General features: G+C 55.7%; 5 protein-coding genes across 8 annotated transcripts; 2 read left to right on the top strand and 3 right to left on the bottom strand.

Moving 5' to 3' along the window:
- The first annotated feature begins 56,360 nt into the window (after positions 1-56,360).
- On the top strand, positions 56,361-71,803 carry TNFAIP8L2 (TNF alpha induced protein 8 like 2). Its single transcript, XM_054010811.1, has 2 exons — positions 56,361-56,531; positions 68,114-71,803. Exon 2 carries the CDS (start codon positions 68,119-68,121, stop codon positions 68,677-68,679), a length of 561 nt encoding a protein of 186 aa, XP_053866786.1. The 5' UTR covers positions 56,361-56,531; positions 68,114-68,118; the 3' UTR covers positions 68,680-71,803.
- A 22-nt stretch (positions 71,804-71,825) lies between these two features.
- On the bottom strand, positions 71,826-80,683 carry LYSMD1 (LysM domain containing 1). The gene is made up of 3 exons (XM_054010465.1): positions 79,977-80,683; positions 75,699-76,021; positions 71,826-73,732 (listed from the first exon to the last, which is right to left on the bottom strand). The coding sequence occupies exons 1-3, from the start codon at positions 80,154-80,156 to the stop codon at positions 73,573-73,575; spliced, it is 663 nt and encodes a 220-aa protein (XP_053866440.1). The 5' UTR covers positions 80,157-80,683; the 3' UTR covers positions 71,826-73,572.
- A 379-nt stretch (positions 80,684-81,062) lies between these two features.
- Positions 81,063-88,160, top strand: SCNM1 (sodium channel modifier 1). 3 transcript variants are annotated; one of them, XM_054010826.1, is made up of 8 exons: positions 81,063-81,152; positions 82,593-82,663; positions 83,898-83,986; positions 84,622-84,719; positions 84,801-84,901; positions 85,830-85,981; positions 86,623-86,749; positions 87,224-88,160. In XM_054010826.1, the coding sequence occupies exons 1-8, from the start codon at positions 81,102-81,104 to the stop codon at positions 87,321-87,323; spliced, it is 789 nt and encodes a 262-aa protein (XP_053866801.1). In that variant the 5' UTR covers positions 81,063-81,101; the 3' UTR covers positions 87,324-88,160. The 3 variants fall into 3 exon arrangements, with proteins under 3 accessions (XP_053866801.1, XP_053866802.1, XP_053866800.1); XM_054010827.1 differs by having other exon boundaries at positions 85,794-85,981; positions 87,229-88,160; XM_054010825.1 differs by having other exon boundaries at positions 85,794-85,981.
- A 5,276-nt stretch (positions 88,161-93,436) lies between these two features.
- TMOD4 (tropomodulin 4) lies at positions 93,437-115,595 on the bottom strand. Of its 2 annotated transcripts, none has more exons than XM_054011267.1 (10): positions 115,466-115,595; positions 108,981-109,156; positions 108,379-108,535; positions 103,796-103,918; positions 101,153-101,242; positions 100,549-100,679; positions 98,097-98,204; positions 96,504-96,647; positions 94,588-94,732; positions 93,437-93,712 (listed from the first exon to the last, which is right to left on the bottom strand). In XM_054011267.1, the coding sequence occupies exons 2-10, from the start codon at positions 109,101-109,103 to the stop codon at positions 93,690-93,692; spliced, it is 1,044 nt and encodes a 347-aa protein (XP_053867242.1). In that variant the 5' UTR covers positions 109,104-109,156; positions 115,466-115,595; the 3' UTR covers positions 93,437-93,689. The 2 variants fall into 2 exon arrangements, with proteins under 2 accessions (XP_053867242.1, XP_053867240.1); XM_054011265.1 differs by lacking the exon at positions 115,466-115,595 and adding an exon at positions 113,992-114,095.
- Positions 115,596-115,759: 164 nt separating this feature from the next.
- Positions 115,760-120,723, bottom strand: VPS72 (vacuolar protein sorting 72 homolog). Its single transcript, XM_054011264.1, has 6 exons — positions 120,542-120,723; positions 119,856-120,008; positions 118,670-118,781; positions 118,219-118,398; positions 117,072-117,216; positions 115,760-116,766 (listed from the first exon to the last, which is right to left on the bottom strand). The coding sequence occupies exons 1-6, from the start codon at positions 120,653-120,655 to the stop codon at positions 116,376-116,378; spliced, it is 1,095 nt and encodes a 364-aa protein (XP_053867239.1). The 5' UTR covers positions 120,656-120,723; the 3' UTR covers positions 115,760-116,375.
- Positions 120,724-139,831: the final 19,108 nt, after the last annotated feature.

The raw sequence follows: 139,831 nt of genomic DNA, 5'->3' as shown, positions 1-139,831 counted from the left end.
GAGTCAGGACTCCTGGGTTCTATTCCCAGCTCTGGGAAGGGAGTGTTGTCCAATAGCAGCTGTGGGGCTGGCTCTCTGGTTTAGGTGCCAACCCTTGATCTTAGTTTATTAAGCACTTTGGGATCTTTCAAGCTGTGAAGCGCTAGCTCGGAACTGCCAGGACTCCTGGGTTCCTCACTCAGCTCTACCGCAGGCCTTGCAAGAAACCCAGCGCAGGGAAAGCTGCTCTGAACCAAACCATGATCTCTTCCCTTCCACTGCGAACTCCCCTTCTTCCAAATAATAAAACAAAAGCCGCATGTGGCGGCGTTTTAATAACCCTTCAATTTGAATAACTGAATAATTCAAGGGGCTCCGGGCAAGCGTTCGGCTCTGCCTCTAATCATCTCCCTTCCTGTGAAGATCTGCAGCGCCACGAGCGAGCTTTGCCTCCCCGCCTTGCAAACTGGCAGCAGGCGGGCTGAGCCGCTGGTCCTTGCCGTGACCGCACTTGCCGCGTTGCCGCTGCTGAGTTTGGTCTACTTGGGACTTTATTGCTGGCGAAAGAGGCTGGATAGAAACCGCCCACCCCACCCTGAGACCAGATTCCTCTGTTCATCCCCCGAGAACAGGTACAGCACGGGGGAGCATCACACAAATACACAATCCCCCCAGCGCAGCGACTCCAGTGTCCATGGTCCAGCCAGTCCTGGGTCAGTTCTCAAGCGGGAAGTGCAGTTAGTGCCCGTTTGTGTTGAAGGCACCTGTCCTGTTGTTGGGAACTGGACTGAGACCCACCAGTAAATAGACATGGGCAGGGCCGGCTCCAGGGTTTTGGCCGCCCCAAGCAGCCAAAAAAAAAAAAAGGCTGCGATCGCGATCACGATCTGCGGCGGCAATTCGGCGGGAGGTCCTTCGCTCCGAGCGGGAGTGAGGGACCGTCCGCCAAATTGCCGCCGAATAACTGGACGTGCCGCCCCCCTCCGGAGTGGCCGCCCCAAGCACCTGCTTGACAAGCTGGTGCCTGGAGCCGGCCCTGGACATGGGCCCAACTTACAGGTACCACCAGCCAGAACTGGACTGTGTTATCCCGTTCGGCGTGGGAGGTGAGCCCATTCTCAGGGTCCTGCAGGTCCTTTTTGTTAGGAGTGGAAATTGATGATGGAGGCAGGTATTTCTTTGAAGCCATCCTCTTTATGTACGAGGAATGTACATAAAGTCCTGGTTCCCTGAATCAACAGGAGATTATTTCCTTGCTCACAATTCCTAGTCTCTGTTCAGCCAGCATTCTGCCCAAAAAGCTCTCTCTTTCTTTCAGCTTTTTCTCAGGGTCATGCTTGATCCAGCTGTCTCCTTGGCTTTCCACCGCCTTCTCTCACTATTTCCTTCTGTCATGCACAGCTGCAATCAAATCAATCCCTCTCCCCTGCACTTCTTACCAGACCCCTGGGGAACTCCTTGGACCGCATGTCCCAACCACTGCCCAAGCTTGCATGCACTCTAGTTCATGGGTGGTGGCTTTCCATTGTTTCAGCTATCACTAAACAAAGGAGTATTTAACTGCCCCCCTCCCTTAGCCTGAATGGAAATTGACCATCACACCCGATAGCTTCCAGGGGGGTGGCTTGACTGCCCATAGATCAAAGTCAAAAGTGTGGGGAACTGCCCAACCCCCTGCATAGCAATTGGAACTGGTCAACTAGAAAGGAAAGGTTCCAGAGTTCCAGAGCCCCCCCTTACCAGTCACCTAAGTGGGTCACTCCCTTTTGGGCATACGTGGTACTTTCCACCAGACAAAGGGAACTAACCTTGTGAACTGCTTGCCGAGGGATATCCAGAATGTTTTTGTTTAAAGCCCCAGCTCCTGGAATCACGTGAATTACAGCTTACATGGGGAAAAAATTAATTAAATTGCTAGACCTTGTTGCATAGAAAAGATCGAGAATGTGATGCCCAAAAGTCTCAAAAGCCAGAAGGTGAATTAAAAAGGGCCCTGTGATATATTAGATTTTTTTAAATCTCATGATTTCTAAACGGCTCTCGGAATTTTGGGGGGATCTGCCTCACAATTTTGGAGCATTTGGGAATTGGTAAAATGGGATGTGGTGGAGCCTACTTCACTGGGAGACTTTAACAGTGCAGCTCGGATGTCTCCTCTGAAACTTGATGCTCTGAGTTCCACTGCAAGCAACGGGACTCTCTGGGGGAGGAGTTCTGGGCTGTGAGAACGGGCCTTCTGCCTTTGAAACCTCTGGATCTTCTGCCTGGTGGGGGCAGTGTGGTCAAGCGGCAGAGCATGGAACACCTGGGTTCCATTCCTGGCTCTGCGACTGGCTGGGTGACCTTGGGCAAGTGGATTCTCCGGCACTGACAACGTTTAAACCAAGATTGGACGGTTTCCTAAAAGATCTGCTCTAGGAATTGTTTTGGGGAAGTTCTATGGCCCGTGTTATACAGGAGGTCAGACTAGATGATCACAATGGTCCCTTCTGGCCTTGGATAAGTTGCTTTCCCGCCCCGTGCCTCAGTTTCCCCATTTTATAAAGCAGGCGCTACGTATTCATTATTAATTATTATTAATTATTATTATTATCTGGCCAGTGTAACCAGAACCCCTTTGCTTCTCAGTGAAGATGGGAAATAAAAAATAGATCTCCCGGGGCCCGAGGCGTGTAAGTTACCAAATGACGCAGCACCATTGCACGCTCCAGGCCAGGGCTTGTTTATTCTCTCTTTGCACTAAATGCCAATGTGCTTCCTTATCTGCCAAGAAAGAAGGGATGGGAATGAAAGAGGTTTCTTATAGCATCTGATCAGCTGCATGAAAGCGGGAGCAGCCGGGAGATCAGTAGGGAAATTACAGGAGATTAGATCAGCCGCCTCGAGATGCTGTGAAAGGAGTTCATCAAAAGCCGGAGAGGGGAGAATGGTGATTAGGGCCTGGGTGGCCGCAGGGCCAGGGCCGCTGTGTTACTGACTCTGTCCATTTGGCCAGCTTTGCCAAAGCCCTGTGGCACTCAAATAAGATCAAGACAGGAAGAGACATCACTAGTCTGCCTGGTATTCTTAGATATACATAATCCTGCAGCAGCGTGAGGGCGGGGACTGGATGGCCTCTGGAGGCGCCCTCCAGCCCTGTAATTCAGTTCTAGGGCAGAATCATATACCCAATCCACATGGCCTGGGAAATGGGGGGGAGGGAGGAATGTAGGGTGCCCCAATGGGGCAGGGAAATTCAATAACAGTGCTCCATGGTTCTGTGGGGAGGGCACTAGATTTGGGGTCCGCAGCCTTGTGTTCGCGTCTCAGTTCTGCCACTCTGCCTTTGAGGAAGCTGCTGTGCCTCCATTCCCCTGATGCTCTGCCCCGGGCCAGGTGCCGTGCCTCAGTTTCCCCTCCCTGGCCTTTGCCTGTTTAGATGGTGAACTCTTTGGGTGGGTGCCGTAGTACTGAGGGAGGGCAGGTTTGTTTGGTTTTTAATGACGTAACGGGGTGCTGCTGGGGATTCCCAGCCTGCACAAACACCGTGCCCATGCCCACCAGTGAAATGAGTTTGGAGGGCCAACCTAGTCCCCCTATACCGGTCCACACACTGACGTATTCCAGGCCCCTCACCACCAATCATTATGCCTCTATCCGCACAACGTCTGTAGTGAGCCAGGGAAATAGCAGCATCCCCATTGCATAGGTGGGGAAACTGAGGCATGGATGTTTTTTTAATTGGGGTGCTGATCACTTCAGAAAAACTGGCTGACAGTGGTTTGAATGCGGGGGTGGGGAGCTGCGTGTCAGGACTCCTGCGTTCTAATCTTGGCAGTGGGAGGTCAGTGGTGTCTAGTGGTTAGAGCAAGGGACCTGGCAAGTCAGGACTCCTGGCTTCTATTCCTACCTCTGGGAGAGCAGTGTTGACTAGCGGTTAGCGTGAGGGGGACTCGATGTCAGGACTCCTGGGTTCTTGCAGTATCGCCAACCCCAACCCTTCAAAAATCCCAAGATTTTACTGAACAATCAATGATGGTTCTGTCTATTCTCCCTCTGCGTCTGGATTTTCTTCCCGATGCCGGGGGCTAGGGACATCCTCTCCTTTGAATGGAAGCCGAGATCCACCCCATGACTCCAAGACCTGGTGTGTCAGGAGAACCCCCGTGTGTGGCCGGAATTGGAATCTCTTTGCAGCTCCGGCCCCGACTGCCCTGTGTGTCGCTTTTCTCGTCTAGAAATCCCCGAATTCGGGAAGTGCCCCAAGACACTGCAGTGGATGGGAGCCAAAGGGACCCCAGGGGAGCCATCTCCTAGTCAATATCCCTCCCTGTCCCTTTGGGACTTCACCGCCCCTCCCCTCATGCGGGAGTCAGTCGGGGTGATTCCATTAACAGCACAGCGGAGAATTGATCCCGCCAAGCATCACCCCCCCCTTTCCTCAGCCCCCACATTATTCCCCCCCTTTCCCCCCAAAGCACTCAGTCCCGGGGGAGGCCGCATGCTGTTTTATTAAAGCCCCAGTAGCTATAATTTCTCATAAGGCGACGTTTGATAAATTCCTGTGTCAGGCCCCGCTTTCATTTTCCACACCGGGCCCCTCAGGTGGGGGGGGGAGAAGAAGGAGGGGGACTCGCTTATTAAAATGCAAATCAACCTGAAATTCAGCTTGAAACCCTTTGCCCCCTTCCCTCCCCTCCCAGAGCTGGAATAAAGGCAAAGTGCCCACCCAGCTGGCACAGGGGGCCCCATGCCATGCCACACCAGCCATCTGCCCTGCTCCCCAGAGCCAGCATGACTGGCGAGGAAGCAGGTGGCGTCTGTTCCTGGGGCCGAAGTGGAATTGCAGCAGGGACGCGAGCCCCATTCCTGCTTTACTGCAGCCAATCCTTCCTCCCCACCACCACCATCCTCCTGATTGGGTCGAGGGATATTTTGAACCAATCTTTTCCTTCCCACCCACAGCTGACTTTCAGTCAGGCCCTTGTGCACCAGCACAAGGGGCTGGTTTCCCTTGTCTTCCTAGGTGAACAATCTTTGCCTAAGCAGTTTTCTCACTCACAGTCCGCAGCACAGGTGCCGACTTTTCTTCTTTCCGGGTCTGATCCATCCCCGCTCTGCCCCTCCCCCCAAGGCCCCACCCTTGCTCCACCTCTTCCCGCTCCTCACCCTCCCACCAACGCCTTCTGCCTACTGCCAAACAGCTGATTGGCAGGGACCACCGAACAGCTGATCGGCTGGTGGGTGCAGGGCACCCACTATTTTTTTTCCATGAGTGCTCCAGCCCCAGAGCACCCATGGAGTCAGCACCTATGATATTCAGTTCCTAGGGACTTCAGACCCCTTTGCTTGAAGGACCCATCTGTCGCATCTTGCAAGAGCTCTGGCCCCAGTGAGAGACACTTTGATGGCTTCATATATCTTCCGAAATTCACTGTTTTATCCCCAAACTCAGGCTGAGCCCTGCTCTTTTCCCCTGCCTGGGGATTTCCCACCTCCTGATGATTTGTATATAACTGGGCTCCCATTGGATTTGGTCACACCTCACTTAGAGCAGGGCTACACTACAAACTTGCCTTGTTGTGTAGTGTAGACCTCTCCTGACGGCTTAATAACTCCGCCTCCACGAGAGGCAGTAGCTATGTCTGCAGGAGACGCTCTCCCATAGCGCTGTCTACACGGGGAGTTAAGTCGGTGTAACTACGTCGCTCAGGGGGGTGGATTTATCACACCCCGGCGCGACGTAGTTATACTGCAGTAAGTGTGTCGTGTAGACCTGGCCTAGGGTTCACTGGAGACAGGCAGCAGCTGCCTTTCCTCCTGTCTGGGAGAAAACCTGTTTCTCCCTTTGTTTGGTCACAGACTTTAAAGCGCAGTGTCAGTGAGTATCCATGATTCCTCAGGCAGGGTTAATGCAGACATGTTACAAGGCTGTTAATCACCCATGGGTCATGAGCGGTCATAAAAGACCTGCCTTGTTATGCTTTTCCAATGCAGTCATATTGTCTACAAGCAGCTGATTCAGTTACTTATTATTTGAGGGCCAAATCTCCGCACGAGACGCTGTCCCGCCTCACTAGGGTGGTGGCTTTGTTTCCCTTTGTTATCTCCGCCCGATGTCCAGTCGGGTCAGACAAACAAGTCCCCGGTCCTTTGTCTGGGGCAGGCTGGACCGAGGCTTTTGCGCCAAACGCATTTCAAGAACCTCATTCTAGCACTGGTCTGTAACCCTTTGTACACACCCCATGCGGACGTCACCCAAGACTATTAATGCTCAGTGAGTTATTAGCCTTCTGACGCTATATTACATGCCACTTTTTGGGTCCACTTCAACAGCGTGTTAGGTGTAGTGAGCACGTCAGGCCTCGTCAGCATCAATATACAACCTCGATTGAGGCCCGGCCAGCTTTTGAGGGGGGGGGGGGGTGTCTCAGCGGGCAGGAGACCAGCTGTTCACCCCCCAGCACAAGTGAGCGCCAAGCTCTGGCACCCAAACGGCTGCTCCGGGGTGGGGCAGTGGGCTCTGATCCACCCCTGGGTGTGTAACATAGAGCAAACCTGATCGAGTCACAACCCTGCCACAGGGCCAGCGGGTCCAGAGAGTAGGGCCCACATGGCAAGTCAGGGAGGGAGAAACGGGGACCAGAGAGACCTCCCCACTACGGTACTGCAAAGCCAGCCAGCTCGGGGGGGTGAGAACCACAAGGGGCGGGGTGGGGGGGGGTAGAGGCACTGCAGTTCTGGTGTCTAAATCAGGGTCGTCCAACCGGCTACATTTCATCTGGAAATTTTACAGGTTTGCATTAGAGGTAGTCAGGAGGGGAGTGCGGTCTAGTGCCAAGTGCTGGGAGCCAGGATGCCTGGGTTCTATCCCCAGGGAGGGGAGTGGGGTGTAGTGGTTAGCGCAAGCAGGGGCAGGGTGGTGGCTGGGAGCCAGGCCTCCTGAATTCTCTAGCCTGTGCTTTGCCAGTCCCTCCCCTGAGTCACATTGCCTCTAGGTGTCTCATTTTCCCCATCTGCTCAATGGGCGTAATGACCCTGCCCTGTGTTGGGGGGAGTATTCAGAGCCCCCAGGGCTGGGCAGCCTGTGCCGGGGAAGGCCCCACTCAGTCAGGGGCTGGGGCCTGTGGGTAAGCGTAGCACAAGCCAGCAGCCCCATTGACGTTCCCTGCTTGCAGCCAAGTGCCTGCTGACGAGTCTGGGCAGTGGGGCTGCCAAGCCATCACCCTCCCTAGCAACTTTCTACTTGCACAAAACTGAACACCGTTGCCCCGCCCCTGCCCTGCCACTCTTCTGAGGCCTCCGCCCCTTCTTCCAGACTCCATCCCCCCTCCCTCTGTTGCTCGCTCTCCCCACCCTCACTCACTCGGTCATTTTCACTGGGCTGGTGTTGCGGAGTGTGGGGGAGTCAGGGCCCTGCACCCCTCTTCCCGAGATTCACTGCGACTCTCAACCAGCCAGTAAAGCAGAAGGTTTATTTAAGGACAGGAACACAGTCTCAAGCAGAGCGTGTAGGTACGACCAGACCCCCTCAATTAGGTCCCTCTGGGAGGTTCAGGGAGCTTAGACCCCAGCTTGGGGGTTCCCTGCGTTGCACCACCCAGCCCAAACCGAAACTAAACTCCCAACTCCTCCCGCTGCTCCTCTCCTTTGTTCAGTCTCCCGGCCAGAAGGTGTTAATTCTCCCCACCCCCGTTCCTGGCTCAGGTTACAGCTCAGGTAGCTTCCTTCAAGGGAAGTCCCCCCTCCTCACTGCAATCCCCCTGCAACATTCCCAGGTCAAATCTGCCCTGCTCCCTGCTCCGTCACATCTCTCCCCCCTTCAAGACTGAACTGAGCGGGGTCACTCTGACCAGTGACCTGGGGAAGTTCAGGGCTTCCTCTCCGGGACAATGCGTCCGCTATCAGGTTGTCACGTCCCTTCACATGGACCACGTCCATGTCATAATCCTGCAGGAGCAGGCTCCATCTCAGGAGCTTGGCGTTGGCTCCTTTCATCTGGTGCAGCCAGGTCAGGGGAGAGTGGTCGGTGTGCACGGTGAAGTGACGCCCAAAGAGATATGGCTCTAGTTTCTTGAGGGCCCACACCATGGCCAGGCATTCCTTCTCGATGGCCGCGTAGTTCTGCTCCCGGGGTAGCAACTTCTTGCTCAGGTACACGATGGGGTGTCTCTCCCCCTTTTCATCCTCCTGCATTAACACCGCCCCCAGTCCTGTGTCTGAGGCGTCGGTGAACACCATAAAGGGCTTGTCAAAGTCTGGGTTTGCCAGAACTGGGCCACTGACCAGAGCCTCCTTCAGCGCCCGGAGAGCCTCCTGGCACTCCTCGGTCCAGACCACTTTGTCTGGCTTCCCCTTCTTGCACAGCTCAGTGATGGGGGCGGCTATGGCGCTAAAGTGGGGCACGAACCTCCGATAGTACCCCGCCATCCCAATAAAGGCTTGGACCTGCTTTTTGGTTTGAGGAGCGGGCCAGTCTCTGATCACCTCCACTTTGGCTGGTTCCGGCTTTAGGCAGCCGCTTCCCACCCGGTAGCCTAGGTAGGATACCTCAGCCATCCCCACCTTGCACTTCTCCGGTTTTACGGTCAGCCCAGCCTTCTGGAGTCGGTCCAGCACTTGTCTAACCTGGGATATGTGGTCCTCCCAGGTCTGGCTAAAGACACAGATGTCATCGATATACGCCACGGCAAAACTCTCCATCCCCCTCAGTAGCTGATCCACCAGGCGCTGGAAGGTGGCCGGCGCTCCCTTGAGGCCGAAGGGCAGGGTCAGGAACTCATAGAGCCCCAGAGGGGTGACAAAGGCCGATTTCAGCCTGGCATCTGCATCCAGCGGCACTTGCCAATAGCCCTTTGTAAGATCCATGGTGGTAAGGTACCGAGCACCTCCCAGCTTGTCTAGGAGCTCGTCCGGCCTGGGCATGGGGTAGGCATCGGCTACAGTGATGGCATTGAGCTTCCGATAGTCCACACAGAACCGGATCGACCCGTCCTTTTTGGGGACCAGCACCACCGGCGAGGCCCAAGGGCTGGAAGACGGCTGGATCACCCCCAAAGCCAGCATGTCATTGACCTCTCTTTCCAGGTCCTGAGCAGTTTTCCCTGTGGCTCAGAAGGGGGAGCATTTTATAGGCGGGTGCGATCCTGTCTGCACCCGGTGGACAGTCAGATTAGTGCGTCCAGGCTGGTTGGAAAACAGCTGTTGGTACAGATGCAGCACCCCTCCGATCTCAGCTCGCTGGGCAGGGGTTAGCCGATCAGAGAGGGGGATTGCTTCCAGGGGGAAGCCAACTTTTGTCCCAGGGAATAGATCTACTAAAGGGTCATCTCCCTGCCCCTCCCAATGTCCGCACACGGCCAACACCATATTCCCCCTGTCATAATATGGCTTCATCATATTCACATGGTACACCCGGTGGTGGTGTGCCCGGTTCGACAGCTCCACCACATAGTTTACCTCGTTTAGTTGCTTGACAACCCTGAAGGGCCCTTCCCAGGCGGCCTGGAGTTTGTTTTTCCTCACGGGGATGAGGACCATCACCTGATCCCCAGTGGCGAAGGCGCGGGCCCGTGCTGTGCGGTCATACCAGACCTTCTGCTTCCTCTGGGCTCTGGCCAGATTCTCCCTGGCCAGGCCCATGAGCTCGGCAAGTCGTTCCCGGAAGGTCAGGACATACTCCACCACCGACTCTCCCTCGGGAGTGGCCTTCCCCTCCCATTCGTCTCTCATCAGGTCCAGGGGCCCCCTTACCCGCCTTCCATATAGCAGTTCGAAAGGCGAAAACCCGGTAGACTCCTGGGGTACCTCCCTGTACGCAAACAGCAGGTGAGGTAAGTACTTGTCCCAGTCCTGCGGGTGCTGATTCATAAATGTTTTCAGCATCATTTTTAGCGTCCCATTGAACCTCTCCACCAGCCCGTTGGATTGGGGGTGATATGCTGAGGCCCAGTTGTGCCGGACCCCACATCTCTCCCACAAGCACCGGAGTAGGGCCGACATGAAGTTGGACCCTTGGTCCGTCAAGACTTCCTTGGGGAACCCCACTCGGCTGAAAATGGTCAGCAGCGCATCCGCCACAGTGTCTGCTTCGATGGACGATAAGGGCACTGCCTCGGGGTAGCGGGTGGCGAAATCTACCACCACCAGGATGTATTTCTTCCCAGACCGGGTCGTCTTGCTGAGAGGTCCCACTATGTCCATGGCCACCTTCTGGAAAGGCTCCTCTATGATGGGCAAAGGTCTCAATGCTGCTTTCCCCTTGTCCCGGGCCTTCCCCACCCTCTGGCAGGGGTCACAGGATCGGCAGTACTGCCGGACGTTGGTGAAGACCCCGGGCCAGTAAAAGTTCTGTAGCAGCCTCTGCCTGGTGCGCCGGATCCCCTGGTGCCCTGCGAGAGGGATGTCATGGGCCAGGTACAGTAGCTTGTGGCGAAACTTCTGGGGAACCACCAGCTGCCTCCTGATCCCCCACGACTCCACTTCCCCTGGGGGAGCCCACTCTCGGTACAGGAACCCCTTCTCCCACAGGAACCTCTCCTTGCATCCTCTCCTCATGGTCTGTACCACACTGAGGTCAGCCAGGCCCCTTAGCTTCCGCAGGGAGGGGTCCTTCTGCAACTCGGCCTGGAACTCGGCGGCTGGGGAAGGGATGGGGACCTGCTCCCTCTCGTCGGCTGGGTCGGAAGCCCCAGCCACCCCGAGGCCTGTCCTTGGGTGTTCCCTCCCCACCCGGGAAGGGTTCGGTGCCTCCGGTGGGACATCCTTCCCAAGGTCAGGGCGTAGTGCCCCTCGCCGGCTCTGGCTACGGGTCACGACTAAGGCGGTCTGGGGGCTGCTTGGCCAGTCCTCTAGGTCCCCCCCCATCAACACCTCAGTGGGCAAATGGTGGTGCACTCCCACGTCCTTGGGGCCCTCCTTGGCCCCCCATTTCAGGTGTACCCTCGCTACGGGAACCTTGAATGGGGTCCCGCCCACCCCGGTCAGGGTCAGGAAGGTGTTGGGCACCACCCGATCTGGGGCCACCACCTTGGGCCGGGCCAGTGTCACCTCTGCGCCCGTGTCCCAGTATCCATAAACTTTCTTCCCATCCACCTCCAGGGGAACAAGGCACTCGCTCCGCAGGGACAGCCCCGCGCCAACCCTGTAAACGGAGAACTTTGAATCTGGAGCATCTGGCCCCCCAGAGAAGCTGGCCTGGGGCCCTTCTCTTTCTTGAGCAGTTGATAAGCTGCCAGCCCCTCTTGCGTGAGAAGCCTGCCCCTCGTCCGTCTGGGCCTCTACCAAGTTAACCCGGTGCGGGTTCGGTCTGCTCAGTCTGTCCTTGAGCTTGGGGCACTGGGCCCGAACGTGGCCTCTTCGGCCGCAGTAATAGCAGCTCATGTCCCGTGGGTCCCCTCGAGCCGGTCGGTTGTCCCTGACGCTGGGCATTCCCCGTGGGAGGGGATTCCCCATATTCCCCCTTTGGGAGGTCCCCGGGTGACTCTCTCTCTGCATCGCGGCGGGCCTGTTCCTTTGGGGCTCCTCCCTGCTACCCCCTGACCGGCTCTTTACAAACTCATCAGCCAGCTGCCCTGCGTGTCGCGGGTTCTCTGGCTTTCTGTCCACCAACCACAGCCTCAGGTCGGATGGGCACCGCTCATACAGTTGCTCCAGTACCAGCAGTTTAATCAGGTCCTCCTTCGTCTGGGCCCCACCAGCCCACTTGCTGGCGTATCTTTCCATGCGGACGGCTAGTTGCAGATATGAGATCTCAGGGGTTTTATCCTGACTCCGGAACCTTTCCCGGTACATCTCAGGAGTCAGCCCAAACTCACGTAGCAGGGCCTTTTTGAATAGTTCGTAGTCCCCTTTCTCTGCCTCTCCCAGTTGGCAGTACAATGCCACGGATTTGGGGTCCAGTAAGGGGGTAAGGACCCGGAGTCTGTCCGCGGGATCAACCCGGTGCAGCTCGCAGGCCGTCTCAAAGGCCTCCAGGAAGTCATCCATGTCCTCCCCCTCCTTGTATGGGGCCATGATGCACTTATCAAAGCTCCGTGCAGTCCCGGGTCCCCCCTCACTCACCGCAGCCGGGGGTTCACTGCCCCTCAGTCTCGCCAGTTCCAGTTCACGCTGATGCTGTCTCTCATTCTCCTCCCGTTCATGCTGTCTCTGTCTCTCTTTCTCCTCCCGTTCATGCTGTCTCTGTTGTTCACGATCCTCCAGCTCTCTCAGTTTTAGCTCTTTCTCCCATTCCAGCCAATTCCGCTCCACGGATGCCGAACGTCGCCGGGAGGATCCTCTGCTGGCCGGCGAGCTTCGCCGGGAGGGTCCCCTGCTGGCCGGGGGGCCCACGGCGCCTTCGGTATTTGCTGGGCTCCTCCCCACCCTTCCCCTAGGCATAGGAAGGAGGGGTCTCGGGAAGCCCTCAGCAGCCGGCTGACCACTCCCAGCTGGGACAGACACTGGTGCCTGCGCTGCATTTGCCAGGCTGCTTCCCTGAGACAGGGATCAGTTCATTCGCGCGATCTTCCTCCTCCAGCCGGGCAATGAGCTGTGCTTTGGTGAGCCTCCCAATGCGCAGCCGCCTCTGCTTGCACAGCTCCACCAGGTCGCTCTTAAGCCGCTTGGCATACATCTTCCTGCTGGCCACTCACCGGCCTGTGTGCTCACAGCTCCCCACAGTTCCCAGGGGGACCCCTAGTGTGCCAGCCCTTCTCGAGGTCACCGCCTCTCTGCCAGGGTCGAGCTGCAGACTCCTCCGCCCCTGGGACCACTCGCTGCGATCCCCCCGGGGGACCCTGTTACTGCAAAAGTCCTTCTCGCTGGTCACACACTCCCAGGGGTAATAACTGTCTCTCTCTCACTCTTCAGCACGCCTGGTCCCCGTCAATCCCCCTTCGTTTTACTGCTCCCCAGTCACTTACTGCAGGAAGCGCCGTCCACGGGGTGCAGTAGATCCCACCGCTGCCACCAGTTGTTGCGGAGTGTGGGGGAGTCAGGGCCCTGCACCCCTCTTCCCGAGATTCACTGCGACTCTCAACCAGCCAGTAAAGCAGAAGGTTTATTTAAGGACAGGAACACAGTCTCAAGCAGAGCGTGTAGGTATGACCAGACCCCCTCAATTAGGTCCCTCTGGGAGGTTCAGGGAGCTCAGACCCCAGCTTGGGGGTTCCCTGCGTTGCACCACCCAGCCCAAACCAAAACTAAACTCCCAACTCCTCCCGCTGCTCCTCTCCTTTGTTCAGTCTCCCGGCCAGAAGGTGTTAATTCTCCCCACCCCCGTTCCTGGCTCAGGTTACAGCTCAGGTAGCTTCCTTCAAGGGAAGTCCCCCCTCCTCACTGCAATCCCCCTGCAACATTCCCAGGTCAAATCTGCCCTGCTCCCTGCTCCGTCACAGCTGGCTCAGGGGGTTGGGGTGCAGGCTGGGGCTCTGCTGTGGGGCCGGGGATGAGGGATTTGGGGTGCAGGAGGGTGGGCTGGGGTGGAGGGGTTTGGAGTGTGGGAGGGGGCTCCGGGTTGGGAGTTGGGGGGTAGAGGGGGTGAAGGCTCCAGCTGGGGGTGCAGGCTCTGGGGTGGTGCTGGGGATGAGGGATTTGGGGTGCAAGACGGTGGGCTGGGGCGGAAGCGTTTGGGGTGCAGGAGGGTGCTCTGGGCTGTGACCAAGAGGTTCAGAGGGCAGGAGGGGGATCAAGGCTGTGGCAGGGGGTTGGGACACAGGAGAGGATGAGGGGTGCAGGCTCCAGGTGGCACTTACCTCAGGCGGCTCCCGGAAGCAGCGGCATGTCCCCCCTCCGGCTCCTAAGCAGAAGCACAGCCAGGCAGCTCTGTGCACTGCCCCGTCCACAGGTGCCGTCCCCGTAGCACCCATTGACTGCGGTTCCTGGCCAATGGGAGCTGCAGAGCCGGTGCTTGGGGCAGGGGCAGCTTGCAGAGCCCTTTGGCTGTCCCTACGCGTATGAGCCGGAGGGGAGGACATGCTGCTGCTTCCAGGAACTGCGCGGAGCCAGAGCAGGCAGGGAGCCCGCCTTTGCCCCACTGCGCTGCTGACAGGACTTTTAACGGCAGTGGTGACCAGAGGCATCAGGGTCCCTTTTCGACCGGGTGTTCCAGTGGAAAACCGGACACCTGGCAACCCTACTAGCACTGAATTCAGAGGGCCAAATCCCACGCTGGTGTCAACGGATTGAGCAGAAGTCAACGGCGCTATGGCCCATTCACACCAGCTGGGGAGCTGCCCCCATGGACTCTAATGGATCTATGGCCAATTGACACCAGCTGGGATCTGGCCCATTTTAATTCTTTCAAACCAGTTTCCCCAGCTCCAAAAATCGAGTCTCCTGACAGGTTGCTCCCAAATTCCCAGCCGGGCTGTTTCCACTGACCCATCTATGAGCCCTCCCCCTCCACACACAGCTTAAAACACAGCCCCCACCTCACTCCCTGCTCTGTCTCTGCGGGGGGAAGAGGGGGGCTGCAGGGAAGCACCCTGAATACTCTCCCCACATCTCAGCCCAGCTGCCTTGGATCGAAGAGGCCGATCCAGGAGGAGGCCGACGGAGCCGTTCTCTCTCCGCGTTGTTTATGTTTCTCTTTCCTCGAGGGCTTCAAGCAAAAAAGCATTTGGCTTTTCAATCCCTTCTCCTCTAAGGCTGTTTTTGCCCATCTCCCAGCTAGCAACACGGCCCAGAAAATGCCAGACGGGGAGAAAAAACAGGCTAAAAATAAAGAGATCTGGTTTTTTAATCGTTTTCCCATCTGGATGCATTTTACCTTTTTTCTCTCGCTCTTTCTTCCCATGCTTAAAGACTCCGGCGGAAAAAAGACACAGCAGGAGGCAGGTTCTGATTGGTCGACGGCGGACGTGCCCGTGGCTGTTTCCTGCAGGAGACATTTGCACGCTGCTCCTGGATGGCGCCAAGTGAGCGGCTGGGTGTCCTTGTGCAGGTGTCGGGCAAACCTGACTCTCAGTTGGGGCGCCATGCAGGACGCCTGAGACCTCCACCGCTAATGAGTCTCCCAATAGCCCTGCTTTGTGGATGGGGAAACTGAGGCAGGGAGCAGCGGCATGACTTGGCCAGGGTCAGGCAGCGAGTCGCTGGAGGGCTGGGAATAGGTGGCTTGGAGGCTGGGGGCCCTTGACTCTCTGAGATGCATCATGGGAACCCTGCACCTTTCTGAAGGATCCTGGATCAGGTGTGGTTCAGGGTGAGCTCTAATGATCCTTAGCTCTGACCCCCGTGGCTGAGAAAGCTCAGTCTCTGTGGCCTGTTCTGTCCATGGGCTCTGTGCAGAGAATAGGTTCCCCGCTCCCGAGAGCAGGAGCGTAAAGGCCAGGGGTACTGCTGACACCGGCAGCAGCCCTTTAAGAAGAGGCAGCACAGTCTGGTGGTTAGTGTGCTTGGCTGGCCATCAGGACATCTGGGCTCCTATTCCTGGCTCTGCCACTGACCTGTTGCGTGACCCTGGGCAAGTCTCCGTGCCTCAGTTTCCCCTCCCACCCCTTGTGCATCCAGCCCGTGAGCTCACTGGGGCAGGGACTGTCTCTCCCCTGTGTCTTTGCAGCACCAGGTGCAGGGAGGCCCTGATCTCAGCTGGGTGCCAGCGGGATTCACCTAAAGCTGGTGCTATTGAAACCCCATTTCTGTGCCCTTAGGAGCTCAGTCACCCCCGGGCTGCGGAGAAAAACTGGAAAATGTGACTCCGACCCACACGGCCAAGCCGCAGACCCCACGGGGGGCTGGTTTTGAAAATCCCCTGGTTTTAAGCCAATTTCATGATTTTGATGGGACCTGACCCCTGACTGTGGATAAGTTTGGCTTTGCATCTCTCGAGGGGAAACTGACCAGAATCCTCTAGAATAGCACCCCATGTGGATGTCCTGGTTCTAGTGCAGAGGTCCCCAAACTGTGGGGTGTGCCCCCCTAGTGGGGTGCAGAGGAACTTTCGGGGGGGGCCAGGCCAGCCCTCATGGGGAGCAGGAAGGGAGCGCCACCCAGCCCCACTCCACTCCCAGCTCTGCTTTGGCCCCGCCCCCAGCCACACCCTCAGCTCCTGGCCCCCCAGCCTTGGCCCCCAACCGTGGCCTGGCCATGGCTCCACACCCAGTCTTAGCCCCAGCCCCACCCCCAGCCTCGGCCCCTGGCGTTGGCTCTGTTCCTGGCCCTGGCCCCAACCCCAGCCCCAGCCCTGCCCCCAGCTGTTGCCCCAGCCTTGGCCCCCTTACCCCGGTCCATGCCCCCCCCACACACACACACAGGAGCTGAAGCCCCAGTCCTGGCTCCAAGAGGGACATTGGGGGCACGGACAGTGGTAAGGGGTGGGGCCTGACCCTGAAAAGTTTGGGGACCACTGTTCTAATGCTTTCAATTCACACCCTATCCAGCGCCGTATTCACTTCCCCACAGCTCCGTCCTATGAACACGGGCGTGTTTTTCCTGGCGTAGGCCTCACAGCAGAGGGGAGAGTTAAGGAGGACAAGGAGATAACTTGGTGGATGTTTGTAGGGAGCCAGAGTGAAGGACAGCATGGGGGAAGCGCGGACGGGGGATAGTTTGAAAACTCAATGAGTGGGTGCCGGAGGCTGCTCCAAGGCAGGAGACGCTGGGTTGGGCGGGGACAGGCTGTGAAGGCCTTGGAAGAGAAGACGAGCTGCTCCCGTTTGATGAGATACACAAGGTGGAACCTGCGGGGTGGAGGTGAGTGAGGTAAACTTGCGTTTGTCAAGGCCAAGCAGAAGGATGCTGCATTCCTGGAGAGGTGAGAGGTCGATACCCTGGACCAGAGTTTTAGCTGTAGGGGATGGGCAAGGCCGTACCTTAGGGCTATTCTGAAGAAAGAATCCGCATAGCCTGGATGTGAGGCCCAAAACCAGGGGTGGCCAACCTGAGCCGGAGAAGGAGACAGAATTTACCAATGTACATTGCCAAAGAGCCACAGTAATACATCCGCAGTCGCCCCCGCTCCCAGCGCCTCCCACCCACCAGCAGCCACACTGGTCAGCGCCTCTCGCTCCCTCCCCGCACCTCCCGGTCAGCTGTTTCGTGGCATGCAGGAGGCTCTGGGGAGGGGCGGGGAGGAGCGAGGGCACGGCAGGGGAGGGGGCGGGAAGGGGTGGAGTTGGGGCAGGGCCTGTGGCAGGGCCAGGGGTTGAGCGGTAAACATCCCCCCCCCCCACCCCCAGCACATTGGAAAGTTGGCGCCTGTGGTCCAGCCCCGGAGTTGGTGCCTATACAAGGAGCCGCATATTAACTTCTGAAGAGCCGCATGTGGGTCGGAGCCACAGGTTGGCCACCCCTGCTCTAGAGAGAGAACCAAGTCAAATTACAACTTGCCTTGTCTACACTAGGATTTTAACCCGTGTTGACTCACTCTGACACCAGTTAAAAACACGTCTGTCTTCCTAGGGTCACGCTGGCCCCTGGATGGGCCGGGCAGCAGCTGTGTCTGGGACAAGAGGGCCGAATAACTAGATTTTCTTTTTTTCATTTAGGAAACTCACCCAATAACCACAAATAACTGGAAAGATCTGTGACCTACTCAATATTGTGAGTCATGAAATAGCTCTTCAAAAATGCCACCTTATGGCTCCGAAAAGCTGCTCTTTCGAGACGGGGGGAACTGATGTATATATATATATATTCCTCCTTTGGTCTTTATTGCTAATGATATTTTCAGGAAAAATACAATCTTTGTAAACGATCACACAGCTCGAAGGGCCTCGGCAGAAATAGCTGTGTGTGTGGGAAGCCCAGGACTGGCATTTCAGAAGGAGCTCTGGGTCGGGATCGAGGGGCATTAGCAGAGTTGTTTAGGGGGCTGGGCTAGCAGGGGGCTGCGGATCAGGATTGAGGGGCAGCAGAAGAGCAGGGAGGGTGTATTCATTTACATGGATTACAGGTATCAGAGGGGTAGCCGTGTTAGTCTGAATCTGTAAAAAGCAACAGAGGGTCCTGTGGCACCTTTGAGACTAACAGAAGTACTGGGAGCATAAGCTTTTGTGGGTCAGAACCTCACTTCTTGCATCTGAAGAAGTGAGGTTCTTACCCACGAAAGCTTATGCTCCCAATACTTCTGTTAGTCTTAAAGGTGCCACAGGACCCTCTGTTGCTTTTTATGGATTACAGGGTTCAGATTGATGTCGAGTGACCAGGTGAACAGTTTAAACAAGGCTGGGTGTTTGGTTTAGAGAGCCCAGCCGGCAGAAAAAGCAAAAAAGCCTCCAGCCGCCCCCCCCCCCCCCCCAGCGCGGAAGGGGAGGGCGGCCGGAGCCCCGGGGGGAGGGCAGCGAGCCCCGGCTGGGGCTCCGCTGTCCCCGGCGGCCAGAGCGCCGGGGGAAGGGCGGCGAGTCCTGGTCAGGGCTCCGCTGTCCCCGGCGGCCAAAGCGCCGAGGGGAGGGTGGCGAGTCCCGGTCGGGGCTCCTCTCTCCCCGGCGGCCAGAGTGCCGGGGGGAGGGCAGTGAGTCCTGGTCGGGGCTCCGATCTCCCCGGCGGCCAGAGCGCCAGGGGGAGGGCGGTGAGTCCCGGCCGTGGCCCCGCTCTCCCCGGCGGCGGGAGCCAGAGCACCGCGCCGCCCCCCTCCAGGTGCCGCCCCAAGCACAAGCTTGGTGGGCTGGTGCCTGGAGCCGGCCCTGCCAGCCGGTTTCACAGCAGGGCGTACACACCACTCAACATCCTTTTCACCTTTCCTTAGAGACACAGGAAAAGTCCACTCCCATTCCCTAGAAGGCAAAACCAGACAAACACACAAAGAGCGAAAGACAATGCAGCGCCTGTCTCATGGATTGACTCTCCCCTACAGCCTCACTGCAGCCCGGCCCCCGCTCTGATCAGCCACCCCAGGGACATCTACACTGCAATAAACAACCCGCAGCGCCGAGCCTCAGGGCCTGGGTAAACTGAGGCTCGTGGGGCTAAAAGGAGCAGTGTGGACGGTCAACCTGTGCTCTGGGACACTCCCTCTTCGCTGGGTTTCAGAGCCCGGGCTCCAGCCCCAGGCCAAACGCCGACACTGCCATTTTTAGCCCCGCAGCCGGAGCCCCTTGAGTCTGAGCCAGCCGTGCTGCGGGTCTGTTATCGCAGTGTAGACGTACCCTCCAGCTGGATCGTGTCCTTCCGGCCTCATCCGGCTACCCCGGGTGTCAATGGCCAAACTCCTGTTGGATTTCAGCGGGGCCCCTCAGTTGGCAACGGGCGCCGTAAACAGGAAGCAGATTTCCCGAGGTCAGAGCGACGGTGCCAGGTCGCTTCTCCGGCCCGAGGCCCGTATCCTGCCATCAGCGGGGGTGGGGACACCTGCACTTCGGGGCTCACAGCTCCCTCGGCCTGCAGCCGGCCAGCCAGGGAAGACTGCATGAGGCTGGGGCAGGGGTGGAGGGACGATTCCGTCCAGACCCAGCTCACAGGCAGAGCGCCCCCCAAAGTAAGATACTGGAGCGCACCTGTCTCAGCTCGCCTAAGGGAGGACGTGTTTAGAGAAAAGGCCCGAGCGCCAGGACTCCTGGGTTCCATCCCCAGTTCTAGCAGGGAGTGTTGTCTAGTGGCTACATCTGAGCACCAGGACTCCTGGGTTCCATCCTCAGTTCTAGGAGGGAGTGTGGCCTAGTGGCTACAGCTGAGCGCCAGGACTCCTGGGTTCCACTCCCAGCTCTGCCAAGGATTCTTCATGTGCTCATGGACAAGTCGTTCCCCTAATCTCTCGCTGCCTCGGTTTCCCCATCCTAGAATGGCTAACTCCCTCCTGAGGCTGCAACCATCGAGTCTCGGGCCATGGACACCCGGGAAGAAAAGATGTGTCAAGAGGATTCTTACCTGCAAATAATAAACAGACTCTGGAATGAAAAATGCAGCTGCTCCAGGATCTCTCCCCCTCCCCCAATGTTATTCTCATTCAGAGAGGAGAAATATCTGATGGGTCCCAAACGGTTTCCATAATGAAATTTCTTGAAAAAAATCAGCAGACGTGCAAATGCTCTTCCCACAGCATCATCGCCCGTGTGCCTGGGGACCATCAATCCCCAGTGCGGCACGGGGCCAGCGCCAGGTTCATCGAAACATTTTTAAGGCCAGTCACATCTCGGCGGATTGATAAATTCCGTCATTGCAAAATACTCAGCAGCGCGGGGGGAGGGGGGTGTTTTATCCACCCCCATGTTCACTCAGGCACAGGCCGCATGGCAAACAGCCTACCTGGGCATTCACACGCACGCACACGTGAGTGCACATGCACACAGATTATACACGTGAGAACATGTGTAAATGCACACACGTACATACGCAAAGGCACATGTACACATGCAGGCATCTGGGAACACATGCAAAGGTGCACGCGTACACGCACCTCTGCACACATACAAATGCATATACAGATGCGCAGACACACATGAACACCTGCAAATGCCCAAGTGGACCCACACATGCAAGTGGCCACACATGTGCCTGTACACACATACACTCATGAACATGTGCAAACACACATGCTGATACACATACACAGGCAATGCACATGCATACACACGTATGTACACATGCACCTACATGCAAACATGCACCTGTACATATGCACACCGTTACCTATACACAACTCCACAGACTCTGATTTCCATGTACACACACACACACACAGAGCCCCCTCCCCCCGCCAAGTATCCCTCCTGCACAGCGGCCTCCCCACCTGGTGTGGGGTTGGCACCCGCCCTGCTTCCAGCCCCCACTTATGGGGTAAATCGGGGTGGATAATCAGAGCATACAGCACTTTAGGTATCCTCTGCTCTCTCCCAGCTCCCATAGGGGCAATGGGGAACAGGGTGCAAGGTGGAGCAACTCTGAGGCTGCTCTAACTTGCCCTGGGAACCAAACAGGCCTCAGAAAACAGGAAGCACAAAGGGGTCTCAGAGCCACTTTAACCCCCCACCCAACATCCAGGGATCAAGGAGCTGAGAATGAGTCCGGTCCCGTCCGTGGGAGAGATCAAGCCACGGCTAAAAGGGCATTCAGCCCGGCAGGGCACCAGCATCACAGTGCCCGCCAAGGAGGGGGAGACAGAGCCCAGCACCAAGGAGCTCAAGGTTCCTAGGGCCAGGGCGGGGGGGGACGGGGACGCAGGGCGGGTGATGAACCTGACAGTTGTTCAATCCCGGGAGGGTGTTTTTCACCCGCCCAGCCATTAATCAACTTGCATTAGAATAAGCCTCCATGGGGAAAAAATAACCAAAACCCAGCCCCCCCACACTGCAGCCTCCAACCACAAGTGCTGGAAGAACTGCAAGAGTAGAGGGCCAAGCTCCCCCCAGAAAGCCCAACCCTCCCGGGGCCCCTGCCCCTCCCAGCCCCACAGCCTGACTCTCTCAGAGCCCTCGCCCCTCCCACCAGCACCCCCCAGAGCCTCTGCCCACTTATCACCAACACCCCCTCCAAGAGCCCATGTCCCTCCCACCAACCCTACTCTCCCAGAACCCCCACCGCCACAACAGCCCAACCCTCCCGGAGCCCCTCCCTCTCCAGAAGCCCCTCCATTCTGGGGATCCACCTCCCATCAGCCTATCTCTCCCAGAGCCGCCAGCCCCTCCTGCCAGCACCCCCCAGAGCCTCTGCCCCCTCACCACCGGTATCTCCTGCCAGAGCCCCTGCCCCCCCCACCAGCCCCACTCTCCCAGAGCCCCTGCCCCCATTTTAAAGGGGGGGGGGGCAGTGAACCTACCCCCTCCCCGCCATCTCCAGCACCTGTGGCTGCCGCTCACGTGGAAACATTAGCTCCATGCTCAGCAATCCTATTTGAAGGGAAGCTTGAAATAATTTCAATGCCTGAAGAGAGTCTTGGGGCTGAAATGCCTGGACTCCTGGGTTCTAGTCCCAGTTTTACCACAGAGGAGCAGGCAAGGCCCACGCCACCTGCCTCAGTTTCCCCATCTGTAAAATGGTGATAAGGAGCCTTCCTTCCCCCGGAGGAGTCTAAATTAATTAACGTTTGTGGAGCGTGGTGCAATCCTTGGCTGGGAGTCATTACCGATTTGCAAAGTGTTGATTATTAAGTGCAAGCACCGTGCATTTCTCCTTAACAGCATGGAACAGAGAGCTGAACATCCCTGGGAGATTAGGGCAGCCGTTCGCATCCGGGGCCAGATCCGGACCTCAGGCCCCGCTGTAACAATCCCACGGACCTGGATCCAAATTGCTCCACCCTTACACCACACAAGTCGGCTCAGAGCCTGGCCCCTTGACTCCAGTGCTGTGAGCAACAGACTCAAGGCCAAGGCCGAGCAAAGACACAAGCACTTGCCATCCAGGTCAGGCTAGAAGACCCAGCAGCCCCTCCCGGCCTCACGATCTACGAGCCTGTGTGTATCACTAGCCATGGCAGCAGTCTCATTGGCCTCAATGGGAAGAGTCGTTAGAGCAGGAATTTCCATCCGCCTCAACATGAATCTGTGTCTCCCTAAGCCTCCTGGAAGCGGTCATGCAGGGCGTCCCATGCTCCTCTCCAGGCCAGAACCACATCTCCCATGATGCATTGCATTGGTTCACGGGAGTCTGTGGTGCCTCATGGGAGATGTAGTTCAGCCAGAGTGTCTGGTCTATTGAGGTAAAGGGGGACATGAGGCCCAAGAACTGCAACTCCCATGATGCACTGGAAGGGAGCCCATGATGCACTGTAGTAGATGTAGTCCAGCCAGGTGGGGAACTGAGGCACAGAGAGGCCACGTGGCAGGCCAAGGGTCACACAGGAAGTCTGTGGCAGAGCAGGGATAGTTCATGGCTAGTACCCGAACCACAGTGTAGTCCTGCCTCTTGTTGCAGCAGGCACGTTACCCAGTGAGGGGTAAATGAGAGACAAGCCGGCCCTAGCAGCTCACTGACCCCCAAAGGGTGACATTGGGAGTTACAACCTGCACCGTGCCTCCTGAGCAGAGAGGGGCCCAGACCACCCCAAAACCAGGGGAAGCTCTGCCCTGGATCCCCAAGCCCCACACCCATTGGTCAGTGTCCCCTGGGTTCCAAGGGCCCCAGGCTAGCACTGAGTCCCCCATGGCGAGGGTGTCTGGGGGGCGGAGCTGACACAACTGCAGAGGCCCGGCCCGGTGTGGGCATTTACCCATGCGCCTTTGCTCCCAGGCCTTGTGGCAGGGGCCCAGCATCCATGCCAAGCAGCTCCTGGGACCTGAGAGCAAACACTCAGAACTAGCAAACAGGGGCACCAGTTGCTAGAGGGAAAGGGGGCAGTTGCCCCCCCAACCTTGGTCTTGCCCCCCCCACCGACTTTTCTGTGTGCTCCACTTTTTGCTCCCTCGTTACTTTGCAGGGTATCATATAAATAATCACATACAATAGTCTATACGCTGACACAACTTTGCCCCCCCCCCCCATTTTTTTTTCTGAAATAACACCCCTTCTGGTAAAGGCAGTGAGCAGCTGGGGATTTGCTCTGGCCTTCATGTGAGTAGTTTGGGCATGTGCTAATAGCTTAGATACGCTGGAGGGTAGGGATAGGATACAGAAGGACCCAGACAAATTAGAGGATTGGACCAAAAGAAACCTGATGAGGTTCAACAAGGACAAGTGGAGAGTCCTGCATTTAGGCCGGAAGAATCCCATTCACTGTTACAGACTAGGGACCGAGTGTCTAGGCAGCAGTTCTGCAGAAAAGGACCTAGGGGTTATAGTGGACGAGAAGCTGGATATGAGTCAACAGTGTGCCCTTGTTGCCAAGAAGGCCAACAGCATTTTGGACTGTATAAGTAGGAGCGTTGCCAGCAGATGAGGGAAGAGATCATTCCCCTCTATTCAGCACTGGTGAGGCCTCATCTGGAGTACTGTGTCCAGTTTTGGACCCCACACTACAAGAAGGATGTGGAAAAACTGGAAAGAGTCCAGTGAAGGGCAACAAAAATGACTAGCAAAAAGAACGAGGAGTACTTGTGGCACCTTACAAACTAACGAATTTATTTGGGCATAAGCTTTCGTGGGCTAAAACCCACTTCATTGGATGCATGCAGTGGAAAATACAGTAGGAAGATATATATATATACACAGAGAACATGAAAACATGGGTGTTGCCATACCAACTCTAACGAGACTAATCAATTAAGGTGGGCTATTATCAGCAGGAGAAAAAAAAATTGTAGTGATAATCAGGATGGCCCATTTCCAACAGTTGACAAGAAGGTGTGAGTAACAGTAGGGGAAAATTAGCATGGCGACATAGTTTTTACTTTGTGTAATGACCCATCCACTCCCAGTCTTTATTCAAGCCTAATTTAATGGTGTCCAATTTGCAAATTAATTCCAGTTCTGCAGTTTCTCATTGGAGTCTGTTTTTGAAGCTTTTTTGTTGGAGAATTGCGACTTTTAGGTCTGTAATTGAGTGACCAGGGAGGCTGAAGTGTTCTCCGACTGGTTTTTGAATGTTATCATTCTTGACGTCTGATTTGTGTCCATTTATTCTTTTGCGTAGAGATGAGTTACCTAGGGAGGTGGTGGAATCTCCTTCCTTAGAGGTTTTTAAAGTCAGGCTTGACAAAGCCCTGGCTGGGATGATTTAGTTGGGGTTGGTCCTGCTTTGAGCAGGGGGTTGGACTAGATGACCTCCTGAGGTCCTGTCCAACCCTGATATTCTATGATTCTGTGATTCTTAGGAGACCTGGAGTGAAGGCCCTGCTCTGCCACAAACTCCCTGTGTGACTTTGTTTGAGTCACTTGGTCGCTTTGTGCCTCAGTTTCCCCACCTGTGCAATGGTGGGAACAGCTGTGCCCCACTGGGGGTTGTGAGGTTAAATACATTAAAGCTTGTGAGGTGCTTGGTTACTGTGGTGATGGGGATCAGAGCAATACCGGACACAGCTGCTCCATCTGTGAAAGGGGGGCACGATCCCCCCTTTGTGGCCAGCCCTACTATCATAAGATCAGCTTCAAAAACAAAAGACTCTTCTAACAGCCACAATAAACGTCAGGTTCTGATTGGTTCCGCCTGGTTTTGGAGGCTGCAGGTCATGCCAAGCTTTCCCTCCCAGCCACAAGGGCTAGAAACATCCCATTTCTTTTAAGCAAAGCTGAGAGTCTTAGGAAATCACATGACTCCCAGAGCTGGGGCTTTAAGAAACACACCCAATATTATGGGATTCACAGTAAAATCGTAAGAGTTGGCAACACTGTCTCTATTCAGACTGTGAGCTTTCAGGGCGGGGACTGTCTCTGACTTTGCATCTGGGCAGCACCCGGCACAACAGGGCTATGATCTCGGTTACTCTACATCTGTGCAGCGCCCGGCGCAACAGGGCCATGATCTTGGTTACTCATGTCTGTGCAGCGCCTGGTACCAATGGGGACCAATCTCAGCTGTGACCTCCAGGCGTTATCATAATATTACCCTTAACAATCTGCATACATTAAAGCCCTATGGCCCACAGCCCTGGGGACAGCATTTCCAGCACATGCCCCTTGCGTCTGCCTCAGGGATCACTTGCTCATGTGGAGGCGTGTTCGAATCTGCCGGCCGCCTGGCTTGCATCTCTCACGGCCAGTTCAGAGATCTCCATCTCCCACCCGTCCTGAGGGCTGGTTACGTGTCCATCCAGGCACCCAGAGTCCAACTTTGGCACAACCGAGCCCTGTCGTCGGCAGCCCCAGCAAAGGGGCAGAGCTCCCCTCTTGCTCCTAGGCAGGGCAGGGCTTGGACACACCGGCTGGCGTGGGGGGGAGAGGGGGAATCTCGTAGATTTCAGCGCCAGCCGGGCACCGTTCTGATCACAGATTCCAGTCTGACATCCTGTGGAGAATCTCTCCTCCTGGGTCCCGCATCTTACCCTCGTGGTCACAACGATGCAACCGCTCAGCGACGCCTCTGCATGAAATTTACCCCTGAGCAGAGAGCTAACAGGAGGCCCAGGCAGCACTGGTGAATTTCACGCGCCATCCACGGCTAGCTCAGAACCTGGCGCTGCAGAGTTTGCAGTGAGGGCCAGCAATTCCCCCTCCCCCCGCCCCATCCCCGCCCTTGGCGGCCCCAGCTACCCTTTGCCCAATATCTGCCCGAGGGGACAGAGGAAAATGATTGCTCAGAGTGAAGGGAGAGACAGTGACATATTGCTCTGTCTAGACACTACCAAGCAGTGCCTGCCAACGAAGAGCCCGTGTCCAAATCCCCATTAAAGCATCAGATGTTTCCACCACGTCTCCTCCCCCATCTCTGCCGATCGCAAAGCATCTTTCACATACACACACACGCTCGTGTCCAGCTGGGGGCACTAGGGTGGAGAAAGACAGGCCCTAGCTCAAAAATTCCAATCCAAGTCAAGGCTGGGAAGTTGGTCATCGCCTGAGGGCTGCTGGGGTGGCTGTTGCATGAGATGAGTTTGCCGAGTCTCAGCCCAGTTCTGAAGGGGGTAAGTTGCACCTTTGTAAACGACTCCAGCTAGAGCCATGTAAGGCTCCGTGGGACTAGAACCTGGGTCACAGACCCTGGGGATAGCCGACATCGCCAGCAGGAGACCATGCAGAGCTCCATCCAAGGAGCACTGTGGGGACTAGGCACCGCAGGAAGTACTGCCCAAAGGGTCCAGAGTGACAGCACCCCGCAGCCTTCTGATTGGCCCCTGCTATTTAACCCAAAGGGTGCCCCAGCAAGTTGTCTGGGCAGCCACACGGATTTCTGGCTGGCTGTGACTTCACACCTCACCTCGCTTTCTGATCTCTGATCCCAGGCTGATTCTGGCCTATTGATCCTGACCGGCAGTAGCATTTGCTCTGATCCCAGCTCGCTGATTACCGCCTCCTGGCCGTCCTTGACATGTGGACATGTTCAACCGTGACCTCTAGAGGCCAGAGCGCCTACACCCCAAGCCCTAAAGAGCTGGCCAAAAACCAGAATTTCCAAAAATTGATTTCATCCTGAAATCAAAAATCTCTGTTTTTTCATTAAATAAAATATTGTTGAGTATCAAAGTGGGACAAATTCCGACTGGAAATAAGGTGCAAGTTTTCAACAGTGTGGGGAATGAACCAACAGGGGCAACACGGCCACCCCGCTTGGGCTCTAGACTGGGGTCCCCGTGTTCCTTTGCCAGCTCCACCACTGACACTGGGCAAGTCACGTCCCCTCTCTGTGCCTCAGTTTCCCCTTCCACCCTGTGTCTAGCCTGGAAGCCCTTGGGGGCAGGGCCTGTCTCCCACTGTGTGTCATGCAGCACCCAGCATGCTGGAGCCCTGGACTCCCTTGGATTCTATAGGCACTACCGTACTACATATAATATCACCCACCCCAAATGTTCGAAACTCAGCATCTGGCCACAAAAAGTCCTGAGACTGGCTTAAGAATCATGAGATTAAAAAGCAACCCTATATTTGGCATTCTTTTTCTTTGCTTTCTGGCTTCTGAGCCTTTAGGGTCACATTCGGGACACATTTTCAAGTTTTTCTCTACAGCCACAAGGGCTAGAAACTGACTTTTTTTTTAAATGTCAGCTGACAGTCTCGTGTAATCACAGGACTCCAGGAGCTGGGGATTGAATATCACGAGAGTTGGCCACACTGTATTAACTGCAGGGAGAAGGCAGGGTTATGCCAAATATTAATTGGAAAGTTTCTGGCTGAGAGTGCTCTGTAGCAGTTTCAGAGCCGGCCAAATCTCACTGCAGAGAATTCCAAGTTATTCATTTCCCCTGGAACAGAGCAACTGAGGCCTGAATTATTGTTCACTGCCAGCGTGCTGGATTTGCAGGCCGTGCTCCCTGCTTCTGGACTAGGATCCAGAGATACGACAGCCCTCCTGAAAGCAGCCAGTGGGGATTCCTGCCAGGATGCAACGAACTTGTGATGAAGTCTTGCGTTTCTTGATTGATTTCAGCACTGGTGAGAGGCAGCCAGGCTTGCCAATGGGCCTCACCCCCGACCTGGACCGCTCAGGACTCCTGCTAAGGAGAATGAGGAGTCCCAGAGGTAACCTTTGTAACACACAAACCTATTTATTAGGAGCAGAGACCCAACAAACTCATTTCACCCAGGCCACCAAACGGCCGTCATCAGTATAGGACAGATCGGGGCCCTTTTGAGCTAGGTTCACATAATGAGACAGCTGCTGCCCACGGACTAAAGAGACAAAGGGGGAAACGGAGGCACGGAAAGCCGTAGCGACTCACCTCAGGTCACACGTGGAGTCGGTGGCAGCGCTAGGAAGTGAAGCCCAGGCTCCCATCCCAGTGCCTTGATCGCTGGGCCATCTGTTGTGGTTCTGCTTTCAGGCCACGCCAGGAAGAATATGAGGTAACCACATGGCCTGAGTCGGGTTCCAACTCTCTTGTGTTTACTCACTATATAGAAACAGACCGACCGAGCTCCACAGACGTGTCACTGCTCTGGGGACTGTACCCAAGTCCGACACGCTACACCATCCTTCCGGGCTTCGTTAGACACTAGGACCTGGACCCTTATCCCAGTCCTGCAAGCCAGGAGTGAGATCCGTAACGGCCCGGCCACTTCTTAATGGGCTACTAGCAATGGCAGCCTGGCATTTAAATGCCAGAGGAGTGTGAAGGGAGGCACTGAACCTTTCGCCTCCAGCATGAATATAGCCCCGGCTGGTGGGAGCTGAAACCTATTGGCATCCTGCAGCTGTTTGAACCTGGCTGGGAGCTCAGTCTGATTCCCAGCATCCATGGTACAAAATCACCCCCACGGCTGGCACTAACCACCCCCCTCCGTGGCAGCCCGTGCAGAGGGGCCAGGGACTGACTGGGCCACAGAGATGGGCCCCCAGCCTGGGGTCTGTCGGGGCGGAGGGGCCGTGGCAGGGCCAGCGGGCCGGGAAGGCTGCCCGGGCACAGCACACAGATTGCACGGGGCTGCCGGGCTGTCGGTCCAGCGCCTCTCGCTAGGGCGAACCATGGCACCCAAACGGCTAGAATTTTCCTCCTTGGTGTGTCCCCCTGGCCCGCTCGGCAGAGGCAGCGGGAGGCGGCAGGAACGCTCAGTGTATGGCCGGGTCCGGCTGCTGTAGGGAACTGATGGCAATCAGAGAGAGTGAGAGCTGCAGGCCTAAGTGTTCCTCATCTCCCCGCACCTGCTGTGAATGCAGATACACACCCGCAGGCCTGCACACACCTGCACACACACCCGCACACACCCCCGCAGGCCTGCACACACCTGCACACACCCAGCCCTGCACACACCCCCGCAGCCCTGCACACACCCGCACACACACCCGCAGGCCTGCACACACCTGCACACACACAGCCCTGCACACACCCGCACACACCCCCGCAGGCCTGCACACACCTGCACACACACAGCCCTGCACACACCTGCACACACCCCTGCAGCCCTGCACACACCCGCACACACACCCGCAGGCCTGCACACACCTGCACACACACCCGCAGCCCTGCACACACACCCGCAGGCCTGCACACACGTGCACACACACCCGCAGCCCTGCACACACCTCTGCAGGCCTGCACACACCTGCACATACACCCGCAGGCCAGCACACACCTGCACATACACACACAGTCCTGCACACACACCCGCAGCCCTGCACACACCTGCACACACCCGCAGCCCTGCACACACCTGCACACACCCACAGCCCTGCATACACACACACCCGCAGCCTGCACACACCTGCATACACACACTCCTTCACACAGCTATACATGCCTACACTTATGCACTCACCTGCATGCACATAAACACACACCCATGCACACACACACATCCTGCATGCAGATACACATCCACACACCTGCATGCACACATACCCGCACACGTGCAAACACATACACACAGCTGCATGTAAATACACACACACCAGCACACACACACCCCTCCATGCACACACACACCCTGCACACAGATACACACCTGCACATGCACACACAGATATATACACACACACGTATGCACACACCTGCACGCACATACACACATACCCCTGCAAACACACAAACACCTATACACACATCCCTGTATACACGTACACACTCATCCTGCACACACCCTGCACACAAATATACACACACATACCCATACCAGAGTGCACACACATATACACACCTGTGTGAACGCACACCCAAACACATACACACACACACAGCTGCACATATAAACACCTGCACACACTTATGTCCCTTCACACACACATCCTCTCCCCCTCCCTGCCCCCCCATACCTACACACTCCACACAGCACCACAATTCCCCCCCCCACACACACACACACACATGCTGCTTGAGGAGCAAAACGACCCAATTTCACCTGCTTTAACAGCTCCATTGACTGCGCCTGCCCGGAGCAATTAACGACCTAAATCAATTAATGAAAATCCTCCCGGTCTGTGCCTGGCCTAGTTCCCTCGCTCGGTGCTTCCCGTCGCTGCCTGCGCCCCGTACACAGAGTCCTGGCCACGTCCTTCCCCGACACCACCAGATCCAGCCTCTCTTTGAGCCCCTCAAACAGCTGCGGGATGCCCCTGCCACCGGCGGATTCCCCAGCAGTGCGGAACGGCCCATCTGGGAACATGACGGGGGCACAGGGCTACCGTTGTCCATGCCAGGGCCCAACTCACTCCCCGGCTGGTCCTAGGAGCAGTGTGGGCCATAATGCGACCTCTGACCTCCACACCCCGGCAAGCCAACACTGGCACACCTGAGGATCCAGCCCAATGTCTGCAGGAAAAACAAAGGCCCTTCCCTGTGGGAATGACGGGGCTGGAGATGATCCGGCCTCCACTCTCAGTCCCATCCAGGCTTTTCCCTTGGATCCGACAGTGAATGGAGACTGGTCGGTTTCACACTTGGTTCTGGTCAGTTTCATCTCTAGCAGCCCCAGCTGGGGACCTTTGCTTCTGCCTCAGAGCTTTCCCACCTGCTCCCTCTGTCCCCAGTTCTCCACCAGGCTGCTCCCTCGTGCCCCTGTTTATCCAAACAGCTTTCATGGCTGCTTCTTGGCTAGTGTCAGAGCCCAGCTGCCGTGCACCCTGCTAGACAGCTCCCTCTGCCTCTGAGATGGTCACTGGACTCCACCACGTACCTGTCTGGCTTCTGCTCTCCCCCTGCCAGGCTGCAAATGGGCTGGAGAGGGTCTGGTGCTCGTTAAGGCTCTCTCAGGATCTGGCAGGTTCAGGGGTGATAATGTCCTTTCTTCTTCTTCCTCACCGTGAGAGTGTGGGATCAAACCTGGGATATCAGGACGTCCGGAGTATCCAGCCCAGGGATTCCTCACTCTGTAGAGGTGAGAGCAGCAGGCGCTCTCCAAAGAGGGTGCAGCCTAACGCTTTTGGACCTGGGTCCTTGACTCCATCCCCATGTGCTGCTGTGGTCCACTGAAGTCAGTGGAGCTTTAGGATGTGCTTGATATACCTAGAACAACCAGCAACTCGGCAGATGGGTTCTACTTGAATGTACCTAGAACATCCAGCAAGATGGTAGGTGGGTTTTATATGGACATAGAACATCCACCAGGATGGCAAGTGGGTTCTACCTGGATGTACCTAGAATATCGAGCAGTATAGCAAGGGGATTCTACCTAGACATACCTAGAACACCCAACAGAATAGCAGGTGGGTTCTCCCTGGATGCACCTAGAACATCCAGCAGGTGCCTTCTACCTGGACAATATCCAGCAACACAGCTGCAAACTCCGTTGCCATCTTCCCAATCCATCCATTCCACAAGAACACTTGAATATTCAATCCCCGGTTCACCCCCGGAACAGGGTAGACGGCTCGTTGACTGTGGGAGAGGGCGAGCAGGTGCCATGCTCCAATCCAAGTCTCATTCCAGGCCTCCCATTAAAATCCCCTTTCCCTGATACATTTTTCTGCCCCGGTTATATTTTTATTGCCTAATCCATTTCATGGGGACGGCAGCCCGGCTGCTGATGGAATATTACCAAGCACCAGGCGAGAAAACAACAGCTAGAGCAACCGCATGAAAAATATGGCCATTCCCGAGACGGCTGAGGTTGCAAGAAATCAACTGAGTAGGAAAAATTGGCCCATTAGAAAGTCTATTATCCTACGGCCGGCTGGAGCAACCCAAATAATATTTTGCAAACAATTCTGCAAAGACACCGAGGTGTCAGGGAAACGAAGTGGCTTTTCCCACAGCAGGTCGGTCCCCCGGGACCAAGGAGACTATATAGCTCAGGGGGTGGGGAGAGGATCCTTTCCCCTGCAAATCCTACAGATCCTTTTCCCTGCAAATCAACCTGTGCTGGGTCAGGACACAGAGCAGGCTCTAATTAGCCAGAGCAGGGGTGTTAACTGCGGCGTCTTGGAATACGATTCTGATTCGTAGGGCTCGCCAGCCTGGATCAGCCCAGAGGCCCATCCAGCCCAGTATCCCGGCTCTGACAGTGTCCTGCACCTCAGAGGAAGGGGTAAGAACCCCCCAGAGGCCGACGCGAGATAATCTGCCCCCTACAAGAGCTCTCATCCTGAGCCCGAATCGGCTGAGATCAGCTTCAGCCCTGAAGCCTGCGGTTTAATAGCCCTTCCAGAATTTGCATATTGATTAATTCATAATCATTTGTAGGACAGTAGTGCCTAGAGTCCCCAGCCAAGATCAGGGCCCCGTCACTGCACGGACACAGAGCGAGAGCCAGGCCCTACCCTGAAAAGCTCACCATCTGAACAAACAAGACAGGCAAAGAATGAGGAGGGAAACTGAGGCACAGAGAGGGGAAGGGACATACCCAGATTCGGTGGCAGAGCCAGGATAGAACCCAGGAGTCCTGAGGGAGTCTGTAAAAGTGGCCAGAGTTTCAAGTGCTCAGCACCCAGCCGCTGCCACTGGGACACTTATGGGTTGAAATGATCACCTGCCTGAATTGGAGCAGAGCCCTTTGGCAAATCGCCCCTTAGCCACTCAGTTCCAGCGGCTTGTACAGCACCTGGCATATTGGGGTCCTGGTCTGTGACTGGGGAACCTAGGTGCTACCGTAATATACCTAATAAATAAAGTACAGCACCTGGCACAATCGGGATCCTAGTTCATGGCTGGGGCGCCTAGGTGCAACCATAAGACACCTAATAAATGTACAGCACCTGACTGTTAATATGTTATTATGATGATTAATAAACTCCCCCTGCAGGAGGGATACAGGATTCTCCTTCACTTCCTATGCAAAATGGCTGTGCAGTGTCTTCAATAAAACAGCTGCCCTGTGCTGCCCCAGAGGTGGCTGCATTTCAGTGGTGGGATAAATGCAGTCTGTAAAGCGCTTTGGGATGACCTGTGCTGTTGCGTCACCAACTGGCAGGAAAGGACGGGGGCTTATCAATGACTACTGCCCTCTACAGGATGGGATCAGAACAGCTTAACTCTGTGTCAGAGGCTCTATAGTGCTACTGGTTAGGAGGGATTCTCCTTTAGCTCAGGTGCTGGAGTTAGAGTATTTGGAGCAGGGCAATGTGAGTTCTAGCCACGCTGCTACTAATACCCAAGAGACCACGATCAGTAGCCTAATGACCAGCAAGTAGCTCCAGCTAGCCACCGATCTGTGAGAGGTGCATGAAAGTCAGCGAGAGGTGACCCTGCAGCTCTCCAGGTTGGCTTGTAACCCAGCTCACTGGTTCCCTGAGTCGTGCAGGAACCTGGCCCGAGCTCCAGGGAGCCCAGCAAGTCCTGCACAGGGCAGGCAATTCCCAGTGGTCTCTGGGTGAGTCAGTCTCACGGCCCTGCCTGAAGATTCTCCAGCTGGAGGGGAAATGGGGTTTCCTGGGGCCCCGCTCTGAGCAGTTTCTGGCCCCAGAGAGGGCAAAGGGGAAACAGCTGGGGGGTTTCAGTGGGATCCAAAAGCGCCAAGACCACCGCCGGGGCTTTTATGATTATGAGAAAATCCCTTGCAGCGCGAGGTATTAATAAAAGCCAGGAGGCCTCTTGGGGCTAATCTAAGAAGGGGCTGCCCCCCCGCTCCAACCCACGCCTGGCAACTATTCCAAGCCAGGCAGCCCTGCAGCTTTGACACTGAATGTCCCCCCTTCCGCCCACAGAGGATCCCGGCAGCGAAGCCCGAGACAGAGTTATTAAAAAGGAAGGTAATTTCCTCCGAGCGATCGCACAGGCTGGCTGAATCCAAGAGCCCTAGAAGGTGGGAGGAGAGCTGGGGAGCTGAGCAGGGAGATTGAGAGAGAGAGAGAGAGAGATACAGAGAAATTGAGGGAGAGGATTTGAGCTCCCTGGAGAATTGACCTCAACTCCCCAGGTCTCTTCCCTCCTCCTTCACTCTATCTGCAGATCTTACCCGTTTTAATTAGAGCCAGGTGACAGGGGCACCCAGCCATGCGGGTGGGTCACATCTGAGAGCCATGCTGCCCGCAGATGAGCAGTGAGCTGCCAACAGCTGAGGTCCCTCCTGAGTGCTTGGGAACTCTTCACACAAGCAGGGGCATCAGACACAGGCCCTCATCCGCCTCCCACTTCCCACAGTTACGTTCTGCCTCCCAGAAGCTCCCCCACCACCCCCATGGTTTCAGGCTTCCTGGCCCAAACTAGATAGCATTGCTGTGGGTGGCCAGACTACTACCTTAGTCCTCCCCAGAAGTGGTTGCATTTCGCTGGGAGGTGACATGATCTCTCTATGTCCCATTACAAGGGGGATGGGAGGCAATTGATGCTTGCAAAGTGGTGTGAGATTCAAAGCTGATGAACATGAGGGGGGATATGTGGATAGACAGATGGGGGTGTATGGAGATAGATAGATAGATAGATAGATAGATAGATAGATAGATAGATAGATAGATAGATAGATAGATAGATGGGGAGTTTATGGGGGTAGGTTGATCGAGCAAACCTTGGGCAAGATTTGCTGCAGAAGGGCACCAGTTTATTGTTATTTCATCCCACGGGACATGGGCAGGTTCTGCAGGGCTGGCAGAGGGCAGCTACTCCAGAGGCAACATGCCTTGCTGTTGCCCCACGGAGAAGAAGCCGGCTCCCCTGCCAATTGCAAACAGAAAGCCTCCCCAGCATCCTTGGCATTTGCATTCGCCCGAGTCAGCACTTTCCCTCCACGCACTGTGTGTATGTGATTTTTCTCAGCCTAAAAATACCGCTCTGTCCCCCAGTGCGGGCTCGGGCATGGCCACCGGGCTGCTAACGAGAACGCGGGCTGGCAAGGAGCTGGAAATAGCGCTGTCCCCTGGGATCCCCCCCCCAGTTATGGAAATCTCACGCCTCAGGGCATCAATGAATCAGCCTTGTGGGGAGGGAGGGCTCCCCCATGCACAGCCCCTCGCAGGCCTGCTGCCCCCCCCTCACCCCCGTGCACCAGCACAGCTGCCTGGAGCCAGTGGAAATCACCTTGAATCCAGCGCAGCGATGGCTGTAAAGAGCTCGTCCCCCCCCTTCCCAGCGCAACGCTGCATCGCTTTCTCCTGGGGCAGCATTTCCTGGACCGGCTCCTGCTCCCCACATTCCTCAGCCCCGATGATCAGAGGGGCGAGGCCTGGGGATTTGACTGCACCTAATGTGGGCTGGGCAACACGCCGGCCCCTGCCCAGGGTAAAGCGGGGCTTGTACATTACCACATCCCCCACCCACCTCGATGATCTGGATTGTGCACACCACGGAGCTGGGGGATTCGTGCAGGCCCAGGCTTGAGCAAAGAGCCAGGTTAGGTGGGGCACCCCAGAGCCGCTGCCTCCCCGGGCAGAAACACCCCCACGGATCAGCTGAATGAGAATTGGACCTTAAATGGCCGGCGCTGCTTTATCTCTGCACGTGCCCCCCCTCGCTCTGTTCTGCTGCCCCCCCATCCCCCGCTTGCCCTGGTCTGCTGCCCCTCCCCACTCGCCCTGCTCCGCTGCTCCCCCTCCCCCTCCTTGCCCTGTTTCACTGCCCCCCTCGCCCTTCTTTGCTGCCCCCTCATCTCCCGCTCACCCTGCTTCGCTGCCCCCCTTGCCCTGCTCTGCTGCCCCCCTCCCCCCCTCCCTGCTCCACTGCCCCCCAACTCACCCTGCTCTTCTGCCCCCCTCTCGCCCTGCTCTGCGGCCCCCCCTTGCCCTGTTCCACTGCCCCCCTCGCTCTGTTCTGCTGCCCCCCTTGCCCTGCTCTGCTGCCCCCTTTCAGCTACACCCCCCCGCACCCCCCCATGCCCCCCCACACCCCCATACATTGCCCCCTCTCAGCTACGCACACACACACACACACCCATACATTGCCACCACTCGGCTACACACACACACGCACGCGCACACACACACACACACTCAACCCCCATGCATTGCCCCTGCTTGGCTACACACACATACATACACACACACACCCTCTGTGTGTGTGTGTGTGTGTGTGTGTGTGAACCCTGCTTGGCTTCACACACACACACACACACACACATCCTGTGCATGGCCCCCGCTGAGTTACACCCCCGCACACAAACACACACAAGCTGGGCTGACGCACAAAATTAAAGTGTCTCTAAACCCCAGGCCTGATTCTGTTTTCTCCCTGCCCCCTCCTGCTGTCACTTACGCTAGTGCAAAGCAAGCGTGCAATGCTGCCATACTGCTCGGCTGGTGCGTTGCACACTCTTTGCACTCGTGTTTTCATCGACTCACGGTCCCACCGGGGGTTTGCTCTCGGGAGACGCTGCTTGTGCCCTTTCGAACTATTACAGAAGCTGTTGCCAAGGCAGGCGCCTCCTTTCGCTGCTGGCCCATCGCAGCGTTAAGCCCTGGCATTGATGGATGTTCCTAATTCATAGGCTCTGGCAGGGACGGTCTAGGTGTATTTGGTCCTGCCTCAGTGCCGGGGGCTGGACGTGGTGACCTCCCAAGGGCCCTTCCAGCCTGACGTCTCTGTGAATCTACCTTCCTGCACAAATCACCCGCGACCGGGAACCTGAGAACTAGTCACTTCGCTCTCCCCTAGGGAAGGGCGGTTCGGGGGCCGGCTGTCCCACAGGCCCAGGGTGGAGAACGGAGAGGGTCTTCCCATGGAGATTGTCTAAAGAGGTTGGATTCTTTGGAAAACCCGGCCCTTCATTTCCCGCTGCCGGCCGCTGGGAAATCTGGCCCGTAATGGGGTCCCATTGTGGGGGCTGGGTATTTGGGGTCCTGGCCCTACACGCCTGGGGCAAAATTCTCCACTCAGCAGAGGGGCTGCGGCTGCTCTTGGCAACTGGGCAGAGTCCCTCCCCCACCGGAGCAGGTTCCCATCTCGCTAGCTTCACCCCACTGACGTGGGCAGAGATCCGTACTGATTGCCCCAGCCTGCGGGAGAGGAGAGGCAGATCCAGGGCCCATGGGGGAAACCCTACAGCTAGGAACTGCCTGGGGGAAAGCGGAGTAAGCGGGACATCGTCAAGGGCGGATTCTCCTGTGGATGCAGGGCCCATTCCTGGGGCATCTGGGCACATCTGTGGATTTCACTCAGTGATACTCAGTCCTTGGTGATTCAGGAGCCAAATTAGCCATCAGCATTCCCCCAAAGAGCCACAGGAGTGGGAATTCATTGTTTCCTTTACTATTTATCTAGAGAGATTATTCTCCCAGCAAAACGACTGACCAAGTATTCTGCAGTTGGTTACTAACATCGTAAACACATCCTGATTGGTTAATAACTTAGACGGGTTAATCATGAACTCCCGCCGCGTTTTAATATCGTGTGCTGCAAAGAGCCGCAGGAACCACATTAACGAGCCACTTGCTGCTCCCAAACCTCAGTCTGAGCGTCACTGATGTGGCTTCACTGGGAGCCGGGCTGTTATCCCCATGGTCCAGGCAGGGAAACTGAGGCACGGAGCAGCTACCAGACTTGCCCAAGGTCACGCAGGGCGGCTGTGGCAGAGCAAGGACTTGAACCCAGATCACCCACTAACACCCCAACCATACGGCCACGCTCCCTCTGACTGGCCACACAGAGGAAGACAGGGAGGTAACTGACAGACAGACCCACTGGCTTCTACTAACACAATCAGGGGAGACAGGGGGCCGCCTGCCTGCTAAGTGCCCTGCTTCTCAGGGTTATGGGGATTAGCAGCAGTTTGTCACCTAATAGGATAAAAAAGCTGAAAGGGAAGGAGACACTTAAAGAGACAGAGCATGGATGGGAGCAGGGGAGTAGGAGGCACAAGAAGCACAGAGGCCAGCTGTCACCCAGCGCCGGGGGGGAGCCGATCGCCGGGCCCGGGCTGTCACCCAGCGCCACAGGGAACCGATCACCTGGCCCTGGGGGGAGCCGATCGCCGGGCCCGGCCAGTCACCCAGCGCTGGGGGGAGCCGGTCACTGGGCCCGGGCGGTCACAGTCACCCAGCACTGTGGGGAGCTGACCCCCATTCACCCCACAGGAAGACACTGGTTAGAAACGCTGATGCCCAGCAGGTCAGTCCCAGCACCATCCACCCACCCATCTCCAAGTACTTAGCGAAGAGTTAACGAGGCCCCGACCCGACATAATGTACAGCCTGAGGGGCTTGCTCAGGGCAGGGGCAGGTCTGCCGGCAGAACCCAGGTGCCCCGACACCCAGTCCCCCCTGCTCTCGAGGCCACCTCCCTTTGTAACCTAGCCAACAGAGGGCTCAGCCCGGCCCCCCCCCATACTGCACCCGAGCCGACAGGAACCAAGCACACCCCAGCCGCAGGGTCCACGGTGAGTCACCGCACGGGGCCGGCGAGGGGGAAGCTGTGGCCGTGCCTTTCAAGGTAAATGGGTGGCATCTCCCTGGGCGCTGCCCCTCCTGTGCTACAGGGCCTGGGAGCAGGAACCGTGGCACCACGAAAGCCTGCCACAGCCCAGCCCTCTGCCCCTTCTGCCAGGGACGGCAGAGCACTGTACAAACACTGCCTCGCCCTCTGCCCGCCCCAGAGCAGGGGGGGCTGTGCCCCTCATTTCACCCTTCGGGGGAACGACACCCAGAGAGCTCCCCGAGGTGAGCCCCAGAAAACCCCGGCGCCCAGACTCCCTGAGCTACGCTCTTCTGCCGGCCTCCCTCCTGGAGCTGGGAGCAACCCGGGAGTCCTACCCCTGACCCCCCGAGCTACACTCCAGGCAACAGGCCCGCCGTGGGCTGCAGCTCACCCGAGGCCTGATGGCTTCTGGGGAACGTTACACACACAGGGAGAGACACCGAGCAGCCGGCAGAGTCGGTCTCAGCCGCAGCCGCCCCCCCCCCCCCCCCCTGTGCTTTAATGTCTCCCTGCGTGCGGCTTGGCTCTTCGATCCGCGGTGGAGAGATGATGCGATCGCTGGTGACGGAGCCCCCATTCAAAGGCCTCCCAGGGCAGGGTTTAGCCCACTCGGGGCAGCAGGTAGGGGGCAGCCATTAACCTTTCCCCCAGGCCTGGGGAAAGGGGAGTTGAGGGCGTGATCCCACTGCACACACCCACCGTCTGAGCCAGCCACCTGCTCCCATCGCTGCCCCTAGGGACGGGGTGGGAATCGGGCAGGGAAAGGGGAGGGGGACACCTAGTGGCCACCTCATGTACTGGTGCCAGGAGAGCTGTGGTTGGAACTGGAAGCAGCGAGCTGATTCCTTGGGGTTGGGTCAGTCTGGTGCCTGGGGTATAGGGATGGGCCCACGCCCGGCTACCTGCCCTGCCTCATTCACAGGGCACATGGCATGGACTGATAGGATGGTCTGATGGCTAGAGCCAGTGCGGGGGAGCCCTGGGTGTCAGGACTCCTGGATTCTATCCTCAGCTCTGGGAGGGGAGTGGGGGCTAGGGGTTAGAGCAGGGTGAGACTTGGAGCCTAGGCTCCCAGGTTCTGCGAGACTTTGGGACACGTCCTTTCCCCTCCCCGTGCCTCGGTTTCCCACGCTACCCAGGGGAGGACAATAACCCCGCCGAGGCAGGTGCCCATGGCAGTGGCAGGGTTGCCTCAGTGATCGTTATGCCCCCCCTCACTGGCCAATCAGCAGAGGGGGCTGAGCCACTCGACTGGCTTCTGAGACCCAAGAGTCCCCTCCATTCCCCTGCTTCATCCCATCCCCCACCCCCCCACCTTTGCCTTAAAGTAACAGGGCAGCTCCACCAGGAGCCCTCAGCCTGTGAGCAGGTTAACAGACCGGCCAGCGAGAGGGTCGGCCGCCCGCCCCTTCCTGGAGCCTTTGCCCCCCTGCATGTGGGGGGCTGATCTGCAGGGTGTGCTGAGGGATGGGATGGGGAGCCCACCCCCATCCCTGGCTGAACAGCTGGGACCAGTGCAGCTAACAGACAATCCCGCTTTGGGCCAGCTGGCAGCCAATTCCCCTGTGGGAGGCTGGGAGTCACCTCCCCTGGCTGGGCCCGTCTCTGCCCCTAGCCGAGCCCCCTGCCTTGAGTCGGTAGGAGCCAGAAGATCTTCCCTGACTGGTGGGAGCAGGGCAGAGCCACCCGCCCTCTACCTGCCTGGACCATGCCCTTTGCCCGACCCCTGGTGGGCGTCCCCTCTCCCCAGACACACACCCCAGACTCGAGCTGCACCTAACCCAGCCACGCTGCCCACAGCGATTGGGAAGCCCGGCTCCAGCCAGCCCCCCTTTCTGGGGAACCCCCCTTCTCCCTGCTGCTCAGTCCCCCCCACCTCCCCACCACCATTCCTGGGAAGGAGAGCGGGCACCATCTCAGTCCACTCCTCTGCCATGCTAGGGTGACCAGACAGGAAATGTGAAAAATCGGGACCGGGGGTGGGGGGTAATAGGTGCCTATATAAGAAAAAGACCCAAAAATCGGGATTGTCCCTATAAAATCGGGACATCTGGTCACCCTACATGAGGCCCGCGAAGCCAGATCCGCCCCAGGGTCAGCTCTCTGCAGCAGGACAGGGTCTCCCGAGAGACCCACTCTGAGAGAGGACTGGGACCCGAAACAAAGCCCCATGGGAGGTCGGGACATGGCGTCCTGACATGGGATCGCCACATAACACAGCCCCAGCCCGTGGCAACACGCCCTTAGGCCCTGACGCAGCAGCGCGGAGCCCACGACAATCCCTCCTCCTCCGCTCCCAAAGCCCTCGCCCGCCAGGAGACACTTCCAACCCTACATCCCCAGTGGAGCCGGCAGGAGCTGCTGCCGGGGCTTTGCCCATCCCTGATCAGAGCCAAAATTTGGATCAAAGGCAGCCCAGAGCAGCCCCCCCCCCCCCCGCCCCCATCGCGGTGACTGTGTCTGATCTTCCATCTCAGCTCTGGCCAGAAAGCTGCCGCTCCCGGCGGTGCCGTATTTAGGAGCTTTGGGCTCAGCGGCCTGTCTCCGGTCCCCCCGCTTCTGCCACCGGCTGGGCCGGCAGAGCCACGGTCACCTGCAGCTCAGGGGAGGGCTCCGTCAATGACGGGAAACCCAGCGCCCAGGGGCCTTTGCTGTTCGGGGGGGTTAGAAACACATGCCCCTCTCCCTGCTGGCAACTGTTATGGCTTCAGTTGGGCGAATGCTATGGGTTAGGGGGGTTGGGCAGGTGCGGCTGGCCAGAGCGCAGCGCTGCAGCGGGTCAGTCTCTCCGTCCCAAATGCAGGGGGCTCAGGCAGGGTTCCCCCTAATTTTTTGTGTCCATGTGCGGAATTAATTTTGTTACGTGCACCAATATGGAGGTGATGTGTGACAAAATTCACATGGTGGGGGTGGGCCAAGGGGTTCGGAGTGCGGGAGGGGGCTCAGGGCTGGGGCAGAGGGTTGGGGGTGCGGACTCTGGGGTGGGGCCAGGGATGAGGGGTTCGGGAGGGGGCTCAGGGCTGGGGCAGAGGGTTGAGTGCAGGGGGATGAGGGCTCTGGCTTGGTGTGCAAGCTCTGGGGTGGGGCCAGGGATGAGGGGTTCGGGAGGGGGCTCAGGGCTGGGGCAGACGGTTAGGGTGGCCTGGACACCAACGTTCTCTCTTTCACCACTAGGTGACAGCAGCGACACACACACACACACACACACACACACACACACACACACACACACTGCCCCCTAGAGCTTGGGGACAGAGTGGCTGGGGAGTACAGATTAGATTGGGGCTTTCAGAAGTGGTGTGCCGAGTCTTCATTTATTCACTCTAATTTAAGGTTTTGTATGCCGGTAATACATTTTAACATTTTTAGGAGGTCTTTTTCTATAAGTCTATAATATATAACTAAACTACTGTATGTAAAGTAAATAAGGTTTTTAAAATGTTTAAGAAGCTTCATTTAAAATTAAATTAAAATGCAGAGCCCCCCGGACTGGTGGCCAGGACCCGGGCAGTGTGAGCGCTGCTGAAAATCAGCTCACGTGCCGCCTTCAGCACACGTGCCATAGGTTGCCTACCCCTGGATTAGATAGCTAGATAGATAATGGGTGTGTATGAAGATAGATAGATAGATAGATAGATAGATAGATAGATAGATAGATAGATAGATAGATAGATAGATTCTGCCCTTAGTCACATCCCTGCAACCCCACTGTATTCTGACAGATGACTTTGGCTCCCAGAACATCTTGTCACTTACCAGGGCCGGCTCTGGCTTTTTTGCCTCCCCAGGCAAAAAAGCCTCCTGCCGCCCCCTGGCGGGGTGCGCGGCAGGGGAGGGCACCGAGTCCGGCCGCAGCCCCGCTCTCCCCGGCTGGCCGGAGCGCCGGGAGGAGGGCGGAGAGCCCGGCCGTGGCCCCGCTCTTCCCGGCCAGCCAGATCACCAGGGGAGAGCGGCGAGCCTGCCGCGGCTCCGCTCTCCCCAGGTGAGCGCCGCCCCCTTCAGGTGCCGCCCCAACCATATGCTTGGAGGGCTGGTGCCTGGAGCCGGCCCTGTCACTTATGCAGCCAGGTGTGCGGCCATCCACCTGTTCATTGACCATGGCGGGCGTGTTGCAGCTCTCCATGCGGGCAAGGCCAGGCCTGCTGCAGCGAGGTGGGAGACTGCACTAGATGGGCCAGTGGTCTGCCCCAGTAGAGGCCGGAGGCAGGGCTGGGTGGGCCGTTGCTCTGAGTGGGTCTCTTGCGACCTATGGCTGCATGGCTCTCGCGCTGTGACTGCAAAGCCAGCCCTGGTCGCTGCAGCTGCTGCCAGCTGAGCCCTTAGCCAGACACCCGGCTACCGCCGGGGATGTGGGCATGTCTCATAGGGCTGCCCTGAGCTTGGGGCAGGGCAGGGATGGGTTAGCAGCATTTGGCCTCCTGTAGCAGCCCATGGGGCCATGGCTAACCTGGTGCTATGCTGACACCTCCTGGCCACATGGAGCCACAGCAGCTCTCTGCACTGCTGACTGGAAGCCAGCGTACATACCACAGCGGTCTGCAATACAACACTAGCCCAGAAGGACACTGCCCTGGGTGTCACAGAGCCCCAGTAAAACAGGAACAATGAGCAAAGCAGGGAGTAGCATGGAGACAATATGGGCATTTAGGGAGGGAGTGGTGTCTAATGGTTAGAGCAGGGCCCTGGGAACTAGGACTCCAGGGTTCTATTCCCAAATCCAGGGCGGGGAAGTGCTTAGAGCAGGGGACTGGGAGGCAGGACTCCAGGGTTCCAGGCACAGTGGGGGATGGGGGGGGCTGTCTGAGTCTCTCCTGGAACGCAGCTGAAAAGGAGAAGTCCCCTCTTGCGAAACACTTCCCCTGGGCGGATAACCAGAACAGACAGACATTGGCTAACCCGGACGGGTGGAAAGAGCAAGCGACGGCCTCTCTAACGCCTTGGCGGTTCCTGGTGAAGGCGACCATCAAGTAATGACAGGTTCCTACCGGACCAGTGGCTAAATGATCCTCATTAGCTCTCCCACTGATTGGCCTACATGGGGCATATGGCACTGCGGATCTGGCCCATGTGTACATCTTGCCTAGTCAGTTACCCAGAGCCCTGGGTAGGACTGTTCTCTACCATGCGTCTTCTAGAGCTTTGTCCTGCCTCAAGCAATGGACAATTCCCAGCCCTTCCCTCTGGGGGAGGCTGGTCCAGGCCCCCTCACTGCTCGGCGGAGCTGGGCAAGCTCCTCTGAGAAGGGTTTGCTTCCCTCCAGTCTGCAGTAACACCAGCCTCTGCTGCAATCCTATGGCTGCCTGAAGTGATGCCTGCCTCGCGCACATGGGCTAGGGTTAGAGAGAATGTAAGAACGGCCAACACTGGGTCAGCCCAATGGCCCATCTAGCCTGGGATCCTGTCTGTGATGCTGGCCATGTGCCAGATGCTTCACAGGGAATAAACAGAACAGAACATCCCCTGTCGTCCTGTCCAAGCTTCTTTCAGAGGCTTAGAGACACCCAGAGCATGGGATTGCATCCCTGACCATCTTGGCTAACAGACCTATCCTCCATAAACTGATCTAATTCTTTTTTGAACCCGGTTATACTTTTGGCCTTCACAACATCCCCTGGCAAGGAGTTCCCCAGGTTGACTGTGCATTGTGTGAAGCAATACTTGCCTATGTTTGTTTTCAACCTGCTGCCTGTTAATTTCATTGGGTGACCCCTGGTTTGTTTATTATGTGAAGGGATAAATAACGCATCCCTAGTCACTTTTTCCACACCACTCATGATGTTATAGACCTAGCTAACATCCCCCCATAGTCGTCTCTTTTCTAAGCTGAACAATCCCATTCTTTTTAATCTCTCCTCATACAGAAGCTGTTCCATCTCCCTAATCATTTTTGTTGCCCTTTTCTGCGATTTTTCCAATTCTAAAATATCTTTTCTGGGACAGGGTGACTAGAACTGCACACAGCATTCACTGTGTGGGCGTAGCATGGATTTATACAGTGGCATTATGATATTATCTGTCTTATTATCGATCCCTTTCCTAATGGTTCCTAACACTCAGTTAGCTTTTTGGACTGCCACTGCACATTGAGCGGATGTTTTCAGAGAACTATCTACAATGAATCCAAGATCTCTTTTTTGAGTGGTGACAACTAATTTAGACCCCATCGTTTTGTATGTAGAGTTGGGATTCTGTTTTCCAATGTGCATTATTTTCCATTTATCAATATGGAATTTCATCTGCCATTTTGTTGCCCAGTTTTGTGAGATCCCTTTGTAGTCAGCTATGGACGTTACTATCTTGAGTAATTTTATATCATCCGAAGAAGTGAGGTTTTTACTCACGAAAGCTTATGCCCAAATAAATCTGTTAGTCTTTAAGGTGCCACCAGATTCTTTGTTGTTTTTGTAGATACAGACTAACACGGCTACCCCCTGATACTTGACAACATGCAAGGCACTAAATTTAGCCGTATGGAGTGGAAATCCATCAACCTCAACAAAAAACTTGCACAGATACAGACAGACATCATCTTCCTCTCCAAATGCAAACAGATGGACATCATACCAAAAGGACTGAAGGTAAAAAATCCATTGCAATCAACATACTACACTGAGTATGGTGAGAGACTGTGCCACACACTCTCAAAGAAACTGAGGAACCACCTGATCAGCATCCTGTACAGCAGACAGGAGAAGATCAAGAATGAGCTCTCAGAACTGGAGACTCTCATACAATACCAGCCTTCTACACAAACTTCCACGTGGCTGGACTTTACAAAAATGAGACAAGACATTTACAATGCACATTTCACTTCTCTACAGAGGAGAAAGGACTGTAAGCTATCTAAACTAATACCTGCCACTGGGGGCTATAACAATGGTACCCTCAACTCATCTAACAACATTGTCAATCTTTCCAACCACACACTTAGCCCAGCAGAAGAGTCTGTCCTATCTCGGGGACTCTCTTTCTGTCCCACCATCCCCACGAACATGATACAGTTCTGCGGTGATTTGGAAGCCTACTTTCGTCGTCTCCGACTCAAGGAATATTTTCAACGCACCACTGAACAGTGCACTGACCCACAGGAACCTTCCTACCAACACTACAAGAAGAGGAACTCTGCGTGGACTCCTCCTGATGGTCGAAATGACAGACTGGACCTCTACATAGAGTGTTTCCGCAGACGTGCACAGGCTGAAATTGTGGACAAACAACATCACTTGTCCCATAACCTCAGCCGTACAGAACGCAATGCCATCCACAGCCTCAGAAACAACTCTGACATTATCATCAAAGGGGCTGACAAAGGAGGTGCTGTAGTCATAATGAACAGGTCAGATTATGAACAGGAGGCTGCCAGGCAACTCTCCAAGACCACATTCTACAGGCCACTATCCTCTGATCCTACTGAGGAATACCAAAAGAAACTACACCATCTGCTCAAGAAACTCCCAGCTACAGTACGGGAACAAATCTACATGGACACACCCCCAGAACCCCGACCAGGGGTATTCTATCTGCTACCCAAGATCCATAAACCCGGAAACCCTGGACGCCCCATCATCTCAGGCATTGGTACTCTGACAGCAGGATTATCTGGCTATTTGGACACTCTCCTCAGACCCTATGCTACCAGCACTCCCAGCTATCTTCGAGACACCACCGACTTCCTGAGGAAACTACAGTGCATTGACGTTCTTCCTGAAAACACCATCCTGGCCACCATGGATGTAGAAGCACTTTATACCAATATTCCACATGAGGATGGACTACAAGCTGTCAGGAACAGCATCCCTGATGAGGCCACAGCAAGCCTGGTGGCTGAGCTTTGTGACTTTGTCCTCACCCACAACCACTTCAGATTTGGGGACAACTTATACCTTCAAGTCAGTGGCACTGCTATGGGTACCCGCATGGCCCCACAGTATGCCAACATTTTTATGGCTGACTTAGAACAACGCTTCCTCAGCTCTCGTCCCCTAGTGCCCCTCCTCTACTTGCGCTACATTGATGACATCTTCATCATATGGACCCACGGAAAGGAGGCCCTTGAAGAATTCCACCTGGACTTCAACAATTTCCACCCCACCATCAACCTCAGCCTGGACCAGTCCACACACGAGATCCACTTCCTGGACACTACAGTACAAATAAGTGATGGTCACATAAACACCACCCTATACCGGAAACCTACTGACCGCTATACGTACCTACATGCCTCCAGCTTCCATCCAAGACACATCATACGATCCATTGTCTACAGCCAAGCCCTAAGATACAACCGAATTTGCTCCAACCCCTCAGACAGAGACAAACACCTACAAGATCTTTATCAAGCATTCGTAAAACTACAATACCCACCTGGAGAAGTGAGGAAACAGATTGACAGAGCAAGACGGGTACCCAGAAATCACCCACTACAGGACAGGCCCAACAAGGACAATAACAGAACACCACTGGCCATCACATACAGCCCCCAGCTAAAACCTCTCCAGCGCATTATCCACGACCTACAACCTATCCTGGAAAATGATCCCTCACTCTCACAGACCTTGGGAGGCAAGCCAGTCCTTGCTTACAGACAACCCCCCAACCTGAAGCAAATACTCACCAGCAACTACACACCACACCACAGAAACACCAACCCAGGAACCTATCCCTGTAGCAAACCTCGTTGCCTACTCTGTCCCCATATCTACTCTGGCAACAGCATCAGAGGACCCAACCACATCAGCCACACCATCAGGGGCTCATTCACCTGCACATCCACTAATGTCATATATGCCATCATGTGCCAGCAATGCCCCTCTGCCATGTACATTGGCCAAACCGGTCAGTCCCTCCGCAAAAGAATAAATGGACACAAATCGGACATCAGGAATGGTAACATACACAAGCCAGTAAGTGAACACTTCAATCTCCCTGGTCATTCTATCACAGATTTAAAAGTCACTGTCATTGAACAAAAAAACTTCAGAAACAGACTTCAAAGAGAAACAGCAGAACTAAAATTCATTTGCAAATTCAACACCATTAATCTGGGCTTGAATAGGGATTGGGAGTGGCTGGCTCACTACAGAAGCAGCTTTTCCTCTCCTGGAATTGACACCTCCTCATCTATTATTGGGAGTGGACTACATCCACCCTGATTGAATTGGCCTTGTCAATACTGGTTCGCCACTTGTGAAGTAACTCCCTGCTCTCCATGTGTCTGTATATAATGCCTGCATCTGTAACTTTCACTCTATGCATCCGAAGAAGTGAGGTTTTTACTCACGAAAGCTTATGCCCAAATAAATCTGTTAGTCTTTAAGGTGCCACCAGATTCTTTGTTGTTTTTGTAGATACAGACTAACACGGCTACCCCCTGATACTTTATATCATCTGTACATTTTGCCTCCTCACATTTTATCCCTTTTTCCAGATCATTTATGAATATATTGAATAAGACTAGTCCCAGTACAGATCCCCGGAGGACACTACTATTTACCTCTCTGCAGTCGGAAAACTGACCATTTATTCCTACCCTTTGTTTCCTATCTTTTAACCTGTAGGCTGTTACTCATCCATGAGAGAACATTCCCTCTTATCCCATGGCTGCTTACTTTGCTTAAGAGCCTTTGGTGAGGGACCTTGTCAAAGGCTTTCTGAAAGTCCAAGTACCCTACATCCACTGGATCACCATTGTCCACGTGTTTGTTGACACCATCAAAAAATTCTAATAGATTGGTGAGGCATGATTTCCCTCTCCAAAAGCCGTGTTGACTCTTCCCCAACCTATCTTAGCAACCTATCTTAGTGTCTGATAATTCTGTTATTTATTACAGTTTCAACCAGTTTGCCCAGTACTGAAATTAGGCTTACCAGCCTGTAGTTGCCAGGATCACCTCTGGAGCCTTTTTAAAAAATCGGCATCACATTAGCTAGCCTCCAGCCATCTGGCACAGAGGCTGATTTAAGCGATAGGTTACATACCACAGTTAGTCCTGCAATGTCATATTTGAGTTCCTTCAGGTGCTGGTGACTTATTACCGTTCAATTTATCAATTTGTTCCAAAACCTCCTCTACTGACACCTTGATCTGGGACAGTTCCTCAGATCTGTCATCTAAAAAGAATGGCTCAGGTGTGGGTATCTCCCTCACATCCTCTGCAGTGAAGACCGATGCAAAGAATTAATTTAGCTTCTCTGCACTGGCCTTTTCTTCCCTGAGTGCTCCTTTAGCACCTCGATCATCCAGTGGCCCCACTGATTGGTTGGTCAGCTTTCTGCTTCTGAGATACATAAACAAAAATTGCTGTCAGTTTTTGTGTCCTCAACTAGCGGCTCTTCGCAGTCTTTCTTGGCCTGCCTTATTGTACTGTTACTCTTGACTTGCCAGAGTTTTGGCTTCTTTCTATTTTCCTCACTAGGATCTGACTTCCATTTTTAAAGGGTGCCTTTCTGCCTCCAACCACCTCATTTCCTCTGCTGTCTAGCCAAGGTGGCGTTTTTCTCTGTCTGGTCTGTTTAGACTGTCAGTTCTCTGGGGCAGGGCCTGTCTCTCATACAGTGTCTGTGCAGCACCCGGCGTGATGGGGCCCCGCTCTCAGCTGGGGCCTCTAGATCCTACTGTCATAGAAGTTAATAATAAACAGAGCAGAGACCGGGCAGTCAGGGCTCCTGGATCATCCCTGACCTGCTGTCTGTGACTAGTTCAAAACCCTGCCCCATGGCTTGGTGGCAAAAGGGGGCCGAGGGCTCTGAGTTCCCTCCTCATGAGATGCAGAAGTGCTCAGTTCTGTTCTTAGCCTCTTGCCCATCTCTGGAGGAACCACAAGTTTCTCTTCCTGCTTTGAAGCTCAAAGACAGTTGCCTGCTCTCTGCAGGCAGGAGTGGGCCGCCAGCGAGCTGAACAAGGCAAAGAAACGGTTAAACCTCTCTGGCCAGTCGCACCCTCAGGCCACTGACTGGGACACTGACTCACAACATCTCCTCAGGATAGCCTGAATGCCCTGTGGGCTGCCTTTGCACAGCAGGGTCCCCTGGCAGTGCCAGGGACAGGGCTCTGCCCTCAGCTGTGGAGGGCGCCGGCCTGGCAGAGACCAGCAAACTCTTTTCCCCTTCCCAAGATGCCTTCGGATGTAGCCACAGTGACCACGGCCCAGACTGTCTATGTCCCTTCCTGGCTCAGTGTGTGAAAGCGAGTCTGCGTGGATGGGAGCATGTGCATAAGTGGGGACATATGAACATGAAGATGCGGATGTAATAATCCCTAGCTCCTAGATAGCGCAGTTCCCTGGTAGATCTCAAAGCGCTTCCCACTCTTGTAGGTATGTAGCCTCACAACACTGCCATGTACCTCTGGGGAAACTGAGGCACAGAGTGACTCTGTAGCCTCTGTTCCATTGCCTTGGCTTCTACTCCTCGCAAACATCCCTCTTCCAGCCAGATGGCCAGAGATGGCACCAGTGCATGAGCACAAGAAAGCTCCCACTAACCTGCTCCATGACAACCTCCTTCACCCACCTTGAATCCCACTGACCATTCTGGGCAGCTGGAGAAGCTCTCCGGTCTCCCAGCTTCCACCCAGAAGATAGCTGGTGGATGCAGTGGGCTGGCTCTGACATAAAGAACAAGCATCTTCAGATGATCCTGTGCCCCATATTCATAGAATATCAGGGTTAGAAGGGACCTCAGGAGGTCAGCTAGTCCAACCCCCTGCTCAAAGCAGGACCAATCCCCAGACTGATTTTTGCCCCAGATCCCTAAATGGCCCCCTCAAGGATTGAACTCACAACCCTGGGTTTAGCAGGCCAATGCTCAAACCACTGAGCTATCCTTCCCCCCCTTTCTTCATAATAATGTTATTGTGATATGAGTATGGCATAATTATGATGTATTTGGTGCAACATAAGGCATGTAAAGATATCACTGAAACGGAGACGCTTGGAAACACCTGAGGAGCAAGGACTGAACTGGGGGGAAGGGCTGGACCAAGTTTAAAGGGATTTCTAGCCTGTGAAAGGAAATACCTGGGGTTTTAAGCTGCAAGCAAGTGCCCCTTGCCCTTTAGGAGTCTGCAGCCGGTTTAAATCATCATTTAGGGTGAGAATTTGCTACTCATATCCAATCTCTTTAGTCTATTAAGCTTAGATTGCATTTTTGTTTATTTGCTAGGTAATCTGCTTTGATCGGTTTGCTAGCCCTTATAACCACTTAAAATCTGTCTTTTGTAGTTAATAAATTTGTTTTTGCTTTATCACAAACCAGTGTGTGGAAGTTATAACTTGGGGTAAAAAGCTGTTGTAGATTTCCTCTCCACATTGAGGGAGGGGGCAAATGTCATGAGCTTACGCTGTACAGTTCCCTGTGCAGCACAAGACGGTTTAATTTTGGATTACACTCCGGGGCGGGGGGGGAGGACGGTGCCTGGCCCAGCGGGCCCGGTGCAGGTTGTTTTTTCCTGCATACCCCTGACTTCCGCCCATCCTGGCGCAGGGAGGAAAAAATAACCAACCCCTGCCTGGCCTGCAGCCTGCACGACTGACCCCGAGCGACCCAGAGCTGGCCCACGTGCCAGACACCTGGCTACAGGTGGGGCTGCTGGAGGCTCAGCTCCCCTCTCGCCCTGCAGGGGGCGCTGTGTGCATGGTGGGGGCAGCTGGTCTTGCCTCTGCCCAGGCTCCACCTGCTCTCTGGGGAGCACCTGGGCCTGTCCCTCCGTCCCCTCCCATAACGGGACATGGAGACCCAGAAACCCCAGGATGGGAGCTGGGCGGGGCAGCGGAGGGGTAGCTCAAGGTGCTCCGCAGCCCCTGTCCTTGGTGCTGAAATAGCTGGCCAGTGACGCCCCATTGGCTACCGGGCTTGGGCTGTAGGCAACCAGTGCCACCAGCCATCACCTCCGACTTGGCCAGAGGGCTGGTATTACCGATGAACTGGATCAGTGCGGGGCGTGGGGGAAGACGCGTAGTGCCAGATTGGGGCAGATTCGGCCCATGCCCACCGCCCCCCCGGGACAGGAAATTCATTCCTGCAGCAAACATGCACCACTGCCTGTCTCTGGCACGCTCAGGATCACAAAGCTCCTCAGAGAGTTCAGGAGCAGCGGGGGGTTAACACCCCATTGTACAGAGGGGGAAACTGAGGCACAATGAACGGAGGTCACACTATGAATGAGTTGAGAATTGGACCAGGAGTCCTGACTCCCACTCGCCTGGCTCTACCATTAGCCCCACTCCATCTGAGCACTGGGAGTCCTGCTTCCCAGCCTCCCTCCTCTCCCCACCGGGCTCCTCTCTGCTACCAGAGCAGAGAATAAAACCCAGGAATGTTGACTACTAGCCCCCTACCAGGGCTAGGAATGGAACCCAGGAGTCCTGATTCTCTGCCTGCTAAACCCTACTCCCCTTCCATGGCCAGGACTAGAACCCAGGCATCCTGACTTGCAGCCCTGTCTGATCTAACCACTGGACCCCACTCCCCTTCCAGAGCTGGGGATAGAACCCAGGAGTCTTGACCCGCCTGCTCTAACCATTAGACCACATTCCCCTCCCAGAGCCAGGACTAGAACCCAGGCGCCCTGAAGCCCAGGGCTGTGCCTTAATAACACAGGGTTGTGGCTCCCTGACACCTGCTGAGAGGTGGCAACCCCTGCCCCCTGGCAAGCAGCCCGGACTTAGCGCTCCGGTGCCAGGCTGTGTGCAGACTCAGGCAGGCATCGCTTGGCGTTTTCAGGGTTAGCTCACAACCGTCGGGGGTAGGGACACAAGGGAGGGTGCTCGCGACCCTGTTTGGATGGCCATGGTGGGTCGTGACCCCCAGGCTGAGAGGGTCGGGTGGGAGACGGCGACAGACAGCACGGCCTCCCCAGGGATTGTCGCAGCTGCAGCCGAATCCCCCGGCTCAGGTCGCTCAGCAGATCAAGATGCCATCACGAGACAGGAAGCTGGCAGGAAACCGCCCCGTTGCCTGGGGAACCATTCATCCTTTACTCAGGTCAAGCTTTGTTTTCTTAATGAATGAGAAGATGCTGGGGGAGGAGGATCCTTGGGGGGGCAGGAGGGTTTAGCGCCCATAGTATGGCCGGATCTCACTGCCCAACTGAAACCTGGTGCAGTCTCCAACCTGGTGGGACATCCCCTCTGCCCCCCAACCCATGTTCCTCTCAGTAGGGCAGGTTCTGCCCCGGCACAGCTCTGGGGGCTTCAGGATCTCACTTAAGTTGGAGACACCCCATTAGGCCCTATCAAATGTATCTATTATTATCTGTAGGACAGTAGCATCTCGAGACACCAATCAAGATGAGGACTCCCATTGAGCCAGCCCCAGCACAGATCAAGACCCCGTTGTGCCAGGCGCTGCACAGACCCCAACCGAGATCAGGGCCCATTTTCTGGGCGCTGCTGAGACTCCGAGTGAGAGCCAGCTCCTGGCCAGAAAAGCTCCCACTCTAGGCAGACACAGAGAAAGGCAGAATTATTATTATCCCCATTTTATAGATGGGGAAACCGAGGCCCTGGGGTTCAAGGCTGGGAGAGCCGAGCTGCCAAGCCTCATGGAATGTCAATGGGATCTGGGGCATCTAGCTCGGCCAGGCTCCTTCGCAGACTCCAGTGCCGAGGCGCTGCCCCGGGGAGCTGGCAGGCGGAGCAGCCCCAGAACCGCACCTAACCCAGGAGGAACTGCAAGAGGAAGAGCGGGGCTGACCTCTCACGGTGCGAATGCTCCGAAGAGGAAGTAGAGGAGGCGGAGGGCAGATGGCAGATAAAGGAAGAGGCTTCAAATGCACACGCTAGGCAGAAAGTGTTGCTTTGGGCGTTTTTTCTGCTGACTTGCAGATCAAGGGGTGGGGCTCAAAATAGTGCTGTTCTACCCCACTCGTCCTCGGGCCTCCCCAGGCGCCTACGTGGGACAGGACTGGGTCCCTGCTGCTCTGAATCCTGCTCCCTGCAAAGGAATAATCACACACCCTTAGCATCCATGGATCCCAAAGCACTTTCCAAGGCAGGGCAGGCTCATTAGCCCTGTTTTACAGATGAGGGAAACTGAGGCATGGGGAGGCAATGCCAGGAATAGATATCAGGGTCTCTGCAATCCCAGCCCAGTGCTCTAGCCACCCTGCCTACCCCTATGAGCAATTGTTTCCCCAGCAGAACTTTTATTTTCATGGGTGGTGGGGGATAAATGAGTTTGTACATTGCAGTTATTATGGGAGGGGCCCAGGGTGCTAGGTGCTGCACATACACACAAGGGCAAGAGAGCCCTTGCCCCAAAGAGCTCCCAGGGTGAACTGACCAGAACCCCAGCCTCTGCATTTCAGCCAGCGGAATATATTTCAGCCCCTCTCTGATTAGAGCCCCCCGAGATCAACAGGTGGGCTTTGGAGCCCTGGAGTCGAAGGGCCAGACAGGACCACTGTGATTATCCTGGCTGGCACGGGCCAGAGAACTGCCTCCTGCTGGAGCTAGAGCAGAGCTCTACAAACCGCCCATGACGGAGATCAACCCTGTAGCCAGGATTCGCACCAGTGTCCCGTCCTCCCCGAGTCCCATAGCCCATCCAGCCTCTCTCGGCCTTGCTCCCCCAGCCCCGGCCTGACTGGGGCTGTCCCCTGTCCTGGTTTTGCCACAATCGTCCCTTTCTGGAGGTAGCTGTCCTGAGAAATCTGTCCGGGTGCTCAGTGCACCTGTCTGGGAATGAGCGACAGGGGATGGATCACTTGATGATTCCCTGCTCTGTTCATTCCCTCTGGGGAACCTGGCATTGGCCACTGTCGGAAGACAGGATACTGGGCTAGATGGACCTTTGGTCTGACCCAGTATGGCCGTTCTTATGGTCTTATGTTCTTATGTGCACACAGGCAACTGGCCGGTGTCAGGGTCGGCGCAACCCATTAGGCGACCTAAGCGGTCGCCTAGGGTGCTACAATTTGGGGGGTGGCGACCGCGGTGGTATTTCGGCAGCAGGACCTTCCGCCGCCTCTGTGGGGGGCGGCATTTCGGGGCGGGACCTTCCGTCGCCTAGGGCGGCAGAAAAGCTGGCAGCGCTCCTGGCCGGTGTTATGGGAGCAGGATCATCCTGGAGGTCCTGTTTTTCTGGGCCTTGGAGGCAGCAGCCATAGGCCCGGGGCCTGCTCGCACTTTTCCAGACACGTCAATTACTGGGCCTCGGCAGCAGGTCGCGATCGGGGCTGGCGGGACTCCGCGGCTGCTCCCTGTGCCGGAGGGCCCGATTGCCTGGTCACTGCTCCGGCCCCTTCTCATTACCCCTTGGCTTACTCCGCGGGATGGCCATTTGGCTTGACGGCGCTCAGTCTTCCGGGCACCGGAGCTCACTGCCATGGCCCGCCGCCAACAATGTTTGCAGAGGGACGCGGCCACATGGATCCCAGCCAGCCGGCCGCAGCATGTGTCTGTACTCCCTTCCCTCTCCGGAATAGCCAGGCCAGCGAGAAGCAACCGGCTGGGAAGCAGCACCTCTGATTCGGGACACGCAAGCTGAGGCCAGGCAGAAATCTGCCCCACGCGCTTAGGGGAGAAGGGGGCTGCCCTCCACAGCAGCATGTACTGTCACGGGCCAGACAAGAAGTTAGATCTGGCCTGGCAGGAAACAGGATTCCAGGTTGTGTGGCTGGCTGATCTGAGGGGCAGGGCAGACAGGGGCCTGGGCTGGGTTTGGAGCAATGGTGTGACCTGGCGTGGCAGGAGGCAGGAGAGGCGGAAAGCAGCATGGGGTCAGGTGTGTCGGCTCAGGGCTCTGCCAGGCTCCATGTGGCCAGCGTCCCCTCCAGCCTGATGCTTTGAGACCCTTCGCTGCCACAACCTCCCGGTGCCGGTGGAAGAGCCCACCCCGGGGTAAGCCCATTGTGCTCAGTTTGCAGACTCAATGCTGGGATTTCCGAACAGCCGGGGCCTCGCACCTGCAAACCCAGCGGGGTTTTCTCTGACTCCGACCCCACCCTGGGAGTCCGACCCCTACACAAGGCACCACCTCCGTCAGCCACGCTGCCTCGGCTCTGATTGGCTAGCAACAGCTCTTCAAAGCCCAGTGCTACTCGGCAAAGGCAGGGAGCTTGTCTTGTGGTTAGAGCAGGTGGGCTGGGAGCCAGGACTCCTGGGTTCTATTCCCAGCTGTGGGAGGGGAATGGGGTCTAGTGATTAGAACAGGGAGGGCATGGAGCCAGGACTCCTGGGTTCTATCCCTGGCTCTGGGAGGGGAGTGGGGTCTAGTGGTTAGAGCAGCGGGGGGGCTGGGAGTGAGGACTCCAGCCTTCTAGACCCAATTCTTGGAGGGAGCATAGGGCCTGGTCCTTCGGAAGAGGGAATGGAATTCATGACTGTGCCACTGACTTGCTATATGGCCTTGCACAATGACTTTCCCTGCTGTGTGCCTCAGTTTCCCAATCTATATAGTGAGACTAACAAGATTAAAGCCAGCTGTGCGGGCCAGTGGGTAAGACACTGGACTGGGAGTCAGGACACCCAGGTTGTGTTCCCAGCTCTGTGACTCATCGTACGGCCTAAGGCAAGTCACTTTCCCTTCTTTGTGCCTCAGTTTCCCCCTCTGCTGAAGGGAGATTAAAAGCGCCACCCTGGTGGGAAGGGGCTGATCCTGGCAGCCCTGTTGTGATCATTAGGCAGACGGGTAAAGGCTCCTTGTCTTGGCGAGATCAGGCTGAACCAAGGCCAAAGCGCCTGAAGATAAAGATCTCAGGAAGTTGAGAGAGGAAACAAAAATCTCCCCCATATCTGACCCGCTCTGCCTGCTCGCCGGCTGTTATTTGTGTCTGCAGGGAGCAGTTCAAGCCCCGAAATAAGTCAGCTCCGTCAGCTGACGAGGGCGGGCCCCAGCGACGGTTCCTCAAGGAAGTTTCACTAAGGTTATCTCGTCAGTGTGCTGCCGATTCGGGTTTTTGCCCTCCTCCATGCCAAAGCCTGCTCCGGGGGAGCCTGTATGAGCAGGGGGAGCCGGCGGGTGACAGCCGGGGACGCGGTGAGTGGCTTCTGCGCTGGCGAGGGGGCAGGTTGGCGGGCGCGTGGGGCATCCCGTCCCGTCGGGAACGAGGTGCGTCGGGAACGAAGGAGGGCTGTTTGCGGGGGATGGAGGGGTGTCGTTTTCAGTTCAGTTTCCACCGTAACGAGTTGCGACAGGCAGCGGCTCTGAGTCACCGAGGATGGAATGGGGGACGGTTGGAGATCAGGCTGGGACACGGGGCTGGAGCCTGGCACAGGTTAGTGCTGCAACAGGGCCAGGCGTCTCGCTCGCTTCCTTCCTCGCCCTGATCCTCCTGCCCTGCCTCCTCTCCAAATGCACCTCGGAGCGCCAGAGATGGAGGGAAGGATGGGAAGGATGCTGGCTAGGGGAGGTCTGTGCCATACTAAGGGTGGTACTGGGAGGGGGGCAGGGAATCAGGACTCCTGGGTTCTATCTAGTCCTGGGAAAGGATGGAGTCCAGTGGGTTAGAGCCAGGGAGCTGGGAGTCAGGACTCCTGGGTGCTGGTCTCACTTCTGGGTGGGGAATGGGGCCTAGTGGTTAGAGCAGTGGGGTTGGGAGTCAGGACTCCTGGCTTCTCGTCCTGGCTTGGGTGAGGAGTGGGGCCCAGTGAGTTAGAGCAGGGGGCTGGGAGTCAGGAGTCCTGGGTGGGAAGCACCCCGCTGGGAAAGGTTTAACCATTTCCAGGCCAGGCTGCATTGCCCATAGGGGAAGCTGGGTTTGAGACCAGAAGCGGGGGCGGGGGGAGGCCAGGAGGTTTCTGAGCAGACACGTGGGTCTCACTCCAACGGCAGCTCTGCCTTTCTCTCAGCGAACAGGGCCTGTCCCTGGGGACAAGGCTCTGCCTGGTGCCCTAGAGCTCCAGTACTGGGAGAATGGAGGCTGCCCGCCCCGGACACCCCAGATCCTCTGAGTGACGCTAGTTCCCCAGGCGACGGATGTGTGTCCCCGTGAATGTGCCTAAGGCAGGAGCAGCTGAGGCGGGGGGAAAGGAGATCTCAGCAGACCCACTGACCCAGGCTAAATGCATCACAGCACCCCCTTCCCCTGCATCACAAGGTGCACTGGAGACCCACACCCCCCGAGCCAGGGACCAGGGAGCAGTGAAAGGCTAGTGGGGCTGGGGAGGGTCAGGGCTTTGCTGGCCCACAGGGGGCAGTAAACCCCAATCGTGGCGGGGCTTCGGGCCTGCCGAGACGCTGCTTTGCTTGGCCGAGGCAGGGCCCAGCAACGGTGCGGGTAGCTGATGTGGGTGGCAGCATTAATGCCGCCTAGCACGCCAGACGGGCGGCCGAGCGAGCCATGGGTGGGGGGAGCGCGGGGGGTAGTTGCTGACAGAGTAGAGAGAGGAGCCTGGCTGCATTGCTCTCCCCGTGGGCAGGGGAGGAGGGGTTAACAGGACATCGCTCTGGCTAAGATGATTGTAGCCCACCGGTCAGTGGAGTTACAGCCCCCCGCCTAGCGCTTCAGCCTGACCTGGTGCTTTGAGATCCCTGCTTCAAGTCCCAGCATGTCAGCCAAGAGGGCGGCTGTCCTGCTCCCCATCCCAGGGAGGCAGTGTTGCCTAGTGCTTAGAGCACTGGCCTGGGACCTGTGCTCTATTCCTGGCCCTGCTGCGGGGTAACCTGGGGGAAGGGACGTCCCGCCTCCGTGCCTCAGTTTCCCCATCTGTGACACGGGGGTGTCGATACTGACCTCTCTGGGGAAGTACTTTGAGATCTACTGATGGCAAATGCTTGGTCTGATTATTACTGAGCTCTGGCACTCTGCCCCCTGGGGTATCCCCGTGGGAAAGCCCGTTAGCTTTCTGATGGCCGAGCGCTGGGCCGGATGCTTGTCAGGGATATTAATAGGCAGGCAACTAAATTAAACCATCCTGAGACGGCGATTTGGTCTCCTGGGCTGTATGCGGTGCCAGCAGCAGGGAGAGGTGTGTGTGGCCTTAGCAAAGCTGCTGGCTGGGCCTGTGCCAACTGAGTCAGAGCTTGTCTGACACGTCAGGGCTCGGAAAACCTAGCTGCCTCGCAAGCCCTGGGGTGATCATTGTCCTCATTTTATCCTGGGGGAAACTGAGGCATAGAGCGGGCATAACTTGAACAAAATGCTGCAGGCAAGTCATTGGTTGAGGCAGGACTAGAACCCAGGAGTCCTAGCTCATCACTAGGCCACACTCCCCTTCTGGAACCAGCAACAGAACCCAGGAGTCCTGGCTCCCAGGCCCCAGCCCTCATCGCTAACTACATTCCCTCCATGAGCTAGGAACAGAACTCAGGCGTCCTGGCTCCCAGTCTCCTATTCTCACCACTAGTCCTCGCTCCCCTCCCAGAACCAGCAATAGAACCCAGGAGTCCTGATTCTCCATCTCTAACCACTAGCTAACACTCCTCTATCTGGGAATAGAACCCAGGAGTCCGGGTTGGCACTGCCCCGCTGTGCCCACTTGACAGTGCTGCAGCTGTGGCACACCTAGACTCCAGTTTGCTCCGGGTTTGCTGGCGGTGGGGCCGGCACGCTAGTGACATTTCCCAGCTGTTCCCTTGCTTGAACTCTCCTGCCGCTGAGCGTTTGCCTCCAGGCCGCCGAGGCTGCGGGCTACAGTTCACCGCCCCACGCCCAGGTTCAGGGCTGCGTGGCAGCAGGTCAGGCTGGCGGAGGCCCAGGCACACCCCATCAGGAGAGTCACTTCCTTGTAGACCTGTCTGGCTTCGGTGGGAGCCCAGTGAGGAAGGTGGCGCTGTTCGCATGGGGACAGGGGCCACCGTTCCCAGCCCTACCTTGCGATGACACAGGCTGGGGCTAGTCCTGGCCGCCAGCCACCAGACCCCAGTGTGGGTGACGGCTCTGCCCTGGGAGGAAGTCTCAGACCGAGGGACAGCAGGAGGCTGCGAATCTCATCCCAGTTCCGGCACTGACTCACCGTGGGGCCTGGAGCAAGTCACTTCACCTGGAGGGCTCAGGGCGCAATGCAGGGCTAATGGGGCTTTCTCCCCGGGGTTGGCAGCAGGCCGAGTTTGTGTTTGCAAAGGGCTCAGGAGAATTGTTGTGGCTTCCAGGTAGGCACTGGCCCTTAGGGCCTTTGCAAAGGCCCCATGGGTCAGGATTATCGCCACTGTACAAATGGGGAAACTGAGGCCCAGTGATGTGCCAAAGGTCACAGGGCAAGTCAGAGCGAGGACTAAAACCCCGGAGTCCTGATGTCAAATCGCCCCCCTGCTCTAACTACCAGAAACACTCCCCTCCAGAACCCAGGAGTCCTGATTCCCAAGTCCCTTGCTGTAACCACTAGACACCGCTGCCACCGTCCATGGGACAACCCGCTTACAGAGCCTGCCATTCCTGGGAGCCCCCCCAGTCCCTCCCCACCTTAGCTCAAGCCAGCTTGCAGGGCTAGCATTCCCCTCCGCCGGAACAAACCACTTCTCAAGGCCCCCTGGTCTGGCCGCCCCAGCTTCCTCCCAAATGGCTGCATCCTTCCAGGAGCAGAAGGGGGTTCTGGAGGCTGGGGGAAGAGGATGCATCTGCTGAAGGCATCACCAGGCAGCAGGATTGAGTTAAGCAGGCTGCGCTGCCGGGCCGTTTCGGTGCTACAGGGCAGGAGTTTAACCAGGGCAAGCGGAAAGGCAGTGGCCTGTGTGAGGTCACACAGCCCCTCCGTGGCAGAGCCGGGAACAGAACCCAGACGTCCTGACACCCCAGGTCCTACGCTGTGAGCAGTAGACGCCATTCCCCTCCTCAAACCAGGGATGGAACCCAGGAGTCCTGACCCCTAAGGCCCCCTTCGCTAACCACTAGACCCCACTCCCTTCCCAGAGCCAGGAATAGAACCCAGGAATCCTGACTCCCAGCCTCCCCGCTCTAACCGCTCCCTTCCCAGAGCTGGGACTAGAACCCAGGCGTCCTGCTCCAACCACTAGACCACACTCCCTCCATATAGCATGTCCTTCTCCAGGCTCTTTGGCCGAGAGCCGGGAGGCCCCCTTCCTTGCCTGGGCCGGAGTGGGAGATGGGACGCAGGACTCCAGTAACAGACGGAATCAGGCAGCAGCCCGGCGCATGCAGCTAGTTGTCTCTAATGATCAGGTTCACCGGATCAGCCGCCGACAGCTACACCGGTGAGCGACACGCGGCAAGGGTCTGCCCTTCCCCTGTGATTTGTCACGACGGCTGGCTGCACCGCTCCGCCTCATCGGCTCGGCAGGGCTGCCAGTCTCCCCGGATGAGGTGCAGTCCCTCAGCCAGCCTAATGAAAGCTACTGTTATCCAAACCCCGGGGTGGATGGTTGACTCGGCACGCAGAGGATCTTGCTGCTGCCAAAGCGCAGCCAAGCAGCTGTGGAGATCTCTGCACCTGCAGCCAGGGGCACAGAATTTCATCACATCCCCAGGGTGACCCTAGGCAGTGCTGCCTTCCTGAGTCTGCAGACAGGGCAGCCTGAATTGATAGCTGAGAGCGATAGCCCTTTAGCTCGGCAGGTTTTTGACTCTGAACCCTAATAATGCAGGTGCAAATGCTAAGGTTGTTTGCTTTTTTAGCCAGCAAAACTCCAGTTGCTTTCTGTGGGCTAAGCTTGGGGTTGCAGGAGGAGCTTGGGGCTGGTGGGTGGAGCTGGCCTGAGCTCCCCCCATTCATGTAAATTACTCTGTTAACTCTGAACCATAATGATGATGAGAGGGTCAGTGTCACCATGGGTAACTATTTCACTGCTGAGCACCTTTTAAGGGAAGCATCCAGTTACCCTGGGGCTAGTGTGTGCAGTCTGAACTACCCCATTTATGGCAATAGCTTTGTTAACTCTGAACCCTAATGATTATCATTTAAATGTCAATGTGGTTAATTATTTCACTGGTGGTCACATTTTTAGCCAAAATATCCAGCTGCCTTGCAACTGTGGTAAGAGTTTGGGGTTGGTCAGTGGAGTCTGAGCTACTTCCATTATCTCAGTGGCTTGCTAACTGCATCCTGATGATGGTGGTGTATAATAACTATTTCACCGTTGATCATAGGATTGTGGGAGGAGCTTGGGGGTTGATGGGCAGAGCCTGAGTTGCATCTCAGCGCTATCTTCTCCTCAGTCTGATGACTGCGCTCAAATCTTTTGATCATTTTCAATTGGGCTAATAATATAAAATAAAAGTAAGAAATACTAAATGAACAAAGAGCCATTTGAACCTAAAGGCCCCCACACCCCACCCTGGCCAAGAGCCAGGGAAGGCCCCTGTTACCAGAATTCCCATTTCCTGGTCTCATCTGTGCTAAGATGTTCATCCTCCCCCTTTACACTCCCATGACATCGTCTTAATCGAACGGACAATGGGGAAGGTGGAACAGGGGTTGGACAAATCCGGCCTCTCTGGGAAGCACCAGACCCGGGCTCAGGAAGAGACACAGATGTTATGCTAAGAGGAAAGGAGAAAAACAGGAAGTAAAGCTGTGTGCACGTGAGACAGAGAGAGAGAGAAACTTTCTTCTCTAACAATCTCTAACCAAGGATCTCAAAGAGCTTCGCCAACATTAATTACGCTTCCCAGCCCACCCAGAAAGCTGGCCTCGGTGTTGGTAGTGCACTCACTGGCACTCGAGAGGGTGCAATGCCTTGCTCTGCCCTTGGACCTATCACAGAATCACTCTGTGCCTCGGTTTCCCCACTCGGCTAACACGGCTGTCTGGTCTATTTCAATTGCCAGCCGTTCAGGGCAGGGAGTGTCTCTTGCGCTGTGTCTATCCAGCACCAAGCACAATGGATGGTTGGGGCCTTCCCGTGCTGCTGTCTTAGAAATCTAGAGTCTCATTGCCCAGTTCCTCGCAAGGTGGCCGGTCTCAGACATAGGGGAAGGGAAAGTGTTTGTTTCAAGCTCATTTTTGCAACTACTGTATCTTCTGCGGTAAGAGGCACTTCCTGGCAGCTTTGCAGTAAGGGAGGTGGGGCGGGCAGCCTCTGTCCGGCTGGCCCAGAAGCACGAGGGAAGGTATCGCTCCAGCGTAGCCACTGGTGGCACAAATGGAGACGCCTCGGGGCACCGGGGGTGACAATCTCGGCTCCCTCCCTGCAAGCTCTGCCTCATGCTGGGAATTTCCCTCCTTGCCAAAGCCAGGAGAGCCAGAGGCCTAAAGACACAGGTTGCGTGGGCAGCGCTGCTGAAACGGCCTGTTAAGATGCATGCAGAGCCTGCCCCCTGCCTCCTCCCCCACCTGCACTGGTGTGCCATCCCCTGGTACTGCATCACCCATCCCCTGCAACGCTGCACCATCCTCCTGCACCACGCCCTGCAAGCTACACCAGCCCCCTGTTACTGCACCATCCTCCTGCAATGCCCCGATTCTGCACCACCCCTCCCCCATAACACTGCACCATCCCCTGCAATGCCCCTTGATTCTGCACCATCCCTCCCCCGTAACACTGCACCATCCCCCTGCAATGCCCCCTGATTCTGCACCACCCCCTCCCCCGTAACACTTCACCATCCCCCTGCAATGCCCCCTGATTCTGCACCATCCCCTCCCCCGTAACACTCCACCACCCCCTGCAACACTGCACCATCCCCCTGCAATGCCATCCACACCGACACTCCAGCCCTGCAGCACCATTGCCACCAACCCCCTGCATTAGCCCCGCCCACTCCTGCATCGCTGCACCATCCCCTTTGCAAAGCCTCCCAACTCTGTATCACCCCGGCAGTCGCTTTCCCCTCCCCTTGCAGTAGGACAGGGCTCCCCCGGGGCTGCCCTGCTTTACAAGGGCCTTGGGCAGCCCTGGACCAGGGGGAACGTAAAGGAGGATTAAAGGCCTCCCTGCCCCAAGTGCAGGAATCGAGGCTCAGCGTCTCAAAGCTATTCAGGCACCGAACTCCCAAGGGCCCTACAGGAGAGAGGTGCCCAGTGACCCAAGAAGCTCTGAGAATCAAGGCTCCAAACTGGAGAGGGGCTGTTTCATGGGGCGCTATATAGGGGAGGGGGCTGCGATTGTGGTTCCCTCACATGGGGGGGAGAAGGGGACGGGTGGGATTCGACATGTGCTGGAGTCTGCAGAGCTGGGGCGTTTGCTTTTCTCAGGCTCCCTTCCCCCGCTCCTGCTTGCAGGTCCTAAAGCAAAGAGGTGCCTACCCCGCCCCCAGCACCACTGCAGCTGAACACCGCAGTCATTGCTGCATGTATCCTCCCGAGCACTAGGGGGCGCTGTGCTGCAAAGAGGGGGGAAGTCAATAGGGGGCGCTGTCCATTTGCAGTCGGTGCTGACCCCAGTGCGGTGCTAGGGGGCGCTGTGCTGCAGGGAGCGGGGGGCTCTAATAGGGGGCGCTGTCCATTTGCAGTCGGTGCTGACCCCTGTGTGATGGTAGGGGGCGCTGTGCTGCATGGAGCAGGCTGGGGGCTCAGTATGGGGCGTTCCCTTCCCAGTTGGTGAGGACCCCAGTGTGGCACTAGGGGACACTGTTCTCTTTCAAAATGAGACCTGGAGCCGAGCCCTGTTTTGCAGGCGGGGCACTGAGGCACAGAGAGATGGTCTGATTTGCCCACCCAGGTAGAGCGGGGCCGACCCAGAAACAGAACCAAGATCTGCAGAGGCCGAGCCCGCCCTTCCTCTGCCAACCAGGGCTTTCATCTCCAGCCCTTTCTGGCTTCAGCCCTGCCCACAGCTTATAATGGGATGTGTCCCCTCTGTCCAGCAGCTGGTCTTTCTTCCCCTTCCAATCACACACAAAGCCAGCAGCGCTGCTGGGAACCCTGGCTGCCCAGACCCCACTCCAGCTGGGGACAGCCAGACTCAGCCTGGGGCCTCACACCGAGCACAAATTCCCTCAAGGAGGAATCTGCAATTATCCAAACAATACCATCCACCAGGGCCCCGTTAAACTGGCAGGGGCACTGTCCCCCATCCCTTCCCCAGCAGGCAGACTAACCGGGAGCCTTCCTCTAGCCGATCCACCCTCCTCTTCCTCCCCCCAGCCCGATTGATTCAGCCATGTCACAATCCAGGCAGAGCAGCACTAGGGCCACTGCTGTGGGGCTGAGATATCACCAGCTGACCCCAGTGCGGGGCTAGGGAGCAGGAATAGAACCCAGGAATCCTGACTCCCAGCCCCCTCCCCAGCTCTAACCATTAGACCCCACTCCCTTCCCAGAGCTGGGACTAGAACCCAAGCATCCTGCTCCAACCACTAGACCACAGTCCCGCCACACAGCATGTCCTTCTCCAGGCTCTTTGGCCGAGAGCCGGGAGGCCCATTGGAGGTGGGGATCCAGCTTTTCTCTGCAGCCACAAGGGCTAGAAACCTACTTTGTTTTTAAACGAAAGCTGAGATTCTCGTATAATCACAGGATTCCGGGAGCTGGGGCTTGAAGAAAAATACCAAATATCACGACACTTGCGCTAAAGTCACCCCTTAAGGAACCAGGATTTGGGGGGGGACTCATGCTCAGTGCTTTCTCAGAATCAGGCCCCCCAGAAATTAAACTCCAAATCCTCAGTACAGAAAATCCTGGCTGTTAGTTTTAATTTGCCTGGTACATTTGCAGATGCTCTTTGTTATCCATCTAAACAGCTGCTGCTTTTCTGAGGCAAGGTGTTCTGTCTGTCTTCTATGGACTTAGCTAGCCCCCTGACCTTATTATTGAACCCCTCACCATCTGTAATGTATTTTTCCCCACAACACCTCCGTGACGCAGGATAATTATCCCCATTGGGCTGATGGGGAAACTGAGGATCTGAGCTGTTCGGTGACTTGCCCAAGCTCACCCTGGAAGTTTGTGGCAGAGGAGGGACTTGAACCCAGAGCTGCTAAGCTACTGTCCTCGCCACTGGACCATCCTTCATCTCGGAAGGGGGCCGGGAGCTAGCAAAGAATGGTTTGCTCCATTCATCTCTGGATTATGGGCCCAATGCCCTCCCACCACGTCCGTGTATTTTGTAGGCCTAATGCCAAATATGGTCCAAGAGGAACTTTAAACCTAGGCAGGTTTCCACTGCGGAGTCCAGGATGTTGTGTCATTACCAGTCTAACCATTGATCTGTGGACAGAGCACTAGTCTGGGACACACAAGAGCTGCTTTCTATTCCCAGCTCTGGCAGTGGCCTGGTGGATAACCTGGAGCAAGTCAATCTGCCTCAGTTTCCCCACCTGCCTCAGTTTCCCCATCTCTAAACCAGGGATAACCACACTGCCCTTCCTTTGTAGAGCGCTTTGATAACGGCGTGCCGAGGCTACTCTGGGGCACAGCGTGGGGTTAGTGGTTTGCACCGCACAGAAGGGGAGATCCGGATTTAACACCGGGACTCTGACACCCCCAAAGGCCTGTACATCCAGTGCGGATCTCGTGACTAGACTGGCACTGCTGCGATGTGACAGTGCAAAAGAGGGCGTCTGTGTCATAAGCTGGTGGGTCTCAGCCTAGTTCCTGGCAAACCCTCACCTCAGAAGCCTCTGTCATCCAGCACAGCTGCCATTCATTGCCCCAGCGGTAAAAAAAAGAAGTGGGTAAACGCACCTTTTAGGTGTTCCAGGGGCATCGGAGGCACAAAGGGGTGCAGAGATGCCCTGATGGTGAACGGGTTTCGTCTAGCAAATTACGTCAACTTGTCCGAAACACGGGGGGTAACGGTCGGCAGATGTCTCCAGTCAATCCACACGTGCCAAGCACTGGCTGGCTCACGGCAGACTGGCAAGCCATGATTTCAGTGCCTCGGCTGTGGCTGAGTACGACCAGCTGGTGGAGACGCACGTCAGCTGTGGGGGGACGTGCAGCCAAGCTGGGCTTATCAGAGGAGCGAATCAGCGCTTCAGCCCCCAGACGAGAAGTGGGTAAACCCCATGAACCCCAAAATGAGAAGTGGGCAAAACTCCGTTTAGCAGCGTTGAGCCTCGAGGACCCCACCGAACTGCTCCCGCTCCGGTCAAGCCAGCACTGAACGCCCACGCTCCAAGGGCATTCCCTCCAAGACAAGGCGGCAGGACTTGAGCAGGGCCAGCATGGCGGGGAACCGCGCCCTGGGTCTGCCCAAGCTGTGCCCTGCTCTGTCTTTGAGCCAGACCCCCAGCGGGTGTAAATTGGCACCCAGGGGAATTAACACCCGCTGGCCTCTGATTTTGCCAGGAATAAATTTGCTGCTAATGGAGCTGCAGAGCCAGGCAGGACGTCTGCACGCAGGGAACGTAGCACGGCCTCTCCCCGGAGCAGTTTTGCATTGGGGTGCCCGTGTCTCATCGGTGCTTTGCTAAAAGTCAGAAACGTCCACGAGCCCCAGGTGAGAATTGCAAGTGATGTGCCCTCCGCTGGGGCTGCACTGGGACGGTTTGATCCACATCCCCCTCCCCTCCAGCCCCTGCCATCTGGGGCACGTCCGGCTCCGGAGCAATGGCAGAAAAAGAACACGGTGCTGCTAACTGCAATGGGGTGGGATGCAGAGGGCACTAGAGGAGCGGGGCTGTCTGCCATGACCCCAAATCACCGTCTGTAAAGGGGTCCACAAGACACACAGAGCGCAGATATTTGCTGAGTGATGGGGGGGGGGGGTCACTGGAGAAGGAATGATGGTAACAAAAATTCCCTAGCCCTTAACAGAGGACAGCAGCAGCCCCATAGAATATCGGGTTGGAAGGGACCTCAAGAGGTCATCTAGTCCAACCCCCTGCTCAAAGATGGAGAAACTGAGGCACAGAGAAAGGAGAGAATCACCCACAGATCAGCATAGGGCATGGGATAGCACTCAGGTCTCCTATATTCCAGTCTAGGTAATTAGCCCCTAGCCCACAGTAAGGTGAACACAGTTAGTACTGCTGATACTCCCTTGGGGTCATGCAGTCAGCGCTCTGACGCTCAGCAGGCCAGGTGAGGCCATGGAGGGGAGCCCTCCAGAGCACTTGGGGCAGAGAAGCCGTCCCCTCAAGGAGGCGCTCAGGCCAGTGGAAAGAAGGGGCATCACACCCCCAGATCAGCGCTACAGCACGTTACACTCATAGAATCAGAGAATATCAGGGTTGGAAGAGACCTCAGGAGGTCGTCTAGTCCAACCCCCTACTCAAAGCAGGACCAATCCCCGACTAAATCATCCCAGCCAGGGCTTTGTCAAGCCTGACCTTAAAAACCTCTAAGGATGGAGATTCCACCACCTCCCTAGGGAACCCATTCCAGTGCTTCACCACCCTCCTAGTGAAATAGTGTTTCCTAATATCCAACCTAGACCACCCCCACTGCAACTTGAGACCATTGCTCCTTGTTCTGTCATCTGCCGCCACTGAGAACAGCCGAGCTCCATCCTCTTTGGAACCCCCCCTTCAGGTAGTTGAAAGCAGCTATCAAATCCCCCCCTCACTCTGCTCTTCTGCCGACTAAACAAGCCCAGTTCCCTCAGCCTCTCCTTGTAAGTCATGTGCCCCGGCCCCCTAATCATTTTAGTTGCCCTCTGCTGGACTCTCCCCAATTTATCCACTTCCCTTCTGTAGTTCCTCATATAAATACAGGAAGATGCCCGGGGCAGGGCTAGGACTCAACGTTAGCTCTGCTGAGTCCCAACCCCTAGCCTTTACCACAAAGCCCTCTGTCATCCCCACACCCCGTAACAGCAGCGTCTCTTTGCTCCCCCTGCAGCCACAATGGAGACGTTCAGCTCCAGGAACCTGGCCCTGCAGGCTGAGAAGAAGATCCTGAGCCACATGGCCAGCAAGTCGGTGGCAAACGTATTCCTGGACGACACCAGCAGCGAGATCCTGGACGAGCTGTACCGGGTCTCCAAGCTGCACTCCCAGAACCGGTCCGAGGCCCAGAAGGTCATCAAGAACCTCATCAAGGTGGCCGTCAAGATCAGCGTGCTGTACCGCAACAACCGCTTCAGCACCGGCGAGCTGGGCCTGGCGGAGGAGTTCAAACGCAAGCTGCACCAGGGCGCCATGACGGCCGTCAGCTTCTACGAGGTGGAGTTCACCTTCGAGTCGGGCATGCTGACCCAGCTGCTGCAGGACTGCCGGGATTTGCTGCTGCAGCTGGTGGAGAAGCACCTGACGGCCAAGTCCCACGGCCGCATCCGCCACGTCTTCGACCACTTCGCCAACGGCGACCTCCTCAGCCAGCTCTACAGCCCCGGGGAGCCCTACCGGCCCCACCTGCAGAAGATCTGCCAGGGCTTGAACAAGCTGATAGAGGAGGGGAAGCTGTGAGCGGGGTGGGAAGGGGCCTTGCCTTTCTCCTCCTTCTCAGCCAGCAAAGGATTATGGGAGTTGGGGGCCTGGAAGCACCTTACTCCCTTACGCACCTATGGAAATCCTAGGCGAGGAGCAAGGACCTTCAGGTTTATAGGGGATGGAGAACTGGAGGATCCAACAGGACAATCAAGACTCAGGCGTGTCCTGGTTGCACTCAGGCCCATCTGTGGTCTCCGCATCCGCCCCAGTCCTCTCCACCCCCTCATGGATTGGTCCCCCGCCCCCGACTCTTTCTCCCCATCAGAACGGTAATTTTTGTACACACTCATCTTGTCGTTGTTACTAACACGTTAAGGGGGAGAAGCTGCGCCCGCCTCGCCGTGTCGCGCGGGAGATCTGCTGCAGGGGGGGCACCCGGGCCAGCCTGGGCAGTTACCCCTTGATGGTTCAGTTTGTGAGGCCAGCGGAGGTGGGGCTGGGTTCAGCTCCGATGAAGGCAATAGATCAAGACCCCCCCAAACACTCCCCATTGCGGGGTTGCCCGTGACCAAAGGGATCAGACGAGGCTCCACCGAGCCAGCAAAACAGAGGGGGGTGACAGATTCGGAGCTTATACATCAATTGCACATAAACACAACGCCCAGGGGAAGGGACCAGCCACCGGCGTAAACCCCTGTCCTTGCCACATGGTTCCCCAGCGGTCAGGTCTAGTCCCCAGGGCTGCCCTCGGTGGAGCTCTGTCCCGGCATCATACTCAGGTTTGGGAGCTTAGCTTCAGCCACGCAGAGTTTAGGACTTTCCCTCCCCGAGCCCAGCCGCTGACGCTGCCAAAGACAGGGGTGAGTCCATGAGCAGGGTGAGAAGGGGGAACCCCACGTGAGTCAGAAACTCCGTCAAAGGTCCCACAGGCAAATGGTAGGGTCCCCCCCATGCCTTTCCTAGCCAGTTTGCCCTCCTGCCCCAGCCCCTCATCCCCGCCAGCGCCGTGATCCCTTGGCTCACAGTTTATGGCCAATGCCATGGCAGCCTACGGTGGGCTGGAAGATTGGTGGGTTTCCCATGGCCTGTCGGAGGGAGGCGGGTGATTCATGACTCCAGGAGGCCCCTTAGCAGCTGGGCTCCTTCCACTGCGGCCCGCGCGAACCCAGGGGCTGCAGAGGTCAAGCAAAGATACCAGCAGCTTCCTCGGAGCGGGCGCGTTGGGAACAGACCAGCAGACAAGGCTACCTATGCTAACTGTCACGGGCATAGTTAAAGGGTGGGCATGCAGCCCTCAGAGCCACCCTCCCCTGGGCGGTTTGCTACCACGCTGGATGCTGCCAGCTCACCGAGAACGTGGCTGGACGGTGCACATCCCAAGCCTGCGAAGTCAGACAGCACCCGGTGTAGGAAGGGGGAGGCAGGGGAGACCAGAGCCAGAGCTGTCCAAGGGGAGCATGAGGCCGCCTTCCCGCTCTGATAGCCTGGCCTGATCTCCACACACCCCAGGGTTCCCCCCCGCCGCCCCTCTCCAGCCCTCAGCTGCTGGCCTGGCACTAACCCAGCATATGGCTTTGTCTCCCCCTCGTGGTTGGGGTAAGAGGCTGATTGGTGCCTTGGTGGCATCAATTAATGGAGGATGGGGGGGAAGCAAATGCCCCCCCTTCCCCAAAGTTTTTGCACTTGCTCAAAGTTCCACAAGCTTTCTGGCCCCCGGAAATTAAAGCACTCCCAACCCTCCCTACAGGAACCCCTGGCTGTCAGTTTTAATTTGGCTGGTGCATTTAAAGATGGAGGGGTCACAGGTTCGATTCGCCCGAGCTGGGGGAAGCTGCTGGCTTCTCCACATTCCAGGAGCTGCCTTCTAAGGAAGATAATAGACCCCAAAAGTAAAACCTTCCCTGCCCATGAGCATCTGTGCTGGTCCCCCTACAGCCTGACAGGTGGGAATTAATCAGAGGAGGAATGTAATTAGGCTTAGGTACTGCCCCAACCTGGTCAGCATTTGGAAGAGCGCCTCCCAGGTGCTCCAGCAGCTTGCACTGGTGGGTCAGTAGGGGGCACTCTTCCAGCCACATCAGCCCTGATCCCAGTGCTTGGTGAGGAGCTGCTACACGTGCCGGTTTTCTCAAGGCAGCTCCTTGCAGCCATTAAAGAGCCTATGGCCCCAAAAGCCTCATGATTAAAAGCCGTTACTGTGCAGCGGGCTGCGTGAAATGGTGACGGGTCTCAGCCAGGTTTGCAGCACCCAGGTCTCCATGGCACAAAAGGGGGGGGGGGTTCAGAGCAGGGCTGTTTGCCCAGGCACCCAAGGGATGCGGAGATCTCCAGCCCCAGCACCAACCGGCACTCCCCCTAGGCAGGGAGGAAGCAGACGGAGGAGCCTGCGGTTGCCCTGTTGCAGGCGGGGATGCAACGTCACAGGTTAGCAGAAGCCGGGTGCACTGGGCAGAGGCCAGGGACAGAGAGTACCTCTGCTGGCAACGATGCCCGCGGGACTCGGACAGTTCCAAGGAAGAGGCGGACTGCAGGCAAGGCCAGCCTGGGGCATCGCGGGCAGCTCACTACAGCGATGGCGAACGGCACCACAATGGGACACGCTGGCACAGCGGGCAGCCGCCACAGGGACAGGCCCAGAGCCGCTCAGGATTCAGCCAGGGGGAGGCGCTGGTCCTGCTTTCCCCGCCCTGCAAGCCTGATTGATCAATCTCCCCTTCTCAGTGCATCAGCAGGCCCCTGGCACACTCCACCCCTCACCGGCTCTGCCCCCCCACTGCTCTGCTGCACCCCAGCCCCCACTATCCCAGCCTTGAGCCCTGCTCCTCAATCCCAACGCACAGCCCACCCCCCACCCCCGCTGCTATCCCAGCCCTGGGCCCCCCCAGACAGCTCTGCCACTGCCCCCACCCTGGGCTACACAGCTTTCCCTCTAACACAGGTGGCATGTGGGCCTTACTCACTGCAATCAAGAGCCTAATACAAATGACATATCAGCCAATACCGGCCACACACTGCAAGGGAGGGCAAAACATCCAGCGACTGCTCCGGGAGCAGGATCTGACCCATTTTTGGAGCCCCTCCCCGCTGACTGCCACTGCTGTACAAAAGCCGACCCAAACCTGCTTTGTGCCTCACCAGGGAAATAAAGGGGAGGAACAGACATGAATCACCACGGAGACATGTTGTGTGTTTTGTTCAAAGAGCAATCAGGATGGAACAGTTTTATTTGCAAGTCCCTTCGCCGCTGGCCGGGCGGCCGATCTCAATCTTGTGCCTAACAAATACCTGGCAGAGTTATTAAAAGAGGATCTGGGCCTCTTGGCGGCGAGGAAGCTTTAAAGAGGAACCCAAGGGAGGGTTTTATTTTTAACTCCGTTTCCCTCTCCAGAGCTGGGCCGTGATGGACAGCAAAGGGTTCCAAATCAATACGGCTGAGCGGGGAAATCAGGGCCCGGCTTACCTGCCCCCTTCAGAGTCTGGGGCTTCTGGCTCGGCTCAAGCAGCTAACGCCTTCCAAGGAGGGGCTGTTCTGGGAGTTCCTCCATTCACCCCTGGCCCACAAACACCACTTACAAGCCACTAGCTGTCATCTGTCCCCCGTTCCGCCCCCTCCCCGGCCTGAAACATCAGCTTGGGAGCTGAGAGTCAAGCTGGGTGTTTTCCCTCTCACACCTCACGCCCAGTAACCAAGAGACAAATTAACAGGCGATCATCAGCGCTAGTATCACAGGGGCTCCAGACAGCCCCAGTGGGGCCAGACAGGCAGAAAGGATTGGTCAGCTCTTGGATTAATGGCACACAAGGAGGGACAGACCCTGGCTCCTCCCCCAGAGCTGGACTGGCCCCGCTGGGCTAACTGGGACAGACCCCGGCTCCCTCCCCCAGAACCAGGCTAAGAGAAATCCTAGGCAGTGAGAGGTCGTTGAGTAGCTCTGACAGACTCGGGGGACAGATCCACGGGGAGCGGGGGTGGGAGGGGTTGTGCCCATCGCTTTCAGGGGAAGGAAGCCAAGCAGCGTATGGAATTTGCCCCCTCGGCCCCCATGCCAGGCCCCACCCCAGAGGTCAATGAAAAGACTCGGGCAGATTTCAACTCAGGCCCAAGGGACTGGGTTTCAGCACAGCGGATGCTGAGCCTTTCCCGTGTGGGAGCTGGCCCCGAGAGCCCGACCCCACGTGGGCTCGCTGGCAGTGGGAGCTGCAGGCAATGATGACTCTTGCCTGCCAGGCGTCCTATGGGATCAGCTGCCGAGGGTCCTGACACCCCCCAGGACGTCAGGCTTGTGAAGGCGCTTGTTTCATTTAGAAACAGGTCAAGGTCCCACAACAGGAAGAGCAGGGGGGCTGCAGGTTGGGATTGAGGGGCATCAGTAGATGATTGGGGGGGCCGGGCTGAGGACCTGATCCCGAGGCCTTTCCCTAAAGTCTCAGCAGGGGAGCCAAGGAGACCCAAAGGGGTTGCAGGCAACGGGGCTGTCTCTGAACATGGCGACCTGACGGGATGGGACAGGAAGAGGCGGGCGCGCTGGGACAGGGAGCTCAGAGCCCGGCTGTGGGAAAGGCCAGCGAAGAGCAGAGCAGCGCAGAAAACGCTGGGCATTAGAGCGTGTCGCTGAGACTCCCCCGCCCCAAGGGGCCGCTCTACCAGTCACCCCATAACACGTCTCTGTGCACGCCGCCCCCCAACCGCAGAACGTCCCCCATACACTGCTCCCTCTGTAGCCAGCCCATCCCTCTGCAGATTGGTGTGAAGACAGGGGCAGCCGGAGGACTCCCGCAGGCTCCTGCCAGGATCAGGGCCTCAGCGCCGTCCAGGTCCCCCTGGCAGGGCCATCACAAACCCTGCGCTGCCCTCCCCACCCCCCTGTGGCTGGACGCGCCGGCTAGGAGGGGAGAGGCGAGTCCATGGGGAAAAAAAGGCTCCGCCCATCAGAGCTTGAAGATCTCGTCCTCCTGGTCCCGCAGCGTGGCGGCCCGGGTGGTTTTGGTGAGCGGCACGGGGCCCAGCAGGGCGCGCTGCTGAGCGTGAGGCGAGGGCTCGTTCTGATAGGAGACGGTCCTGCTGGCTTCTAGCTCGGCCCTGGCGATTCTGCGGGGAGACAGGAGGGGGTTAGATCTCAGACAGGGAGTGGCCATTGCGGACGCGCCCTGCTCAGGGATCCCCCCAGCCATGCCCTGCTCGGGGGTGGCTGAACTGGCACAGCGCCCTCTGCTGGGGCTGGGAAGGATCCAGGGAAGAGCCCCCTTTAGACACATGGGGCCAGGGCGGGTAGGGGGGTCCCAGAGGTGACAGTACAGATGGGGAGGGCGGAGGGAGGCCTGTATAATCCCTGTGGGAATCTTTGTTCAAAGCAACAAAGTAACCTAGGGCTGGAGGGAATCAGCAGAGCTGGGGGGAGGATGCCATGGGCTGGGACTGTGGGCTGAGAGTGAGGGGCACTGGCACAGCTGAGGTTGGGGGATGAGCCCAGGGCTGGGGTAGGAGGGGGCTGCAGGTCAGGATTATGGGGCACTGCCCAAGCTGGGGTCCCAGGGCCCAGAGTTGGGGTAGGAGGGGGCTATGGATCAGGATTGAAGGGCACTTGCCGAGCTGGGGGGGCAGAGGCCCAGAGTTGGGGTAGGAGGGGGCTGCGGGTCAGGATTGAGGGGCACTTGCCGAGCTGGGGGGCTGGGGGCCCAGAGTTGGTGTAGGAGGGGGCTGCGCATCAGGATTATGGGGCACTTGCCGAGCTGGGGGGCCGGGGGCCCAGAGTTGGGGTAGGAGGGGGCTATGGATCAGGATTGAGGGGCACTAGCCAAGCTGGGGGGCAGGGCTGGGATAGGAACCACAGAGATCTTCAACACAGGCAACAGCGCCCTCTAGTGGCCTCAGAGACTAGTCAATGGCAAGCAGTGGCCTGGTCCTTAGCCCAGCCAGCTCCCCGAAGGCAGTCCTCAGAGGCCCAGCTGTGTCAGACTCCCAGGCCAGGAGAAGGGCATTCCCTGTACAGCAGCCGGCTGGGGGTAGACAGTGGCCGCGGGCTCCTCTGGCTGCACCCTGAGCTAACGCGCTGGCTGTTTAACCCCCCTGCAGCACGGCACAGAAGGGAGGAAAGTAACTGATCCCCGTTTCCAGCAGCACAGGGAGCTCTGCCCCGCGAGCCACAGGGAGGCAGGTGCTGACAGCCTGGATCGGACCCAGGCCCCGTCCAACCCAGCATCTCCCCCTCCCCCAGCAGCGACCAACGGCCATTTCCCTGGAGGAACCCAGGAAACATCCCAGGACCCCTCGTGAATTCCTTCCCGCCCCGCAGCGAGCGACACGCGCCCGGCAGGACACCATTTCCTGGCTCTAATCTCTTGCCTGCACAGCGCCGCTAGGAGATGAAGCAGGGGAAGGAGGGGCCCCGGGAGCAAACAGCATCAAAGCAAACGTGTCGGTGTGAGTCCACGTTGCCGCGTGCAGCTGTTCGTCGCCTTCAGAGAACTCCCCACCGCACACGCGTCTCTATTCCCCCCTCCCGGTCCCCATGAGCATTGCGCACAGCCGCCAATGGTACCTGTACTCACCTGGTCACGCGGGGGGAGGGGGGGGAGCCACATCAGCAATGAACGGCCCCTCACTCTCTCACCACCGGCCGAGCTCCCTTCGCTACAGCCCCCTGCCAGGGCACCGCCCGTCAGCCTTGGGGACCCCCGGGTAAGTGTGTTTCTTGGGGGGAGGGGGGAGGAGCAGGCTATGGGGCAGGACATGGCGCTGGGCTCTTTTAGTTTGACGAGCACAGCGCCTGATCCAATGAGGTTTTAATTTCTCCCTCCCCACCAAGGGGCACGTAAAACCTGAGCTGGGGGTGCTCAGGCATCACTGCAGCCCCTGCAGGAGGCAGTTGTGGGGTCACCTCGCCCTGTAACAGCCCCACAGAGGATATAAGCACTAACCCAAGGGCAGCCAGCAGAGATTCTCCTTTAGCACAGTTGGCAGGGCCTACGAGTCAGAGCAGTAGGTCTGGGGATCGATACAGCCCGGGCACCACGGTAGTTACTTAGCGCTACAGTAACCTCAAGGTAGCACTCACGCGATCTCCCGCTCCCGCAGCTTCTTCACCGCAGCCTTCTTGGACAGGCTGATCTCCAAGTCGAGCTTCCTTAAGAAATCCGTGGCCGAGAGGTCGTGGCCGGGGGTGGTGCCTGTGCTGGTCATGGAGCCGTTTTTCAGCACCGGCTTCTCCTCTCCCGTGGGGGGCCGCCTGGCTCCTTCCTCCGCCTCCTCTTCCTCTTCCTCCAGGTTTAAACCATTCGCCATCTGCTTGGGCTCCACCAGGACAGGGATGTGCAGTGTCGTCTTGAGGAAGATGGAGTCACTGGTGTACAGCCGGTTCACCCGCTTGATCTGCTCCATCTGGGAAGAGACCACAAGCACCTGTAACCCCTCCAGGCCCGGGACACACGTTACCAACCCCCATCTCTATACACCAAGAGAACTGCCGCCTCTGATCTGGGGCTTGTTCCCTAAAGCTTCACTGCAGGCTGGACACCTAATATCACGGCGCCACCGAAATGCAGCCACCTCTGGGGTGGAGGACAGCAGTAGGCAAACAGAGCAATGAGGGCAAGCGTGTGCATGACGTGATCTGGGCTGCGGGTGCCGGGCTCACGCTGGCAGGGAGAAGGGTTAGGGCGTTGCTGGAACTTGAATGCCGGGGGGGGGGGGGGGGGGAAGGGGAGGGAAACTGACCAAGCCCCTGGAGGATGATGTTCAATGCAGCCAGGCAAGGACTGTGCTGTCCCACTGGCCGGGAGAGAGACATGCCATTGTTAAGTGTGCTAGCTGGTCCACCCCACCTGTCTCCTATGCTCAGCCAGAGGTGGATGAAGGAGACAGGCTGGGAGTCCATCACCATGGCACATGCCGCGACTCCACCCCACAGCCTGAAAGACCCTCCCTTCTGCCTGACTGGCGGCTTATTGGGTTCCTGCAAAATGAGCTGGCCCCCCTGGCTGGCAGCCCCAGAGACAGCTCCCCGCTTTCCCGGCTGCAGGGCAGGAGCACACCAGCAGGGGGCAGCATGCATGTGTCATAGGGAAGACTGAACTGGTGCTGTCAGGCTGCAGGGCCTGTCAAGATTCAAACTGCTACGCTCCCAGAGACACTCAACAGCCTCCTGCTGCCTGACCACATATGCAGGCCCAGGCCAGAGGTGATACCGGGGCAGGCTTTGGCTCCAACCACCAGGGGGATTTCTGCAGCAGAAACTGATCCCCCGTGAGAGCCACGGGAACACAGAGCTGCAAAAACAGGAAATGAGAAAGGGCGTGACTGTGTGTGCACATTTCCAGGGTCACATCAGCCTCACAGGGAGGCAGCCGCACACACGGGGGACCGAGAGGAGACGGCAAGTGCAGGGTCAGAGCCCTCAGCCCTGATCCTGCATGAGACTCCAGACATTCAGCCTCCCCATGCACCCACCCATACCCCCACAGCCCAGGAACACCAGTGGGGTGCCCGCTCAGAGTTCCATGATCAGAGTGCTGGATTGTAGAGTCCTAGGGGCAGAGACCGTGTCTTTGATTTCGCAGCCAAGCCCCTGGCTCTGCTCTGGAGCTGTATCAATTCTTAGGATTCATTACGTGTATTGCAGTAGCCTCAGCCAAGAACCAGGAGTCCCCACTCTAGGGGGATCAGAGGTGCCTGGACTCTGGAGGCGTGACTCCTGCCAGTGCCCCTTTTCTTAGGGGTGCTCATGACACGACCCTCCCTGCTTCACCCCAGATGCTCGGCAAACAAAACCAAAAAGCGGTAACGCTAAGTGCTTCGGCAGAGTTCCTCGTTCAAGACACACCAAGCACTGTACAAAATGTAGGGTGACCAGACAGCAAGTGTGACAGGGGGTGGGGGGTAATAGGAGCCTATATATGAAAAAGACCTAAAAATCAGAACTGTCCCTATAAAATCGGGACATCTGGTCACCCTAATTGTGGGGTGGAAATCAATCTGGACCCAAGCTGCAGATTCAGGGCCGACAAGGGGAAGAAGGGAAGCCAGGACGCGTTAGGAAACCCAGGGGAAGGATTCACTCTTCAGCTATAATTGCTTGTTTTGCACATTTCTTGAGGGGATTACTTAAGAGCGTCCTCAGGAGGGCTTGGAATTGGAGAGCTGGTGGATTGGGGAGCATTCACCAGTCCTATCAGATAGCTAGTGCTTTACCAAAGATAGGTCAATAGCTTGTTTTTTGTAATAGAGAAACTGAGGCCCAGAGTGGGGACTAGAACCCAGGCAGGCTGGATAAAAATAATTTTTTTTTTAAATCAAAAAGATTGGATTTTTTTTTATTTAAATCGGATTTTTTTTTATAAAATGCTTTTCGAGGAAAAAACCTGTTAAGATACATTATAGCTCAAAGGTATCTCATCATGGAATAGGGATTATAAATTCTAATTCTATAGTATGAGACAATATATTCATGTCATGTTTAAGAAAAGTTTTGTAAATGAGTTCCAATAGTTCATGGATTAGAAACCCAATCTGATGGGATTCCAGGGGCTTCTGTATAGATTATTTAGGTTAATCTTTCTATCTACCCAATGGGACTCAGTGCTCAGTCTAGAAGATACCCTCAGAGATGCTTAGTTTTGCAGTTCTCAAACTGTGGATTTGTCTCCCCAGAGGTAACATGCTTGTTAACAGCAAAAATGTTTTTAAATAAATAAATAATATATAGAGGTGAGAAATAACAGACCTCAACCCTATTGTCCCTCTGCAAATTTGTCAATCCCTTATCTCTCTCTAAAAGTACAAAGTTTCAAAAAGTTCAATGAATAGAAGATTGTTGGGGGCGGAATAGATCTGGACAAGGAGAAGAAGTATGGAGATAAATATGAGACAGGAGGGACAGGCAGTACAAATAAAAGTGAAACTGTTTGAGCCGCATATTCCAGAAGCCTTGAGGTCTTTCTGAGTGTAGCCTTCATTGATTTGAGATCTACCATACCAGTCTCTCACTAGAAGGGAAAACCTATAATGACAGAAGGCCGTAAAAGAAACCAGTTTGGGAATAAGAACCATGCAAGAAATATGTTTGCTGATGACGTTTTAAAGAAAGTCACACCAGTGAACTGGTGGAAGTCACTTAAGCACTTGGATTCAGAGACTGACGGTGTAGAAAGAATATTTTCTTCCTTTGGACTAATTCATTCCAAATTGAGAAATTGTTTGGTACCTGAAAAAGCAGGAAAGTTTGTTTTTCTTTTCCAGGTTATGAACAAACAGGAAAATGAAGGTGAAGACAACTGAGTTAGCTGCAAAAGCCAAAATTTTAAGTTTCTCATGTTGACCTGGCTGACACAGTCGATTTAATTTTTGGTTTTTGTTTTTTTTTTTAATATTTCATTTATCTATTTTAATTAAAAACAATTTTAACAAAACCAAACCTATTTTGAAAAAAACTGAATGTTTAACTAAATTCAAAAACTCATATGCTTGTTTTGTTAAAATATTATGTTTGCTATTGAAGAAAAAAATCCAGAATACATAACATTGTTTTAGTTAAATAAAATAATTTAAATGTCTGTCTGGTGATGTTCTCCTCCTAATACAACATGGCAAGAAAATCCTCCAAATATTAAAGATTAACCTGTTGCACTGGAGATAGTTCACCTCCTAATGACTTCATAAATATCTGCTTCGGTTACCTTTGGTAAATGAAATAACCAAACAGTCATTCATTCTCTGACATAGCTGTAAAACTCATCTGAAAAGTTTTTGAAATAAATCACTTTAAAAATGTATAGTGTGTACCTTCTAAAAATGAAACCTACATCCATCTTGGAGTTGTGAAGAATAGGTCTTAAGGTTATAACAACCAACAAGAATGCACTTTTATGTAGAAATCCATGATTAAATCAAGTCTTCCTGACTAGTGATTTAAATAATGATAAAAGAACAGGAGTACTTGTGGCACCTTAGAGACTAACAAACTTATTTGAGCATCAGCTTTCGTGGGTTACAGCCCACTTCTTCGAAAGCTTACGCTCTAATAAATTTGTTAGTCTCTAAGGTGCCACAAGTACTCCTGTTCTTTTTGCGGATACAGACTAACACAGCTGCTACTCTGAAACCTTAAATAATGATTTAAATCAATTTAATTTAAATCAAATCCACCCTGAACCCAGGAGACCTGGCTTCCAGGTCCCTGCTCCATCCACAAGACCCCAGTCCCCTGTCAGAGCTAGGAAGAGAAGCCAGGAGTCTGGTACGCTGTCCCCTGCTCTAACCGTGGGACCTCACTGGGTCCCTCCTGCCAGGTTACCTACACCCCCCCAGATCGCAATAGAGAGCTGCCGCGCAGACCTACCGTGACCCCATACTTGAGCGCCAGCCCCTGCAAGGTGTCCCCCGGCTCCAGGCGATGTTCCACCCTCCTCTCCCTCACCGGGGAGCACATTGACTTGACGAGGCTGCCGTAGGACCGGGTCTTGCTGCCGCAGAGCAGCCCAGCCCCTCCAGGGGACCCCTGCCTGGATGGGGAGGCCATCCCTCCCCCCAAGTCAGTGGGGCACCAGTGCGGGCAGCAGAGGTGCCTGGGCTCTGGAGGGGCTTTCCTGAGGGGTGCTCATGGCAGGACCCCCCTCGGGCAGAGTAAACAATGCGCCTCCCAGCCAGGCCAGGGCTCCCCCACACTGAGCCCCCCACAAAGGTCTCTCTGCTTTCCTGCTCGTTCTCCACTCCCCTCAGCCTTTACTCCAGGGCACAGGCAGGGGGGCCCCCAATTTCCTCCCCACGCAGCAAAACCCACTCTGCACAAGTGGGGGAGGGGATGGAAGGGGGGTCCCCCAATTTCCTGCTCACCCCTTACGCCAGAGAGGGACACAGGGGGGGTCTCCTCAATTTTCTCTGTCCCCTCCCCAGCTCCTTCTTTACTCGGGGGAAGGGGCAATTTCCCCCCTCCCCAGGAACCCCGCCGCTCCCACGGCCCCAGCCACCCTCCAGCAGCCGCTCCCCTGCAGAGCAGCCAGTGTCCGCAACACGCAGCCAGTTGCGTCGCTCAGCCGGCCCCGAACAGCTGAGCAGAGCGGCGCCAGCCCCCTTCCTTCCCACCCCGCGCAAAGGCCTCTGGGACATGTAGTCTCTCCCTGGCACGTTGCCTGCCCCGCAGGATTCCTGGTAGTTCCCCCCACCCCATAACCAGGCTCCGCCCCTCTGGGGCCAAAGAGGTGGCACAGCGGGGAACGTTCCGCCCAGCCCAGCCACAAGCCTCGCCTAGGGGGAGAGGGGCCAGGATCCGGGACTACATTTCCCATCATGCCCCGCCTCCGCTAACCGTCTCAATGCATCATGGGCGTTTTAGCCCAAGGGGCCTATCTGCGCGGAACGCCCAGAGGCATGCTGGGAAGGGTAGTCCGGGAAGAGAACCAAACCGGAAGTGCTGTGTGGCCTCAGTTCCCATGGTTACCGCGGCCGGGGGGCGCGGAGCGCCGCCATGTCCTTCAAGCGGGAGGGGGATGACTCGGGCCAGCTGAACGTGCTGCAGGTGAGCGGCCGGGGCGGGCCGGGCCGGGCTGAGCAGTGGGGTCGGACACCCCGGCTCCGCAGGGCTGCCCGGGGCCCGGGGCGCTTCCGGGGCCCAGAGCGACGCCCCCCGACTCCCCCCATCCCCAGAGTGACCCCCCCGACTCCTCAGTCCCCCCACAACCCCCGGCTCCCCCCCCGATTCCCCCCATCCCCAGAGCGATCCTGCCCGACCCCCCCGACTCCTCCTCAGTCCCCCCACAACTCCCCGGCTCCCCCCCCCGACTCCCCACATCCCCAGAGCGATCCTGCCCGACTCCCCCTAGCCCCCCATTCCCAGAGTGACCCCCCGACTCCTCAGCCCCCCCACAACTCCCCTGCACCCTGGCCCCACAACTCCCCCTAGCCCCCCATCCCCAGAGCGACCCCCTGACTCCTCCTCAGTCCCACCACAACCGCCTGCCCCCCGACTCCCCACATCCCCAGAGCGATCCTGCCCGACTCCCCCTAGCCCCCCATTCCCAGAGTGACCCCCCGACTCCTCAGCCCCCCCACAACTCCCCTGCACCCTGGCCCCACAACTCCCCCTAGCCCCCCATCCCCAGAGCGACCCCCTGACTCCTCCTCAGTCCCACCACAACCGCCTGCCCCCCGACTCCCCACATCCCCAGAGCGATCCTGCCCGATTCCCCCTAGCCCCCCATTCCCAGAGTGACCCCCTGACTCCTCAGGCCCCCCCAAACACCCTGCTCCTTACATCCCCAGAGCGATCCTGCCCGACTCCCCCTAGCCCCCCATTCCCAGAGTGACCTCCTGACTCCTCCCCAGTCCCCCCACAGCCCCCCTGCTCCCCACATCCCCAGAGTGATCCCCCCAATCTTCCCAGCTCCCGCGACCCCTCCCCAGCTCTCCCCAAACCCCCATCCCCAGAGCAATCCCCTCAACTCCCCGCCCCCTGGCGCCTCCAACTCTCCCACTGCCCCCCAGCCCCACAGCAGTCCCCAAGCTTCCCTCTCAACCCCCGAGTCACTCCCCTGCTCCCCCCAACACACACTCTCTGCCACTCTCCCATCCCAGGGTGATCCCCCCCCCAACATCCCTCGGCCCCTGGTGCTGTCACTCTCCAACCACCCCAACACTTCTCGGCCTCTGGCTCCTGCCTCCCACGCTCCTCATCCTTGCTGCTGTGGGCTCTATTCCCAGCATTGCCACTGGCCCGCAGTGCTGGATGACCTTGGGCAAGTCACTGCCCTGCTCTGTGCCTCAGTTTCCACATCTGTAAAATGATGATAATGCTACCAGCCTCCTTTGTAAAGCGCTCAGAGACCCACGGATGAAAAGCGCTAGATAAAAGCCAGAGATTGTTGTTATTATTCATCTATGGCCACACTGATGCCAGTTGCTCTACTGCCTACACCAGAGAGATTGATTCCTCTGTAACGTGGCCTGGTCATTTATTCAGAAAAGAAGAGTTGCAGATCTTCTGGCAAACTACATCCCGGAGGACGAGGCGCTGCTGCTAAGGAACGGCAGGTGCGTTAGATCCATTTGACAGCAAGCGACGTGGTTCTGAGAAGACTGTATGCCATAAGGATCGGGTCAAATAAAATCCAACCTCAGCCTAAAGCCCACATTGAACTATGACCCTTTGAATCAGTTCAATTCATTAATTAGCGTATTTATTTATTCTGGGGACTGAAGCTGCAAGATTGGCAGTGTGGCCTAATGCACAGAGTACTGGAGTGGGAATCAGGACACTTGGTTTCTCTTCCCTGATCTGCTACAGGCCTGCTAGGTGTCCTTGGGAAAATCCCTTCGTCGCTCCGTGCCTCAGTTTCCCCATCTGTAAAATGGGGATAACAATACTGCTCTTCCTTTATCAAGCTCTACTGATGAAAAGCCCTAGATAAGAGCTAGCTAGGGGTTGTTATTTGTTATTAAATTAAGATCTGGATTTCCAAGGCCCCAGCAGTCAGGCAGACTGCTTGGCGAGAGAGTCAGGAATGTTTTGCTCAGGCCCATTATAAAAATAGGGACGATCTGTAAAAGTTAGACCCAGATCCAGATTTGGATTTCAAACACCACCAAAAGCTGGAATCTGGGCTGTATATTGAGGCTGATCTGGGTATTTTTAGTTTAGTTTTCATTTTGGCTTTGCAGTTCCCACTTCCCTTCAAATGTAAAAGAGCCACACGCCCCCCAAGAGAGCCTCTGGCTAATATTACACACTCAGACCGGTTGGCTCGGCATTCAGACTTTCGGATGTTTGTCAGAGAATGAGCACGGTCCAGTGGCCACAGAGCCAGGAATTTTGGGTTCAGTTCTTGACTCTCCTTAGTTGTCACTTACGTTGTCCTGACCTGTTTCCTCAACTGCAAACTGGGGACAACAAAACAGAGGGTATGTGGTCCAGCATCCAGAGCATTGGAGTGGGAATCAGGACACCGGGGTTCTCTTCCCAGCTCTGTCATTGACTCATTGGGCAAATCACTCCATTTCCCCATGGGTAAGATGTGGATAGTAACACTTAACCTGGCTGCCTGTGCTTTGAGAGCCTCGGCCAGTTAGATTCATAGAGGTCCTACTGCGCTGGGTGAATCTGAGAATCATGGTCATTTATTCTAGTGGATGTAACTAGTGTCTCTTCCAGCCCAGTGTTACCAACTGCGCTGATAAGAAGGGCTGGGGGGGCCCATCTGTCCTCGTAGGTGTGCGTGAGGGGGAGATGCTCCTGGCTTGATATGACTGTCTTTCCTCTCTCTCTCAGATACGCCTGCACAGTATGTTTCCACCGTCCGGTCTTCGACACGCTTGACATGCTGACGGTCCATAGGGCCGGCAAGAAACACGTCGCTAGTAAGTCAGCCCTAAGGAGCTGCAGACCCTGGGTAGTGGAGATGGTGCAGGAGGAAAGAAGAGTCCAGCTTCACTCCCAAAGCTCAGGGGCAGTTGGTGGTGCTGGGAGGTAGAAGAACTGTCTTATCACCGACAGAACTGCCAGGTTGGATCAGACCCAAGGTCCTTCTTGGCCAGTATCTTCAGTCTGACAGTGGCCAGCACCAGGTGCTTCAGAGGCAGGTGTGAGTAGCAGATGTGGGATAATCTGCCTCTCACATAGGTCTCTTCCTGGTGTCTAATAGTTAGAGATCAGCTGAAGCCCGGCTTGATCCCCTCCAGAACCTACGCTCTGGAGCGTTAGACAATAGACATGAGCCCCATGATGCCATTTAGAGAGGTGCCTTTCAGGGGTGGAGCTGTCTGTCTGCCTTGGGAGAAGGACAGACTGAGATGACCCAGCGAGGTTTGGACCTTCACACTGCTTGGATTGCTCAAAGCCATCCATCCATCCTCCTGAGACACAGCGGGAGCTGGCAGTCCGTGCCACCCCAACCCGGCAGCCCTTTGGCAATGTAACCTCGGCTGGGTGGCAGACCTCTTGGCGAGAGTCTCACTGCCTGGATTACCTGTGTCTGTCTGTCTCTGTGTCCCAGGCCTGCAGACGTTCTACGGAAAGAAGCGGTCGCGCGAGAATGAGGTGCAGAAGCGGCGGCAGCAGGAGTTCCTGCGGGCAGAGGAGGCGGGCACGCAGGTTGGCACGTGCGCCCTATGGGAGCCCCTCCCATGACCTTTACCTGGCTGGCTGTGCTGAGCTTGTCTGTGTTTTCCTTAGGATCTTGCGCACCCTGCACCCTTGCTGGCTCAGACCAGGAAGATTGCCCAGAATGCTTTGCTGAAAGCCTCTCCTTATAACAGCTGCTGCCGAAGAAACAGGTAATACCTATGCGTTCCCTGCCAGCGTGGGTCGAGGGTTCACCATGGCGTCAGGGGATGGTACGAGAGCCAGGCACTGCCTTGGCAAGGTCTTTGTTGCAGGGTAGCGCCACCATCTGCTGGACATCTGCCCGCAGCAGGCTTTTCTGCTCTGTTCCTTTGTAAGGGCCATTCGCCCAGTGGGTGTCACTTAGCATAGCTTTGTGGACGTCCATGGTACGGTGCTGATTTACCCCAGCTGAGGATCTGGCCCTGAATCCTTAAGCTGATCATTTCCTGGTGGGCCAGGCGCCGAGTGTAGTGGGAACGGTTTCAGAGCAGGGGATTGTGAGTCTTCTCTGTGCCTACTTTATATTTCAGCAGCGGAACGTGTATCACGTGAAGGCAGCAGCTTTGAGAAGAGAGTGTGGTCTAATGGTCAGAGCAGGGGACCTGAGTTCTGTTCCCAGCCCTAGGTGGTTAGGGCAGAGGACTAGGAGAGATGATGCGTGGGTTCTCTTCCCAACTCTGGGAGGGGAGTGAGGTCTGGTGGTTAGAACAGGGGGGCTGGCAGTCAGGCCTTCTGGCTTCTGTTCCCAGATCTGGGAGGGGAGCGGGTCTGGTGGTTAGAACAGGGAACCGGGGGTCAGGACTCCTGGGTTCTGTGTCAAGCTGTGCCACTGACTTGGCCAATTCCCCTCCGTGCCTCAGTTTCCGCATCTGTAACACAAGGATAATATTTATTTTCCTTACGTGGGGAGTTGTGTGGGTTACTCCCTGTCCAGAAATCACTTTGGGGTCCTCTGACGAGTGGGGCTCTAGAGAGCAAGATACCATCCCTGGTTGTTACTGTGGCCGTGCACAGCGGGCAGCTGGTCGCCACTAGTCTCAGGAGACCTGCTGTCTGTTTTAGGCCCGATGGCAGCGGCTCAAGCGTTAGTTCTTCTAGGACGGAGCCTGCTGCCCCCGCTGCCTTCGGGAGTGCCGTGGGAAAGCAGCCAGCAGAACCGGGAAGCTCCGTGGCGAGAGGCGAAGAGGGATGTGCTGTTGCGGACATCCCCCACTCCACGCGGCTTCCTGGACACGCCAGCCCTCGAGCAGGTACCAGCCTGAGAGGCTCTGGGGTCTTGCCCCTTCCACTGAGGCACCTGGGGACAATTAAATCGACCATTCGCCTGTCTCACTGCAGCAGCTCGTATGTTTCTGCAATCTTCGGGAAATTCCAGTGCTGTTGTCTGCTGCTTAGAGTGGGGGGGCTGGAAGGCAAGACTCCTGGGTTCTTATCCCAGGGGGTCATTAGAGTGGGGGATGGGGCTGGGAGTCAGGACTCCCTGGGTTCTAGCTCCAACTCTGAGAGGGGAGTAGGGTCTAGTGGTCAGAGTGGGGGGGTGGGGAGGGGCTGGGAGTCCAGACTCCTGGGTTCTTACTCTCCCCACCATTGATTTGCTATGTTGCGTTGGGGCAAATCCTCAGGCCTTGGTTTCCCTGGGGGGCGGGGTGCATTCATTGTTGTCACTCAGGTTTGTGAGCGGCGTTACAGATCACTGTAGAAATGCAAAGCGCCATTACCCCGTCACATGAGCTCCCTGATCTCAGCCTCCCATGAGCTGCCAGTTTGGCTCGGAACTAAGCGTGTCCACAGAGGTGAGGAGCTCTCCGTGGAGGTGCCGGTGGGCAGCGATGCTCCATCCCAACCTTCCAAGGCCTCACGGCCTCATCTCGTCCCTTTCGTCTCATTCTAGACTTGCAGAAGGAACCTGCTGCGAGGATCAAGAGAAGCAGCAAAAGAAAATCCTCCTTGTCTGCCCAGCCTGGAGCCATCAGCCCTGAGAAGCGCCAAGCCCTGGAGCACTATCTCCTGCTCAGGAGGTGAGCTGGCTTCTGCCTGTTCCCCGCAGAGCAGCAGGGTGCATCGGCAGGGGTCCGATCCCTGGGGCTGAGGGGTAGGAGCTCATCTCAACACTCAGCAAAGGGAAAAGCCCCCTAAGTCCCATCCAGCCCCTTGCTGGGGGCCAGCCTGGGGGTTTAACCTACCATCTCTCCTCCATGGCTCTGCCCATCTAGTTCTTGGGCTCTCATGCATGCAGTCCCACACAGCGCTCCCCGCCCGTCCATCTCCAAATGCTTTGCAAAGGGTTTGGCGTCACAGGTGGAGGGAAACAGGCACAGGGAGTGGGATGGAGTGACTGACACTGACAGAATTGGTTATAGAACCCAGGAATCCTGGCCCTGTCGGTAGAGAAACCATCTCCTTAGCACCATCCTTCGGTATTCTTAAATTGGCATCCACCCGCCCTGGTGTTTGTAACTCTCTGTCTGTCTGTCTGTCTGTCCTTCCCTCAGCTCAGGCTGGATCCAGGACCCTTCCGGCAAGTGGGTGAAAGACGAGAATGTGGAGTTCGACTCTGATGAGGACGAGCCACCGTCCCTGCCGCCGTCCTGACTTCTCAGCCTCTCCAGCTAGCGGGATACCCCCAGGAACCGGGCCCGGTACTGACTACGCTGACCATCTCTTGGGATGGGGCTGGCAGAGGGGGGCAGGAACGGCCTGTCTGCATCTTCCTATCCGGCCCCCATGGCTTTGATTTTGGATATAAATCACCAGGGAAGAAGGATCTTTCCAAACAGTTCCTAGAAACCCGCATCGCCGCTTCACTGTATCCACGAACACTGCTGGGGTCACTCACACTGGGAGCTGCCATGTCACCACCGCCACAGGTTCCCAGCACGAGGTCTGCTCTGTCTCTGGGGATAAGCACAAGGGTGAGATGCAGCTCTCGGCGGGACACAGAGGAAAGCAGGGTGTGCTGGAGGAAGTCAGTGCTTCGGGCTCGTCTAGCATCTTTCAACCCAGGATCTTAAAGCGTCTCCCTGAGGGAGGCAAGTATCGTGCCCCTTTCGTGTGGGGAAACTGAGGCACAGACCAGCAGCAACGTCTATGTGAGTCAGTGGGAAAAGTCAGGATAGATCTCAGGAGTCCTGACTCCCTCTTATGTTCTGATCACTTTTATTAGGTGTATTACGGTAGCACCTAGGCACCCCAGCCGTGGATTGGGACCCCATTGTGCTGGGCGCTGCACAGATACAGAACAAAGAGACACTCCCTGCCCCCCAGAGCTCACTGGACAATGCTCTCTCCTAACAGGCAATCCTCTGGCCTTTTTTTTCCTCATGTGGTTTTTGTTTTTAAAAAGTCGATCTGAAAATCGAATTGGCTTCTCCCTGCGCTGCGGGGGTGGCTTGGTACATTAAAAAGCACCACAGACGTCTTCTGTTCTCAGCCCACTGGTGAGGTGGCACCTTCCTATTTGCATTACATGTGACGCTTCATTTAAAAGATATGTATGTTAGCGACCACACAGAGTAACAAGGAAAAGGGGGGTGGTCTCTGTGAGGCCTTCCGGGGCCTGAGCGTGGGCTTAACTGTAACTATGGGAGCAGTCCCATTTGAAATCAGGGCTTCAAGTTAAGCACAGGGTTAAGTGCTTTGTTGGATCAGAGGGTTAAAATTATTATTATTTATTAGGTATATTATGGTAGCACCTTAAAGCCTCAGTCATGGACCAGGACCCTCTTGTGCTAGGCGCTGTATGTTATGTATTAGGTGTATTACGGTCGTGCTCAGGCGCCCTAGCCGTGAACCAGAAACCCATATTAGGTGTCTTACGGTAGCACTCAAGCGCCCTAGCCACGGGCCAGGACCCCATGGCACTAGGCGCTGCACAGACACACACCAGACCAATGTCCTGCCCCCCAGAGCTCCCAGTCGCTTTTTTCCTGTAGCCCTCATGGGTCCTTAGACCCAGTGATAGAAACACAGAGACCGGATCGTCTTCCTTCCTAGTCCGCGGTCAGACTGGGGTAACCCCACTGACTTCAGTGCATCGTGCCTGGTTTGCACCAGGGGAGTGAGAGGTTCCCACTGACCCAGCTGAGCTTTCCAGGTCCAATCGGCCCTCGATTTGCACCCTGGCCCGTTCCTATCCCCATTCCCTGCCTCCCTGACCCCGTATCCTCCCTTCTCCAGATGTCCTGGCTCCTGGTCAGTTTCTAGCTGCCGCGTGTGCTGGCAGATCTCAGAGCCTTGTGCGCCTTCAGGGCGTTGGAGCTGTTCACCCCAGGCCACCGCAGCTGTTCGAATCCTGAAAGTTCTCAGCTACCGTGCTTGCGCTGAGTTTCCAGCGCTCGTTAATACAGCTTGAACTCTGCCAGGCATGAGCACAGGGGGGCGAGCTGGCCAGCCGCCTTTCTACTGGGGGCCCAGAACTTGCAGGTGGAGGGTCAGCTCGGGTCGTTAAAGCGACCCCGGCAAGGGTGGGAGCCCAAGGCCTCAACCCACCTGTTGAGCTGCTTGTGAAAGTGACTGGTCTCCTGATCAGTTCAACAAGGATGGAGGCATGTGGGGCCCTTTCGCAGCCCCTCAAGCATACCTAGTTGGTTCCCGTCCTGCTTCGAGGAGCTAAGGAGGACGGCAGCTGGGGAAGGGGGGTGCGGATTGGCACCGGGGGTGGGTCCTCTGGATCAGCACTGCAGGGCCCTGGCTTGGAAAAAGGATTGTGAAGCTCCTGGCCCTGGTATTCTTCCGTGCAGCTCTCAGAGCCTCCCAGAGGGCGCCGTAAGCTTAGCTATTGGGAGGTACCGCAGCAGCCTGGAGGCCTGCCGGCTCCCCCTCCACTTCTACTCCTAGTGAGGTCCGGTGAAGCAGGCGCGGGCCTGGGCCTTGGCCACAGGACAACCGGGCTCTCTCCCGGGCCCTGCTCCTGACCTGCTCCAGGACCATGGGCGAGTCCCTTGCCCTCCCCGTGCCTCAGTTTCCCTGTGTGTGTCTGCTCTATTCAGCCTTTGAGCTCTTTAAGGCTGTCTCTCGCGCTGGGTCTGCAGTGCCTGGCGCGAGGGGCCCCAGTCTAGCCACCAGTCGGCCAGTGATAAATCGAAATACTGGGGTCAAGTTTCCTCCCTGGCAGCGCCCGCTCCACTGCACGTGCTGCTTCTGCGCCGCTGCCCTGGGCGCTCTGCCTCTGGCGCGGTGAGCGGGCAGGGCTCCTCCTCCCAACCGGCAGGCCCCAAGTTTGGAGCAGCTGATTTGAGCTCCAGATGGCCCCGAATGGGCCACATGCACCCTCCCAGAATACAGGCAAAGCGGGGGGCCTGCCCTGGGGGCTCCAAGGCCACGGAGGGGAATCCACAGACCCTCTGGCCCTTGGGAGGGGAGGGGGATGCTTGGCACGATGCCAGAGCTGTGGTGGGGGGTCCTGCCTCTAGTCTGCCTGGAGGCAGTTAGGAGCAGCTCTGCCCCTGCTGGCACCTTGTGGGCACTGCTCTGCCACGTTTCCTGGGCTCGGGTTGTGAACAAGGCCCTGGGGGGGGGGCTGAGCCAGGCCAGTCTGGTCTCGGCTGTGGCTGCCCATAGTTCAGCCTCCTGCCTATAAATAGGCAGCGGGTGTTGGGCGGCCGTGCCCGCCGGGTCCCTGCGGGGGGAGGGCGTGCTCCCGGGATGAATCGCACCCAAGGGCTCTGGCAGCCAGGACCAGGGAGGATCATGGGGCCAGGTGCTGGTGCTAACGGGGCATGAAAGGGGCCCAGGCTGCAGGGAGAGGGGCCAGCCCCGGGTGCGGCCGGAGCTGGAGTCCCCATAGGAGCTTGGGGCCTGCCGGGCTTAGCGGAGCTGACTGCGGGCATGGGGGAGTCACTGCCTAGAGAGAGCAGGCAGGCGCCATCCTGGCTATGGGAGCAGGCGCTCCCTGCGTGAGGCTGGCATGGGCTGGCTAATCCCACGTGAGACACTCCCCAGCCGCGCACACCCTGCTCGGCGTCCCTAAGGACAGCTGAGCCGCCGGCTTTAATAGGTTGTTTCCAGCTGCTAGACGTGTAAATTTTAGGGCTTATAAACCTTTCCGGCTTGGGGGGAGGGGTAGCATTGTGGGTAGGATCGCAGGAGCCTTCGTCTAGCTGAGGAAGCGGAGAAGGTGCGGGGGGGGTGCCACTGGCGGAGATAGGGTCTAACCCCCATTACTGGGTATGGGGGACTGTGCTGGCCTCATTCCCCTCCTTGAGGGTGACGTCCGTGCTGTCCTGTAACCCGATCGCCCTCGCTCCGTTTCACGGGCTGATCCCAGGGGTATAAATACACCAGAGCACGGGGTGCTTGGCTGTGGCGCTGCCTGCCTGCGACCATTCCCCCGCCGGCAGCTCCGGGAGCCTATCGTGCCAGAGCTTAGCCACTGAGTCCCTGGCAGGCGCCAGCCCGGGTCCGTGCAGCGGTGGGCTCAGTGGAGAAGGTGGCGCCACAGGGCAGGGCCACTTTGCAGTTGTGCCAGCCCTGGACACTGCTGGCTCCAGTCCCTGCCCCCGTGCCCAGCGCCTTTGGAGACAGCCCGGCGTTCAGTTGCAAAGTCCCCACACTTCTGTCTCCAGCATCCACTGGATCGCAGGTGCAAGCCAAAGCTGATGGCCTCCCGCCTCCTCTGTGCTGTGACACAATGGCCCCTGCTCCACCTACCCCCACTTAGTCTGCCCCGGGGGCCAGCTGCATCTGGGTCACTGCTCCAGAGGGCCGGGTGGGGCTGGATCCCCTGCGACAGGCGGGGCCCTCTCCCATGGTTGGCCCCCAGCAGCCCACGGGATACTTTGCTTTCAGAGTACCTGCCTCCGAGAATCTCAAAGCAAGTTATAGAGGCAGGGCAGGATCAGCGGCCCCATACTACAGAGGGGCCTTGCCCCAGGGTCACACAAGGAGTCAGTGGCAAAGCGGGGAATAGAACCCCGGCATCCTGACTCCTCCCCCACCTCTGAGCTAACCACTGGACAGTGCTGCCTCCCATTTATAAAGCTCTTTTGAGCCTCCACCCTGATTTGCCCCTTACATGGGGCAGGATTCCTCAGACCTGCAAACGGAACCCAGGCGTCCTGTGCTGAAAGCATGCCCCCTCCTCCCACTGGGGCTCCGCAGCAGTCAGGTGTGGCCACCACCCAGAAAGGGGCCGGGAGCCAGCCTAGCTCCATAGCCCCCTGCAGTGCTGCCCCCTGGTGGTGCCGGCCGGGAATTGCCTCTGGTCACCTGGGCAGGGACCCAGCCCAGTGACTGTCCTGGAGTGAAGCTCCAGCCCCCTCCCCTCGCCTCCCACCCACCCCTATCAGTCATCCCTGCTCCTCGCGGCCTGGGGCCGCAGCCCTTTGATGCTGAGTAAGACGCACAAGTGGGAGCAGCGTCGCTTGTTTACGAGCCTGGCAGCCCCAGGCCGGGCAGGGCTTAGCATGGCCCCGAACGTGCTTGCTGACTAATGCCACCTGCCCCCAGCAGCCCGTGGGCGTGACAGGGAGGGAGCCAGCGCGCCATAGTTACCATATAAGCCCATCAGTCGGTGCCTGGCTTGGGGCCTTCCCCTCTGCCAGCCCGGGCACGTGAGGCCGGGCACATCGGCCCTCTCCGCGCTGGGCCCTCTGTGGAGCCTGAATCCAAACTCCTTCACCCCGGGGGTGTCTGTGCCCAGGGATCCCCAGGTCTGGAGTCAGAGTGACAATGGATGTGTAGGGCCACGTCCCCCCCCCCATGGCGGGGGCAGCCCCTGTTGGCCAGTGAGGAGGGGGCCGTAAGACGCTAGGCTGGCTGGGAAGCCAGGGCCTGAGGGGCACCACCAGGAGTGAGGCTGCAGGGCTAAGTGCCCATGGGGGACCCCCCACACCCGCCAAGGTGCCTCTTGATTCTCAGCCCCTCCATTGCTCCAGGAGCTGCCCCGTGTGGCAGGTGTGCGAGTGGGCCGTGGGCCAGGGGGAGGATGAGGAGGGTGTGTGCACGGGCTGGCAGGAACCGGGAGGGGGGAGGTGGCATCCTTGAAATGACCTTTCGGCCACAGGGTTTGGCGTGAGCTGGGATGGCTGGAGCTGAGGTTGCACTAGGCCCTGGACAAGCAGCGCTGGGGAGCCCGGCGGGAAAATGGAGGGGGGGTCAGGTTAGCGGCACACTCGAGGCAGAGCGCTCCAGGGGTAGGGCCCCACCACTAGCGCCACAGGGTCTAGGCCCTGTTCCAGTTGGGGGTGAGCTTGGGTAAGTCACTTCCCCACTCTGCACCTCAGTTTCGGCTCCCATCCCTTTGGCTAGTTACAGGGTGAGTGCCTTGGGGCGGGGCCCCGAGCTCTCGGGCAGCCTCTAGGCACCGCTGTAAGGAATGTAAGGGCTGGAGGCTGTGGGGGAGAAGGGGGGGCTGCAGGGGGTTGAGGGGGGGGCTCTAGGGGCAAAGGAGGGAGGCGCAGGCAGTGGGGGCGAATCCAGGAGCAGGGGGTCACTCTCCGGAGTGGGGAGCTGGGAGACTAGTGGGCAAATGGACTGATCTGTGGCTTGGCCAGCTCAGCTCTGTTGGCCCCGCGGGGCAGGGGCTGGCCCTGCTGCAGCCCGGGGTGCGGGGGGAGAGAGGGGGAGGAAGTGCCCTTTCTCCGAAGCAGCTGGGACTGGCCCCCCTGAGAGGAGGAGGCTCCCGGCCCTAAGGCGTGCTGGTCCCCGCCCCCCACCCCAGTGCCCGAGCCTAGGCCCTCTGTCCGTATGGTGATCCCTTTATTTACAGTGAGAACCAAAATACTCGCTTCAGTTCTCTTCCTAGGAACGAGTAACCTGAGCCGGGGACTCCAAGTGCTAGATGGGGCGGGAGAGGGGCGGGGGGCCGACAGCTGAGGGCCGGCTCCAGGAAATCTACAAAAAGAACAAAAAGCTCCGCTTTGCTTTGCGCTGGAGGCAGCGCCCTGGCCGCGGGGCACCATGGCTTCGAGGCACGGAGAGGCGTTAAAGACACGGGCTGGCTTGCGGCGGCGCCGGGCATTATGTCTTCCTCTGCTTGCGACCTGTGGAGCAGACACAGCAAGGGGGTCGGTGGGGCAGAGCTGAGCCCAGAGGCCCCCACCCCACCCTCTGTAAATCGACCAGTACCAACCTCCCTCAACCTTCTCCCCCCTCCCCAGATCTAGCTCCGGCCCATCCCGGAGATGAACAGGAAGAAAATGCCCCTGGGCGGTTTAGGACAGGAAGTGAAGAGGCTGACATCCATCAGGAACGGGCAATCCAGTGGGATGGTCTGTGGGGGTGTTACCACTCCCGGGGTCTTAATCCCCCTCCTTAGAATCATAGAACATCAGGGTTGGAAGGGACCTCAGGAGGTCATCTAGTCCAACCCGCTGCTCAAAGCAGGACCAATCCCCAGACCCCTAAATGGCCCCCTCAAGGATTGAACTCTCAACCCTGGGTTTAGCAGGCCAATGCTCAAACCTGTCCTGGGTGAAGTCCAGGGCCCGCTCTCCCATTCTGACCTCTCACACCTCCACTGCAGGGTCAGCCGGCTGGAGGAGCCTTCACTTCCTGTCCTAACCAGCAGCACATGGAATGTCACCGGGGTCTGGGAATTGACTCATAAACCACCACATCCAAATGCACAGGTCTCGGTTGCTTAAGCTAAAGAACCGGCACCATTAACGCCACCCTCGGACCGGCTCTGTCTGGTCTAGCCGCTAGAGGGGAGCAGAATCGTACAGTCGCCCCAGAGCAGAGCGCACCAGACTTCAGGCCGTCCGCAGAGCCGCATCAATGGGGGTAAATCTGGGGCAAGGGGACCTGTTGTAAATCCAAGGGGGCTCGGGCTCCCGGAGCCGCTGCAGTGGGGCCGGGGAGGGGGGTCGAGCCGTCGGCCTGTCCCCTCCCCACCCTTCCCCGACCTGCTACTTACGGAGCTCGTTGTTCTTGCTGATGGCAATGGAGGCTCTGGCCCTTGGTCCCTGCTGCGTGAAGTGGTACCCGAAGCGGATGATGGAGGGGCACTTCTCCAGCATGGCGGCCATCTCCATCTCCACCGAGTCCCCCAGCCGCTGAGACTGTGGGGGGAGGAACGGCAGCCTCGGTGGGTACCACCGCCCAGCCGAGCTTAGCCCCAGGGGCGGGGAGCTCTGCTCCCACCTTCCCCCAGGCTGCCCACCAGCCTCCCCAGCCTCCCAACTGGCCTGCCCGACACGGGCTGCACCAGCCCTGGTGTGGGGCATGGCCCTGGGAACCTGATTGCAGGCCTGGGTAGCCTTGGAAACAACTCCCCCCCCCCCGCCCCGCCGCCCATAGCCCCCAGGGCCCAGCCGGCCCTTGGTCTTTCCACAGAGACTGCCAGGCGGCTGGGAGCTGGCCTGACAGCCGCCAGACTCATCTCACACCAGCTGCTGGGAGGTGACTACAAAGCAAGGCCGGCCCCTAGGGTGAGAGGCCTCGTCTCCTGTTACTCACCCCCGGGAAACCGGGGATTGTTGTGGACGGACACCGGCCTCCGGGAGACCTTGTCAGTAAACTGGAGGCTGCATTTTAGGCTCAGGCGGTGCTTAGGGTCCCGCCAGGCGGGCGCCCAGGCCTCCAGGACACGTCCCAACCTCGGCACCTGTGGGGGCCCGAGGATGGTAGCCTGGAGCAAAAGGATCAAGCCATTGTTTCTCTCTCTGTGTGTGCAGGGAAGGCTGAGCGGTTGTCAGGCCGGGTCCCTTGCCCGTGGGGTTCGGAGCCAGGAGCAGCTTTGGGCAGGGCAGGGCAGCGCTCGCGTGGTGGCACGACGCCGGGGCAGGCGAGGTGAGCAGAACCATCCATCCTGCCGAGCTCCCTGCCGCTGGGATCTAACTGGGTCGGGGTTCGCCAGGGCCTGTGGCCCAGCGTGGGGCCCACCCCACGCCTGACAGCTCTGGGCAGATGGCTGGTTGGTCCCAATTGCATCCTCCACTGATCCCTCGCTCTGGATCCAGATACCCGGCCCAAGCATCTGGCTGTCCTGAGTAACCGAGGCCTATTGGAGTCACCCAAAGCCTTTCCATTCACTTCATGGGGCCTCTCCTTACCCCACGCACAGGCCATGGCTGCAAGGAGCTGCGCCCCCTGCTCCATGTACACACGGGATGCAGTGCGAGCTCCACCCCTCCCCAGATCAGACCCTTGCCAGCAGAGATCATCATTAATAATTAGCCTCTGTCTACAAATGTGACCCCTCGTAACCCCCAGACAGATAAGGGAGTGTTAGAACAATACCTGGCCCTTGGCTAGGGAAAGTGGTCAACGCCCCTTACAAACCTGGGTTGCATTATCCCTGTTTTACCTGGGGGAAACTGAGGCACAGAATGGCCAGCTTCCTTGTCACAGGGTGACTGGATCCTTTAAGGAGAAATGGGGCCAGCCCTGGCTGTGTCATAATTAGCAGCCTCCTAGCCTGAGGGGGCAGGACTAACTAAACACCTGGACCTCATAAAAACTTGGGTGAGGGGAAACTGAGGCAGAGATGCTGCAGAGCCATCCCAGGCCACAAGGGGGCACTCAGAGGCACCCACCCTGTCATACTTTTATTAGAATCAATTGCCAAATTCCCGCTGATGTCAATGGGGCCAGGATTTGAAACCCCATATGCCCACAGAAGCTGAGCTGGGATTAATACTGAGGGGTTTCCAGCACACAGGTCAGTCTCCCAGCCACCGACGACATCCAACGTCCGTTCGCCCCACCTCTTGCTTCCCGCCCACCCGTCAGATGACGCCTGGGCTCGCTTGCCCTTCCGGTGCCACGCCCCCACCAAGCCGTGTCTCGCACCCCGCCCCGGTGCTCCCTGGCAGCTGGGCACAGCTGTACCTGGTTGTCCACCTTGAGCTCGGCCAGCGCGGTGTTCTGCTGCACGCCCTTGATGACAGCCATCATCCCAGCACTGGTGATGAAATTGGATTCGATGTTGAGGCTCTCAAGAGTCTTGTTCTCCTTCAGCATCTCAGCCACGGCCTGTGGGAGTCCCAGACCAGAGTCAGTCGCATCGACCTCTCACAGCCTGCAAGCAGGGTTAGCTGTGGTGACATCCTCCCCACGCAGCCCCCCATACAGAACACGAAGCTAAAAGGTCACTGGCACCCACATAAGGGCCTCCAAGGTAGACACCACCCTCAGGACACTGTCTGGATGGAAGTCAAGGCTGGTAGTTACCGGGGACGCTGTTGAGCGACATGAGACGCAGCCGTCCTCCCAGCTCTTGCTGGCTAAGGGACAGCGCGTGTACACGCAGCTCCAGCCAAGCCAGGTTTGCGGCATGGTCCCGGAGCCCCAGGCTGAGATTGGGGAAGGGGGGTTCGGTTCTGAGCTGAAAAGTCTACCCAGGGCCTGTCAGCACAGCCGCCACTGTGACCATCTGGCCCGACCGGCTTCACACAACCCAGAGAACCTCCCCAAAACAAGGCCATGAGAGAGCTGTAAGAGAAACATCCCGGCTGCCTTGAAATCCACCGAGACCCTCGGGAAATTGTTCCCAAGAGTTAATTACCCTCACCTGCGACCCAGAGGCCTTGGAATAACCCCTAGCTCTTCCCTATTGCGCTGCATCCACGGATCTCCAAAGGGAGGCAAGCATCATCGCCCTCATTTTACAGATGGGGAAACTGAGTCACAAGGCGGTGACGTGACATGGCCAAGGTCACCCAGTGGCAACAGAACCCTGGACTCCAAGGCCAGGGCCCTACGCACTGGACTACACTGGGATCGCTAGTGGTAGCTAATGGTAATTGTCCTCAGCTGTAGCTTGTCTTCTAGTCTGGTTCTTACATGGCCTGGTCACCTGGGCTCCCTCCAGAGAGTGCGTTAAGCGTCGTGCCTCACATCTGTCCCGAGTGGTTCTTTGCTTGACAAGCTGAGGGGCCGTGACTGAAGACTCCATTCAGCAGAGCACCGAAGCCCAAGCATAAGCCCCCCTGATTGTGTCTACGCTGCGACAGGGAGGCGACGTACCTGAGATCTAGCTAGATCAAAGCTAGCGCAAGTCAAAACAGCAGGGAAGCTGCTTGGCTTAGACCTGCCCACCCAGGCCCCTGGGGATGTGCACAAGCAGCTAGCCCCTGCCACCGCCTGGGTTGCTGGAGCGTCACCATTTTGTTACTTGAGCTCACTAGATCAACCGGGCACGGGGCACGTCTACACATGCTGAAGTCACACCTCCAGACTGCAGTATAGATGTATCCGCTGAGCTCAACGGGACCTACGCCGGTGCTTAAGGGCTTGGCTGAATCCAGACGGGGCTTAAGTCTCCAGCCAGGGAAAATTCTCCCCGTCGGGGAAGCTGTTTCCCTCGGGAGAGTCAGACTTCCCGGCGATTCCAGTGCCAGCTACGGCTTGTCAAAGCTTGGGGGGGAACGGCAAACGGAGACGCTCCAAGTGGCTCCGTCTGTCGGGAGCTGCAGGGCTTACCTTGGCCACGGGGTCATTGCTCCGAGTCGCCACCAAGCTCAGCTTCTTCACGTGGGTGTTGGTTTTCATGGCTTCGCAGATTTCCTTCAGTTTCGGGATGGGAATGTCCTGCAGGAGGAGAGAGTGAGAAAACGGAAGCCTTCACGGGTTTGTCTTGCATCACAATGGAGGGATGGACAGAGGGATGAGGTAGGTGGGTGGGTTGATGGGATGGGGGCCGGAGGGATGAGGTGGATGAGATAGATGGATGGGTGGATGGAGGGAGGGATAGGGTGGGGTGGATAAGGTAGAGAGATGGATCAATGGGGTAGATGGACGAGGGGATGGAGGAATAGATGGATGGATGGATCAAAGGGGAAGATATAGGATGAAGTAGATGAATGGATCCAAGGGTGTGATGCTGTATGGAATCTGGGGGACACTTTAGGATATTATGAATATCAATATTGTAAAATTGTAATGAGTTATGCCAGATATGCAGATATGTCAGGTATAACTTGCCAGATGCGATCATCTTGTTTCTGTTTGTATCATCTTTGTATTATGAGTTATAGATATGTAGGTATGCCTGTATTTCAGATTTGCGCTATGCTTCCTCCGGGTGACACACCCAGACAGTTTGGCATCAGCACTGGCTAGCCTGCTTGATGGCCCATTAAGGACCATCAGCTATACAACTGACCCATTGAGAGAAGGCAGAGGATACACCTTATCACTCAGCATGGAAGGCATGGGCATGCTTGTGGACAGAAAAGGCTTCCAAGCCATGTGTTGGGCAGCTTGTGTTGGAAACAAAGGAAGCACAAGCCATATGGCAAAAGACTATCATCTTCTCCATTTTGTCTTCATTCCTGCTTCTTACCTCTGGAGGAACCTTTCTATAAAGGAAGCTCTGACAACGTACTGAATGACCCATCCCAGCTGTGGGTGTGTTCCAGAGGGACTTTCAAGCCAGCAAACTCACCAATACTGCTAGGAACCTGATATATCAGGGGTTCTCAAACTGGGGGTCGGGACCCCTCAGGGGGTCATAAGGTTATTTCATGGGGGGTCGCGAGCTGTCAGCCTCCACCCCAAACCCTGCTTTGCCTCCAGCATTTATAATGGTGTTAAATATATAAAAAAATGTTTTTAATTTATAAGGGGGGGTCGCACTCAGAGGCTTGCTAAGTGAAAGGGGTCACCAGTACAAAAGTTTGAGAACTACTGTGATATATAGACTTTGAAGTCTTTGTATGTATGTGACTGTTTTACCATTTAACATCTCTCTTCTTGTTCTTTCTTTTTCTTTATAATAAACCTTTAGTTTTAGATACTAAAGGATTGGCCAGCAGCGTGGTATTTTGGGTAAGATCCAAACCTATACTGACCTGGTCAAGTGGCTGACCCTTTGGCCCCATTTTGTATTGGTGAGCAGAGTTTTTAAATAACTTCTCACTGTACTGGACCCAGAGAACTGGAATGCAATAAAGGTGGCTGGGTGATTCCTTTTTTTGCTTCTTGATAACCAGTGTGGGGGATCAGAAACACAGTCTGTGACGGGTTGGGGAGTTTAACTTCAGTGTTACCCACCAGTCTTGGAAGTATCTGCTCTCCCTTTTGCAGCCAGCCCTGACCTTGGCATTTCCAGAGAGGGCGGCCCCAGGCAACCTGGGTCACAAAGGGGTAGATAGATGATGGAGTAGATGGATGGATCAAAGTAGTACACAGGTAGATAGATGTAGATGGATCAAGGAATGGATGGAAGGAAGGGCTAAACAGATGGAGGTAAATGGATATCAGGTGTGTGGATCGAAGGGGTAAATAGGTGGAGGGAGGTGGATATCGGGTGGGTGGAATGAAGGGGTAGATAGATGGAGGGAGGTGGATATCAGGTGGGCGGATCGAAGGGGTAGATAGATGGAGGGAGGTGGATATCGGGTGGGCGGAATGAAGGGGTAGATAGATGGAGGGAGGTGGATATCAGGTGTGTGGAATGAAGGGGTAGATAGATGGAGGGAGGTGGATATCGGGTGTGTGGAATGAAGGGGTAGATAGATGGAGGGAGGTGGATATCAGGTGTGTGGAATGAAGGGGTAGATAGATGGAGGGAGGTGGATATCGGGTGGGTGGAATGAAGGGGTAGATAGATGGAGGGAGGTGGATATCAGGTAGGCAGATCGAAGGGGTAGATAGATGGAGGGAGGTGGATATCGGGTGGGTGGAAGGAAGGGGTAGATAGATGGAGGGAGGTGGATATCGGGTGGGTGGAATGAAGGGGTAGATAGATGGAAGGAGGTGGATATCTATTCCTCGAGGGGCTGAGGTCCTGGCCCCAATGCATCAATGGCCCCACTATGATTGACATCAGTGGGACCAGGATTTCACCCCAGGGCTTTGACCAGTCAGATGCCCCCACAGCTCGGGGCTCCCACCCTCTCCCATGCCCCTTGCTACCCTGGGGGAAGCTGACCTTGATATTGTTCAGGTTGACCTCCTCCAGGTCCTTGTCGTTGCTCTGGATTTTTTTGAGGGTCTCCTCCACGTTGGTGGGGTTTGGCGGCTCGTCTGGGACTGGTTTGTACCTATCCGGCTTTACCACGCCTGGTGGGAAACACACACGCACCACCAGGTCGGCAGGGGCAGATTTGCCGACCCAACCCTCTCACGTTCCACCAGGCCCGAACCTCAGCTGGCATCACCCGGCCTCGGAGCCAGGGGAACGCCGCCGATCAGCTGAAGATGCTTCGCTGTGGCTACTCCTGATTTACATCAGGGTAAATGCTGGGAGAATTTGTCCCCCTCTGTTTCCTGACACCTCCTGCCCTGCGTTACTCATAACGATCCAAACAGAGAGGAATTTATAAACCCCATTTCGTTCTCATCCCAGATCTGCTGGTTTCACAGCCCGCGGTTCCTGAGAGCAGGTTCACAGCCCCGCAGGGGGGACAATCCAGACCTAGGGACCCAGGCCTGGTGCTCTCCGACAGACTGAGCGACCCCACCGGAGTCAGCTGGCGCGTGGGATGAGCGCAAACCCCGCCCTCCCGCCCCGCAGGCCGGTGGAGCTCACTCACTGTTGATGCCTTCGGTGCTGGTGATGTTGCCGCTGCAGATGGCTTCGTAGTACTGCTTGTTGCTCATCAGGGTGTACATCCCCAGAATGGCTGTTGGGGAGGGAACAGCAAACAGGCCGCGGGGTTTAATAGCAAAGACCGAGAGTCTGAGCTGCAGAGGTACGGGATGGGAGTCGCTGCAGCTCGCTGCTTTTCTGGGCTCACCCTGCACCTGCCTGGCAGAAGGGAACTGCCCAATTTCACTAAGAACAGAAGAACGGCCGTACTGGGTCAGGCCAAAGGTCCATCCAGCCCAGTATCCTGTCTGCCGACAGTGGCCAATGCCAGGTGCCCCAGAGGGAGTGAACCTAACAGGTAATGATCAAGTGATCTCTCTCCTGCTGTCCATCACCACCCTCCGACAAACAGAGGCTAGGGACACCATTCCTTACCCATCCTGGCTAATAGCCATTAATGGACTTAACCTCCATGAATTTATCCAGTTCTCTTTTAAACCCTGTTATAGTCCTAGCCTTCACAACCTCCTCACGTGAGGAGTTCCACAAGTTGACTGTGCGCTGTGTGAAGAAGAACTTCCTTTTATTTGTTTTAAACCTGCTGCCTATTAATTTCATTTGGTGGCCCCTAGTTCTTGTATTATGGGAATACAATAAACTGCACTAAAGTGACAGTCGGAGTGTTGCTGTTTGCTGTTAAACAGCTACCACCTTGCACCCCAGAGGTGGCTGCATCTCAGCAAAGAGGAAGGGATCCCTGTACAAGCAGCTTCCACATTCCACGCCAGAAGGTGCTGTGTCTCACCACTGAGAGAGTGCTCCCTGTCTAAAATCTTCCATCCCAGAGATGGCAGCATGCACATAGTGGGTGACGATGCCTTTTATAAATAGCTGCCGTGTTCCACCCCAGAGGTGGCTGCATGTCAGTGGGTGGGCAAGCAATTCCTGTACATGCAGGGCTCACAAGGTGCCCCATGACCCTGGGGATTGACGGCACTTCTCTATTACCGTGGCAGGCCACAGGGCAGCCCAGCGGCCGCACTCACACCCCGACCGCGGCTGGCTGCGGGAGGCCATAGGAAAAGCCCCTAAATGTAATCTCTCACCACATGCCCCACGTATTTTTATTGGCCTAGCATCTCCCCGGCGGGTGTAAGCGGATAGCCCTGGAGCCTGCCTTTCTCGTTTTAGCCACCCGCTGGCTCCCGGCCAGCTCGCTCGCTGCTGAGCTCTGGGAATCCGAGCTCATCATGGCTTGTATGGGCAGGAGCAGTGACATCTCTGAGGCGGCGTGGGGGCAGGGAACCAAAGCTGGGTCCCGGAGCTCGAGCAGGCCGGGCTTTGTGCTTGCTTTACCCCCTTGTCCCTCGACGCCCTCCCACCCCCACCCGGGGAGCTAAGAGGGCTGCTATGTATCAGTGCCAGGCTACGAGCCAGCCTGAATGTACTGGAGCCGCAGGGAGCCCCTTAAAGAAGGCGAGGGCACAAACACCCAGGAGTATATGCACACGCCAGGCCACGCGTGCACATGTGCTCACACCTACGTGGATTCACATAGGTGCATGTGTTCGCACAGGGGCATACAACCCTGCAGGTACAACCATCTACATGTACGCATGCATACACCAGGCCACGAATGGGTCCACACGCGCACATAAGCTCGTACATGCATGTATTCGCACAGGGGCATACAACCACGCAGACACACGGGTATATATATGCACATAGGCACAGGGACAGGCATCACACAGCGCATGGACTTACACGGGGGGCACGCAAACACGGGGGCCTATCCACACACCCCCAGATGCATGCATACACTCACACGCGTGCATTCACACAGGGAACGTGCATACAACACGCACAAACCCCCCTCTGCCTGCACGCACACGCCGAGCTCCCCGGGCATGCTCAGTCTGCACAAGTCTGCCCCGTCTGGGCAGGCATTTTCACACACCACAGACCCCAAACCGCAACATAGTCCCCTGCCACTAGCCCCACGGCAGTTACATGCCACACTCGCTAATTACAGGAGCTCTGAGGGGTCAAATCCAGCCCTGGCATAGGTGGCAAGATGCCCGTTGATTTCAGCGGGAGCTGTGCCCACGGGCCTGTCATTTGCTCCCCCTGACCGATCCCACACCCTGCGTCCCCACAGGGATGTTTTAGGGCAGCTGGCCCCAGCTCTAAGCCCCGAGGTTGTTCCTGGTACCCACCCCGGCTCCCCATGATGACATCCAGGCCCCCTGTGGGGTAGGCAGGACCTGTTCCCTGCTCTCAGCATCTCCCACCCCCTTGAGCGGTCACACATGGCAGATGATGAGCCTGCTACAGCCTTGGCCAACAGCCTCACCTTTCGGCTCCTGCCACAGAGCTGGTGCTTCATGTTCCAGAGGTCTCTGGGCGGCTGAGCATCTCACTAGCTCCATCTGAATCCCACCCCCGCTGCCAGGACCCAGCCAACCTTAGCTCAGCCCCAGTCACAACACACCCACCCCGGAAATGCCAGCTGCCCAGCTGCAGCGACGTCTAGCCAGGGCCCCGGGCATTCACCACTAGCACGCAGGCAGGGCACTGCTGCCTCCCACACCGCCGTGGCCCCAAAGCAGACGGGGTTTGCTGCCCTCGAGGGCCCCAAGCCCTTCACCTGCAATGTCGCACATCTCTGCATCAGTGGCGTTGGCCAGGGCTTCCTCCAGCTCGGGTTCCAGAGTGATCTGCTCCTCCTTGGGGATCTCCCGCTGGGGGTTCTTTGGGATAAAGGGTTTCCCTGCAAAGAGACAGACTGGGGTTAGCGTCTGGGCTGGAGAGCAGCGAAGGTTAGAACTGTAACATAGCGGCGTATGCGCTCAACTGCCCTCTGCTGCATGGAATCAGGCATGTGTGTCATATGCCCTATACTGCCAGCAGCCAGTGGAGATTCTTCTGCAGCTCACGTGGCAGGAGCCTAGACTTTTGGAGTAGGAAGATGTGTTTTCTATTCCCCCTGCCACCACGAGGTTATAAGTAGCAGCCTGTTGATGCCAGGTAGCCATCGACTGGTGACGGCATCTTCGATTCCCACAGTGCCTTCTGCCCTGGAGTGCTTGCTTCCCCCAGCGCCGGAGCAGGAATTGCCGTCCCAGATCAGACGGGTTGTCATAACTATAAAGGGAAGGGCAACAGCCCTCCTGTGTACAATACTATAAAATCCCTCCTGGCCAGAGATTCCAAAATCCTTTTACCTGTAAAGGGTTAAGAAGCTCAGGTAACCTGGCTGACACCTGACCCAAAGGACCAATCTTGGTGGGGGGAAGGCTTTTGTTTGTGCTCTTTGTTTTCTTGGGAGTTCGCTCTTGGGACTAAGAGGGACCAGACATCAATCCAGGCTCTCCAAATCTTTCTGAACAAGTCTCTCATATTTCAAACTTGTAAGTACAGCCAGGCAAGGTGTGTTAGTTTTATCTTTGTTTTCTCAACTTGTAAATGTACCTTTTGCTAGGGTGTTTACCTCTGTTTGCTGTAACTTTGAACCTAAGGCTAGAGGGGGGTCCTCTGGGCTCTTTAAGTTTGATTACCCTGTAAAGTTATTTTCCATCCTGATTTTACAGAGATGATTTTTACCTTTTTCTTTAATTAAAAGCCTTCTTTTTAAGAACCTGATTGATTTTCCTTGTTTTTAGATCCAAGGGGGTTGGATCTTGATCCACCAGGAGTTGGTGGGAGAAAGGAGGGGGATGGTTAATTTCTCCTTGTTTTAAGATCCAAGGGGTTTGGATCTGTATTCACCAGGGAATTGGTGAAGAGTCTCTCAAGGCTACCCAGGGAAGGGAATTAGCACGCTGGGAGTGGTGGCAGCGGACCAGATCTACGCTGGTAGTTAAGCTTAGAAGTTTTCATGCAGGCCCCCACATCTCTACCCTAAAGTTCAGAGTGGGGAAGGAGCCTTGACATGGGTGGTGCACAAATGCAGCCACCTCTGGGGCAGAACGCTGTAGCTGTTTAACAGCCACACGAGGTCAGGACAGGAAGCAAAGGAGAATCCAACTGAAAGGCCGGGGCAGCGCTGAGTGACAGAATGTAAGAGTGCGGCCAATCCTTTTGACAGCCCCGCAGGGAGTTCTGGCCTCAGCTCTGTAAAATTCCTGTGACTCATTCGCTCCAGCCCCTTCACAGCTGGGAGCACGTGCCAGCCCCCAGGGCTAGAGATTACCAGGGTGTGTATCGCAGAGTCCCAGCCCCACCACACACACAGCAAGGCGAGGGCCCCTGCCCCAAGGAGCTGCCAGTCTAAGTCGAGAGACAACAGGTGCAGACAGACAGACGGGGGAGCACCAGGGGACAGATGGTCCTGATCAGCACAGAGGTGGAGAGAAGGTAGCACCCTGGATTGGTGCTGGCAGCAGCGTGAGATCCCACATCAGTTAGATCAGGACCGGCCTGATACGCCGTTCTCGATGCTGCCTTCCCGTGGAATAGCCTCCAGCCTCACCCACAAAGAGCTCAGTGGCCCAGCAGCTCTGGAAGACCCAAAATCCGAGGACCATGGTTGCCAGCTCCTCAGGCCCAGGGGAGCTTTCTACCATCTGTGCAGCAGATAGGGCTTCCTCGGGGGCTGGTCCCAGACTGGAGCATGAACTCCCCCAGGACTGGCTCTTCCCAGCCTTCCACCCCTCCCGCCCCCCCGGTCTGCTTCTCTGCCCAGCCCTTCTCCAACACCACACAGCAACACCACCAAAACACTCCCCCTGGCGAGAGAACAAGCCACACGTGGCAGGTGTCAGTCACGTGGCTTAATGCACACCTGGAAGGTGCTCGCAGGCCACGGTCACGAGGCGGGATGGGAAACTGCATAGACTAGGAGGTCCTGCACTGGACAGGGGCCAGAGGAAGGTTGGGGGAGATGGAGCAGAGCAAAGTGCGTTTCTGATGTGACCAACCAGCCTGGAAGCACCTCGGGGCTCTTAGCTTCAGGGGAAACCAGCCACTGTCAGACACCTGATTTTCAGGAAGCTGCAGCAGCAACGGCTCCAGGCACCTCCTGCCTAGCTGGGGCACTGGGGGCAGTGTCACCCTGGCCTGGGTTTCATTTCACGGGTGCATCGTGGCGGGTTCTGATGCCGCACGTCCCTCCAGGGCGGCACAGAGCCCACCACAAGAGACGCTGTGTAGCTGACTAGCTGGCCCGGTTCCCTGGGCTCGCAGCCTAGCAGTGCCAGCACCTGCTTGTGATCATGCGCCGGAGGGGAAGCGGGGAGTTCATGGGCCATCAGGTGGCCAGGGGCTATGGACAGAACATGTGGAGCCCATGCACTGGGGCCGATCCCAGTCACTCTGCGCCTGCGCTTGGAGCAGGATTGGGGTGCGGGGTGGCCTTTGCTCTCCCTGGATTCTGGGTTGGGGCCGGGCCCTGCCTGGCACCCAGGGTAAGGTGGAGCAGCCCGGGGTCCCAGTGGGCCCTGGGGAGAAAAGAATAGGCACAGTGCAGTGCAACACGCCCGCCCTACCCTGTATGGACCCTGGGGAGCAGAGAATGGCCACAGCACAGGGTGCTACAGCCACAGCCCCGATCCACCCCCTGCAGCAGGGGTAGGAGCAGGGTTGGCACAGGGCTGGGGAGCCCCCGGCACAGGGAGGATTTTCAGGGGCACCGTTTCCAACCACACCCAGGCCAGAGCAGCACAGAGGGGCGTGAACGCACCAGAACCAGGCCTGCTGCCTCCACCTGCGTCACGGGGGTTCCACAGTGAGCGGCTCCTGTCCTGCCAGTGGAGCGAGGCAGGAGGATCCCCTCCCCGCGGGGTGCCATCGGAGAGCTCTGCTTCCCAGCCGCCCCCCCAGCTCAGCCTGACGCTCCCAGCGACTCCAGCTCCCTCGCAGCCAGAGGCAGATTTAGAGCTCAGCTGTGCTCGGGAGCCAGGCAGGCGACCCGGCATCTCCCAAGGACTCTGTCTCTGCCCCAGGGCCCCGCCTTGATGTTCCAGGGCCCTGCGCTCCCAGGGCCCCGGGTGGATCTTTTAGCGCCACGATCTCTGTGGGGTCAGGAGGATTTTCGTTATAATTTGTCCAATGTGGCAGAAAACGTCCCCTGATTGGCAGCCCTGGGCATTCACCGGATGGGCAGAGCCTAGACTTAGCTTCCTCCTATGCTGCCCCCCGTGGCCCATTCCCTCCTGGGCCTCCCTGGTGAGTCTCCCAGGTGTTGGGATCACCAGGTGGACCCCAGGCCCCGCGGATGGGGCAGGGGAGTCACTTCCGGCCCCGGCCACCCTTCGAGCCGAAATGGAAGCCGGTTGCCACAGGAGGCCGTTGGGCTGGGGCCATGGTGACGCCAGGGAATGGACCCTGAGGTGCGCAGCACTGTGGGGGGTAGCTCAGGGGAAGGAGCCTCACAGGAGGGGTCCCCAGTCAGAGAATAGATCATTGGCCCTTTAGGGTGGCATCCAGAGACCCCAGCTGAGATTGGGGCCCTGCACAGACCCAGAGTGGGAAGTGCTCCCTGCCCTGAAGATCCCAGTCTCAATAGACCAGACAGACTTGGGAGACAAGGGAAACTGAGGCACGGAGCAGGAAAGGGACTTGCCCAAGATCCCCCCGTAGGCCAGTGGGAATAGAACACAGGTATCCTGAGGCCCAGCGTGGTGCCCACTAGCCCTTGCTGCCCCCCAGAACCTCAGCAGCTCTGCCCTTGCCCCTGCCCCAAGGAGCTGGCCCCGCCAGTCGCTGCTGGCTCCCTGGGGTTATGGGGAGAGGAGTGGCCAGGCCAAGGTGTGGGTTCCAGGGCCAGGAGCTGCAGTGCCTGGGCTGGTGGGACCCCAGCTTGGATCGGACGGGACAGCCGAGCAGCTCACCAAGACATGTTGGAGCAGCCGCAGCTCCTGGGCTGAGCTACGTATAATCCTTTCCGTCCTGGCCCTGCAGCCCAGCACCTGGGCAGACACTCGGCCAGCAGCACTCAAGGACAGCCCTGCCCACCCCTCAAAGGCCAAGGCAGGGCCCCCAATAGGCCCTGGGCCATTCTCCCTGGCCTGGTCCGCCTGACCCACCACTGCTTGGCCACCCAGACACAGGAGGGGGTGTGTCCGCAGGTGCTGCCCCTGCTCTGATGGGGGGCAGCTTGGGCTGTAAGCCCGTCTCCCCCAATCAGGGGGGCGATCAGGCAAGTGCAAGAGACTGTACCATTTGTGCCAGTGCCGGGTCAGGCTGAGCCAAGCCCCCGTGCACACCCCCCCACACATACTACCGTGGTACCTCTCTTCTCGCCGGTGAATGGCACCAGGTCCTCACGCTCCTTTGTCTCCAGCGCCTGCTTCTCCAGGTGCTGCATGAGGGCGTCCCGATCCAGCGGCCCCGTCGGGCTCTTCTTGGTCTGGTCTCGCTGGCGCATCCCGGCTGGGAGCATCATGTTCTGGAAGAGGGAGGCGGGAAAGGGTCACTGGCGGGACAAGCCCCACATAGAGATCACCGCCCCCGCTGCCCCTGAGGAGGGGCACAAAGCCCTTTGCAAATAGCAATGAATGAAGCCTGGCGCCTATGCCCCATGTTACAGTGGGGAAACTGAGGCACACAGCAGGGGAGTGGTTTACTCAGGAAGCTAGTGCCAGAGCTGGGAATAGAACCCAGGAGTCCTGGCTCCCAGCCCCCTGCTCTAACCACTGAACTGCGCTCCCCTCCGACCCACACTGGTCTAAGTTTCGAAGAGTTTTATGACCATCATGGCTATAGGTGAGAGCCAGGGTCAGAGGTGGGGTGGGGACGGGATTGAGGCTTTGAAGCCTGGAGCGCAGAAGTCAGCAACTGCCCCCAAGCCGCAGCGTCACCCCCTTCCTGTGCCAGCCCGGGGGCAGCCTCACCTCGGGATCCATCTCCTGCAGCTCTAGGTCGAGCTGGTCCAGCTCCTCGGGGGAAAGTTCCCTCAGGAGCTTCTCCTCGTCGATGTCCCGGTACTTCTCCAGCTCCATCCGGTAGGACGTCATGGTTCAGCAGCGTCGGAGGCAACCCCTCCGCAGCAACCAAGCAGAGACTTAGCCTGGGTGGGGACACAAACAGATGTGGGCTCTCCCTGCAGCGAGGCATTCATAAGGTTCACCCATGGGACTCCCTGCTGCCACACAAGACCTCTGGGTCACTGCCGAGGGACAGGACTGACATTGACCTCTGCAACTGCCTGCTACAAGATATCAGTGAGATCAGCCCCGGGGATTCCCTGATGTGGGATATTAGCAAGGTTAGCCCATGGAACTCCCTGCTACCGGATATTAGCGAGGTTAGTCTGTGTAATTCCCTGCCACTCGATATTAGTGAGATTACCCATGGGACTCCCTGCCACTGAATATTAGTGAGACTAGACAGTGCAACTCTCTGTCATTGGCTATTAATCAGGTTAGCCCGCGGGACTGCCTGCCATTGGATATTAGTGAGCTTGCTCCATGGAACTCCCAGCAACTGTATGGTTATTAGATTAGCCTGTGGGACTCCTTGACACTGGATATTAGTGAGGTTAGCCTGTGGAACTCACTGCCGGTGGATATTATTGAATTCCCTGGCATTCCGGCAGTCTGAAGACACTGTAGGGTCCAGAGTAGCAGTGGGCAGGAATCCAGCAGCCAGGCCCAGCCAACCTCCTGCCCCTCCTGAGGGGATGGTGCATTAACTGCCCTCATCTCCCACCCCCTCCCCAAAGCCTCAGCACAAGGGCCCCATGGCAGGAATGGTTAAATCAGCCCCTAATCTTGTCCCTCCCTGTCTCCAAACAGCTGCAGTAGCTCAGTGTCCTTATCAGAGACCCAGGACCCGTCCCAGCCCCGCAGCCATTGGCCCCGGCCGATAAGGGAGCAAGTCTGAAGAGACACTCTGAGCAGGGTGGGAGGATGCAGAAGGTGCCCCTAGAGGGGACCAGAGAGTCCATTGGGGGCCATAGGTCCATGCTGGAAGGGATGGAGATGGAGGTGGTGCTGGGCTAAGGGTGGCAGAGGGAGGGCACCTGCACTGAGATAAGGATGGAGCTGGAGAGGGAATGGATGCCCTGGGGACGGACAGACGGGGCACAATGGGGATGCAGGGTGTTGTGCTGGGGGTGATTCATAGATTCATAGATTCATAGATTCTAGGACTGGAAGGGACCTCGAGAGGTCATCGAGTCCAGTCCCCTGCCCGCATGGCAGGACCAAATACTGCCTAGACCATCCCTAATAGACATTTATCTAACCTACTCTTAAATATCTCCAGAGACGGAGATTCCACAACCTCCCTAGGCAATTTGTTCCAGTGTTTAACCACCCTGACAGTTAGGAACTTTTTCCTAATGTCCAATCTAGACCTCCCTTGCTGCAGTTTAAACCCATTGTTTCTGGTTCTATCCTTAGAGGCTAAGGTGAACAAGTTCTCTCCCTCCTCCTTATGACACCCTTTTATATACCTGAAAACTGCTATCATGTCCCCTCTCAGTCTTCTCTTTTCCAAACTAAACAAACCCAATTCTTTCAGCCTTCCTTCATAGGTCATGTTCTCAAGACCTTTAATCATTCTTGTTGCTCTTCTTTGGACCCTTTCCAGTTTCTCCACATCTTTTTTAAAATGCGGCGCCCAGAACTGGACACAATACTCCAGCTGAGGCCTAACCAGAGCAGAGTAGAGCGGAAGAATGACTTCTCGTGTCTTGCTCACAACACACCTGTTAATGCATCCCAGAATCATGTTTGCTTTTTTTGCAACAGCATCACACTGTTGACTCATATTTAGCTTGTGGTCCACTATAACCCCTAGATCCCTTTCTGCCGTACTCCTTCCTAGACAGTCTTTTCCCATTCTGTATGTGTGAAATTGATTTTTCCTTCCTAAGTGGAGCACTTTGCATTTGTCTTTGTTAAACTTCATCCTGTTTAACTCAGACCATTTCTCCAATTTGTCCAGATGGTGGAGGAGGCACCAGGCGTGAGGGGAGAAGGCCAGGGATTGAAGGGGGTTGCTGGGCACAGAAGGGGTGCTGGGGGCGGAACCTAACGGGCAGATGGAGAGGTGACACAGCCAGTGTCATCCGCCCTTCGACTGATCAAAACTGCCAAGGCAGCTGCTCCAGGAATCTGCCAACCTGGCTGGACACGGGTCAGCCTGGCGCCCAATGTCATGTCCCGTGATGCTCGTTCGGAGAGCGGTGCCAGCTGGCAGCTGTAGAACAGGTGGGACGGCCGCCCCATCCCATCCCATCCCCTCCCCGCTGGAGCGGGGTCTGGAACAGGGCAGAGAAACGGGCCTTAAATAAAGTCACTGAGCAAAGTGCTACACGGTGCGGTGGGTTTTCCAGGGCTATCTCGGGGCTCCCACAGGGCTGATAAATCGGAGAGGGGTCAGAGAAGAGCTGCAGGGAGGATTAAAGGATTCAAAAACTCCAGGAGCTCAATCTATTTAGCTTAACCAAGAGAAGGCTAAGGTGGGACTTGATCCCAGTCTGTGAGCACCCACATGGGGAACAAGTATTGAATAATAGGCTCTTTACACTAGCAGAGAAAGGCCGGACATGATCCAATGGCTGGAAATTGAAGCTAGCCACATTCAGACGGGAAATAAGGTGCACGTTTTTAACCAGGACAGTAATTAGCCACTGGAACAATTCCCAAGGATCATGGTGGATTCTCCATCAGACACCATTTTTTAATCAAGACTGGATGTTTTTCTAACAGCTCTGCTCTGGGAATTCCTTTGGGACAGGTCTCTGGCCTGTTACAGAGGTGGGATGATCACCACGGTCCCTTCTGGCCTTGGAATCTATGAACTCCAAGGGTAGACAGCCCCATAGTTTCCCGCATCAGTAAAATGGGGGGTGCTCGGAGATCCTCAGCTGGGAAGCGTCTTAAAGAGTGGGCCTGAGTCGCTTTTACCCTCAGGCATCAGCGGCGACTCCGTGGGTGCTCTGGGGCTGCAGCACCCATGGAAAAAAAAATCAGTCGGTGTTCAGCACCCACCGGCAGCCCCGTGAATCAGCTCCTCCCCCACCCAGCCTTCCCATGCGCCAGTGGCCCCGCCAATCAGCTCCTCCCCCTCCCTCCCAGTGCCTGCCACCCACCGTGATCAGCTGTTCAGCAATGTTCAGGAGGTGCTGGGGGGGAAGGGGAAGGGTGGGGGGCAGGAAGAGGCAGAGATGAGGTTTGGGGGAAGGGGTGGGGGTGGGAAGAGGTGGGGCGGGGGATTTGGGGAAGGGGTGGAGTGGGGACTGGGCCTGGGGCAGAGTGGTGGTCAAGCACCCTGCGGGAACTGGGGAAGTCGACACCTATGCCCTCAGCCCGTTTACCCAGCTCTGGCAGTGTAAGAAGAGCGTCTACGTCACCCACTTCAAGCCCTGTGCGTTGCTGCCTGTTGCTTGTAAGCTCATTGGCACAGGGCCCAGCCCCCACGGTGTTGGGCACTCTGACTACCTAAGCAGACAGGACTGGCCAGGGCATAGGGATAACGTTGAATTAGAAGGGGCCACAGGGCCACGAGGAAGGATTCTGATCTCACACTACAATCTTCAATGCCGTTGCTCTCGATTTACCAGCATACGGGCGATCAGAACCAAGCCTACAACCGCTAAGGCCAGACAGAGGCGCTCTGATCGGTTAGTCTGACCTCCTATCTAACACAGGTCAGAGACAGCCACCCAGGGGTACCTGCCACAGAGGGAATTATTTATATTATTACCCGTTAGCATGTTAAAGCAGCAGCAGCCAGACACCAGCTCAGGTCGAAAAAGCCTTGCTAACAGCCCCTGCGGCCACGCTGCTCCCAACTCCGCCTGACCTTGCTCTGCTGAGATCACAGCGGCCAGGTGCTCACATATAGCTGGAGCCTTACCGGGGTTAAGCTGGTTTCCAACTACAAAGCAAGGGCACAATGTCCTGGAGGGCTCTGGGAATCTGGCAATAGCCCTTTGGCCTTTCCCCAGGGCAAAAACCTGACCGTCCTCTTGTTTTATTCCAAACAATTCAGTCTGCGGTTGTGCCAGCGGGCGCTGGGGTCCAGCTAGGTTTCAGAGGCTGGGTGGGGCAGGCTGGGTTGGGAAGTTGGATAGGAGACCTCCGCGCGCCACCCACCCAGATCTGCAGGAAGCAATGCTGGAGGATTCGATAGGTGGCGCTCTCCTTACTGGGTCAGCACAGGGCACTAGGGAGGGCTGCGTGGCAGCTGTAACACACACAAGCCCCCGTCACTAAAGATCCCCTAGTGCTTGTTAGCCCGAGTCCCAGCCAAATTCCAGCCTGGGAATTGCGATGTTGCCTACCTAATATTCCTCCTGCAGTTACGGTGCTCGGGCCCTGTCCTAAACGATTATAAAAAGCTGCTGCAGCCCTCCCCAGAGGTGGCCACATTTGAGCACTAGTCAAACCGACCCGTACGGGTCTGTAACGTTTACCCAGCGCTCTGGGCTGCGAAGCACTGTAGGAGCATCTATGTCGTAGCCCTGTCGTGCTTTTTATATTCTTTTTTGGGGAGGGAAAGCAGGCCCAGTAGCCGAAACCCATCCTCCATCAGGATCGTGCATGGAGCCATGCTAGGAGACAAAGCTGTTTACCCGGAGGGTCAAGTAAAAGAGCAGATGTCCCAGGCAGAGAAGGCGTCTCAACGCACTAGGGAAAGATCCCTTCACCTACCTACAAGAGGAACACGTGCCCTACAGCCCAGAAAAGCAGGCACTGATCCCACCTGGGCAGCCCGTCCCCTCCAACGCAAGCCGGAGGTGAGAATCCAGAGCCCAACGAGCAATGGCTGAAGAGGGCAAGCCAGCCCCACGCCCCTTCAGCCAGCCGCTTAGAATATTAGCTTTGTGGTTCGATCAGCCTTGTGCCCCATGGAGAAATCTACCCCCCGGGAGCAGGGCTTCCAGCTTACCTTCCCCTGGCAGTCCAGGACGCTGCCTTTCCAGGCAGGGCGAAAGTAGCAGCAGCAGCGCAGTGCTGAGGCAAGGGATACCGCCAGCGAAGTGTGTGAGATCAGCATTTTATTATTTTAGCTCCAGCCGGGCAAAGGGGAGGGTGGGGGAGCGAGATCACATAGACAGGCTGGTTATCAATCACTCCAACTGCCCAGCCGGTTTTCCCAGAGCCCTGCAGACCCCCAGTGGTCAAATGCCAGAATTGCCACTTGAAGGGGGCAGCTCCGGGTTGCCCGTTTTGCTTTGCAGGTGGGGAGGGCATGAGATGAGGCCTTAGCAGCAGGAAGGGCTCCTGCCGATCAGAGCCAGCCACACAGGCATCCTGGCAGAGCTGAGAAGACAGGACCCCTCTCACTCCAGATCCCACGCGACCGCACTGGGAATCCTGGCTTTAGCTCAGGCTCAGACACGGCCTGGATCAGAGGAGGGGATGAGACAGAGCTCTGTGAGGCAGCGATCGTCTCTTTGATGTGCCCGTACCACACCGAACACAGTGGACTGCTGGTCCGTGCCTGGGCGTCCCAGCTGCTACCATAATACACCTAATAAATAACATGCAGCACCCAGCACGCTGGGGTCCTGGTCCATGACTGCCCCTCCCAGCTGGTACCGTAGTACACCTAATAAAGGTCCCTTCTGGCCTGTAATCTATTAAACTGAATTAGAGAAGAGAAACAGAAGGGAGGTGAGGGGCTGATTTATGAGGACAGCTTAATGGAGGTGTGGGGTAAGGAAAGAAGGATGAGCTTGCAGTTAAGGCCTTAGACTGGGACCCTAGAGATCTGGATTCAATTCCCAGCTCTGACTCCCCATGTTAGCGTGAGACCTTGTGCCTCAGTTTCCCTATCTGTAAAATGGGGATAATGCTAAATCCCTGGGAGGGTCAATACACGACCATAGACAAAGCATTCCGCTACTTTGGGGACGGGGCTGGATAAGACGCTAGACAGGCAGAACTAAGCTGTACCCTGTGGGCAGGGGATGGGGCAGGGCGGGGACGACGATAGCCAGCTGCAAGGAGGAAGAATTGCTTGGGGAGTAACTAGGAGCGAGAGAGAGAAATTTAAGCTGAAGCTCAGGAATGGCTTGTTAACAAGCTCTCCAGTGCAGCAGACTCATCCCCCAAGGCGCGGCATCCCCAGGGCCTGAGACATTTAAAACCAGAGTGGAGTAGAGAGGGGGCAGGGATCAAGCTGGCGGTGGATATAGGCAGGAAATCGGATGGGCTGGGGCAAGTAGGGCGACTGAGGAAATCGCCTTTGGAATGGGGGGGTTCGTTTATTTCCCTTCTCTCCTTATTGAACCAGCTGGGCTGGCGACGCTGCTTGAATAACACGCTGCTCTGGATCTCCCAGGGGTGTTACTGACAACACTTATCAGAGCCCTGCAGGCTGGCCAAGCCACACGAGCAGGAGGCAGACACCAACTAACCTGTCTGCGACACGGAACCGCTTGTACGTCGCAGCCCTGCCAAGGCTCCAGTCAGCGCCACAAGTCGGGTTTCAGCGCAAACCGCTCCTTGCGCCTCTGGCTTTTGCAATGGGAGTTTTACCCTGCCTGCAGTCTCAGCTAGAACCAACTGAACGTCACCTGCTCCCTGACGCTCTCCACTGGCACTGCCCCTGCTGTAGCTGATCAGTGAGAAGGGACGTTAGACTGCAGCAGAATCCGGCCTCTTTCACCCGCTCCTCCCCTCCCTGCAATGAGCCACACAGTGCAGACAGCGTCTGTCCGGTCATTTTATTATCTTTCTAAACGGTTAAACAGGAGGCACCATTTGCGAGCTTAAAATCCATCCTGCTCCTTACAGGATAAGTGATTCCCACCCACTGCATGCCTCTGCTGGTGCACGCTGGTTTGACTTTTGTAGGGGCTTCTGGGAGGGTTGGGCTGTGCACAGTGGTTTGTTTTTGTAGAGTCTGCTGGGAACAGCGGGCTGGACACGCGGTTTTGTTTTTCGTAGGGTCTCCCAGGAGGGTTGGGCTGTGCACAGTGGTTTGTTTTTGTAGAGTCTGCTGGGAACAGCGGGCTGGACACGCGGTTTTGTTTTTCGTAGGGTCTCCCAGGAGGGACGGGCTGTGCACACTGGTTTGTTTTTCGTAGGGTCTCCCAGGAGAGAGGGGCTGTGCAGGCTGGTCTGATAGGACCGCTGCAGGCATTGCTTTTTTTATTAAAAAATAAAATAATAAATAAAGAACAATGAACCACCACCCATTTGAGTTTAAAAAACAAAAATACGTAGGGAAGAAGGAGGAGGGGTGGGTCAATACTGAGCCACCCAAAGGTGCCTGTGTCCGTTTAAGAAGTTCCCTCCTGGAAAGGGAACAGACACTCCTGGGCTTTATGTGGCCGGGACGGTTTGTTTGATGATGATTTTCTGCCGGGTCGCCCGGACATTTGGATCCGTTGCGGGCGGCCCCGCCCCCAGGGCCGCAGAAGCCGCCGCATTGGGCAGCCCATGGGCAGTGATGTATTTCTTGTAGGCCTCACGGATGATTTTGAAGGCCCGGATGTTGGAGTAGGGGATGTCGGTGATGGGGTCCCGGTAGACGGCCGGCTTGTGGGTGACGGGGCAGATCTCCTTCACGGGCAGCTTGGGCTGCTTGGCCTTAGGGAAGAAGCGCTCAAAGGTCTCGTCGTCGCTGAAGGTGATGAAGGTGCGAGAGCATTTGCCAGCCGGGGAGGCAGCAGCCTGGGGAGCCTCTGCTGTTTGCTGCATGTCTTGATCCAACCTGGGGGTGGGGAGAAAACACAGGAATCAGCTTAAGCTTCAAATGCAACAGCGGGAGTAAGAGCATCCAGGGCTCTGGGGATGAGGGGGCACAAGGACACACGGTGCTTTTGGAGAGGGGCGGGGGGAGACAAAGGATGTACTAGGCACTTGTGCTCAGTAAAGGAAGCAGAGTTGGCGCCTGCCAGCCAGAGTGCAGGAGTCAGCAGGGACAGTGAGACCTAGGAGGGAGCTGGCAGCCCATCCTGAGGGGCCGGAGTTCAGGCTAGGGAGATGGGAGGAGTGAATACAATCCCCAACCCCTACCCTTCCACATCCACGTTCTCCTCCTTCACCCCGAGGTCAGTGATCAGCGGCATGGTCCCCGAGTAGTAGCGGATCACCGGCCCCACACACTTCCGCTTCTTCTGCACATGCTTCCTCTTGTCAGCTTCCAGCCGCTCGTAAGTCTCTGCAAGGGCGATTAAACCGAGGGTGAACGGAGCAGGGCTCAGAACAATGGGGCAGCTTGGAAAACACCATCAGTCAACGATCCAGCTACCGAGCCCACTCGACTGCCCTCAGAGCTCTGGGCTCTTTGCTTCACACTGGGAGGTACCACATGGAAGCACTGCAAGAGCCATTAACGGTGACTATGACTCCAGCATTTCAGAGGGATTTGTGCCACACCAGAAGCTCTCACTCTGCAGGTTGCAGGTCACCAATGGTCTGCAAACTCCTTCCTGGCGGTCTGAGAACCAAGGAGGGAGACACGGGCTCCCATAAGGGGTGGCTGGTATCTGAATGAGCCAGAGAACTCCTGTGTTATGCCTATAATTCTGAACCATTCACGATGGTGAGGGGAGGTGCCTAGGCACATCTATACATCATCCACAGAACTAATGCTTGGGTAGCATTATCCACGCTTAAAGTTGAGGAAGCCGAGGCACAGAGCGGTGAAATGAATGGCCCATGGCAGAGATAGAAATAAAACCCGGAGTCCAGATTCCACCCCCACACCGCTCTAACCACTAGACTCCACTCTCCTTCAAGAACTAGGAACAGAACCCCGGAGTGCTAGCTCCAGGTCCCCTGTTCTACTACTAGATAATACACCCTTCCAGAGCTGGCACTCGAACCTGGGCGTTCCGATTCCCAACCTTGTGCTCTGCCTATCAGATCAGGTTGTCTCCAGTGGACCATTACAGCCCTGACTGGTGCACCAGGGTCCTGCTGCCAACCTGAGTGAAGAGACTGTGCGTTTCTCAGGGCCTCCCATTCAGCTGCAAGCACAAGGGCTCGGACTGCTCTAAGCCCCATTCTTACATAACCCTCTAACCCCAGTCATTTCACTCCCTGACCCCACGCCGCTCATGCCTCTTCTTTGTGTGGCTCAATTCTGCCACTGCAGTGGGGTGAGGGCTATTGCCCGAAGACCTCACAAGCCTCATGCCCTCCTACCCACGTCACTCACCCAGAGACCGCAGGTTAATCTCCTCTGTGATCTTGGCCTCCTCCAGCAGCTCCTCCTGCGTCAGCGGCCTGTCATAGTTCGTCCCCCCTTTCTTGCGCTTCGACTGCACCTGACGCTCCTGGACACGCAGGAAGGTCTGGCGCGTGTGCTCCGTAGTTGACTGGCGCATGTACTTGCGGCCTGTAAGCCCAAGGAGTGGGAGGGAAAGTCAGGACATTGGATAAGGCAAGCAGAGACAGTGTAGCTACCAAGAAACCAGCAAAGCAGCCCCACAATGATTCCTCCTGGTTTGTGGATCACAGCTCAGCCCAGCAACTGTACTTGAATAACCTTGAATCAAACCTCTGCCCTGCAAATGGATGCAGCAGCTTCGAGAAAACCTTACAAACAACTGGTTTCTGCTCACCTAAAGGCAATAAATTTGACCCTAATGAGCATCAGACACACTTACTGTCTCCCACTTCATCCTGGAGTTCCAGGGGCGCAGACTTCTCCTCTCGCACCTTCTGGGAGCTGCTAGCAGCTGTATCGGGCTTCTTGGGTCTCAGGCTTTTGATGGGCTCCTAGTGGGTTCAGAAAAGAGGTGATGCAAGGAAAGATAGCAAGCCCCCAGGAGGTTCTATTTCCAACCCCATTTAAATAAAGAGCCACGAGGGATTTTGGAGCTTGTTTTTGAGAGAGGGCCCCTGCCAACACAAACGCCTTTAAAAATAAAAGTGCTTTGCCCATATTACTAGTTACACCTTTGATTACAAGTATCAGAGGGGTAGCCATGTTAGTCTGGATCTGTAAAAAACGACAAAGAGTCCTGTGTCACCTTATAGACTAACAGACCTATTGGAGCATAAGCTTTTGCATGCGTCTGACGAAGCAGGTATTCACCCATGAAAGTTTATGCTCCAATACGTCTGCTAGTCTATAAGGTGCCACAGAACTCTGTCACCTTTGATTACAGAAAGAACATTTTCAACCTCTGATTTACGTTGACCATTGCTGCAGTCTGTTTATTATGGTCGGCTTCTACACTAGACATCACTCCCTCCAAGAGCCAGGAATAGAACCCAGGAGTCCTGACTGCCCATCTCCTGCTTAAACATGAGGCCACACTCCATCCCAGAGCTGGAAATAGAACCCAGGAGTCCTGCCCAGGAGTCTGCACTCCCACTCCTGAAAGGCACTAATTGAAGATGTTTTCAAGGTTCTGCTGCTGATCATAAACGAAACAGCCTATAAATGGAATTGCTGCCAACTCCCCGGCTACCCTCTAAACTAGATTACAATCTGGTTGTACTGAGAGTTTTGGCAGCAGCTTTCACGGGGGTCCCTCCCTCAGCCCAACACGACTATATCAGAAACAGCGGTTAGACAGCTGGTGAGTTGAGACCACTGTCCATCATGCTGACTGTGGTTGTATTGTTGTTTCCTTGCGCACCTCTGTCTGTGTCCACCTGGTGTCTCCTGTCTTGTACTTCAATTAGACGCTCTTTGAGGCAGAGACCATAATTTTCTTCGCTGTCCATACAGCACCCAGCACACTAGAGTCCTGGCCCATGACTGGTGGGTGCTCTTAGGTGCTACCCCAATACAGAACCAGAGGCTGGGTCACCCAGCACCACAACCAGCTGCTCCGTCCTCACCTTGTAAGCCTTGGTGACCACCCTGCGTTTCCTCTTGGGCTCGTCATCGTCCTGGTCACTGGCCGGCTCGTCGCCCTCATCAATGTCGAAGTCCGAGTCCACTTCGTCGTCGCTGTCCGACTGGTCGCCTTTGTACTCGTCATCTCCCGACTCCTGCCCGGGAGAGGGGGGGGCAAACAACAGTCACAGCTGAGCTGATCCCACTGCCCCTTTGGGAGTCCCGCTCCCCCAGGCATGCTTCCCCCCCTTGGGCCCCATTGCCCCCACCCCAACACACACTGGCCCCACCACAGCTGTCCCCCAAGTGGCCCACAGCCCCCCAACTCAGCCTCCACAGGGCCTTGCTGCACACTCCCCCGCCCCGCAACTGTGCTCCCCAAGGGGCCCATTTCCCCCCACGCTACCCTCTTGGGGCCCCTCATAGCCCCCCCCCCCCCCCAGGGGCACTGCTCCCCTCCCACAGCGCCATCTCCCAGACCCCACCCAGCCCTCTACAGTTCCTCCCGGGCCCCTGCTCCCCCACAACCCCCCCTCAGCCTCTCCCAGCCCCCTAGAGTTCCCCCCGGGGCACTGCCCCCCCCGGCCCCCTCACAGCCCCCCCCCGGGCCACTGCCCCCCCCGCCCCCTTACAGCCCCCCCCCCGGCCACTGCCCCCCCCCCTCCTCCTCCTCAGCCTCTCCCCCCACCTCCGTGAAGCCCCCGTAGGTGGTCTGGTAGAACTCATCCTCCTCGGCATTCAGCAGCCCCGCCAGCCGGTTCCCCGCCGTGCGGCGCGGCGCCCTGCCCCCCGCCAGGCTCATCCCGCTCCGCCGCCGCCGAGCGACTGCTCCGGCCTGGCCCAGGGGAGAGCGAGCGCACGCCGAGACAAATCACCCCGTCCCGGCTCGGAGCGCCGAGAGATCGAGGCAGGAGGAGCGGCCAGGGGAGAACGATCGAGCACTGAGAGATCGATGGAAGATGGGAGGGGCTTGAGGGAGAGCCTGCCCACCTGTCTTCCCTATATCAGGGCTGTGCCTATCCTTCCCCCCAGTCACAATACCCCCCACAGCTACTCCTGACCTCCCCACAACAGGGTTTTATAGGGAGGGGGGTCTCCCCTCCACATGCTGACCCAGATCAGCCCTACTTAGCTTGTGATTGTTATCCAAGCACCCAGCCCAATGCCCCATGGGAGGCAGCAACTTTTGCCCCTGTGAGAATCCCACTGGAAACCAGCCCCCTGCCATTAGCAATTCTCACCACAGAGACAAGTGACTTCCTGCCACCACAATGACTGGAGACCTGGGACACTGTTGCCAGCCCCCAGCACTCGACAGTCATAGTCAGCTCCACCCCCCAAAAACATCACAAGACTAGCTTAAAAATCATGATAATATCAAAATAATCAATTATTGGCTGTCTGTTTTTTGAGACTTAAGATGTTGTGATTTCCAGCTTTTCTCTGCAGTCATGAGGACTAGAAACCACCTGTAATGAGCTAGGGCAGGTGAAACTTTGTTATGGGATGAGTCAAAAGGGTGAATAAGTTGCTCATTTAAGCCAGTTGTAAGAGACAGTTAAGGGGACACACTTAAAACAAAGCCTACTAAAGTCTGCCTGGAGACTAGCAGCACCTCTTGAGTTCAACTGGGTATTGGGGGGAAGAGAACACACAGAAACTGAGACCAGACAGAGGAGAGAACTAGAAACTAACCTGAAGGAATGAGTAAAAAGAAGAACAGGAGTACTTGTGGCACCTTAGAGACTAACAAATTTATTAGAGCATAAGCTTTCATGGACTACAGCATATGCATCCGAAGAAGTGGGCTGTAGTCCACGAAAGCTTATGCTCTAATAAATTTGTTAGTCTCTAAGGTGCCACAAGTACTCCTGTTCTTCTTTTTGCGGATACAGACTAACACGGCTGCTACTCTGAAACCTGAAGGAATGAGTATCAGAGGGGTAGCCGTGTTAGTCTGAATCTGTAAAAAGCAACAGAGGGTCCTGTGGCACCTTTAAGACTAACAGAAGTATTGGGAGCATAAGCTTTCGTGGGTAAGATAGTCTTAAAGGTACCACAGGACCCTCTGTTGCTTTCTGAAGGAATGAGCAACTGAAAGCATGTGGCTGACCCCAGAAGAAACCTGGGGAGAGTGTTTTTGGGTCAGGAGTGCAGGCTGTAAAGCATGTGCTTGGTGCTGTGAGCAACAGAAGTTGTTTCTTGCTATTTGATTCCCCCTGCATTCAGAGGCACAGGACTTCATACATTCCTTGTAAATAAGCAAAACTGCATCACAGAAATACCTAGCTCCAATTTCTGCTCCCCACGGGAACACCCACAGGGCCCCAAGCGGTGACTAGCAAGTTTGGTCAAAAGGGGCAACACTGGCCTTTTAAAAAACAAAAATGAAAGCTGAGATTCTCTGTTATGTAATCACATAACTCCAGCAAGTGGGGCTTTCAGAAAAACACCAGATGCTGCAAGTCTTGACATAAAATACCATTGAGATCAGTGCAGCAGCAAGAACGATAAAGGCAAGAGTTGGAAACACTGCTGGTGGGATGATATAAAATGGGGGCCCCTCATGATCCAACAAATCATTAACAGAGCACAAAGAGACAGCAAAAACTCCCCCTCTCATACTGTGCCTCATCGGTTACACCTGTACAAAGTAAGCGTAAAACACTGCTGTCCCAATTTGATTGCACTTCACACTCACTTGGCACAGGCGTCAATAGTGACATGTGGTGCAAAGCTTGAGAGAATCAGGTAGCTGGAAAGAGCAGGTGTAACTCCACTGACCAAACCTGGCCTTCTGCTTCAGACCTGGGCCAAGAGAACATAGAGATCATCTCAGACAGTCTGTTGAAGCAATCTGGCAAGTTGCCTAATTATTTTGAGAGCAGTTGTGACCTGATACCAGGTAGTGTTACTTATTGTTTATACCTGCCTCACTAGATTTCCCTGATGTGCTCGTGGTTTTTGCTTTGGAACTGTATCTTGGGGATAAAGACTGAAATCAAAACAGGAGCTGTTTAGAACCAGCTCCACTGATCGATATCTCCCGTTTTCCCTTTTCCTTGTTTTCTTGTTGCTAAAGCTGTTTGCATTGAAACAGGATAATTCACGAGAATTCTTTGCCCTGTCATGGTGCCTTCCCTCTAAAGATCTCAAAACACTGTACAAACATTAATTCACTATCTCAGCCCTCCCAATCCCAGGAGGTAACTCAGCTGTGGGGATCCAACCAATAAAGCAAACCTCAGCCCAAACCACTGAGTTTGGATGCAGGACCATGAATCAGCCTCTGTTTTTGTTGTTGTTGCTGTTTTAATCTGAGTTCAATCTTGTTAAAAAGTTGCAGGAAACTTTCAAGGAAGCTGATTTGAGTCTGACGTTTGGCACAAAAACAGGTTTCACGTCTTCATCTTTCAAGGCCAGAGGGGACCTTTGTGATCATCGAGTCTGACCTCCTGGATTACACAGCCAGAGAACTTCCCCAACATAACTCCTAGAGCAGAGCTTTTAGAAAAACATCCAACCTTGATTAAAAAGTTGCCAGTGATGGGGAATCCACTATGACCCTTGGTAAATTTTAAGTGGTGTCAAAACCAATCTTCCCCTTCTGATATCAAAATTCCCCTGCAGCCCAACTGTGATGGCACAAACAGGTTTCTGACCACCAGTGGGAAATAAGACCAATGGGCAGATGCATCCCAATTTAAGGAACAAAGACCCACAGGCCAAATTCACCCTGGGTGTAAATATACACAATCCCACTGACGTCAATAGCAGTTGCATCCACTAACACAAGAGATTAATTTGGTCCACAAAGAAAAATAAACCAGATCTCAGATCTCAGCAGAATTGTCTATGTTCTTTCTGCTGAGGAAGTTTTTCAAAATTTTCCACAAGGCATAACTTTATCATGGGGCATTCATTTCTGATCTCCTAACATGATTAACTCATCTTTGTTATAAATCTAGATTTATAATATATCTGGAAGAAACTGACCATACTGAGCTGAAAATGCATGATTAACAAATTATCAGCTGATCAGCTTTGTTGCTAAAATATGTACTGAGAATCTAACTCCTTCTGCTTAGTTTAATTTGGAACCTAAAGGTTTTTTCACACCATAGGAAGTTCCATGGCATTTTGCTAAAAGGTCATTTTAAAGGTCTGTTAAGCAGAGAAAACTTTGGCATCTGCGGCCATGTCTACCCTACACAATATGATGACCTAATGTCAGCATACAGCCACCGCAGTGGTTGAAGCGCTTGTGTGTGTGCACACTTGGCTCCTTGTGTCGGTGGTGTGTGTCATCGCCAGGAGCGCTTGTACCAACTGTATTGCTAGTGTGTAGGGTTACCATATCTCATAAATAAAAAAAGAGGACCCTCCACGGGCCCTGGCCCCGCCCATTCCCCACCCCTAGCCCCGCCCCAACTCCGCCCCTTCCCCGTCCTAACCCCGCCCCCTCCTCCCTCCCACTCCCAGCCAGAGGGAAAGGACTGCCCCAGCGCTACCGGCTTCAGGGTTTCCCAGGCAGCCCCCAGACCCTGCGCCCCCAGCCGGCGGTTCCCCAGCGCAGCTGGATCCCGGGAAGGGAAGCGCCCAGCCGGGGGCGCAGGGTCTGGAGGCTGCCCGGCAAACCGTGAAGCCGGTAGAGCTCGGGCTTTGGGCAGCCCCTATGCCTCCGGACCCTGCGCCCCCAGCCGGGCACTTCCCCTCCCGGGCTCTGGCGGCGCAGGGTCCGGAGGCACGAGGGCTGCCCGAAGCCGGTAGCGCTCGGGCAGCCCGGCTCTTAAACAGAGCCGAAGAGTCGGGGAGGAGCAGAGCCGCCATTTTCCCGGACATGTTCGGCTTTTTGGCAATTCCCCCCGGACGGGGGTTTGACTGCTGAAAAGCCGGACATGTCCGGGAAAAAGAGGACGTATGGTAACCCTACTAGTGTGGGGCATTGTGAAAGCCAGTAACAGTTGACATAAGTATTGCAGTGTCTACACTAACACTGCGTCGACCTAATTACATCGACCGTGACGCTGCTCAGGGAGGTGGTGTTACTAAATCGGCAGAGAGAGCATGAATTTAAATGAAGACACTTCCACAGCTAGGTCGACACAAGGCAGCCTACGTCGACCTAACCATGTAGTATAGACCAGGCCTAAATCTAACCTGACTTGCCTGGGTTTCAGCTAGTTTCAGGTTTGCTGGAGTCAGTAGCTCCTCCTAGTGTAAGTGGCAAGAAATAACATTTGGAGATTGTATCATACGCTCATTCCATCCTACCTATCTGATCTCACGTCCAATCTACTCCTCACTGCCCTTTCAAATTTCATCTCTCTCTCTCAGGTTTGATTGACGGTTACCCTGCATTGGAACCAGGGCCGGCTCCAGGGTTTTGGCCGCCCCAAGCAGCCAAAAAAAAAAAAAAGCTGCGATTGCAATCGTGATCTGCGGCGGCAATTCGGTGGAAGGTCCTTCGCTCCAAGCAGGAGTGAGGGACCGTCTGCCGAATTGCCGCCGAACAGCTGGACGTGCCGCCCCTCTCCGGAGTGGCCACCCCAAGCACCTGCTTGCCAAGCTGGTGCCTGGAGCCGGCCCTGATTGGAACAGTATCATTTTAAACCTGCTTTGCATTGATGTAAATGACAACACAACACTCAAGACAATGGGGAATCAGGCTTAGGGTATGTCTACACTACGGGATTAATCCGAATTTAGATAATTCGGATTTGAGAAACAGGTTGTATAAAGTCGAAATGAGTGCGGCCACACTAGCACAGTAATTCGGTGGTGTGCGTCCAAGTACCGGGGCTAGCGTCGATTTCTGCACCGTTGCACTGTGGGTAGCAATTCCATAGCTATCCCATAGTTCCCGCAGTCTCCTGCGCCCATTGGGATTGTGGGTTAAGATCCCAGTGCCTGATGGGACAAAAAACATCGTCGCAGGTGGTTCTGGGTACAGCCTCACTCCCTCCCTCCCTCCCTCCCTGCATGAAAGCAACGGACGGCAGACAACCATTTTCGCGCCTTTTTTCCTGGGTGGGTGAACACTGCAGACTCCATACCACGGCAAGCATGGAGCCCGCTGAGGTCAAGACAGCACTCATGAATATTGCAAACACCTCGCGCGTTCTTGTGGAGTTTATGCTCAGCCAGGACCAGAAAAACGAGGCGAGGAGGCAGCGGCGGCGGCAGCGCAGCGACAAGCATGATGAGGACATGGACACGGACACGGACACAGAATTCAGTGAAACCACAGGCCCCGGTGCTTTGGAGATCATGTTGTTAATGGGGCAGATTCTATCCATGGAACGCCGATTCTGGGCAAGGGAAACAAGCACAGACTGGTGGGACCGCATAGTGTTGCAGGTCTGGGACGATTCCCAGTGGCTGCGGAACTTTCGCATGCGTAAGGGCACTTTCATGGAACTTTGTGACTTGCTTTCCCCTGCCCTGAAATGCCAGAATACCAAGATGAGAGCAGCCCTCACAGTTGAGAAGCGCGTGGCGATAGCCCTGTGGAAGCTTGCAACGCCAGACAGCTACCGGTCAGTCGGGAATCAATTTGGAGTGGGCAAATCTACGGTGGGGGCTGCTGTGATGCAAGTAGCCAAAGCAATCACTCAGGTGCTGCTACGAAAGTTAGTGACTCTGGGAAATGTGCAGGCTATAGTGGATGGTTTTGCTGCAATGGGATTCCCTAACTGTGGTGGGGCAATAGACGGAACCCATATCCCTATCTTGGCACCGGAGCACCAAGCCACCGAGTACATAAACCGCAAGGGGTACTTTTCAATGGTGCTGCAAGCACTTGTGGATCACAAGGGACGTTTCACCAACATCAACGCGGGCTGGGCGGGAAGGGTTCATGACGCTCGCGTCTTCAGGAACACTACTCTGTTTAAAGGGCTGCAGCAAGGGACTTACTTTCCGGACCAGAAAATAACCGTTGGGGATGTTGAAATGCCCATAGTTATTCTTGGGGACCCAGCCTACCCCTTAATGCCATGGCTTATGAAGCCATACACAGGCAGCCTGGACAGGAGTCAGGAGCTGTTTAACTACAGGCTAAGCAAGTGCAGAATGGTGGTAGAATGTGCATTTGGCCGTTTAAAAGGTCGCTGGCGTTCATTATTGACTCGCTCTGACCTCAGCCAAAGAAATCTCCCCATTGTTATTTCTGCTTGCTGTGTGCTCCACAATCTCTGTGAAAGTAAGGGGGAGACCTTTATGGCGGGGTGGGAGGCTGAGGCAAATCGCCTGGCTGCTGATTACGCGCAGCCAGACACCAGGGCGATTAGAAGATCACACCATGAAGCGCTGTGCATCAGAGAAGCTTTGAAAACCAGTTTCATGGCTGGCCAGGCTACCGTGTGAAATATCTGTTTGTTTCTCCTTCATGAAAACCCTCCCCCTTTACTGACTGATTTTCTGTAAGGAACCCACCCTGCCCCTTCCCCCAGCTTTCTTTCAAACCAAATAAAGTCACTATCATTTAAAAATCATTTATTCTTTATTAATAGATTAGAAAAAGAGGGAGGGAACCCGGGTGGTATTTGGGAGGAGGATTGCTGGGAAGGAAAAAGCCACAAAGAAAAGGTTAAAAAAATGACAGCCTTTTGCTTGGGCTGTCTACTGGGGTGGAATGGGAAGGTGTACGGAGCCTCCCCCCCCGCGTTCTTACACGTCTGGGTGAGGAGGATACGGAACATGGGGAGGGGGGAGGGTGGAACAGGGGCTGAAGCGGCAGTCTGTTTTCCAGCAGCCGTTCCTGAACCTCCACCAGACGCCGGAGCAGCCCCAGCGTTGCATCCTTCATCCTCTGGTCTTCCTGCCGCCATCTCTCATCTCGATCGTCTCTCCTCTCCTCACGTTGGTCCCTCCTCTCCTCACGTTGGTCCCTCCTCTCCTCACGTTCACTGACTTCTTTCCTATACTTTGAAACTGTTTCCTTCCACTCATTCAGATGAGCTCTGTCACTCCTGCTGGATTGCATAATTTCAGAAAACATGTCCTCCCGCGTCTTCTTCTTACGACGCCTTATCTGTGATAACCTTCGGGATGGAGGAGGGAGGCTTGAGGAATTTGCAGCTGCTGTAGGGAGGGGAAAAAAGAGAGAATTGTTTTAAAAGCTACATTTTGCAGAACAATGCTTATACTCTTTCACGGTGACCAACACTGTTCACATTACATAGCACATGTGATTTCTGTGCAAGGTCGCATTTTGCCTCTTAATGCTGAGTGCTTGTGGCTTTGCTGCTAGAGATCACAGGTCTGGGCAACAGAATTCGGCTTGCATGCGGCCATGGTAAGCCATTGTTTTACAGCTTCTGCACCCTCCTTTCCCACATACCAAGCATAGCCTGTAGAGTGCTGCAGAAGCCTGGCCAATCTCAGCCAGTTGGGGGGGGGGGGGCAGTGTGGGGGGGCTTGTCTGGGCCCCTTCAGGCAAGTAGAGTGCTGCGGTTTTTCTGTTAACATTCAGCAGCACCAGAAAACAAACTAACCCCCCCCCCGCCATGAATTCTCTGGGATGATCACGGTACCCCTCCCCCCACCGCATGGCTGGTATCAGGGAAGATCCCTGCAGGCACCAAACTACCCCCCCCCCGCCGCCGACCCCCCCCCTCGCCATGAATTCTCTGGGATGATCACGGTACCCTCCCCCCACCGCGTGGCTGGTAACAGGGAAGAACCCTGCTAGCCAAACGCGGAAAACTTCAGGGCCAATTTCCCATCTGCGCTTGGCTAACTGCAGGGAAGGATTTATTTTCCGCCACAGGCAAACAGCCCAGTAGGAACGGCCACCTCTGTCCCCTTAATTAAGTTCCCGTATTTCAACCAGGTTACCAGGAGTGATATCACTCTCCTGAGGATTACACAACAAGATAAAGAACGGATGTTGCTTGAATGCCAGCAAACACCGGGACCATACGCTGCTAGGCTTTGTCAGGCAATGATACCAGATTACTTGCTGCAAGCATGGCGTGGTCAAGTGTCCTACCATGGAGGAGGGAATAAGGATGCACTGCCCAGAAACCTTCTGGCAAGGCTTTCGGAGTACCTCCAGGAGAGCTTCATGGAGATGTCCCTGGAGGATTTCCGCTCCATCCCCAGACACGTTAACAGACTTTTCCAGTAGCTACAGACTTTTCCAGTAGCTGAACTGACCGCGAATGCAAAGTCAGGCAAAGTAATCATTAAAAACCGTTTGCTTTTAAAACAAGTTTTATATTTTAAAAGGTAAACTCACCTGAGGTCCCTTCCATGGGGTCAGAGTCTTGGGTACTGGCTTGGGAGACTTGGGAGGGTACTTCAGTCAGGGTGAGAAAAAGATCCTGGCTGTTGGGGAGAATGGAGTGCTGTGTGCTCTCTGCAAGCTCATCCTCCTCCTCCTCCTCCTCTACCCCATCGGCAGAATCCTCAGGCGTCGAGACTATCCCCGACCCAGAATCCACGAACAAAGGTGGGGTAGTGGTGGCAGCCCCCCCTAGAATTGCATGCAGCTCGGCGTAGTAGCGGCATGTCCGCGGCTCTGACCCGGAGCGACCGTTTGCCTCCTTTGTTTTTTGATAGGCTTGTCTGAGCTCCTTGACCTTCACGCGGCACTGCTCAGAGTCCCTATTGTGGCCTCTCTCCATCATGCCCTTGGAAATTTTTTCAAAAGTTTTTGCATTTCGTCTTTTAGAACGAAGTTCTGCAAGCACTGAATCCTCTCCCCATACAGCGATCAGATCCAGTACCTCCCTCACGGTCCATGCTGGTGCTCTTTTTCGATTATCAGCCTGCATGGTTACCTGTGCTGATGAGGTATCTGTGGTCACCTGTGCTCTCCATGCTGGGCAAACAGGAAATGAAGTTCAAATGTTCGCGGGGCTTTTCCTGTCTACCTGGCCAGTGCATCCGAGTTCGGATTGCTGTCCAGAGCGGTCACAATGATGCACTGTGGGATAGCTCCCGGAGGCCAATACCATCGAATTGCGGCCACACTAACCCTAATTCGAATTGCTAAAATCGATTTTGGCGCTACTCCGCTCGTTGGGGTGGAGTACAGAAATCGATTTAAAGGGCCCCTTACATCGAATTAAATGGCGTCGTTGTGTGGACGGTTACAGGGTTAATTCGAATTAATGCTGATAAATCCGAATTAAAGTCGTAGTGTAGACCAGGCCTTAGAGTGCAGAGCGTGCATGTGTTTGGTTGCTTGCATTCAGGGGAACGTATAACCCAGGAATGATAACAATGGAGGAACTGCTTGAGGCAGGGAATTCAGCAACAGAGAGGGCGTGCTGTGGCCCTAACCAATACCCCAGGGTCACCCGCCCTGCTCGGAAACACGTCTGCTACGTGGCAGAGAGTGTAGCTCCAGAATAGGCCTTAAGAGCCATCAGCGGACCTACAAATAATTTGAAATAGACAATCCATGAAAGACAATCATCCTCAACTTCAAGGGATTCCCGACGAAGATGATGATGAATGTAAAATAAATAAATCACAAGAATTATCTAGCTATCGCCATACATACATATCTGTCCACGTAGGGTCTTATACTGGTGCCCATCATCATGGTATCTGGGCGCCCGAGGAATGGACCACATCCTGCTGTGCCCCTACAATTCATGTTAGTTTCATGGGAGGTGCAGCACTTCTCAGGATCTGGCTTGTTGAAATCAGCAGGACAGTCTGAGCAGGATAATGACTTGTTCTACATGGTTCAAATCACCAGCTTGCCCCAACCGGGACGTATGGCCCTCTTCTTACAAAACAAGCGGCTGGAGCTCCGCTGATTTACAGCAGCTGAGGATGTGGTCCAAATTATGTTCCAGCATCGCGACTCAGTCCAGGAACAATGCTTACAAAGTGTCCTAACACATTAAAGGCTTAAACAGTAATCTTTTCGGTATGTGCTGGGTGCTCGGTGATAGATTAGCCATAATTCTGGATTGTTACCAGATGAGGTTTTTTTAACACAATGAGGTTTGCAAAAAATAAAGCCCTCTCTGGAACTGTCTTTTCTCCCTTGCCTCTAGGAGCTTAATCCAAAACCCACTGAAGTCAATGGGAATCTGAATCATCAAAGGCAGAAGTGGAAAAGACCTATTAGATTATCTAGTCCATCTCCCTGAGACCAGGGGAAGTTTGTTCTCTATGGTACATTTTCAAATACTTTGTCTAGTCTAGTTTTAAAAGTCCCCCATGCAATCCAAGAACTTATTGATGTTTGTAATGTTTGTAAACCATCTATCTCCAGAACAGGTACAGCACACTCTATGGTCATTGATGCTCCCACTACAATAGCAGGGGTCATAATCCAAGTGTCCTGGCCAAATTCCAATTTAAGCCATAACATCTTCGCGTCCTGTTCTAAATTGGTGCACAGAGGTGGCTGCATATGAATGGTGGAAGAAGCAACTCCTGTATGCCCAGTCTTGCTGTAATTTGTAAAGGGCTTTGGGACTCTTCTGAATGAACAAAACTATAGCAATCTAAAATAATTATCTATCATTTACAGGGAAACCTGGACTATCCAAATGGGAACTGTAATTTCAGCAAATCAATTTCAATCACACTTCTCAAAAAATAAAATTCTGGTTTGGACGACATTTCCAAATTTCAGAGTATGTCTACACTGCTGATGATAAAGCTCAACCGCTAGGAGAGAGCTCCCCTCCATGAGGGGAATAGCTCCCAGCGCTGGGAGCGCGGCTCCCAGCACTGTAGCACCGTCTACACTGCCAGTTTACAGCGCTGAAACTTGCATCGTTCAGGGGGGTGTTTCTTCACACCCCTAAGCGAAGAAAGTTTCAGCACTGTGTCAGTGTAGACAAGACCTCAGATAATCCAAATTTCAGATAATTGGAGTTGGGATCATCAGAGTTTACTTGTGTTCTGGAGCACTCACCACTGTAGTATTCAAAGCCAACAGTGAAAACTTGTAAGAAGACTCAGTCCTTGCCCTGAAGAACTTGCTATCTAAATACACAATGTACAAATGGAGAATAGAGGAAACCACACAACGAAAAGCCGCGTGATCTGGAATGAATAGTCAATTAAATGAATAGGTGGCAAGTTAAAACCTGATCAAAGGAGACACTTCTTCACACAGTGAGTAGGCAGACTGTGGAACCCACTGCTACATGGAGTCGTTAAGGCCAAAAACTTAGCAAGATTCAAAGAAGGATTGGATATTTCTATGGATAACCAGAATATCTAGAGTTAGCATAGTTATTGCTAACAACAATTCTGGAAGGGATATTACATCTCATGCTTCAGTGTTTAAGCTGATCTCTGACTAATAGGGTACGTATACACTGGAAAAAAAACCCACCCCACAGCAGCAAGTCTCAGAGCCCTGGTCTACAGGGCTGAAAACAGCAGTGTGGATGTTCCTGCTTGGGATTTGAAACTCATTTACTGCCAGGGTTGGGTTCTGGTTTTGTTTTTGTTTTTTTGCAGTGTAGACATACCCATAGACACCAGGATGAGACCTACTGTAAAGGGCACTTTATCCCACATCTGCTGCTGTGGGGTTCTTACATCTTCCTCTGAAGTAGCTGGTGCTGGGCGTTACTGGACAGGTGGGCTTCAAGTCTGATCCAATTCGACAAATCCCTATGTTCCTATGGAATGGAAATGTTTAGCACCAGTCATGGTGGTTGCATGGTTTCTGCCTGGATTTTTTAATCTGTATTATTTGTAGCTGAAGTTTCAGTCACTGAATCCATTAGGGCATATCTGCAGGGGAGACTCGAGGTATAGGTCTGCTGGGAACAATGGCACCAGAAGGACAGCAGAAGTTGAAGGGAGGGACAGCCAAATATGAGTGAGTGCTGCTGCGACCTGGGGCACAGGGTCTCAATGCCACTCACATTTGGCCCAGCCACCCTTCCGTCATGCTGACGGGATGGCTGGGCCAAGGGAAGTGATTCTGCCTTTATGCCACCCAATTCTGGTAAGAAGTCAAGGGGGGGCCTGCTCACCCCTCTCAATGTACCCCTGCTGCCAAGTTCAGGTTCTCAAAAGTGAGTGGCATGACCCCCCTGTTTAAAAAGTATGAGGCAATGGCTCTTTGGCCCTCCATGTCTGGGAGAAGTACCTTTCAAGAAAGGACTGAAGTATGGCTAACTGCATCAGGGAGAGGGTTCTAGTCATAGCATTCTCAGGGGACTTTTCATGGGTAAAAAACTGGTGCCAGATGTAATTTTCTAAAGGAAGTAAGGCTTGACACCATGGGAATGAGTCAGTTTCCAGAAACAGTGAAATCCTGACCCCTCTTAAATTTCACAAGTCAGTATTTGGCTATCTAAAGAACACAATAAAAACCAGGAAAGAATTTCAAGGTCCTTTTAATACTAACATGACTAAGAGCAAGAGTCCATGGGATGAAACATGCTCTGACAAAAACAGGAAATCGAGTCGTTCACTGTGCAGTTGTAGCAGTGAGAGTTCGCCTCTTTAGAAGGAGTTTGGTGGTCACTAGGCCTGTAAACAGAAGCCTACCTGGAAATCCAGGTCAGATAAATAGGATCATTAGCATGTCTATAGCACCTTCCATCCAAGGATTGTTCTCCATTTGCCATGTCCCCTGAGGGTAGGAGGAGAACTAATCCTCTTAGTTAGGGTTACCATATTTTGTGCCTCCAAATGGAGGACACTCCACTGGGCCCCGGCCCCGCCCCCAGCCCCGCCCCCGCCCCAACTCCGCCCCCTCCCCTGCTTCCCGCGAACATTTGATTCGCGGGAAGCCTGAAGCAGGTAAGGGGGAGTGTGGGGGGAGGAGGCGCGGCCCAGGCTGGCCCCCCGGCGGCTCCAGCCTGGGTCGGCTCAGGCCCTGGGGTGCCGGCCCCGGCCCCCGGCCGACCACCCCCGGCCCACCCAGCACTGCCGGCCCCCGGCGGCCCGGCGCACCCCCTGGCGGCCCGGCCCCGCGGCCCCGCGACCCCGCGACCCCGGACCGGCTCCCAGCCCCGCGACCCCGGCCCGGCTCCCGGCCCCGCGGGTCCCGCGACCCCGGCCCTGCGGGCCCGGACCGGCTCCCGACCCCGCGGGCCCGGCGCCCGGCCTGGCCTGGCCCCCGGCCCGGCACCGCGCCCCCGGCTCCCCGCCCGGCCCCGCGCCCAGCCCGGCCCGGCACTGCGACCCCGGCTCCTGGCCCCCGGCCCGGCACCGCGCGCCCGACCCGGCACCATGCCCCCGGCCCCGCAACCCCGGCCCCGCACCAGCCCCGGCCCCGCACCGCCGACCCCAGCCAAAGAGGCCCCGGCCAAGCCCTCCCTCCCTCCTGATTTTCCCGGACATGCCCGGCTTTTGGGGATTTCCCCCCGGACGGGGATTTGAGCCCCCAAAAGCCGGACATGTCCGGGAAAATCCGGACGTATGGTAACCCTACTCTTAGTTTGCACAAGGGAGATTCGGGTTAGATATCAGGAAACTTTCGAACTCTAAGGATAGTTAAGCACTGGAATTAGCTTCCAAGGGAGGTTGTGGAATCCCCATCATTGGAGGATTTTAAGAACATTGGAGGTGCTAGACAAACACCTCTCAGGGTGATCTGGGTATACTTAACTCTGCGTCAGCAGAGGGTGGGGGCAATGGATTAGATGGCGTTTTAAGGTCCCTTCCAGACTCAAATTCCTATTATTTTATTATCTCAAATTAACCCTGACAGCCCCCAATGGCAGGTAGATATTATTGCCCGCATTTTACAGCTATGGAAACTGAGGCACAGAGCAGGGGACAGGACTTGCCCAAAGTTACACTGTGAGTCTGTGGTAGAGATGGGACTAAAACTCACATGGGCAATGTGGGGATAATGGTAAGGCTCCACCTCCCAGGGGGATGAACCCGGTGAATTAAGTAATGTCTGCATAGTACTTGGTCCATGTAAAGTCGAAGTACAATTATTATTCTCTGAGAAGTCTCCTCCAAGATAGACCTGGTATCATAGGCAAAGCACCAACGAGAAGCTGGCATCACCACCTGCGTACAGGGCAGCTAGAATGACCAGCTCACAAGAGGAAATGAACTCGACTTAAAAATAACAGCCGTCAATCAGGACAGTGTGGGGCCTGCAAGCCCCCTACACAGGGCCTCTTGACGACAAAGGGCTGCCTGAGAGCACAGGAGCCTGTCTGCATAGAACTGCCTGCAGGATGCAGATTAGGGTGACCAGATGTCCCAATTTGATAGGGACAGTCCTGATATTCAGGGCTTTGTCTTGTATAGGCGCCTATTACCCCCCACCCCCGTCCTGATTTTTCACACTTGCTACCTGGTCACGCTAATGCAGATTGTAGTCCAAGCTAGGAGTTTTCTCCTGATTTGCTTGAGGGCAGCAGATGGAATGTGATTTTCTCATAATTACTATGAGCTGAGATTTACCAGACTTAAATTAGTGTTGAAGAGGTGGAAAGGAACAACCAGAAAAACATCCCGGAGTCTGGATTTTGTAGTATAGAAATATCACTTGACATGTAAAATAACTACAATTGCCCCATGGTTTATTGATTATCACCTGTTACAGGACTGGCCCGTCGACAGTCTGATTATACTCTTGTTATGTCGCATTGAAGCAGTCTTCTTATGGAATCAAGATTAGTAGAAATGCTCCTTAATTCACTGGGCCAAGCTACCCTTTCTTTTGTGATTGTTGCTAAAGACAAGAAGATTGGATCTGTCTGAAATCCCCACAGCAGCTGTCATTCCTTCTGTGATGTGGAGCACTGACAGCCAGCTCTCATGTTTTGCCTGTAGGTGGCAGAAGCTTTCTAATGCCTGCCCACAGAGTCATCCCAAACAGACCTATTATTACCCTGATGTGGGAAATGATAGTATAACCGAGCTGACAGATTGGAAAGGACAGGGGTGTAACGCAATGCTTTGTTTCAAGGCTGGTAGCCTATCTGAGTCACCAGTTAAAATAAAGCAATGCTTAATTGACAGGGAGCTTTCAAAACAAGGACTCTCCTAGCAGCTGCAAAGGTCCCATTCTGTTTTCACAGCAGAGGGTCTTATCGATGGGGTTTCCCTTATAACACTGACTCAGTTACAAATAACGCATGGCATTTCTGACCTCCATAGCGCTTCATGAATGTCCGCTAATTAACAATTCCCTCCTGCCCAGGGCCGGCTCCAGGCACCAGCTGAGGAAGCTGGTGCTTGGGGCGGCAGATTGTTGGAGGCGGAATTCTGCCCAATCCTAGGGCGGCACGCCCCCCCCCCCCTTTTTTTTTTTTGGTTACGCTCCGGCCGCCCTGTAGGGGGCGGCGGCGCAGAGAACAAGAGTGCCCTGCAGGACAGTCCTCTTCCTTCCCTCCCCGCCGACCGGAGCGGAGCCCTCGTGGCAGGCGGCAGCGCAGCGGGAGGGGCCGTGTGGCAACGCCCCTGCTGTAGCCCTGGCAGCCCCCTTCTCTCTCTCTCCCTCCCGCTCCCTCCGCCTCCCCCCCACAGCCGGTCCCCCTGCACCCGTGCTCCGGTTGCACCGCAGGTTTTTTTTTTTTTTTTTGCTTTGCCATTCTTTGCTTGGGGCGGCCAAAAAGCCAGAGCCGGCCCTGCTCCTGCCCATGCTGTATAGGGGTTAGGTATGTGTTATTATCCACACTTTACAAGAAGTGAGAGTAAGGCAGAGAGGTTAAGTGATTTGCCCAAGGCCAGAGATGGAATCAATGTCACAGCTGAAACTAGAACTCAGGAGTTCCTGTTCCGCTACTTCTGTGCTTAGATAACTAAGGTATGCCTCTCTGTCAAAGATAGTGTTGTATAATCTATTGCACCTACAAGGCATCTTTCATCCCCAAATTCTTTGCAATCTTGAATAACTGCTGTCATCATTGAAATGCAACCAGCTCTGGGGTGGAATGCAGCAGCTGTTTAATAACTCACAGCAATGCTACATGACAGGCAGTGAAGAAGAATGTCATAACCAAGTGAAACTGCAGTGAGGATTTAGGAAGGCAGAATTTAATCATTCAGATTTACTCAGGAGGACCCTCTTACTTTTGAGTCAAGAGATTTTCAATGCTATACACACATTGCATGCATGCTTTCACCTGGCACTGCGAGATGACACTGCAACCTGAGGGTCTTGACATTGCACCGAGACACCATCACGTCATTGGGACAGCATGATGCACCAAGAAGAACTTTGCACCAAAAGGTGACATGCCACAATTGCACGGCAAGATGACAGGCCACAATGCAACATAACCACATTGAACTCTAGAGGCCATCCCCTAGTTGTGGTCCATGATGAAACTGGGCCAAAATACACTAACATGGCATCCTGGCTTGATGACTTGCCATAATGTGACATGACAACTTTGTGTTAAAACACAAGCAGTTAGTGTTGCAAACATTACAATGTCTTTCTGTGTTGCAACATGGCAGCACTGACCCACAGGGGCTGTCATGTAGTATTGTGACAAGCTGGTGTGGTCATGCAGATGGCATGATACCCTGCATAAACACTCTTGTCTTGGCATGACAACATGTCAGACTGACCACTGATGCAATATAATGTCATTCCTTGTTGCCACATGGCCAAAAGACCATGGTTAGGTATCAGGATATCCTGATGTGACAAAGGGCCATTGCCTATCAATGCAACATGATGTAGTTTCTTGTCAGCATATAACAGCATCCACCAAATGTCCATGGTGTACAGTTGTGGTGTCAAGATGTGTTAAGCGCTTGCCTAGAGATGCAATATGGTTACGTTTCTCGTGGCAAAATGGTGCTGCAATCACAAGGATTTGACTTGGTCACGGAGGTCATGGTATCCGTAACATTAACAGAGCTCTGTGACTTTTTTGGCTTCAGCTTCAGCCCCACGTATGGTGGGGCTCCGGCTGTCAGCCACACACCGCGGGGCTTCGGCTCCAGTTCCGCGCTGCAAGGCTGGGGCTTCCGTGATTTATTGTTTATTACCCGCGTCCTGTCCCTGACTTTTACTAAAAATACCCATGACAAAATCTTAGCCTTAGTCATGATGTGATCCAGTGAGGTCAGCACATGACTTGGTGACACATTGCAAAGAGATAGCACCAGGACACTACATGACACAGCAACATAGAGAGGTTTAGCTGTGACATGGTGATTTGACCTACTATGGCAATGAGATAGATGAGGATATAATAGAAGAAGTGTTTTAGGTGAAATGGTATTTACTCCCTTTGTTTTAAACTGGTTGGGGTTACTGGGTCTCTGATTGCTCTTGGTGAACTCTGTAACTAGAGCAGTACAATATATGAAATCTCCTCCCTTTGACTTGCTGTTCTTGGAGGGCCAATGGCAGGCTACAGCAATACACTGTAAACTGTTGTTGTTTAACTTAACATACAATTTGGTCCAAAAATTATACACCAGTCATGGGAATTTAGTACCTCCCACTGTGAAATAAGGATTAGACTCTTACCAAATAGAAAATTCATTCTTATAAACCGCAAATCCCAAATCTCTCAACTCAGCTAGTGATACGGCGAGGTCAGGATGTAACACGCCAAGGCAACGTGACATCATGGCAATGTGGTGGTGAGGTCATGGCATGATATGATGTTTTTTTTAAAGGGAAATCATGTCTTACTAATCTAGAGTTCTTTGAAGGGGTCAACAAACATGTGGACAAGGGGGATCCAGTGGACATAATGTACTTAGATTTCCAGAAAGCTTTGACAAGGTCCCTCACCAAAGGCTTGTACATAAATTAAGTTGTCATGGGATAAAAGGGAAGGTCCTTTCATGGATTGAGAACTGGTTAAAAGACAGGGAACAAAGGGTAGGAATTAATGGTAAATTCTCCCAGAATGGAGAGGGGTAAGTAGGGGTGCTCCCAAGGGTCAGTCCTAAGACCAATCCTATTCAACTTATTCATAAATGATCTGGAGAAAGGGGTAAAAAGTGAGGTGGCAAAATTTGCAGATGATACTAAACTGCTCAAGACAGTTAAGACCAAAGCAGACTGTGAAGAACTTCAAAAAGATCTCACAAAACTAAGTGATTGGGCAACAAAATGGCAAATGAAATTTAATGTGGATAAATGTAAAATAATGCACATTGGAAAAAATAACCCCAACTATACATACAATATGATGGGAGCTAATTTAGCTACAACAAATCGGAAAAAGATCTTGGAGTCATCGTGGATAGTTCTCTGAAGACGTCCACGCAGTGTGCAGAAGCGGACAAAAAAGCAAACAGGATGTTAGGAATAATTAAAAAGGGGATAGAGAATAAGACGGAGAATATATTATTGCCCTTATATAAATAGATGGTACGCCCACATCTTGAATACTGCGTACAGATGTGGTCTCATCTCAAAAAAGATATACTAGCACTAGAAAAGGTTCAGAGAAGGGCAACTAAAGTGATTAGGGGTTTGGAGAGAGTCCCATATGAGGAGAGATTAAAGAGGCTAGGACTCTTCAGCTTGGAAAAGAGGAGACTAAGGGGGGATATGATAGAGATATATAAAATTATGAGTGATGTAGAGAAAGTAGATAAGGAAAAGTTATTTACTTATTCTCATAATACAAGAACTAGGGGTCACCAAATGAAATTAATAGGCAGCAGGTTTAAAACAAATAAAAGGAAGTTCTTCATCACACAGCGCACAGTCAACTTGTGGAACTCCTTACCTGAGGAGGTTGTGAAGGCTAGGACTATAACAGCGTTTAAAAGAGAACTGGATAAATTCATGGAGGTTAAGTCCATTAATGGCTATTAGCCAGGATGGGTAAGGAATGGTGTCCCTAGCCTCTGTTTGTCAGAGGGTGGACATGGATGGCAGGAGAGAGATCACTTGATCATTGCCTGTTAGGTTCACTCCCTCTGGGGCACCTGGCATTGGCCACTTTCGGTAGACAGGATATTGGGCTAGATGGACCTTTGGTGTGAGCCAGTACAGCCTTTTTTATGTTCTTATGATGCAGTGAGGTCAGCACATCACTCAGTGACAGCGGGATAAGGTCAGGATGTATGGGGCTGGGACGAG

Source organism: Malaclemys terrapin, chromosome 21 (assembly GCF_027887155.1).
Source record: "Malaclemys terrapin pileata isolate rMalTer1 chromosome 21, rMalTer1.hap1, whole genome shotgun sequence".
Lineage (NCBI taxonomy): Eukaryota > Metazoa > Chordata > Testudines > Emydidae > Malaclemys > Malaclemys terrapin.
This window is presented reverse-complemented; position numbering and strand designations above follow the sequence as displayed.

Coding starts and splice junctions, on each gene's coding strand:
- LYSMD1 (XM_054010465.1), bottom strand. CDS start 80,156: ATGGCCTCCCCATCCAGGCAGGGGTCCCCTGGAGGGGCTGGGCTGCTC. Junction 76,022..79,976: donor CGCTCAAGTATGGGGTCACG/GTAGGTCTGCGC, acceptor GTCTCTTCCCAG/ATGGAGCAGATCAAGCGGGT. Junction 73,733..75,698: donor CTGCGGGAGCGGGAGATCGC/GTGAGTGCTACC, acceptor GTCTCCCCGCAG/AATCGCCAGGGCCGAGCTAG.
- TNFAIP8L2 (XM_054010811.1), top strand. CDS start 68,119: ATGGAGACGTTCAGCTCCAGGAACCTGGCCCTGCAGGCTGAGAAGAAG.
- VPS72 (XM_054011264.1), bottom strand. CDS start 120,655: ATGAGCCTGGCGGGGGGCAGGGCGCCGCGCCGCACGGCGGGGAACCGG. Junction 120,009..120,541: donor CCTACGGGGGCTTCACGGAG/GTGGGGGGAGAG, acceptor TCTCCCGGGCAG/GAGTCGGGAGATGACGAGTA. Junction 118,782..119,855: donor TGGTCACCAAGGCTTACAAG/GTGAGGACGGAG, acceptor TGAACCCACTAG/GAGCCCATCAAAAGCCTGAG.
- TMOD4 (XM_054011267.1), bottom strand. CDS start 109,103: ATGACGTCCTACCGGATGGAGCTGGAGAAGTACCGGGACATCGACGAG. Junction 98,205..100,548: donor TCAACCTGAACAATATCAAG/GTCAGCTTCCCC, acceptor CTCCTCCTGCAG/GACATTCCCATCCCGAAACT. Junction 93,713..94,587: donor CAGCAAGAACAACGAGCTCC/GTAAGTAGCAGG, acceptor TCTGCTCCACAG/GTCGCAAGCAGAGGAAGACA.
- SCNM1 (XM_054010825.1), top strand. CDS start 81,102: ATGTCCTTCAAGCGGGAGGGGGATGACTCGGGCCAGCTGAACGTGCTG. Junction 81,153..82,592: donor GCCAGCTGAACGTGCTGCAG/GTGAGCGGCCGG, acceptor TCATTTATTCAG/AAAAGAAGAGTTGCAGATCT. Junction 82,664..83,897: donor CTGCTGCTAAGGAACGGCAG/GTGCGTTAGATC, acceptor TCTCTCTCTCAG/ATACGCCTGCACAGTATGTT.